This window comes from Rosa rugosa, chromosome 6 (assembly GCF_958449725.1).
Source record: "Rosa rugosa chromosome 6, drRosRugo1.1, whole genome shotgun sequence".
Taxonomy (NCBI): domain Eukaryota; kingdom Viridiplantae; phylum Streptophyta; class Magnoliopsida; order Rosales; family Rosaceae; genus Rosa; species Rosa rugosa.
In genome coordinates, this window is record NC_084825.1 from 43,818,511 (window position 1) to 43,958,391 (window position 139,881).

Below are 139,881 nucleotides of genomic sequence, written 5' to 3' on the forward strand. Positions count from 1 at the left end.
TAGGATAAGTATTAAGAGTGCAACGTATTAGTACATTACACCATATAAACGAACGTGGCTTAGTATGCTGAAATTCCAAAACAAGGATGTGGAACAAAGGGGTAAATCATTACATATAAAAGTGAAGAACAGGTGAGTTATAAGGAATAGTGATCAAAACATTAGAAATTTACATACAAGTTGTAAAAAATATAAGTTGTAATTCCGACTGTTTTAAGTTGTTCAACAAGCAAAGAAAGTGTTCTAAAAAATGTAGTGTCAACGACTAATCATCATTTTCTCATGACTGATCTGTTGGAAAAGTGTGGCTTAGATTAGAGCCATTTGGAATCCCACATCAGAAAGGTGAAGAGTAATCCTTGGGTTATAAGGAATGGTACCACACACACTAATGCCGAGACCTTTTGTATTAAAACCCTATACCCGTTCTGCCCCGGGTGGCTAAACTAGGGGGAATATCGGCATTATTGGATCCGTGTGTGTGGGACTCATTTGCTGCTTCCGCACAACATGATCTAGCTAGGGAATTCGTACCGAGCACTTGCCAGCCTATTCAAATCAGCTGCCCAATTCTGATGGGCAGTACACATTCTACTTTCCAATTTTTTGAGTTGTAATTCTTTGGCATATGATTTAGTTTGAAGTTTTAATAGAATTGTGGCACAACTTCAAGATCAGTAAATGAAATAAATCAATAAAGCCCAAGAAGAGGCCCATAAAACCAAAGAAACGTACAAATAATTAGTGGTGCCTTGGCCGAAAAGAAAAGAACATGGTCGCCAGGAACCACTCGAGTCTTGACGATGAAGTAGGCTTAATCCTCAACCAGATGACCGGATGACCAACTCAGATGATAGAAAACCGTTATCCAAGGTCTGCAAGCAATGGTGGAGAGTGGAGGGTCTAAACCAAACATCCATTCGTCTTCCCCAACTCGATTATCTCCGGCGTGTACTTCCCAGATTCCCAAACCTAGTCACATTTGAAACATCCAAATGTATCACCCGAAATAACATCGAGTTCTTGGCTCAAACATGTCCCAAAATCGAGGCCATCGATCTTGGAAAACCCAGATCGAGATGATGTAACAGTAGAACCTAGGTATTCTGGGATCGAAGTTCTGTATGCTTTGGCACATAGCTGCCCAAAATTGTCCAAGGATTCTTTGAGAAGGAGAGACTACACTATTACTCCACTCATAAAAGCACAAAACAAGTTGAGGCATTTGGATTTGGGTTATTGCTGTGTGTTAGATGAAACCCTTGAAGCGATTGGGTCGTTCAGTTGTCTTAGCTATTTGAATCTTGAGTGGTGTGACAGAATCACAGATCGAGGGTTAGGTTTTCGCGCAATGGGTCTTGCTCGAAAATCCTTAAAACATTGGTGCTTGCTTGGTGCAGCAGAATCACCGATTTTGGGGCCTGTCTTTTGCAGAATATGTCTTGCTTGGAAGAGCTGGATTTGGATGGGGTGAACAGGATCAGTAGTGATGATGGACTTATAGGTCTCGGAAATTCGAACACTCAAGAAACTGAACTTGGGTTGGATTAATGGGTCGGTGGACGCCCTTTATTTCTTTAGAGAGGCTTATGGTTGTGAAGGGTATCGAGTGGGTGATATATTTTTGGAGTTTCGAAGCATATGATTGATCTATTAAAGCTGCAGAACTGTGAAGGTTCCAACTTATTAATTAGCTATTACAAAGTTTGTTATTATTACTAGCTAGTATTAAGGTTGATATGCAATTAGTTTTCTGTTTATCACAAAACAAATTAACCATGACAAGCTGATCATAAGAATGTGCTGGGTGCCTGGGTTAACCCTGCCATTACACCGCTTCAACTCCAAATTAGCGTAGTTTCCATGGAATATCCATCTCATTTTTGTTCCCCTGGTTACATTTCCATAAATTCGGAGGTTCAATCCTTCTGACTTTGATGAATCATACCTTAAATCATTGCAGTAAAATTGGCTTATCCAAATTAAGTTCCAAATATTTGAACGATCCTTGACTCACTTATGCCCCCTTCCATCAACTCAGCTAGGTGTCCGAGTTTCTCCTTCTCAATTACATGGCATCGAGTCGGCCATTTCTAGATGGGCATATTTTGTATGTATATTCTCATATAAGGGAGTCACTATTGCGGATAAGTTCTTCAGTGAGATGATCGCGTGATGAGATTTGTTTATTCTTGGGTATAACTACTAAGCTTTAATTTGTTTACTAGTGACTGACTATTTTTACTGCTGCACTTCCATACCACTACTTAGTCTGAAGGTATTCATGATCAGATCAGTAAATTTCAAATTAACAATGACAAAGACATTCTAATACCATAATTAATAAAGTATCTATAACAACGTACCTAACTAGTAGTTCCTAAGAGGCTAAGACCACATCCAAGAACAATCGCCTAATATAACTAATCGCCTAGTAACTTCGTAATAAGCATCCTAAGACATAACTTTAAGAGAACATGCATGCATGTCTGACAACAATTACCAGTTTTCTCATTTATACAATATCTTTCTGAATTCTACTCCATTTATCTTCTTTCGAAACTAAATTAACCCTAAAATGGTTAGGATAGTTCGCTTTGAATCACCAAGGGTCCTCCATCATTATAGGAGTCAAGGCCAGCTCGCCCTTGTTAGACACCAACTTCCAGCGGAAACTTCCATTACTGGTTACCATGACCAAAACCATACCCTATATATATCACCATCAAATTCAACAGATGCATACTGGAACGCTTATAGAACAAAACCCAATCCTTTTTATTTCTTTTCCATTTCTTCTTCCCCTTTCCCCTTAGATTTACAGAAAAACAACAAATAGTTTCTTAAACCCATTTCAGTAAACATGGAGGCTATGATGCTGAAGAAGCTGTCCACCAATGTCCTAGCAATGCTGCTAGTGACCCTTATTCTATGCGCGACATTAACACAAGCACATGGAGGCCATCATCCTCAGAAGAAGAGAAGGCATCATGTCGCCGGCCGCAAGGTGAAACAAGTCCACGCTATGAAGGAAACGCTTGGGATGCCATTCTACAGGGATATGGAAGAGCTAGCCTAAGGTCGTAGTACCTGAAGACAAACCGCCTGAGTTTTTTTACAAGGTGGACCATGTTCACCATATATAATTCACTTCATGTAGGCATTTCGCTGATACCAAATTACCAATCAAGCATTTTAGGTGTGGACAAATGTGGTGTAATGTTGGATGGACAAACATGAGTTTATGAGCTAAAACTGTTATATATGCCAAAATAAATAATATGGTGCATGAGTTTAAGAAGCTATCGTACATAATCAATAATCAATTGATGTTTACATGAAATAATATATTGCGCACAACCATTTAGTGATGGATTGCGGAACTTTCATCATTGGAATCTTGAGGAGGTAAACTACAATCATTTATCTTGCACGAGTAGTTTTGAGGTATTTTATCGAGCATAGGTGGTTATATTATAATTAAAACAGTGTCAAAAAAAAGGAGATCAAAATTAACAGAAGCCTAATGAAGCTCTGAAGCTCATTCGGGATTCATAAGCTTAGGTTTGATATGGCTTTCGGAATGTTTTCTTATAGTTAACTTGATCTCAATCTAAAAAGTAAAAACCTTAAGATGAAGCATCGTCATACTCAACATGACAATGCTTTTTTAACTTATCTGCAGGTATCAAACTATCAATAATGGTCAGTTTTGGCAACTTAACATTGTTTTCAGTGGGGAGCCCATTGAATTGAGATGGACAAGGTAAGCGCTTAATACCATCGATTAAGGTCCCAATTACCACCTAAACAAGGTTTCCAAGTGCCCACAGATTATAGTTGAATGAGTCCAACCTTTGTCGAGAGAGGTAGAAACCCTCTAAACTGCAATTACCTTAGTTTTTTATAGTCATCTAAGAATTTAGAAAGATTTATTTCCATTGGTCGATTGTATATAACATCTCTCTCATAATATTTAGAACTCTATGTTACATTGTAATTAAATCTATATGCAAAATTCCCTTAGGGAATGGTAGATAACCATTGTTAGCCTGTTAGGAGACTGGACTCTCCAAGTTCATAGTCAAACATGATTCTCCAATCAGGAATTATCTTGTATGGAGGATGGAGGAAAAATCTTTGTATTATTGCAACCTCAAAAAGCCAGTCATTGGCTGAAAAGTAGAGGGTTAGGCACATCAAGCTGAGTGCAGTAGTGACCTTGCTTTACTGGCATTCAATCAAATTTTGACTTGGACTTCAGGACCAGCAAATCCCTGTTTTCTTTGTTTTTAGTTTTCTCACATCACTATCAAATTGACTACATTATTCATAATTTCATACAAGGAGGAGCATATCCACATATTTGATATAAGTTGGGGTAATCGGTAATTGCCCACTGGCGGACGTTATGAGCTAAGAATTATGGGCGTTGCGGTAAAAAAATCGATGGGTTTGTAGCCTATTCGCAGATCGAGGGGAACACTGGCTCATCTTTTAATTCCTCATATTGCCTCTTGTTCTAGTGTTCTACTCATGTGATTCACTTTTTGTCTTCTTTCTTTTCTATACCAAACCCAGCGTTTTTGGTTCCCAGATCAGCTTCTCATTTCTTCCCCTTCTCTTCTCTCGACTTATCTTCTTCTTTGGCTTCTCTTTATTCTCCTTGTATTAATTAGGTCCTTTCTATAGCATCATTCGTCTGCATAAGTAGTTTGGGTTTGGTTTTGATTTAGATGGAGGTTAAAGAAGAGATGGGTCTCTGATAAAATTGCAGAGCATCCAAAACCAAAGAAACAGTCACTACTAGAAATTTCCCCAATAACACCTTTTGATAGACACTAAAAATAATCCGTGGCTTTCTCAAACTACTTCACACCAATCTTTGACATCAGTGACATAATTTTTGATTCCACCGTACATCAGTGCCTAATGGGTAAATAGAGTACTGAAACAGTGCCAGAGTCATTATAATAATAATATAATTGGGCTCCAGGGTTCCTATGTTTGGGCTGAGCTCTTGAGAAAAGTTATGGTGCGGTGCTGAGACAGCAAACCTCTCCTCTTTGGTATATATTCACTTGGTTCGACTAAAAACCCTACCCTGCTCTCTGCTTCTCTCTCTTTCCGTCCGTCTCTCTCTCTCGTTGTCTCTCTCCGTCCTCTTCTCTTTCAAAAGCCATGTTATTTTTGGGCCTAAACCAACCTCGAGGCTTTGGTGATTCAAGGTTGGCTTAGGGAGTGGGAGATCTGTTGTAGCGTTTTCTGACGACGACGTAGATTTGGATCTACGAGGCATCGAAGGCGTTCGATGGAGCAGGGGAGTTGGCCTGAGCCTAGAGCTTGGGGTGCTCGAGGTAACTTTCTTGTTTCTCTTCTCTTATGTTTTTAAAGTTTCGATCTTTAGGCTTGCGTGTTGTAGATCTTGAATGTTTCGCTTGATGGATTTTTGTTTGTGTAGGATTTTGTTGTGGGTTGGAGGGTATGTTGTTTAACATTCAAGTGCTTTCCCCCTTCTCACTCTGGACTTCTATGTGCAGGGATTTGTCTAACAACTATTTATCAACAAGTCTTCCTCCATGTCTTAAAGCCCTTTTCTTTACACTTCTCCTCTCTCACTCTACTGCCGAGCCGGATTTCTTTCATTCGATCTCTTTTCTCTACTGCGGATCTGCCAAATTTATCGAGGAACTAGCCGCAATGGTGAAGAAGGAGTTTCAGAGGTATTAACTTTGAGCCTTTTTATTTCATTTTTTCATCTGAATATTTAGGGTAAAGTAATTGCAGAGGTACTTACTTTCCCCATTTTCGTTTTATAGCTTTTAGTTTCGAAATTGGAAGGCTCAGATCTACAAAAGGCCCTAACTTCCAGGGCTCGATATCGCCAGACGCGCGACGCGTCATTGTCCCCTTTACTTTTAGGGCCTTAAAGTGAATGATTAAGGACCATCTATACATCAGTAGCTCTCTAACATACCGGATCTATCAATTTATGACTGTTCTGGGTTTTGTGTGGTGGGATTTTGTTAATTTTCGGGCTGGGGTGCATTATAATGTTGTGTTGGAGAAGATTGAGGTTGGAAGTGATGTTATAGAACTTCCTACTAGTGGTGGTGGTGTTAGTGATAACATATCCGGCAGCAATTCATACCAAAATATGGCATTTTTTTAATAGTGGTACAACATTTGCTTATTTACCACCAGAGTTGCAGGAACCAATAGTGAAGAAGGTATCTGCTAATTTCATTTAGATTTAATTTGACTTGGTATAGATATGTTCATATGTTCAATTAACTCTTACATCAGATATTGGCTTAGGAGCCTGGATTGAAATTGTATACTGACGAGTTAACATGTTTTGAGTATTCCAAAAACTAAAACACTTTTCTAACATGCAGCATTACTTATTTGAATGTCTTATTACCCTGGAAATTAAATGCTACTGATACAAAATTGATATATTATTGTGCTTTTGTGTGAGGACCTTATTGATCTTGTTAATTAATTAACTATATTTTGCAGGGGTTGATGTTAACTATGAAGAGATAATTGAAGCAACTTCAATTGGCTTTAGTTCAGTGATTTCCAAATTTGTTCGAATGGTTAGTGAACTTACTTTTACTCATGACACAGACAATTGTTTTGAGCAACCTTGCTTTTGTGCAAATACACCAACTCATTAAGGATATTTATGTATATGTGCTAATTTCTCTATCCTGATTAAGGTGAGTGTTTGGTGCTAATTGTTTCATGTATAAGTTTCTGTATTGGGTAATATATTTGTTTTTGTTCACTTTCTGCAGTTGGATTTGGAGAAGGGAATGATGGACTACCTATATGCAAAGTGTGAGTCTTAGAGTTATTCACTCATATTAATGTTTAGTGTTTCTTAGGAATTGTTTTTCAATGTTGAGTTTTATACCAAGAATGATTAAGAGAACTTCGTAAACTTATGATAGTCACCAAAATTTTTGATAGATAATGCAGGGGAATGTTCCATTTCTGTTATGTTTATTTTTCTCTAATGGTTTATCTGTCTTTTAATATACAGGCACTCCTTGTATCATAGATTGTGTAATGGCAGAGCTTGAGAAGTTGGGTCAGAAATATCGTGTGGCTCTGAGGTATTTTCCTATGTTTTCAACAAATTGTTTTCTTGACCACCAGGGTTTGAAATTGAAAGTGTGTATGCAGATGTGCACTGCTGTTCCTTTTCGTTGTTTAATTGAAAGTGTGTGTGCAGATGTGGTTAACTGTAAAATGTTCCTCCTTTCATAGCTTTTTTTAGCGGCACAGCTTTGCTTGGACATGCTTCATTTCATAAATTTACTTTGCAAACCTTTGAGACAACTTGTAGTTTAAGAGAAACATCAAGTGACAATTTAACTGAAGTCGATTCATTTAGCAAGCTTTTAGGACAGTCTCTATGTGCAGTTATCTATCAATGTTTTCATCTAACTTGTACCCGGAGTGTGTCAAATGTTACTTTCCATCTCTAGTCTTTTCAGTAAGTATTTATCCACATATGAATTAATGTTGTGTTCAGTGTTAAGAGTTTTCTTGGTCTGGAGTTGGGAAGTTAGTATAATGCTGGAAACCTTGACCCAACTTTTTTCATGGTTGCTAATGTAATGCTTATTGCTGTTAATACTTTGTGATGATTTAATTTTTGTTACTTTACAGTTGCAAGTAATAATGAAATCTGAAGATATGTGTTTGGAGTCCGCTAAGTTCTTCCCTGTGTTTGATAAGGTAAGCTTGCCTACTTAGTTTTGGATCATCGTAAATTATAATCCATGTTAGTATGAAAAGATCAGAGCAATGCAGTCATTTAAAATTGCATAATTTTTTATCTCCCTGGATGAATGTGGAGATGCTTCTGTTTAGTGCTTTGCCAGCCATTGGTTCTTGACCATTGAGTTAAAAGAGTTGCTCTTGTAAAATTGCAGGTCAAGAAGCTGCAAAAGGGACTGTCTAAGGAACCCTGTGAATCACTGACGAAGCTTACAAGAGTATCACTTCTAGTAGTGTATATCTCATGGATGTATTTTTAACTTGTAAATTTATTGTATAATACAGTACAAGATCATATATGCACCAATTATTTGGTGCATTTTTTTTTAATATAGCCTACCAATTTTGCCACTGTTATCAGTGTGATTACAAAGGTTAAATGCCCACTAATTCCATAACAGTGTGAAGAGCTGCATTGGTTTCTGTGTTCACACTGTTTTTTTAATGGTGGCCTTTGTACATTAGCACCTGCAATTAAGGGGACTGATATTCAATTAGTGGCTGCATAGTGGCTAATGCCCTTTAGCTACCAAAATCAGTGTGTGTTGGGCCAAAAGCCACTTTTATAAATTGGTCCCCATTGGGGAAATTTCTAGTAGTGAGTATCTCATGTCATTTCAATCTCCGACGTCATACTATTCAATTTGGATGTGATTATATCTTACACTTCTCCATATTTGATCCATCATTTTCACTATAATTGGAACGAACTAGCAGAAAGAAGATGTAGATGAGATTGAGTTGATCGATTCATATGTTGTTCCATTCAAAGGTATCAGATTGATTTGATTCATATAAATTAACAAGGGCGAGCATGATTTACACCCACGATCAATTTGTCCTCATAATTCCGGTATAGAAATCACCTACATATAGGTTCTCAGAACTAATCAAGCAAGGTCGTTGCAGAGCTGTTTCCAAAAATAGGTGACAGATTTCGTTACAACCTGTTACCTTAACGGCCACGATTTTAATCCCTAACGACCGTCAATTTCGAAATTACCAATTGCCCCTGCTCTGAGTAATTGTGTGCCTCCTTGCGTCATGTCAGCCCTTATCAGCGGCTGTAACTTACAGCCTACGCATTCCTGACCTTCATACACAGAACCAAATACCCCTCCTATGCCAACATTACTTTGTCTGTCTGAGGACTAATGAGATTTGACAATCCTTTCTCACAAAAATTAAGAATCTTTCATATCCAATGGGGTCTTGATTAAAGATGTAGTGGTTGAGCTTTTGACATGGACAAGAATTTAACTTGTAGTATGAATGAATGATCCATGAAATTTTGTGGAAAATGGTGACTTTTGACTCTCCCTCGATGATCTGGACTAAATCATTGACAATTGACCTTATCACTTGGAGGGAAGTATATTAACCTTCTTCTTATGCTTCTAGAAAAGGGTTTGAAAAGTTAAATATTATCATTTTGACTGCATACAGAGCGCCTTCAAAGTCACCAACTTGAAAAAAAAAAAATAGCATTTATCCATAAAAGGGTATATTACTATATCTTGTAGCATTAAGGATCTAGATTGATCATACCACAGAAGATACAAATATTAGCTGCATAGATGGTTCTTTCAAAATCATGAACTAGAAGAACTTAACATTTATGCATAGAAGTGTAATGAGTGTATGACTTAGTTATAGCAAATTGGCAATAAGAGTTTAGGTTGATCCTACCACTAAAGAGACATGTATCAGCATTCTTCCTCTGCTTCTAGAAAATGTTTTAATTGCAGACTGTATGACTTAGCTATAGCATTAAGAGTCTAGGTTGATCCTACCACAAAAGAAACATGTATTAGCATTTTTTTGATTTTTTCTATGCTTCTAGAAAAATAATTGCAAGGTGCATGAACTTGAAGAAATTAATTAGGATTTATGTATAGAAGGGTGTAAGTATAACTTGTAGCAACAAAGATGTAGTTTGATCCTACTACTATTACCATTTCACCAAAACAACGCGAACTGCTTGCAACTCTTTGACTGCATACTTGTTAGATCCTACCACAAAAGAAACATGTATCAGCATTTTTTCTATGCTTCTAGAAAAATAATTGCAAGGTGCATGAACTTGAAGAAATTAGGATTTATGTATAGAAGGGTGTCAGTATAACTTGTAGCAACAAAGATGTAGTTTAATCCTACTACTATTACCATTTCACCAAAACAAAGTGAACTGCTTGCAACTCTTTGACTGCATACTTGTTAGTAGCTGACAAAGTGACAATCATATAAGTCCATATGTGAGTCTTCGAAACCATCAATCACATGTTAATTGTTATTATAAAAACCCCAAAAGACTTTGTAAAAGTTACAAACCCAGCTGTTTGACAGGTACCTTTTCTACACAAGCTCAGACCAACATCAGAATTTTCCACTCTTTATATGAATTTAAAACTCAAGTTCACACTGTGTATGTGTGAAACCTTCTGACTAAGTTATTCTTCCCTTCTGCTATAAATATAGCCCACCATGTTTGCTTTCCGCACCAAATCCCTCTTTTTCCTTATCGGAAAGTTTTCTTTCCTCTTCTGATTTTGCTCTGTTTGTAAACAGAGCTTTTCTTTATCTTCAGTTGCTCACACTGTCCCTCAGAATTCAGAACCATGGAAGCTCAGTACAGCCCAAGGAAGCCGGAGCCAGTTCAGGCAAGGATTCCTCCGCGTAGAGGTCTAGTTAAAATCAGAATCTTCAAAAAGCTGGTTTCAAAGGTAAAGAGAGCTGCATCAGCAGTAACTGGAATGGGAAAAAAGAAATGAGGAGGAGGATGAAGTTGAAGACTCAGCGACATGCAGATAATGAGGCCATTTTAGTTGAAGTGGGAAGAATCATTAGCACTGTAGTTATGTAGGGGTTATAGGCCATTATAGAAATGGTGGCAAGCTATGGATTTTGTAGATTCTGTATTGGGGCATTTAGAAGGACACTTTCGTTCCAAGTTTTTGAAGCTGTGATTGTTTATGATTAGTGCTGGATGAGATATCACATCAGAAGAAAAAAGAAACAGAAAGCCAGCAGTACTATCAATCATTAGAGTTCACCTGTTTCAATCACATATAGTTAGGAAGCATGTTTCTCTTTGTTATGTAATATGGTATTTAGCAAGGTACTGTGTAACTGTGTGGTTGCTGCTTTGGCCTCCTAATAGTATTTATCTTTTTAGGGTAAACACTATGTTTTGTTTGTTCATCAATTTAACCCATATATTGTTTTTTTTTTGGGGGGGGGGCTGTTTGGCATTGCTCGTTTGTATGGATCCATGTCATGTGTCAGATGTTGTGGTTGTGTTTCGTTAAATTAAACAACCTAGTTACACTATCCATTTGACTATTCTAACATTTTTCTTTGGTCCAACATATATCCTTATAACCTATTTGTTTGGTCAAGAATCCTCCATGCATTCACACTACATGGAAGTATGGAACTATTATCTCCTTCCCCAGCCATGTCATGATCTCCATCACCACCATGCCACCATGCTTATGTAATATATAATATCTGAAGATTCACATTTCCTTGATTTTTAATGTACCTTGTGAACCAAGTATCAGACACTGATCACAATCTGATTCCATCACACCAGAATCTGGTCCTTGAGATCAGAATCATATATAACCATGAACAATCTAAGCCTTCATGTTCTGTTTGTATCTTAGCTATAGTAATTTATTTAATATAAAACTGAGGATCTGTCCAAACTTTGCTTAGCTTTCCAGTTGGTCTTACATCTGCTCTGAATTCCTACTTTGTCAGTTCTTATCCATCTGAATTTCTTACCACCGTTATATAACAATACTATGGTCATATATTTACATTCCACCTATGATCGATGTTTGGATCAAAAACCACATCCCAATCAATATGACGGTATCCACAGAAATCTACAGATTTGTGTTCACATTATGTGCATGACTCAGCATGAAAGATAGAGAGAAAATTGCCCTGCTTATCTCCCTCACTATGACGTCATATATAAAGAGACAGCTCCTTTGAGTCTCACCTCACTTCACTCATGTGCAGCTTCTCTCCCAGGACCCACTAAAATCCACTTTCCGTTTCTTCTCTCACAGATCTGCAGAGAACATGGTATGAGAGGAAGAGGATGAGAGAAGGCCGAATCAAGCAAGAATACTTGAGGAACTGGCAGAGACTGTCACAGCAGGAAAAAGGTGGAAATCTTGTTCCCAATTTGCAGTAAGTCCAGGTTCACCTAGTTTCAACTCTTTTTATGCGAATACGTACGTAGGTAGAAATACTATTTGGGAAAAGATAGACCTGTGCCTCTATCAGACTATGATGAGAAAAAGAGTAGTGGTTTGACATGTCAAACTGTTTAAACTTGACATGGTTCATTACTTCCGAGCTTTCATCCAAAAGGGTAAATGTATTAATCTATTTAGCTAAGCCAAGAAATTTCATAACAAAGCTAGCTGCAGAATATGAATATAAAAGTGACAATTTTCAAGTGATATGTTAAGAATATTCTGTAATTAATATTGTAATTATGTGTATCTTTAATTAGGAGATTATTTTTAATTAGGAGATTATTTGTAATATTCCTTGTATCCCTAATTTGTAGGGATTTACTTGTTGTACAAGAACCTAGTTTGTATATAATCTTCTAGTATCAATGAGAATATTATTCTACCTCAAATATTTTTCTTTCATGGTATCAAAGCAGGCCTAAAAAACCCTAGCTCTCATTTGATTTGCGCCGCACCACTTGCTGCGTTATCTTTTTCATCATCTTCTCATGGCTTGTGCTTCCAAGTTTGCTTTGTCACCAGTTGCCCCTAATAAGTGGATTATCGATAGTGGAGCGACCAATCATATTATTAACTCACCAAAGTTGTTCGCAAGTAGTCAGAAGAATACTTCACTGCCACCAGTTTCTTTGCCTAGTGGTGCCAAGGCTCATATTTCCATGAAGGGGTCAATTAAAATCAATGATGCTTTTTTTCGAGATGTTCTGTGTGTGCCTTCATTTGATGTCAATCTTTTATCTGTTGGAAGAACTATAGATGACTTACATTGCTCGGTAACTTTTTTTCCATCTTGGTGTATTTTGCAGGACTTGGCTGCTTCGAGGACGATAATTGGTGTGGGTAAGCGACGAGGAGACCTTTATTATCTTGTGGCTCTAGCTTCCATCTCCCCATCCAAACACCCTTTTGCTTCTCACCTTACCATCTCTTCCGACCTTTGGCATCGCCGTTTGGGGCATTCTTCTCCTGCCCGTTACAATATATAGCCAATGAGTCACTTCATTTTCATTTCAATTCCAACAGTAAGTGTGAAATTTGTCCTTTGGCTAAACAAACTCGCCAACCTTTTCCTTCTAGTTCAATATCAACTTCTCGATGTTTTTCTCTTATACATTGTGATATTTGGGGACGACATAAAACTCCTTCACTCAATGGCGCTCATTATTGTGGATGATTTTTCTCGTTTTACATGGGTTTTCTTAATGCGCCATAAGAGTGAAACACGACCTTTGCTTCTAAAATTTTTTGCTTATGTCAAAACTCAATTTCAGACTCATGTTCAACAAATACGTACTGATAACGGGGCGGAATTTCTTTCTTTACAGGATTTTTTTCTTGAACAAGGGGTTATTTTTCAACATTCTGGCGTTTACACACCCCAACAAAATGGTGTTGTTGAACGCAAAACATAGACATCTTCTAGAAACTGCTAGGGCCCTCCGCTTCCAATCTCACTTGCCAATTGATTTTTGGGGGGAATGTGTTCTTACAGCTGCCTACACAATTAATCGACTTCCTACACTTTTATTGAATAAGAAAACTCCATTTGAAGTTCTTTATCATAAGTCTCCTGACTATTCTCGAATGCGTGTTTTTGGATGTGTTGCTTTTGCTACTTCTGTTCACCCAGCTTCAAAATTTGCTCCACGAGCTCAAAAATGCATTTTTCTTGGGTATCCAATGGGCCAAAAAGCTTATAAGCTCTACAATCTAGAAACAAAGAAAATTTTTACCAATAGGGATATTCTTTTTCTTGAAGATACCTTTCATTTTCCTCCCTAAACTCATTCTCCTTTTTCTTCTTCTGATCCCGTGTTACCTAACCCAGTCCCAGATTTGCAGCCATCATCTTCCTCTGATGTACCTGCGTCTCACTCTCCACTGTTTTCTGTCGCACATGCGCCCGATTCAATGATTGAACCAGCTCCTAAAGCACCTATACCTGAGCCTGACCCGGTGCTTGACCCCGCTCCTGAACCCACACCTGAACCCATACCTGAACCCGCACCTGAACCCGTGCCTAACCCTGTGCTAGCACAAGCGCCTGAACCGGCGCTCCGCCGATCCCAACGTTCCCGTGCGCCTAACACTCGTCTCAGTGATTATGTCTGCTCGCAGGTGATTCTGCCACCACACCATTTATCATCTCCTCCGCCAAGTCCTCCACCAGGTACACGTTACCCACTTTGTAATTTCATCTCTTATCAACGGTACTCACCGTCCCATCTTTCTTATGTTACTTCCATCAGCAGGGCTGAGGAGCCCTCTTCTTATGCAGATGCAGCCTCTGATCCTAAATGGCAGCAAGCAATGGACGATGAACTTGCCGCTCTCACTACCAACAACACTTGGACACTCGTCCCACTTCCTCCTGGCAAACGTCCTATTGCTTGCAGATGGGTCTATCGAATTAAATATAATGCTGATGGTTCTATTGAGAGGTATAAAGTTCGCCTTGTTGCCAAGGGCTTCACTCAAGCTGCTGGGATTGATTATCATGATACTTTTTCACCCACAGCAAAGATGATTACTGTCCGCTGTCTCCTTGCCATTGCTGCTTGTCAAGGTTGGTCTCTTCACCAGCTTGACGTTAATAATGCTTTTCTTAATGGTGATTTGCAAGAAGAGCTGTACATGTCTCCTCCTCCAGGTCTTCGGCGACAGGGGGAGAATTATGTGTGTCGCCTTAACAAGTCCTTATATGGTTTGAAGCAAGCCTCTCGTCAATGGTTTGCCAAGTTTACAGAAGCAATTCTTGCTGCCGGATTCACTCAATCAAAGGCTGACTATTCTCTTTTTGTTCAAAAGGTTGGTAATTCCCTCACAGTATTATTAATTTATGTTGATGACATCCTCATTACTGGGAACAACCTTGACTCCATTAAAGCTCTCAAACAATTTCTTCACACCCGCTTTCGCATCAAAGATTTGGGTGAACTGAAATACTTCCTTGGACTTGAGATTGCTCGTTCAAAAAAGGGCATTTATATATCTCAACACAAGTATGCTTTAGAAATTATCAAGGACATTGGATTTTTGGGTGTAAAGCCAATTGATTTTCCCATGGAAGAAGCCAAATTATCAAATAAAGGTGAGCTACTTAAGGATCCGGCTGCATATAGATGTTTAGTTGGACGGCTTATATATCTTACAATCACAAGACCCGACATTACCTATTCTGTTCATGTTCTTAGTAGATTCATGCATGAGCCGCGTCAACCTCATATGGCTGCTGCACTTCGAGTTGTCAGATATTTGAAATCCTCTCCTGGCCAAGGTTTGCTTTTAAGTTCCAATAGCAATTTGAATTTGAGGGCTTTTTGTGATTCAGATTGGGCGGGTTGTCCAATTACTCGTCAATCTACTACTGGCTATTGTGTTTTCTTAGGAGATTCTTTGATCTCATGGCGTACCAAAAGACAAAAGACGGTCTCATTGTCTAGTGCCGAGGCCGAGTATAGAGCAATGGCTGGTACATGTTGTGAACTCACTTGGCTACAATATTTGTTTGCTGATTTGCATATGCCTATTTCTAGACCAGCTATTTTGTATTGTGATAATCAAGCAGCTCTACACATAGCCGCAAACCCAGATTTTCATGAGAGAACACGTCATATTGAAATGGATTGTCATTTTATTCGAGACAAGATATTGAATGGTTCAGTCAGCACCAGATACGTTGGTTCTTTACAACAGTTAGCAGATATATTCACAAAGGCATTGGGCAAAGACAAGTTCAAAGCCTTGTTATGCAAGTTGGGAGTGCTTGATATTCACTCTCCAACTTGAGGGGGAGTTTTAAGAATATTCTGTAATTAATATTGTAATTATGTGTATCTTTAATTAGGAGATTATTTTTAATTAGGAGATTATTTGTAATATTCTTTGTATCCCTAACTTGTAGGGATTTACTTGTTGTACAAGAACCTAGTTTGTATATAATCTTCTAGTATCAATGAGAATATCATTCTACCTCAAATATTTTTCTTTCATGATAATCAGCCAAAATCATAGAATCCATCATGGACAAGCAAAACGCATCTTAGATTTGGTCCTTTTCTTCTCTGGTAGCAGAAATAGATTGGAATTTTTGTTTTTTTAATTTAAGTAATTAACACATCATGAACATTCTGTTACCTTAGCAATTGATTTACATCATGCCTTGTGTCATCAATCAGTACTCAGAGGCTAACTCTGGCCAAGATTATACAGTGTTACTAATAGTTGTCCGAAACAAAGCAATTGAAGACTTATCTTGGTGGAGAAGGTATTGAATCTTATGGTTGGGCAAGAATTATTACCATGTTTCTTTCTTAGATCTGAACTAATAGCATCTTACCTATTTTTACTGCTTTTAAGGAAATGGTAAATATTTTTCCTTGACCTGCTTTCTGTCCAAACTGGGAGTGAAAGTATCATGCCTTGGGTCCTGTCAGTTTTCAAAAGTTCTCAAACAGTGGGACTAAAATCCTTTCGTGCAGCATAGCCACCATTTGTGTGACAGTGAAAATGGAGATGTTCAGGCTTGTTCACACTTGCATAGACAAAGTTTCAAAGGTAATCTGAACTTGGAGAGATGCGGACCTTGGATTTACTAACAGAAATGCGTTCACACCTCACATCAAATGCAAAATGTATGGCTCCAAATTCCAATCCGGGACGATATCATGTGATCGTTTGATACTTCTCCGTCACTAACATGTTGATCACGAAACATTCGACTGGTCTTTTTATCGTCTACAATTAATTTGATGAGGATGTTTTTCATTACAATATTGAGATGAACTATCAATTTTTTTTTTTTTTTAAGGGAATGACATCACAAGCTCCATCAGAGTCGAGCTTCAACCATTGAGATGGAGGTGGTGTCCAAACAGCCTGTCTGGTCTTCCCCTTGATCTGCTCATGTGTATCGATGGTTGCCAAGTTTCCATGCGCAAAATGCAGAGTTGAAATCCATGCAGGGAGGATCTACAATTTTCCAAATAGACAAACAGAATCACAATCACTATATACACAAACATTTCGAATCAACAGATTTTTCAGACTTGCCTAATAATTCATATTTACTTAGAAGAAGAAGTTAAACACTTACCAAAGCACAAATGCCCCGAGCAGGTGTGGATTTCCATTACCCTCAGCCGGTGCCACTGTGAAGTGCCTGGTCCCAAGTAAGACAATTTCAAAACCCTCTCCCATAAGTATCTCATATGTCCACACAGTGACATATGTAAAAAAATCATGGTGGTTGGTCATTACGAGGGTAAACTTCCTGTCCTCTACGGGAGCAAAGGCCCAGTTGGTTGGGGGTGGATGGAGATGTGGCGGCATAATGGGCATAGGATCCAACATGAGGTGAAGATAGTCACAGTTATAGGCCATGAAATACGCAGATAGCATCCATGGACGATTTGAGGAGTAGGCAATCACAATAAAGTCTCCATTGAAGCCATACACGAGTGCTCTCTTGTCCCAAGGTAAGTGTTGCAGCCCCAAGCTCTGACTACGTGGTCTCCACCCTCGCTCTGGCACGCGCGCATCGAACATGTAGATTCCGTCGAGCAACCCCGAGACCAATATCTTCGTGTCCGCAAAAACGCATGCGAATCGACCCAGGTGGGCCCCCAAGAGAGGCTCTGGTAGGGGAGTCCACGGATCCTGAGGATCCGCCGGTAGCGACAGCTGCTCGAAGAAAGTCTGGGCCTCAATGTTGCTTGCCAAAGCAAGCAAGGTGCGGATTCCCCTCTGCCTGACCAGGATCGGGAAAGGGTTGTGGTGCTGGAATGGCAACACAATGTTGCTGGGCACTAACTCCGGGTTCGGGTCCACGTCCGAGTCAGTCTCAAAGACCAGCGTCTCGTGGCGGCCTACAAACACAATCTTGGACCCGAATGTGAAGCATCCCGGAGCTACGGGGGAGTTATCACGGGTCGCGAACAGCTCCAACTTAGCTATAGGAGCGGCTCGCATAGCGTCGACATTTTCCCGCCGGTACCGCCCAGGAACATCGCCCACGGTAAGTCTCCGTCCATGTCTGAAAATTAGCTCCTCAAGTCCACATCCTCTCATCACCAAACGCCGTGAATCGTCTGGCCTTGGCTCCTCAAAGCACAAGTACAAAGACTTATCAACCCAGCCTCCAAGATGATCCATACCTGGCACAATCCAAATTCAAAACAAACAGAGATTCATTTATGAAGGAAGAACAAAATAGAGAGATGGATAGATTGAAACCAACAGTAATCATATTTACCTGAGCAAGCTGCAAAATGCCGTATCAACGACCGGTAGGTTTTAATTTGAGAATCTGTTCAGAGTTTAATTAAATCCAAAACGAAATATTTGTTATTTAATGGAAACTCTGTGATCCCAAATCCCAATTTCGAAAAAAAAGATAAAGGAAGGCTTTCAGAGAATGACCTGGATTATTTTAACATGGTGGCCTTTCTCAAGACTAGGTAGTCGACTGGCACGATAGTCAAGGGCCTAAAAACCAACTCATATCAAATATGAAGAGGAAGACTTTTACATGATCAAAAATCTGGTAACCTCGCCAGATTTCAAAGTTAATAACTACACACAATGTCCACAATGAAGGAGACATACTCCCAGTACAGCTAATAACTCAACTTTAATCAATGTATCATCATTGTCCATTTAATCAATGTATTATCATTTTCCATGAACTGATTATAATCATTTGCAGAGAATTCCTATCAATGGAAAAAAACAGCAGGTTTCAATCTAACAAAAGGAGGAGAGACTTCACCCACACGTACTCTATCTAGAGCTGAACCCACGTTGGATTTGGGCCTTTACTGTGCAGCATAGTTTCCTGCAAAAGCAATATAAGAAAAAATCAATCAGAAACCAAGTGAAGGTAGGAGCAAAATTTAAGAAATTGAGAGAAGGGTTCCTGCTTTGCCGAATGAAACTGAGGAGAAATTAACTCACAGAGACAGTTGGACAATTAGTCAGTTTGATCTGAGTACTGCAGGGGTCAAAATAAGCAAAGCAGTTCTTAACGTTTAGTCACAGCAGCAAATCAAGCTTCTTGCTCAAAACAGTCACCTGCAAACACAGATATTTACACATTAAGAACTTAATGAGGCCAAGCACAAAAAGTCAATCTTTCAACCTGAATTGACTACATCATAATCAATTCAACTGAAGTTAGAAAGGGATTCCATACAAACCATTATTATGATCAGTAATATGCTATGAGATATCACGCAATATATAAACATCTTTGTTAGATATCTATTCAGATTTTCAAACAGGGGAAGAAAAGATCTTGGAATGTTAATTAATTTTGGTTGATGAAACTAATAGAAAAATGTGAGTTTGATCGTGTCAAATAATCAAGTAAAGATAAAGATAATCTGGTATAACAACAGTTATCTCATCCAGACTAATCTCAGTAAAAACAAATAGCAAAGACCCTTTTAGCAATTCTATGTGAACTCAACCCATCCAATAACAAAGAACAAACCTTCATGCAAACAAAAACATCAAGCAGATTGTACACATTTACATATTTATATTAATAGCAAATCATGAACAAGAACTGATCATGAATACTCCTACGGGTTTAGGCAAACAAAACATTAAGATCAGACCATCTAAACAATCACCGAAAACTGACACATTCCTTCACTGCTTCCTTAACACAAAGATGGGTAAACTGGAAACTATGTTGACCTGGAAACAACTTTAGACAAAAACGAAAAAAAAACCAATCAACTTCCCAACAAAACACAGCCAGTTCACATATACACAATGCAAAAAAATTACAGTAAGAACTGGAATTTACCCTAATCCCCACCCAGCACATTCCATAAACAGTAAACTGCAGGAATTAAGAAACATGACAGAAAGGCGAAATTTTTAGCTCCTCTAAATACTGCAATCCAATAAAAACAACACAGAAAAGCCATTGTATATGATCCAAGTTCAACTGTGCTACAGAAAACAATTGAAATTGTAAAAGTTGTGACATTAAGTGAAAATTGGAGATGATCAGGTACCTTAGAACACCCAGCTGACACGCAGATTCAAGTCCATCTACATATCCTTCATTGCAATTAAGCTCTCATTAGTTCTAATAAAACCCTAACAGATAGAGAGAGATTACAACAAAAGCCAACATAGTTTAAAAGTTGTAAGGTACTTGAAAGCAGCTGTTCGCCAGTACATCTATACTACAATCAATTTCAAATAATTGTTAGAAAACCATGCTACCAATCTCAACTTAATCACACATAAACTGTTTACCATTTATGCAATTTTGGCTGACAGAATCCAAGACTGTCGCACCCTATTTTATGTTCAAACCGACCATTTTTTTTTTACATTTACACAGATACAGAACTCAAACAATGATATTGTTCAAACAAAATTATTAAAATTTCAGTGTCTAGCCTAAATTCACTGAAATCTGATCAGTAAGAAACCACAAAAGCAATGAAACAAACGATAAGTATTGTTCCATAACATTGTTCACAACTATTAGAAACACACTTAGAAGTTAAAGATATAATATTATCATCAATTTCAATTACTAAATGTAATTAATCCACATTGTTTAAAAATCCATACCTGAATCTGAAACTGTTACACGACAGCAGACTGTTCCTCAAATCTGCAGAATGAAAAAGAAGTATTCAATTCACAAACAAAAAATACAAAGGTCTAAATTTAATCAGTCATAACAGAGTAACAATACTTATCAGCAACAATTCAAAAAAATTATTCACAGTAATTGCAAATCATAAACTGATTTATTGATAATGTTTATAATGTTGTGATATGCAGCAAAAAATGCGAGAACTGCAGCAGCACAATTCAATTATCTAAGCAGCTATTCCACATTAGTTTAGCACATATCTGCATTCTGTAAAAAAGTATAGTTGATGAAACGATTTGCTGATAACATTTATAATGTTGTGATGTGCAGCAAAGAATGGGAAAACTGCTGCAACGTAATCCAATTATACTTGAAAAAATGCTTTAACTTCTAGAATAGATGTGTGTGTGTGTGTGTGTTATTCAAGTAATAGTTTTTGGTTTCATAGTAATCACCTATAAAACAATACAAAACTATATTGACCATAAACCAACCTAAAGAAAGTAATCAATACACTCGTGATTTTTACTAACACCCAATAACACAAAAAACACAAACACATACCTGAATAAAAATAAGAGATTGAAACAATACAAAGCAACAAACAGAGGAACAGCAACAAAAACAATGAGGCCTACAGTTTTTGCATGAAATCTGCAAAGGCCACACAATGGAACAATCAAATCCTGAAATTAATCATAAAGTTAGGTACTCCGTGACAACACCTATTTCGAAGAAAAAGTTCAGATCTACCAACTATACCCCAAAAAAGTAAATTAAACAATAGCAAGTTTGAAACTCTGAGCAGAAAACATATAAAAACTGAGGTATATCAATTAACATATACACATGTTAAATATTAAAGTTCAAACTACCATTTCTAGACTAAAATCCTAAAACAATCTTCTGTAGATAACCAAATTTTATTTTTAGGTGATATTTCAAATCAGTAAAATATCATTTGAGTTTTAAAATGAAGAACTAATTCAAGAATATTGCAGTGAATGCATGGTAATTACATTAGAGACAGACAACAATCACAAGGAATGCACCGACTTCATTAAAATAATGAATGATTGTGCTAACCTTGGAGCAGAATCCTTAAACTCCCAAACCTCTACCTCTACGAGTTTAAAAAACCTGGTCTTCCCAACTTCTTGAATGTATGCAACCTTCAAGCCCCAACTACACAAAAAACAACAAATCAGATTTTCAATGCCTAAAAACAAATAAAGAAATAAGAAACAGTAACAACAACAATAATCAATGAATAAATAAAACCTAAGAACATCTAAACAAAACAAAAGAAAACAAACACACAAAGATTAAAACCATTTTACTCAGTAGATTCTTTTGTCATTTTTAAAGAAGGTGCACTTCATCAATCATAGAAACATTAAACTCCAGAACCTATCTATTCAAAAACATCATGCAACTGTTCTTTGAAAACATGTATAATAAAGACGAAAACAAACAATTATTCACACAAAGAATAGAAACAATTGAGGGCTCAATGCCAATCTCATCAAGCTTTCTCTGCTGTGATTTTTGCTCCATTATCAAACTCCAAATTTCAATAAACACAACCCAAACAGTTCCATTTTCAAACCCAAACCATTATATCACATTCCCAAAGATCCTAACTTTACCTGAAATTCTGACCAAACTCAGACCACTTTCATTGAACAACACCCCAAAACAAACCCAGACCAATTCCTCCAAATCACCCTACGCAAATATATATAAATCCAAGTCTCAAATATCTTCCTAAATGATAACAGATATGAAGTCAAGACATTTCCAGAAAGCAGATACTTCACACAACTAACTACTTTCCATCAGAAATAGAAGTACAGTGTATGAAGTCGAGACATTTCCAGAAAGCAGTTTGTCAACTGCAGTGACTACTGCGGTACAAACAAAGGTAGGCAAAATTATAAAGAGCTAACGCCTTTTATCCTCTTCTTCTTTTGTTATTATTATTTTCCATGCTGGAAGTGATGAAGCTCACAGTAATATTGCAGCTTAACAAAGTCAGCACGAACAAAAGCAACATCAGTAACAATTTAACCAGCCACTCAGAGGCAGTTCCATAAAAGCAAAAGAATCCAAGCTCGTGTAATGCAGGTCATCTACCAAAGAATTTCAAAAATCATCTTTGGAGAAGAGCAAACTTAAGAACATAAACATAACTCAGAAAGCAGCAAAGACTTCACTTAAATGCAAGAAAACGATCTGGGTATGAGCCAAAAGAGTGAGTGAGAGGGCCATTCACCTTCGTGGTCTAGCTCAATTTCCAGAGGCGCCTGAGATACCAATTTTCGAAACCGTCAAACTCCAAGTTGTTAAATTGAAAGGTCTAAGCACAGAGCTTTTGAGCTGGCGGTGGCGGTGGCGGCATCGACGGAGCCAACTGCGGCGGAGGAGGAGGAAATGCAGTGGCGGGCGAAGAGGTTTGGGAAAATGGGTGTCAAATCATGCTTTCTGCATTTACGTTCCTACCCCTCCTTGTTGTGTTCCACCTCAGCCAAACCATGGTCAATATAGATGAAGTCTTTGACCAAAAAATAAAAAACCCGCACCCGCTAAATGTACATGTTACAGGCAAATACCTAATAATCATTATATAGCGAAACATTGTCCATCAGTCTAGCAAGAAAAACATAAGTCTTCCCGACCCAAGCAAAATTATCATATTGTATTATTCTCAATTATGAATTTACTCTCTCTCTCTCCCTCCCCCGCCCCCATGAACCAAGTCCGCCTCCTAACGAAGCCAGATAGGTCACCTACACGCCCCGACCCAGCAACAAAGCTCCACACACCATAACCCTAATATCTTAGAATGAAATTGGACCGTCGTCGTGAACACTGTCGAGCAGATGCACGTGCCCGTCTACTCCGAGAAGTACAAGGTCATCAGCGATATGCCAAGGGTGCTGAAGAAGTAGAGTTTTTGTGGCCCTTCTTGTGAGGGATTTTTTTTTTTTTTTTTTTTGCCATTTTAAGGAATAGACCAACTTTTTGATCATATATTGAGATTTTGACCGTTTAGTTCTTAGCCTATATAAGTAGATCAATTCTGAAAATTTTCAGGCAAATTGATGACTGTTAATGTATCAAACTAGATTAAATCAATAAACGAACTAAATCTGTCTAACCAAAACCGTTCATGTTTATAATTGTAAAATCACAATTATGAATGCATCCACGGTTGTCAACTTCGCTAAGAATTTATGTAATTAATCTACTCATATATATATATATATATATATATATATATAGAGAAATTTTAAATACACATCCTTAATTACTCAATGCACATCCCTTATATTTTTTGTCTAATTTTTTCATCAAACTTCTATCTATGCCCCTCCTCATTAAATACATAAATGAGAAAAACTTAAAAAAAAAAAAAAAAAAAAAAAAAAAGGTCGGCTAATTATCATAAATTGTTATTTAATACATTCTTTTACTATAATTGATTTATTGTGGAATTAATTGCTAATTAATTCGGAGACATATCAATATAGTAGTTACTAATTACTTTTCTTCTTTTTACATCAATGAAGTTGGTATATATATCGCTAGAAGATTGAATAACTTAATTTTCTTATCTTTGTTGTTCTTCAAGTTGAAAAAATTGATACCTCTAAGATTTTAAAAGATTTGATATCTTCATGATCTATATAGTCATAACCAATATTAAAATCGGTAAAGAATGAGCCATGATTGTTGTTTTGCAAACGCGTGAAGTGATTGATAATGATGTATTCATGTATCCAATATATATTTGATGGTTTTATAACCTCTTTCGATATGTTTCAATCAATTTAGTTGCTTGCTAATTCTTTATGTTTGGCTCCAATTTTGTTGCAGCTGGTCAACAGTCTCTTTTCTGCGCGGGCGTGCCAGCACCGTTCGGGTGCGGTCGTCGGGGGTGTCCCTTGACCTGACTTCTATCAAGCGATTGTAGACGAGGAGAGCACCAACCTCATCGTGGGATTCTTTATGCCTCGTGGCGAGGACTTTTGCTGAGCTTCTTGAAAATCACAATCGATACTCGATGTTGTAGATCGAGCAGAGCGAGAACCACTGGGAAGTAGAGAGAACTTGCTAAAGCGTGACTTTAGCTTGGCTGGGTTGCTAGGGCGTTACCCTTGCTTGGCTGGTTCTGTAACCGTTGTGGTCGCGGCACTACCGTCGGCTCCCGAGGAGACTAGGACCGAAGCACGTTGACAGAGGGTTTGGTGGCACTGAAAGTCGGCTTCTGAGAAGACTAGGACTAGGAGTGTGATCACCGATAAGAGAAAGAGAAGGAGAGGAGTTGCTCTTAGAGAGGTTGCTCTAGAGAGAACTTAGATCATCTTAGAGATGTTTGTTGAATTGTGTTGTTCTTTTTGTCGCGGCACTACCGTCGGCTCCCGAGGAGACTAGGACCGAAGCACGTTGACAGAGGGTTTGGTGGCACTGAAAGTCGGCTTCTGAGAAGACTAGGACTAGGAGTGTGATCACAGGTAAGAGAAAGAGAAGGAGATGAGTTGCTCTAGAGAGAACTTAGATCATCTTAGAGATGTTTGTTGAATTGTGTTGTTGTTTGTTGGTCGCGGCACTACCGTCGGCTCCCGAGGAGACTAGGACCGAAGTACGTGGACAGAGGGTTTGGTGGCACTGAAAGTCGGCTTTTGAGAAGACTAGGACTAGGAGTGTGATCACCGATAAGAGAAAGAGAAGGAGAGGAGTTGCTCTTAGAGAGGTTGCTCTAGAGAGAACTTAGATCATCTTAGAGATGTTTGTTGAATTGTGTTGTTGTTGTTTTGATACTTGTTGTAGCCTCTATATATAGGCTACCAAGCAACACTATTTGGCCTTAAACAACTCATAATGGGTTAGGTTTTAGCACTTAAACATTAATGGAATGTTAGGTTTAAGCACTTAAAACACTAATGGAATGTTAGGTTTAAGCACTTAAACACTAATGGAATGTTAGGTTTAAGCACTTACTGCTCCAATTTTGCTGCAGCTATATCTCCACCAAGAACTCAAAATGGGCCTTCGACCTCTTCACATCAAATGATCCACAATGAGTGTAGATCATTGTGGCAAATTTTCAGAGCTTTTTTCCATGTGGTTGGGCCGGAAACGCTGCTGGACCTCTTACAGGTCCAGTTTTCCAGTTTTGCTTCTGCAGAAAATTGGACTGATTGTTTGAAGGCCTTCCACTCAAAACTAGCTCTGGCACTCTTCATAAGAAATGATCTTTGGGCTGTCTAGAATGGATCTGCAGAGCTTCAGCTCATTTAGAGTTCATTTGGTCAGGCGGCCGCTCCTTCTGTTTAGCTCGGTTTCTCCTAGCCGAAGTAGGAAAATGTGCTAAAGTTGACTTTTCATGCTTCCATAGTAGGCTTTATTTAGCCTCTAAATATATATTTCGAACTTGTCGACAATATATAGCTTGAGCCACTAGCTTTGGCTCAATTTCTCCAAGACGTGCCTTGTCAGGCAAAAATGCTCATTTTGGGTCCAAACACTTTATATGGACTACAATTATTTCATCTGTCATTGACGTTCACGTATGACATTGAAGAGATGTCGAATGTATCTTGAAGATAAAGAGAAAATTTAACTTATAAAAATATTTAATTAATAATTTGATATATAAAGCATTTAATTCTTATTTTATTTTTGTGAATCTTTTTTTTTTTTTTTGTTACAAAAATGGTGGTCGGGTGTGACTACTACTCCAGGGCCGAGAGCAACATGGGTAAGACCCCTCCCCATAGAGTGTTTTTCACATGCGGATGATCGAACCAGTGACCTCCTTACTACCAGGAGTATCACTATAGATTTTTGTGAATCTTCTTTATTTTCATATTTGTTTATTTATTAATGAGGAGGGGTATACATGGAAGTTTGATGATAAAAAGTATATAGAGGGTGTGCATTAAGTAATTGGAGATGTGTATATAAAACTGCTCATATATATATATATATATATATATATATATATATATAGTGACAGATTCTCTTTTTTTTTTTTGCCATTTTAAGGGATCGCTTATTAAACCAGCTTTTCTATCACATATTGGGATCTCGACTATTCAGTTCTTAGTTCTATATTTTAAGGAATCCCTCACTATAAGGGCCCTCTATATGAAGAGATCACTTTTGCAAATTTTCAGCCATTGATATTTGTTAAGGTATCAAACTAGATCAAATCAATAGATAAATTAAATCTGTTCAACCTGAACCGTTCATGTTTAGAAACGTAAATCAAGATTGTGAATGCTTTAACGATCATTAATTTGGCTAAATATTTGCATGAGTGTTCTACACATTAGAACCTAATAACTGAAAGATCGAGATGTGTTCAAAAAGTTGGTCACACAAGGAATCCCTTAAAATGATTAAAAAAAAAAAAAAAAAACCCCTTAGTGAAAGGGCCCTCTACACATACACACATGACTCTTGTAGTGGGGGATCTGTTTTTTCGGCCATTTTAAGGGATCAAAATATTATACCAATCTTTCGGTCACATATTAGGATCTCCATCATTCAGTTTTTTTGTCTTTATGAGTAGATAAATTATGCAAATTTTCAGCCAAATTGATGATCATTTGGGTATTCATAATCGCGGTTTGCAATTATAAACATGAAAAGTTCAAGCTAGATAGATTTGGTTCGTTTAATCTAGTTCAATGCCTTAACGGTCATCAATTTGACTGAAAATTTACATAAGTGATATATTCATAGAACCCTAAGAACTGAACAGTCGAGATGCCGATATGTGATTGAAAAATGAGTCCCACAAAGAATCTCTTAAAATGACTAAAAAATAGATTCTTTAGGGGTAGGGTTGTGTGTGTCTATTTATATATGTGTGTGTGTGTGTATATATATATATATATATATATATACATGGACGGAGATGTTGTATGGAATTTGCTCAACGAATTTGTTGTAGTTGGAGTCGAGCTTGGATACAAAGGTGACGGAGCTAAAGCTGACTTTGCCGCCAGAGAGATCAGTGATGTTGATGAAGCTGAGGTTGTTGGGAATGTAGCTGGTGGTCTCGTAGAGGGTGATGGTAAGGACAAAATCGTCAGAGATTTTGTAGCTTCGAGAATGACAGTGATGTTGTAGGCAAAGACTGAAGGAGTATTACTGGCTGGTGGTCTCCCACAGGGCTCATAGCTGGGCCTGGCTTGCAAGCTCTGTTAGGGTTTGGGAATTGGGCTTGGGTTGTGGTTTTACTATTTTTTTATATTTTGTGTTGATGGATAGGGGGATTTGCGACCTCTCTGCTTGCTTAGAAGAGATGTCATAGACTATTGTGCCCCTTTTGATATCTCATTGGTTATGTAAGAGCTTTTCTGGCTGGGCTAAACAGCTTGAAAAAATGAGTTTACTTATGTAATGACTCTTTTAACACCTTCGCGTTAAATAATAATGACATGTTTACTAACTTGGAATCGGAATAGGAATGGATGGAATGATTCCAGAATAAGAGAATTCCGTCGTTTACTTACATGTAAGGGAATCGGAATGAATGTGGGTCCCTCATCCTTATCAGGAATCAATTCCTCAGGAATTCGATAACCTAGGGGGGAGATGGGTTTAGGAATCAACCACCCGGAATCAATTTTTTATACCAAAAATACCCTAACATAATTTCAATAACATCAATTTTTCCCTTTTCATTTTCTAGGGGTATTTTAGTAATCGAAGTAGTTTAATTCTCATTCCTAAATGTAAGTAAACAACATCAATCGTAATCAGTTTCATTCTTATTCCGATTCCACATGGTAAGTAAACAGCGTAATGGAATTAAATTATTCTCATATCGATTCCTCTCTTCTCCCATTCCAGCTGTCTCCGATTCATGATTTATTCCGATTCCAAGTTAGTAAACGTGCCATAAATGAACTAATAGATTCTTAATACACACATATCATTAGTGAGAAATTTCTACTTAAGTACAACTTAGGAGTAATAAATGTGGTAGAATTAGATTTTTGAGATATTTTTCTCACTATTAATGATATTTTCAGTTCTCTTATCTAGCTAATATGGTGTTATTTTAATTTTTCAAGTCTCGTATTCATATGATCAATTCTTTACTTGAATTTTGTGACTTACTTTTGGCCATTTTGAGCATTTTATGGACTGCAACAAGCTTTATTTTCATAGCTAAATGAGTGGGGTCATGGCCAAAGGGGGAGGGAGAGGGTTAAGCCTGAAGATGACCATCTCCATGTGGGGGACACAGCATGAAAGGAGAGAGAGGCTGAAGGAGGCCAAAAAATTTTAGTATTTTGAGCAAGTGGGGGTGCCACCGGTTCCGCATTTGCAAAACTTTTTTTTTTTGAACGCGTGGGGTGTCAGTCCATTATAGTAAAGTAGGAAACATTACAAGATGACTCACCCGGACTCCGGGCAACGACAGAAAAGAGCCATGAATGAATAAACTAAAGCAAGCCCTAGACTATCCAAACATAATGTAACCATAGGAATAAGCTCCAATGATTCAAGTAACCTTGACACTACTAGGGTAGGATCCAAACGCGGCCAAGACTCTACCCCAATATTATTCTTAAAGCAGAGGCTTAAAGAAAAGGAAAAAATGCTAGCTTAAATCTAAACAAATCTAGATTGAAAAACCCTAAAGAAGACAGAGCTCAACAAAGCAGACCCTGCCCCAGCCCAGCAACAGAGACCCAAGATGAGGCCCAACACAACAGTCGCAGACCACGAACCCGGCCAAATCCGCTTGAATGCCCGCCGTCGTCCACCAACGCCACCTGCGACCACCACATCGATCCAATCCAGAAGAGAATGAAGAAATCAGTCAATCAAATATAAAGGTAAGCAATTAAAAACATACTAATTAAAATTCAGTGGTTTTATTTATTTTTCATTTTTTCACACACAATTTCCTGAAGGGCATTGTAAAACTTCCACAATTTCTTTGATTTTAGAAAGAATACATTTTCTTTCAAAAAAAAAATCCACATTTCTGCTACTTTTTCTTTATAAAAATAATATTTTTGTCACCAAAAATCTACACCTTTTATGAAAAAGTTATTTTTGGCTCGAGTTTTAATTTTAGTTTTATAATTTATAAAAAAAAAATTGGGTCTTGGAAGGGGGGGGGGGGGATTTTAGGAATAATTAAAAGATTATAAATTGAAAAATATAATTTAAAATAAAAATATATTAAGAGGCCTAAAATTTAGCCCTTCATTATTGGAGACGATCCATCAATACTTGAATAAACAATATTATTTCATAAATGACTTGTCTCCTCTCTCGTATTTATCTAGCTTTCATCTCTTATTGTGATGGCGGCCGTGGGTGTTGGGATAGCGGCGGCAGTGGTTTTTGTGACGGCAGCCCCGACTGGCTTCTAGCATCGGGGTGGCTGTGGCATTGGTGTAGAGCTCCGTGGTGCAGGCTCTTGTCTGTTGCAGCAGAGGTGGTTTGGATGCGTCGTGAGCCTCGTTAGGGTTACGAAGAAGTCAGGACATACAGTTGCATGCGTCAGCATGGTTGCAGTGGATCATGGGCTTGTAGCTAGGGCTAGGGCTTGGGCTTCTAGTTTATTTTAGATTTGGTCTTTTGGGCCTTTTAGTCTCTATTTTTATTTTTTTATCTGTTCATTGATCCCGGGGAAGCCCCCTCTGTGTAGGGTGTTTCTTTAGGAACATGAATAAATTAGGGAAGCGTCTTGGCTGCATCCGGAGTTTTCTTTAGTAGTATCAAGGTTACTTGGAACTTAATCCCATGGTTACATTATATTTGTTTAGTCTAGGGCTCTGTTTTAGGCTTTTCATTCGTAGCTCAATTTTGTCGTAACCGGTTGTTCGGGTGAGTCATTCTTTGTAATGTATTCTACTATTGCATTTAATAGATTGACACTCCCTTTGCTATAAAAAAAATAAATAATAATAATTCTTTCGAAAGCTAAAGTTTATAGCCCTCCTTACTGGAGATGGCCTTACAAATTATGTATGGCTATAAGCTCCAACAAACAGCTAGCTCTTATTATTATTAGGCATGTGCATATATGTCATTACCATCACAATTTCCTTTTTAGGGTACATTGGATGGTATAATCTTAATCCTCATATTAGGATGAGCCAATGAGGATAGTCCACATAGCATATACGGAAAGTTTTCCATTGGCACATAAGGATGACAAATATAGGAAATGTAGATACTTCATTACTCCTCTCATTTCTTGATAGTCTCTTCCCGCAAGATCCTTAATTGCAACCTAGCTCCCATATAGGAGTGGATACATGTTCTTGACAAACCTTCTCAAGTTCATTTACCTCATCCATTTCCAATTCATTGTCATCATATCAATGAGGACTCATTTGGAACCAGTAGCACAAGCCGGGGCTTGGTCCGCCTACTGCCGAGTTGCTTTTCACTTGAGATAGAGTACAGTCAAAACTGCTGAGTTGCGTCGTTTCATTCTAGAGTGGATTTAAACACTGTCCTCTATGTATATGCGTGAAAAATAAGAAATGGCAAATAGAGATATTCAAGGTTATTCGATCAATCTCATAAGACAAGTTTTGTACTGTGATTGGGAATTTAGGAATAAAATTAGTAGTCTATATCTAGGCCTTGAATTTAATAAAAGATCGAAATCCAACATTGAATAACCATTTTATCCCGATCGAGTATGATCCCAAATCTCGATCTGAAAAAAAAGAAAAAAAGAAAGAGAAAAGTTTACTAGGTAACCATAAACCTTATTAATTAGACCGTTTCTATTGGGACCTCCAAATCTGCTCAGTTGACCTCACTCTATTATGAATTATTAAATGACATATATAACCTCTTATAAAATGACTATTAAGGACAATAATTATACCAAAAACAATTATATTTAATTTCTCTATACTTTCCAATTCAATAATATTATATTACATTCTTTATTATTTTCCTTATCTATTTTTATTTTCCAATTTCACTACATACTCATTAAAGCATTTATATATATTTAATAAGAATTAAAACTATAATCAAGATCATGTGACATAAAAGTTCCTATCATCATATAGGTTGAACGCATATTGGTGAGGGATAACAAAACAAATCATATTATTACCTAAATCCTAGTCTATCTATTATATTTGAAAAAAAAAAAGAGCTAGCCGTAAAAAGAAAATCTAAAAAACTATTAAATAATTAATCATGAGGTACAAAAAATAGAGAAAATAATTAAACATTGAGAAAAATTACTTTGCATTTTTTTTTGTGCACATCTACAAGAGAAAAAAAAAATTAAAAAAAAAACAATTCTTTTGATTAAAAATTAATTTTTAAAGCCCAATACCTTGTGTTTTTCTTTTTTATTGGATAAGAGATTTATGTAATCTAGTTAAGGAATGAGTATGTAATCAATAGTATGTTTGCAAATTATATGAGTGAGGTTATTTCAGGAACTTGAGTGAGGTATTTAGCATTCGAAAATTTAATAAGAGGTGTAAAAAGCAAGGAAGTCAAGTGAATAAATTTGGAGGTTTCAATAGAAAAACTCTATTAATTATTCATGCTAGTTGTATGATAATGAAATATGGTTTTATTTTTTTTTAATATTGTTTGCAAGACGCAAGCTAACCAACACGTTGATTATGAAAGTCCCCAGATGGAATTAGCAGTATTCCTTGATTCCCAGGGGAAGGTTTGAAGTAACACATATTCTGTACACAGTTTAAAGTAACACAAATTATGGGCAATGAAGACAGAGTCACCATCATCATATATAGTTACTAGTGAATAAAATGGTCCAAATATTTGGTTCGCTAGTGTGTCCTACAAAAAGTTCAGTCTGTCCTTATACAGAGTGGTCACTACAGTGTAGAATTGAAGGCTTAAGAAGTCATCATGAATACAACCCTTGGGCTCTGTTTGGTTTGTGGAAAGGAAATGAATCATTTTTCTTTTCATTGGGAAAGTGGATCCTGGGGTGGGTTGGGGGGAATCATTTTCCACCTCTTTTTTCTTTCTATTGGGAAGCATTTTCCCTTCCATTGTCACTTCCAAACACTAAAAATGAATGACATTCATTTGCCAATGCCCAAAATCTGTGAAACAAACACAGCCTTTGGGTTAATTATACTGAGGCATTCATGGGACTGTATAATATTCTGGCTAGCTGACTTTATGAGTAAATGTGCTCGTTCAAGTTTCAACCAATCGATCTTAAAGAGTTCTTTTGAATCTCCTTGTCCAGCTAAAGTAATCTCCATAAACATATAACCAATTTAATCATTTACTGTTGTACCTCGTTGCGACACTACCTAAAGTTAACCTCCATAATGATACAACCATTTTTTTAATTTTTTTTTTATGAGAAGATGATACCACCAATTTGATCATTTAATTAATGTCATAATTAGTTACATGCAACTTCCACAGAAAGCACTCAATCGAAAAAAACACCCACATAAAACAATTCATTTAATGTCGCACGTGTCAAATTCTTACTCGTGGGACGGGGTTCCCAAAATGGGAACATGTGATTTCCTCCCTGATCATACAATCAATTCATTTAATGTCGCACGTGGTTATAATAAATCATAAAGAGTGTACATGACCATTATGAAATTCCATCATATACCCAATTCATCCCACAGTGTCTCATCACTAAATCCTATCAACTATTAAATTCATGCCCCCAGTATTACCTCTGTGTGTGTAGATGCGGATAACGCTTGCCGCTGCTTTGCTTCATATTCTGATAAAATAGTATCATCCCTTGGGCTCTTTATTGGGTGCTAAATTCTCACCAGCGCCACCTCCCATGCCGAGTGGTATGACATCCACAAAGTCTCCATTAACCATTTCCCACTGCAACAACAAATAATAACCGTTTATACTTGTAATCATAACCCGTAAGACTTGTTACATTCATTCAAGAGAATATATCATTTCGGTCACTCAATTATTATTCTATCAATCATTTTAGTTAATTTGCTAAATCCTGCGTCAAAACTGTCTATATATGCAATTTTTAGAGGGTACTTTTGTCAAAACTCACTTTAGTCACTTCTTTTAATCAATCCAATTCAGACTTCTCAGTTTTTCATAATTGCTTAGACAAGAATGGAAAAAGAATGAAGGGACTAAAATGAACAAAGGAGTTAAAGTTGAGTAACCAGAGTTATATATTAAAAAAATAAGTGACAGAAATGTCGAACATGTAAAAATTGAGTGCATGTAAAAATTGAGTGATCAAATGTAATATTATCCATATTCATTCATCAATTTCCAAACTGTTTTAAGAGCAATTCAAACAGTTTCCTCATATCTTGATTTTTCTCAATTTTAGGGAAAAATTTGACTGTTTTGCTCCAACCGATTCCCTATAATTATCTCTAAAATAGAGATAGTGATGAGTGAGAAAATAAATTTTTTTTTAGTTACAGCAATCTGTAAAATTTTAGGGAATGATTTAGGGAAGATTTATGGAATCTGTAAAATAGAGAATCTGTTGGAGTTGGACCAGAATTTTTTTTAGAGATTTTAATTTTTACTTCTCTAAAATAGAGAAATTATAGAGAAGCTGTCGGAGATGCTCAAAGTAGCTAGCTAACTAGACAAACATACATGGTCAGCTGTATGATACTGGGAAATGCGGTGACCATCATAGAGAAAGACAACATCATGGAGGTCCACAGCCTGGTCTTGGCAGAATGCAGCCATTATTGGGCCAAGCGCCGCACCTGTTGGTATATTATATTGACGCTGATCCCCATTCTACAGACAAACATCAAATTAACACAGACAATATCGAATTACTTCATCAAAGTGAAGAGCGTAAGGGTAGAACATTAATAACCTGATGGAAAACGAAGACGATCCATCTGGGTGGTGGATCTGGTACCACATCAGCGCCGGGAACAGCTCCGTCCGCCATGACCTCTCTCTAATTCAAACACCACAATACATAAATTATTCAGCTTTGATTCGTTTCCTCGTAGCTATGTAGATAGATATATGCAAAATGCAACGAAATTGTACCACGATAAAGGAGGATTGATTGGAGCTTACCCTGAAATCGAGTGAAGAAGAGCGATTTTTTTTTTTTTTTTTTTGTCAACTGAAGAGCGATGGTTTTAGAGTTGATGCAAAACCCTAGAGAGTAGAGAGCAAGCCAGCTGCGGCTCATTTGACATGAGGGATGAGGGACCAATACCCGTTATTCAAAGAGATTTTTTTTTTGGGGGGGGGGTGTGGGGGGAAGCCTATCAAAGTGATGGATTTATTAAAGAAGAGAGAGAAAAACAAAGTAACAAAGGAGAGTTAAACCAAACCCTCAAATAAAACAGAATGGTCAAAAGCCAAACAAAGAAAATCAAAATAAGTTTTAGTTTCTCAAAGAACTGAAAGGAAAATTTTTGATTAAATTTTACAGGACGCGTTATATTCCTGTCAGAAATTTATTTAAAGAGTTTCTATTTATTCTTAAAAAAAGTTTATATTTGTACGTTAGAGCCGGTGTGCGGGGCTCACAAGAAAGATCGCGCTCGATCCGGATCAAAAGTATGTTTTAAAATTGAATTACAACGACAGCCTAACAAAATTTTGTTTTCATTACATACCCTTGAAAAAAGTCTCTATTGAGACATCAATATATACTCACTTGACCTCTATTACTCTCTGGACCTCCCTCTTTATTTTAAATAAGAGAATTGTTTACTCCACCTCTTTCTAAATTTCTGAAATTACTTTAGTCATATTATTCGTATGCAAAACATTAACTTACTCTTTATACCTCCAATTCACTCACTAGACCTCCATTCATTAAATGCAAAATTGATTTAGAATTTTTCAAGTATATATGCATGAGATTGTGATTGAGGAAATGCTAAGGAAGCAACTGATCGAGAACATTGTGACTCATGATGGTCAGAAGGACTTGGGAGGCATGGGAGTTTTGAATCATGGATGGTTTGTTTTGCTACAATTGGCATGAGTTTTAGAGAGCTAGATTCAAATGCTGAGGCATATATGTGAGAAAGATGGGAGATATATGGTTGATTAGAAGTGAGGAAACATCTTGATCATGTATAATCGATGTTGTACATCATATATGTATTTATGCCCACAGCTAATAAAACATGACTAGCAAAAAATAGCAAAAAGAAAGATAAAAAACTCAGAATCAACCTTTCACAAGAGCAAGAATCTGCTATATATAATTAAAGCAGATGATGATTGATTAGTCTTGAAAATGAAGAAAAAAGAAAGGAACAAAGTTGAAGACACTACAATTCAAATAGAGCTTTTTTTTTTTTTTTTTTTTGAAAAGAGGATCAAAGGATTTCACTCCTACCCTCTGGTGACTCGAACTCATGACTTCGTACAGAGGTAGTGGGTGTTCTAACCACTAAGCTAACACCACATCGTCCAATTCAAATAGAGCTTATTACAAGACTGAATGAGTCTCCATTAATGAAAATTAACTTATCTTTAATCAGTGCAAGTTCTTATATCCATCGTTGGGTTCATCGTTCATAATTTAAAAAAAGTGATACGATGAGAGATTAGAGTAAATTAGAATTAGGCTTTATTTTCAGTTTATCATAACTCGAAGTTCTTATAGGCAATAAATAATAATAATCAGTATGTTTGTATAGAAATTGATTCATCTACAATAGACATTTTACAAGTCGATAAATATGTAAGTCAAATGAGAAAATGTGGAGATTCCAATGGAAACTCTCCCTTCAAAATCCAACAAATACATATTAAACCTTTATTTAGGAAAGTAAAAACGCATTAATGTAAGGGTCTGATGAATTTTAGTTGCCATGCCTAGATTTCACTTATAAAACATGATTATTAGTCCGAAATTATAACAATCTTGCAACAACATGGGTGCAATTGCATGAATTGATTTGAGCAGCAGCTAAAAGTTTTGGGTCCTAAATCATCGGTGCAATTGTTTAAACCTGAACAAGTTTCTCGATGAACCTTTTGTCCATAAGGACACCACCCGGGCCTTCATGAAACCAACTTTTAATACGATATTCTTGGCAGGTCATTCCTCTTGCACTAGAAGAGAGTGGAAGTTAAAGAAGTGTCAAATTTACCTGAATAATATATTATCCTGATTCAAGTGTTATGTGAGATCCTTCAATGATTGGTACTTCTTTTTTATTTCTCAGTTATATTTAACAGAATATATACATTTTATATTCTCGGTGAGTACCTCTTTCCTCCTGAGATTGTTGAACACATTTTATCTATTCCTCTTGGTAGACGTCCTCTAAGGAACATATTGTATTGGAAACCAGAACGTAGGGGTCTTTTCACAGTTAAGACAGCCTATTGGGTGGCCAGGGAGCATATATTAGGTGATGTGTTGGCTTCTACATCAAATGGGGATCCGTTTACTGAGCTATGGAAAAGACTTTGGAAAGCCAGGGTTCCTGGGAAAGTCCAAATATGTGTTTGGAGGGCATGTCACAACTTGTTACCTACCAGAGACCGACTTCTCACAAAGGGCTATGAAGGAGACTCAAGATACTTGCTATGTATGCATTCATTGGAAGACACTGCTCATCTCTTTTGTAAGTGTCCAGTTGCTGTTGAATTCTTCTCTACTCCTCATTTTCATCTTCAGAATTCCTTTCTACCTAATGTTGTCTTCAAGGAATGGATGTTAGAAAGAGCATTAAACCTACAAGCTGAGGTGTTTGAGAGGCTTTTGATGGGTATATGGTCACTCTGGAAGAACAAGAATGGTATGTTATGGGAGAATAAGTCAAAACCGGCTGCTGATCTTTTTCGAAGTGTTATGACTTGGCTGGATGAGTTTAAAAAAGCTCATGCATCTTCTGAGGTCAAACGGTCACAGGTCATAGAACGATGGCAACCTGCACATGGTTCGACAGTTAAGATTAATGTGGATGGAGCTTTTCTGCCATCACTTAATCATGGGGGCCTTGGAGGCATAGTTCATGACTCTAAGGGCCGGGCCATTTTATTGTTGCCTTAGCTCACTCTGTGTCGCATGTTTCTTCAGCCAAACATGCACAGCTGCTAGCTATAAGAGAAGGCTTGGATCTTCTTCGACAATTGAATATTGGTAAGGCCATAGTTGAGACAGATTGTCTTGCTGCAGTCCAAGATATTTCATGCACTGAAGCTGTACTCACCGACTTAGGCAGCATTATAGATGATATTCTGATGCTATTACATAGCATGCCAGATGTGCAAATCAAGTATGCTCCTCGGAGCTGTAACAAGGTGGCCCATCGTCTTGCTAGCATTGGCTTTGAGTCACATCAGAATGAGACTTGGCTCTTCCATATTCTTGGTTGTATTGCTGATGTACTACTCCATGAGTGTAACCATTTGAACCATTAATAAAGTGCTTACAGCTTCTTTCAAAAAAAAAAAAAAAAATGTTCGTCTAGTTTAATCAATGTCAAGTTTCAAAAAAAAAAAAAAAAAATCAATGTCAAAATATTAGTAAGTTAACAACTATGAGCAATAAAGAAGAGTTTTTTTTCCCTTCATGTTTAAAATTTGTTACTTCCGGTGTTCATAAAGTGATTGCAAAGATTTTGATGAAACACTAATGATTTTGTGAATTGAATAATAAATAAACGATGAGGAGGCAACAAAAAGACAAAAAATATTAGTTATAAATTCAATTTTGGGCGGAGAAGATGGACATTAATGTTATCTAATAAGAGGTTTTACCCCATTCTCACCTTTGATGGGGCTCGAACTCCTGACCTCTTATATATGAGACCAAAGCCTTACCACCCCACCAAACACACACACCCATAAGAGGTTAAATAGTCTTTGTATTTAATTAATTGGTTATGTATTTAGTTTTCTTTATAGATTTGGATTTTAGAAAATTAATGTACTTATTAATCATTTTGCACTTAGTAATATAGTTTTTCTACAATTCAAATATTTGTTGAGTGAACTAATAAAATTGTAGGATGACAATAACTGCACCGATATGTAGTTTGCTTCTCAAAATGCTATTGGCCTCACCAAAAAAGACGTCCTTGTAACACTCACCTACATTGCAAATTTGCAATCATGCAATGTTACCAGCATCTTGACACTTGAGGCAAAAGAACGATATAATGCAAACTGATAAGATTTGTATTGTATTACATTCACGAGAAGTAAATCACTCACAACTACAACACCCACCGACAGGAGGCCACAACTTTGATGCCGCCGCACGCTCTACAGCCTTAACCCTAGCTCGCAACCTCAACGAGAACAGGGGTAAAATAGTTAATGAATGGGAGAATAAAAATGTGAACAAGAAAGGGAAGCGTGTGCGGTGAAAAAAAAAAAAAAAAAAATTAATATCAAACGTTAATATTTGAGAAAGCCCCAAAAAACCAAAACCGTTTGAAATCAAAATCCCAAATTCCCGTCATCAAAAACGATATTGGGTGAGTTTCTGTAACAGGGTTGCAATTTAGCTGCGCAAAGGAACGATAATAAATTCGTTTTCTTTGATTATGCTTAGGGATTTTTGCCCAGGTGAGAAGTTCAGGTATAAAAGGTCTTCTCTTTTATACACTAAACCCTAAATAAGCTATATGTTTAGTGCTTGACGCACCGGAATTGATCAAATCGTATCGGTGAATTTAGTTAATGGATGAAAAAGTGTTAATATTGTTTCTCAAAGTAGAAATTGTGTTGGAGTAAGCCGGGGATTTTGTTGTTTTCTTTGATTGATGTTTTTGATAAGAAGTTCTGTGTAATTGATTTAGATGGAGATAATGGAAAAGGCGGTGATGGTGGACTGGTTTCTTTGTATGGGAAAATCCTGAAGACTATAAGTGCCTTGCCTCAAGAAAACAAGAACCGTGTTACTGTCATGATAGACGATGTTTCTCTTATGGAGGTGGCAGCTAAGGGATCTACAAATCTTGTCTTAGATTTTCTGCATTACTGCCACACTTTGATATCATAATTTGTAAGGAATCAATTGAAACTGTTCTTTGTTTTCTCCAGTTGCAATATTTTTACTCAGTTCAGTTATATTTATCGTAATGCTCATTTTCTTGTTACAGGGATGTTCCTTGGTGATGCTCAATCATGAGGACATCTATTCAGGCATGGGGAGGCCAAAGCTGATTTTACAGATGGAGTACCTAGGACATATTCTGATAAAGGCAGAACCTTTGGCCACTGGTTTGGCCTCAGATGTGCATGGACAGGTACTTGCTAGAACACATTTTGTCTCTTTCACTATTTAGTTCACTTTGTTGCCTAGAGATTCTTTAAGTAACTTTTCTAATGTAGTTTTACAATATATAGCTTTTCTAGTACAGGAAAATGAAGATTCTAGTTTCTTTGACTCTTCTAATCTTATAATTAGTTCACTAGATAAAAAATGGTATTTGTGAGACTACTAGATAAAACTGTGTTGATCCAATTAGACTCTTCTATGGATAGATCTTGGAAATGTTGAGACTACTAGATAAAACTGGTAATGGTGTTTTGGCCATGGTTGTTCGTTGGTTGCATCTCTTCACCTGGATAGAGTGGTAGAAAGTAACCCTGTTTGTTTTCCCCTGATTGTGTAGTATGTTGTTTATGCTTGCTCATATCATTTCTGTATGGTTCCCCTTTTCATTATATATTGATTACTGGTTCACATTTTGAGTCTTTCATCATTAAGGAATGGATTATTTGCAGCTTGTATTTGAAAATATGTATGTGCTCCTGCTGATTTCAGTTTCTTTAATTATGTTACTTCAGATTTCAGTGATATTTCATAGCTATGATAGTGATAGTTTCTTTTTCTTGTGTTGTATCCTCTGAGGAGTTGGCTGTGTCACCAATTTACCATCCTTTTCCATGGTATAACTTAGCCAAATTGCTTATCTCACAAAATCCTCATTGTTCTTATTGGTTGCAGTTGACAGTTGTGAACAGGAGCATTGATGATGGGGAGAGATCAAGAAACAATATGTGTAATTTCCATTTCACGGTCAAGGAAAGCAGTGTTGAGTATTTCTATCCTGGAAGCAGGACTTGATGATCGGGACCATGAATACATGAGGAATCTCAAATTGTGGATGCATATAGCTATCGAAGGTCCCATACTGCATGCTTGTTTGATGAGGCAAAGCATCCCTGCTTACTCGGGGATATAATGTGAACTCTTATTCCTTTGTAATGCGAGATATCCAACCTCAGCGGATGTTATTGTTACCAATGAACCAATTCATTTTAGAGGGTTTCTAATCACAGCCAAAATTCAACATTACTCTCGGAATCAAAGTTATTCTAATTAATTTAGTAACTGACATACTCTTTGTTCTCTCATCCATCTCCCTACATTGTGTCTGCGAATAAAAAGGTCCAATTAAAGTGATGGAAACATTGTGAGTAGTGAATGTCATTAGATGTTATATTTTATTTGTCACTTTCTTGATGTGAATCTCTACTCTTCAACTTGATGTTGACCATGGTTTTGATCACTGCCTTAGTACCGGCAAGGCGGCAACCCTCGTCGAAATCGTATAGGAAACAAACATCATGGCATCACAAATTGGAATACTCCGTGGACAAAAAGGTCCGGTAAGTGAGGGAGCATTGTGTTGATGTCCATGCAAGAAGTTGTGTTAGGGTTTAAAACACCGCTGCTTACATGCTTGAATTCCTATGCTTATTCCAATTGTACATGATACGTAGTAGGGATTGGGGATAGAACCCGAACGAAGCAAAAGCGAGCCAAGCTCAATACAAATTTGAGGTGTATTAAACCGATTTACAGTACGTCATACTCCAAGGGAACGTCTACTTTTTCGTTTTGCTGACATTTCAGATTTTCAGACTTGAGTACAATCAGGATATAACGCATGGGATATAACTTTAATGGCGGGTATACACTATTTAGTGTGCATCCTCCTCTTTGGTTGTGAGGCTGAAATTAATAGGGTTTAGGGGTAGGGTTGGGGAGCCACCCAACCATGTGATATAGGCATGAAAGGAAAGCCACAGAGACATGTGGGAATGAAAACGAAAGCTTTCGAGGTCGTCCTTCTCATAATTAGTTCCAGTTTTCCTACTTCATAGTTCATATTTTCATATGCCTCCATATGAATTGCTTTTGCAGTTTAGAGAGGTGGTAGCATTTCTTGCATCAACATTTGATCACCTTTGTTGTGTAAACAGATGATATCGATCTCATGTGTTAGTTGGTATGCAGATTTGGTGATTTGAGTCATGCTGGAAGCGCAAACTAATCAGCCTACAGAATCAGCCGTTCTTTAAGTGTTCATAAGATCATATATATCACGACACTGTCAATGATATACGAGTATACTGTACCTTCTGTGTTGGTGGTGAAGAGACTAAAACGGCAGCTATGAATTTCCAAAGTTGAAAAACTTTCTTTGGAGAAAGCATGTGATTTCATCATTTCATGTCAACTCTGCGAAAACAGCAGGAAACAGGTTAGCTCCTTCTGATCCCCTTTGCCCTTATGTACATAGCATCTTCTGTTCGAATTTTTCCTGTGCAATTGGCTGAACAAACATATATGAGTCTAAGAATAAGGTCGATCCATCCAACAAGAATGGAACATGTGTCAAAACAGGAATCATCGAAAAGTAAACAAACAACAGAAGCTGCCATAAATAAAATAGTTCTTCAAACCATCTAGTGTTACAAGTACCAGTTTTTGAATTATTACAGATCACTGAAATTGAATTTTATTGGATAAGGCTACCCTTTCGCAGATTACCACCTTCAGTGAAGTAGAAATTGTAAATTGTAGCCATGTTCAGTCTACAAGCATGAAGTATAAATCATGCTTTTATTATCATCACACGATAAACTTGGTCTTTATTTAGTAGTTCTGTAACCTTTGACTGCCATATATAGCAAGTGCCATTCTCGACTGCAACATTATAAGAACAAGATGCCACACACTGTCAAGCTCAGCAATGGGTGTCCTTGCCTTTGTTTTCATGCACCTCCTGTTGAACAAACTTTCCATGGACACGTGGACTCTGATCTGCTAGTTTCTTCCTGCTTTGGTATCTGACCTGAAGAGAGAATTAAATAAATAAACTTTGAGCTCACTGCTGATTCCATGGATGCCAGTGATGTTGCCTACGTCAACTAAAGTAAACTTTCTTCTGTCTGAAAGTTGCATGGTGAATAATGTTTTCTTAAGCAAATCTAGATTGTAATTCAAAGATAACTTCAGGATGGGAATATTTCAGATTTATGGTTTCTGTATATACTCAAAGTCAAGTGATGCTGGTCCGTATTACTATAGTACTATGTCAAAACTGGATCAAAAGACAGATAGAGATCTAGAGTTACCTTCTTGTCGAAGCATCTCTCTTTCCTCTTCTGGCGGAACCTATTCAAAGCAGCCTCTCTTTTTGATACATGATTCTGATCAACTCCACTTTTGCTTCCAACTTCAATTGGGCTGATGGTTCCCTCCTTTTCTCCTCTAGAATCTATGAGAGAGTTACTTATATTCTGTTCATCACTACAATGGTCACTTCCACTCCCATGCAAACTGTGATTACCAACATTCCCTTCAATCGGTGTACCCAGCACATCAGATGGCCCAAAGTATGGATCTTCTGCTGCCATATTTTTTCCAGACGACTCATCCTGATTGGGCATCTGCTGGTGCTGGGGTATGCTGTGCACATGGTGGTGATGGTGGTAATGGAGATGATGGTGCTCCACTCCACCTGGACCTGCTGATTCATGCCCCTTCCTTGTGCCAATATAGTACTGGTACCAAATGCAGCATCAGCCTTCCCTTGAATTATAGCCTGGTGGGAAAAAGATAAAAGGTTATCATGGTGTGGTTGGAAGGCAGAGGAAGACTGGAGATGTTTGATTGTTGATTTCAGCTCTGGTTTGTCCTCAACTGCCTTTTGTTCTGCAAGGAAATCATTTGTAGCGGAGTCCATGCAATTGTTGTTACTGCAGTCATTAGAATGATAAAGAGGAGTGCTGGTTAAGTTACACAGAAAAACAGGCAAGAATTTGGCCTTTTCTTCCTCCGAGCTACTATCTAGATGAGAATGACTAGCAAGTTTCACACTTCCGGCCTGATTAGAAGTTGTAGGAAAATTGTACCTGCATAACGCCAAAAACAGTCAATATCAGATTTAAACATTTGGTGAGTCACTTTCTGAGTAGCTGCATGCCTTGAGGGGGCTGAAAGGTTCAAATGTCTCAAAGCATTTTGGTCCTGGACAATGAACCCAGTATCTCGAGCATCTGTGAGCTCAAGGGAAGCAATTTCTTTGCTGTCATTGATGTCCTTATCTCTTATGCCGGGAACTTTGGAGACACTACACGGGATGTTAAACATACCACTTTGCATCTGAGGATCAGTGGTACTGTTAGTGGTGACACCTATCAGATCAACTGCTTGGTTTTCCAAGTGCTCACATTGTTGAGCTCCACTTGGCCTTTCTTTAGCTTATCATCCTCTTTCAGTGACTTCATTTTCGAAAGTTTGTCTTTATTAGTGACAACTATGTTGATCAAGCCTTTCTCTTTTGGTTCTTCAAGCTGCAGATTTGGAATTTTAGGAACTCCCATACCCAAGTCTGTGCCTGTGATAACAGCACCTAAAGTTTGGAAGGTAAATAACATTTTACCACAAACGAAGAAAGGGAAAAAAAAAAATATAGATAATTAGACTTAGATGCCTACCAAGCTCTTCATTCTGCCCTTCACAGTCCCTTGTTGTAACTGCAGGAACCAAGTCATTTCCAAATGCTTCAGGACTTGAACAACTGGGTAATATGAAAGAGTAGAACAAATATATGATCAGGAAATTCATCATTACCTACTCCAAGTTTCTTACTATAACAGATTATCTGACATACAGCTTCAGTACCGAAACTTGAACAAAGTCTGAAAATAAACTGATTGTCTAAATAGAGTTGTCAGATGATACATAACCTACTATATATCTCTTTACTTTTTATCTTTTAGTTTTGTTAACTGTATTCGTTCATTGAATATGAAGTCCTGACCTTTTTTAAAGCAAAAGGAACACAATGGCATTGGGTTTAACCTTTCGTATGTGAGCAGAATGTATTCTCCAAATTATGCAGCTGGTAAGCAACACCATGAACTGGGTGAACTAATACTAAACAAGTCGACTTTTTAAAACAAAAAATCTCAGTGATTTAATTCCAATAGTTCTACTAATTACCTGATTGTGCAACAGATTATCTGAATATCTGGAGGGGTAGTCCGTGGTGTTTGAGTGTACCAAATTACTAATTTAGCTGATGGATCTACTTGAATCCTAAATATTCTATAGGTAATAGATACTACCTAGTAAATATACATACTGTTATGTAACTTATAAGTGATTTTCACATCCCAACAATATAAAGAATTACATTAAGTACTTGTTTCTGCAAACAATTTAGCCTGTCCAACTTAAATCAGATTCAATGTTCCTAACTCATGATTGAACTGCAGAAATAGAATAGGATTTACTGGTACAACAAACGAATTCAAAAGCTAGAATCATACAAATGAAGTAAAAGAATTTAGTGACTGAGTCAGCTGAATGATAGTCAGCAATTAGAAAGGACATCGACATAGAGAAGCCAAATTAGACTCGAAAGAACATCAACAGAAAATATCTAGACAAGGACGAATGTATACCTCAGTGCCACTTCCTTAGTCACTTTCATCCCTAGAATTAACACCAATGATTTCATTGTCATCTTCATGATTACTGCCAGTGTTCTTGTTTGACTCTTCAACACTTGTCGACGTAGTTTTTTGAGTCTGGACACCATTTTCACTTGCACTACCACTGGACTGACGAAAAGAAGAGTGATGAGTGCAAACAGAAGATCAAAAGTCTGCATTTATTTTATTTATTTATTTTCGGTGGGGGTTGGGTTTTGGTCTTGTATAATGAAGTGGGTAGTTGCATGACATATTATACCATCTGTTAGAGAGATTACACCATCAAGTAAATAAAGCAACTTACGCCCCGGCATTTCCTCCAAGCATGCTGCGAAAGATTTTTAAGCTCGTTTTTTCGAATAGGCTTCACTAAAAAGTCAACTGCACCCTTCGATAGACACTTAAACACCATACTCAAAGAATCATTAGATGACATCATTGCACAAAACTCACCAGGTTTAGCAGCTATAGTGTCAATTAAGTTGTTAAATGTTCTATTGGTAATCAGTTTTAGGATCCTCAGTTTTATGGACAAAAATGTCTGAGAAATATACTCACTAATCACAGGAATATCCTTGCGAGTTTTGTGGCTCATCATCTTGCTTAGGAGGTAAATGCCTGATGGACCAGGCATGACAACCTCAGTTAAAACAAGATCGACATGATTACTATGATCTTTTGATATACTCCAAGCTTGCAGTCCACTAGCTACAGCTGTTACCACAAAAACCAGATTCACTATTAGTTTTATCAGAAACAGAAAGGCTTACTTGTAGGTGAAAAAATTTCAAGATCAAGGAAAAATTATGAAAATCAAAATCATCTGAGGTGTGGTACCTTAATCATATTACACTATAAATTCTGCACTTCAAATATCAGATCATACAAAGATGTTACAACAGCCAATCTGAGAATGACCGGAAAGATCATACTTCAACTTATATGTCATAAATCTTTATATGTTGCATTACTAACCTTCATAGCCATACTTCTGCAGTAATGCACAAATGACACAGCGAGTTGAATCATCATCTTCCGCTACCAAAACCTTGAGAGACTTGGTTGGCAGGAACCCTTCCCAGCAAAGAGAAGGGTCTTGAAGCTGTTGTTCCGAACTCTGCTGGCCGGACTGACTGAGGACCTGAACCTGGACTGCTTCTGCTTGTGCATCATTTAAGATTTGCACATTGTCAGTAACCTGCACTTCATCTTGCTTTAAGATCCCTTGGCCCTCTCCCAAGCTCCTGTATCAGCATTGCTAATCTCCTTGTTCTCATCTTCAGTATGGCAATTTAAATCCACACCCTCTTTATTAGTTACTGGAGCATTGATATTCACCCGAACTTTCCCCATTTCGCTAGCTTGCACATCCCGTTGTCTTCAAGATACAAGTCTTAACACACACAAGTAGTTAAAAAGTTTCTTGCATTGGAAAATGGTACAAAGTTCCAAAAGCCTCAAAACAAAAACAGTCAAATTCAAAAGGAAAATAGGTGTACTTTGCACTTTTATGATTTATCTAGCCATAGTAGCGTAACCGATAACCACTGATATCTTCCTAAAAATACAATTGAATCATCAAATCAAATCAAATCCAAAAGATAAGGGCCCCTGGCCTAATTCTTCTTCAAGTATTCAGTTTCCAAATTTCAGCATCTAACACTATTTCTCTTTGGTGATTAACGCCTAAACTAAAACTCTAAAAGTAAGAAACTGAGATAAGCTACATGATGTACTCAATGACTCACATCAGAAACCGCTCTGTGTGCTAGATGCTAACTTAAGACACACAACCCCATTTAATTCCATGCATTAGCATATGGTATGAAGTTCCATAATCCTCAAAATTGAAAAGAAACAGGTGTTAATTACTTGTGCAGCCAGAACAAAGTAACTGATAACTTCAAACTCTCTTCCTAATACTTTCCTTGCATATAAGCGTAAATATCAGTGCAGAATTGAAAGAATTCTCCTCCAATTCTACATTTCTTCAACTTCCAGAAACTAAAACAGACTACAAATTCCCTCTCCTTAGTGATCAACAACTAGAATAAGTTGAATAACAATAAGAAATTGAACACTTACTGGGAAAATTGAACTTCTTTCACTTCTTGGGAACCGTCTATATGAGGTGAAGTTTTCACTAGTGTAAGGTAAATGCACATTGTACATATAAGCTGTCCCTCATTGGTTCATGTATGGTAGAAATGTAAACCATGTAAAGTAGCTCCTTGTAAGATAAGCTGTCCCTCATTGTAATATTTTTTATTTGTTCTGTTTCCATGAGTGTTCCTATAAATTGTTATGCAGAAGTGGTGTATGACTTCACCTACTTCCAAAATGAGAGATATATACTAATTCAGCATATCTAATACACAAGCTTATGTTGTTGCAGTTCACAACTGAAGCAATGCTAGAACATCCCAATAATTTGCTTCAGATATCAAAGTTTAAAACTACTGTTCTGTGGGCAAACATTTAGTGGATCATTCCATACCACCCGTACATGGTGCTACAAATATTTATGCAGTACTAGAAGATGAATTGTAAACAGATGAAAGATGGAAATAATTTGACCGAAGGAGTAAAAGAAAGATAGTAGACATAATTATAACTCAAAGTCATACATAAGGGTAAACAACACCAGAAAGTCTCAAAATTTGTTGGCACAGATGGTCCTACTTAAGCCAATCCTACTTAAGCCAATCCTTGTCACAGATGAGAGCCTCAAGAGTTGAGGGACTCAAGGAACTATCCATAGTTTTGAACGTTGCAGTGTCAAAAACAAAATCCGAATCAAGAGTGGACAGTGGTATGGCCAAGACATCAGAAGCCATCCTAGAGAGAGTCGGGTACCGGGCCTTGTTTTGCATCCACCAAACCAGAACATCAAAGTCTTTAACCGGTACCTCGTATAAAGTCTCTTCCAAATATTGGTCCAACTCCGAAGTCTTCTTCTTGGGGGCTCTTTGGCGTTCAAACCATGAAAGCATCATCATATCAAAATCAGTATTGGAAGTACGATCAAGAGGCTGTTCTCCCTGTGATGCAGTTGGAGGCTCTGTTTTGATGGTGCTCACACCCTCATTTTCTGTTGGTGTTTCTTCTGGCAAAGCATATTGAAACCATAGGTCAGAAAGTGCATTACGAACAATCTCCATCCGTGTCACTGCATTCTCACCATAGATTTGATAGAAGACCTTCTGTACCATTGCCATTTTGAGCCTCGGATCGAAAACTACAGCAACTGCTAAAATAATGTAGCAGTTTTCCCAATACTTTTCAAACTTTTGGAGTAGAGGTGTGGTCAAAAGTTTGAGAAATGAATCCTCACTAGTAGCTGCACGCATCAGTTCCTCTTGAATTTTTGCTACTACAGTGAAGAATGCATTTGCACAAGGATATTGGTGGGCATTCACCATGTTGGCTGCATCGAAGAAATACTTCATGTATGTGAGTAGAGTTTCTACTTGCTTCCATTCCTCCGGAGATACATCTATCTTGAAATCAGGATCATATGAACTCAAGCCACCAAACACATTCTTCAATTTCAATGCAGCAACTAGCATATGGTAAGTGGTGTCCCATTTAGTCTGCTCATCAATGAAAAGCTTCTTTTTGCTACGAATATCAAGATGCTGCTTCAACTCAAGAAACTTTGTATAACGGAATTCTGAAGATTTCACAAATTTGATGCTTTCCCGAATCTTTGTTATAGTTGGGCTCATTGACCCAAGTGCATCTTGGGCTAGACCACTAATAACACGAGCATAGCAATGTCGTATTAGCAGCTGAGTATGGAGTTGTTCAAGATTTTCAATGGAGGAGCATAAGGAGTGATCAACAGTGAGGGCAAACAACCTCCCGTTCAGATTCCAATTGGAAACACATGTCAAAATAGCTTGGTGAACTACGTCCTCAAGAGAAGCAGATGGCAAAATAGCTTGGTGAACGACGTCCTCAAGAGAAGCAGATGGTATGGCAACAAGATTGAGGATTCGGCGATGTAAATTCCAGTCACCATCATCTGTGAAGTGTCCTGTTAAGACCACATAATAATCCTGATGATTTGAACTAGTCCACAAGTCCAGTGAAAGACTGATCCGTCCGGGAACTCCATGGATAAGTTCACTAAGGCTTTGCTTCTTTGAATCACATGGATTGACACTACTTCTGGATGGAATAGGTGTCGTTAATCGCTGATTGGCCAGGAATCTAGCAGTATGACCAGCATAGAGCTCCCTTATCCCCTGCAAAATCAATCTCCTCTTCAAAGGATACGTATCATCATCAGAATCGCCTTCATCATTATATGGTTTCAATTTCTTAGGGTGCTCTTCCTCCTTCTCCTTGTCCCTTGCTCTCTTCCTAGATTCATCCTAAACAACAGGGCAAAAGGAAAATAAAACACACTACAAATCTACAAATTCAGGAAGCCTTCTAAGCGTGAACGAGATTTTTCGGTGTATTAAATACAAAATTAGGGTTACAGAAACGAGAAAGAGAGAACCTGTTGGGCGGACTGGTCTGTCATCGTTGGGCTTTGGCTCTGATGACCCCGATCAAACAAATTCGATGTGATATGAGGAGAAGCAGACTCGGGGCTCGCTCTGACCCCGATCAAACAAATTCGATGTGATGTGAGGAGAAGCAGACTCGGGGCTCGCTCTGACCCCGATCAAACAAATTCGATGGGCTCGCTCTGACCCCGATCAAACAAATTCGATGTGATGTGAGGAGAAGCAGACTCAGAGACGCATAAATTGGTAGACTACGACGCCGTTTCCTGTAACCTAATATGAATAAGGCCACGTGATCGCGGTTTTATCGAGAGAGACTTCCGTACGGCACTCGCACCACGTGGCAGTGCGGCGGCCCAATCAGTGCCCAAGAAGGGGGTATTTTGAGTATTTTATATTAAAAATCAGGGGCAGTTTCGGAAAAAAGAGAAACATTTCTTTCTTCTGATTGGAGGGCCGCACCGCCACGTGGTGCGGGTGCCCCTACGCAAGAATTTCTCAATCTCTGGTCTATTTTTCTATACGAACTACGAAGCAAATAAAGAATTCTCAAAACTGACAAAATCGTTTTATAGGTTCAGATTTTCGCTTTCTTGTTTCTTCTTATCATCTTCGTTCAAAAGATGACCAGGCTTTTGTGATATATGCATAAATCCTACTACTTTGTTTGAGCTGGAGTCATTGCCTCGTAAAAATAAATAGCCTGGTGGGTTTTATGTCAATTGATTTATTTTCCAAAAGAAAAGAAGGCAAAAGAGTGGGATTCATTTCTTGATCAAGTAAATAATTATACTCCTCTTTTGCTTGCGTGAATAGCATTTAGACAATAATTACATTACAAAACTGAGACTTTGGAACTGAGCAACACAGTTACAATCCTCAGGGCCTGAATGTCTTCAAGCAAAGACACTAGGTAAACGTGCTTCATTTGTTCAGAGGAAGGGGAACACTTGGATCAAATTCTTGAGACACAGGCAAAAGCGGCCGATCGATACTGCAAACAAAAGTCTAAGGGCAAGAAAGGAGGAAAATAGGCTCGCGCGCTAATGATGTTCTGATGAATTGTAGTTTTGTTTCAGTTTGAGCTAATGTTTGCAGAAATGGTGCTTGATCTCTCCTGCTCCAATCTTCTATTAACAGGGAGGGGTTGCCACATATCTCTGTGCTAACATGTTCTTTCCCTTTTCAGAATGAAATCCACTGCCTCTTCTACAGTATCGACAACCTACAGAAACAACAAAAGGATATGCAAAAATTCTATGAAAACCATATACCCAAAACAAAAGGATATTACACAGTTTTCGGACTTACAGGTGACAAATTAACTCTAAAACCCATTTCTGCACATTTTTCAGTCTTATATAAATAACTCCGCAAGATGAACTTGATTGCATTTCTTGATTTCTATATTGAACTTACCATATCTGCTGGAAACTCTTTATGATCGTCTTTTCCCTTAAAAACACGTCCTTGTCAAAATAGAAAACCACGGATGTCCAGCCTGATAAATTAGGTGAGGTGATTTGTTAAAATCCAGACAAAACAAGAGATAGCAAGAGTTTGTCACCATAAGGGAAAAAGACATACCTGTTGAGCACCTTTGACATCAACCAAAGGGTTGTCTCCAATCATATGTAGGGTTTTGAAATCATGTGACAGAGATCGAGCATCCATTATTTGAAATATGATCATCAAACTGAGATGGTTGAAACTCTGTCAATAGAGCTTCAGTGTTCTTAAATACAAACGGATTGGGATTCCCGAAAGATACATATTCCCAACTACTATGTTGAACTCTGCAGCAAATCCAAAATGGATTATGCTATTGAAGTTACTTATGAACTGCAGAAAAGCTATGTAGATTAGTTGTTCCTATACATTCTTTATCAGTGTGTGGCACATGGATGTCTTACGGTTCAAGATTCAAATTGTTTTGGTAAAAAGTATTTACCCAATGCAAGTCAATTATGATAAGTTTTCTTTGCAAGCACCATAGCTTGCTGGTAACTGACAATAATGGTGAGACAAGGCTTTCCAAGATGGGTGCCAAGAACCCATTTCCATGTAGATTCATCAGAAGTTCACACCCAAAGATCTGGTTATTGACATAATGTGAAAAGCGATGTACTGGTTTATAATTAGTACATGGAACATTTAGACAGGACAATAACCAAGTCTTACTTACCTGTTGAATATGCTTTCTAGTGCAATTCTGAATGCACCCATTCCAAGTCTCTGAGAAGGAAATGCAGCCTGCATGTGAAGTTTTCAATTGATCAGTACACTCCCTTAATTCATACTATCATCTAAACCTTACAGTCGAAAAAGAAGAGGGAGTTGTGGTTATAAGGGAAGGGAAACTAATTGCATCCTATTTTGATCCTACTTTTCTGAAAGTCAAGGATCTGGAGAAAAGCATCCAAATAGAACCCCGGCCATTTGAAAAGCATGACACTGGCATTGTCCACGATTCAATGGAACCCATCAAGCAGATCCCAACTTGAGCAAAACCTGTCAGATGATGACTATGGGAATAGTACTGAAACTTCTAGCATGCTGGCTAATAAAAAGATAAAAAAAAAAAATTATGGGTGTCCACTATCAGTTTATTTCGATGACAGTTTTGTCAAGTAAACAAAATACTGCTTCTAAGATAAGTATTCAGTATATGTTTGAAGAATCAGAGTGACCAACCTTATATTCAAGGTCATCTGCGGCAAAATAAACGGGTGGCTGATGGCCATTATCCCATCCAGGAATCCCTCCAGATCTTAAAATGTCACAGAGAACCTGATTCAAGACATGAATAAGCTCAGAGGTTTTAATGGGGCACAAACAATCAAGCTTGTCTTAAGATGACGATACCATAAAACACAGCACCCAAAATTCACCAGAGGAACTAATAAGAAGATGCGTAAATACAGAGTCACAACTGTATATGCCAAAACCTAAGATGATGAAAACAGGCATTGCATTGTCTACACTCTGATCGCCTTATTACAAACAACAGTTAGAATTCTTAACGTACAGAACCATAAAATGAATTTCTCTTTTGGTGATGGTAACTGCATGAATGTGTATTTAGCCAAAAAGTCAAATGAGATGCTGTATGAATGATTTAACTTATCTGCTAAAGCCTAATATGAAATCATGCCCAACTTAAGTAATCAACCCTATTGATAACTTGGCAGTGCGTTGTTTGCACAACGTTTCATTGATAACTTGATATATTATGTTTCCTAGGATGAAGTAATTCAACTCAAACATAGTAATTAACAACACCCACTATCAGACAGGGTTTAACTCCAAGGAAGACCATGATCCATCAAAATTAAAGATTTGTGTAGAAAAAAGAATTAAGTGACACTGGCATATACCTCGTGAACAAATTTCTAAAAGGTGTGTGACTCTGTACAACCTGCACAGGAAGAGAGCTATGCCAAAGTTCCCATCAGCCAAATGCAGTCGCATAAATTTGAGACAATTAATAGTCACAATACAACCGTAACAAAAAAAATGTTAAGAATATTACCTGAAAAGGCAGGATATTGACTCCCAGAACTTCACTTAGTTCAGCAGCTCGTTTCGACTCTGGGATGCCACCCCCTGATCAACCGTTTTAGACACTATAGTGTTCAAAGCATCAATGGTTAGAGAGAAATATTTAAAAAGTTGTATCAACCAGAAAAAATCACCACATATATCGGCTAGTTAAAACATACTGCTAACCACAGAACTGCTTAGCCAACTTACCATTGGTCAAAAACAGAAACGGAACCTTTTTTTTTTTTTACCCAACTAGGCAAGAACCACTAGGCCACTTGCAGTGGTTGAAACGGAACCTTCATTGTACCTATAAAGTAGCAGCAGCATTTCGATCAAGCTAGAAATCATCACCGAAATAATTTCACTCCACGGAAAAATCGAAAATTAATGAGAAGGTGGTGTTGGAAAAGATAGAAGAAAATCAAGACAAAATTGATAGGATATGAAAAGGAGTAGGAGACAATTAATACGTAATAGACGGTATCATGTAAGATAGGGAATAATACAGGGCTATAATAAGGGAAGAATTAAGGTAATTCAATGATCTATCATGATAAGTTATTATTAGATTAAAAAATTACAATCAAGGAGAACATTAATTTAAAAGTGATTGATACTAGAACTAATGAATTCACCAAATGAGCAGAGTGAATACAATTAATTGAGGGCTTGCTTCCCTAAAGCTTAAAATCACTTTTCAAATTTGAAAAATTTACTGTAGAGAAGTCAACTGCAACTAGCTTTGAGCAAAAGATGCAAACCTCTGTCAATATGATTTAAATTTAAAGGAGAAAAAAAATGCTGCAAAAAATACAAAAATCTTACGAGCCTAATTCACTATTGAGGAATCAACAAGAGCTAGCTTTGAACAAATGATGCAAACCTCTCTCGATGTGATCCATTATTTGATGGGAAAAAAAAAACGGTGCAAACAATACAAAAAATGTTATAAGAGAGAATCTCATTTTCAGACTGTTAACTCTAATTTTAATTCTATTTTCTTATTATGAAAACTTTCAAATTAACTTGTATGTAGAATATGGGTTAGAATATATCATATTTAAAATATTTATCAAACCATTAATTTGAAAGTTCTATTTAATCAAATCATAGAAAATATACCAAGAGAAAATAAAATAAAATAATGATATGAAATTTATCTTGCAATAAATATATATATATATATTTATATAAATTACTAGGGTCCAAAAAAAGAAAGAAAGCTACACTCCTCCTCTAGTCCTCTTCACGAGTCTTGAGCCATTCTCAGTATCGGAAAAAAGCAGAGAGGGCAGCTCTCGAAAACCCTAGTCGCCGTCGCCGATACAAATTCAAGCAAATCGGCCCCAGAAGACTCAATTTGATTCATCTCCGAAACCACAGGTTGCTCTATTTTACTTTGATTTCCTCGAATTCGAAGCAGCTATGCCGCCGAAGGCATCGAAGACCGACGTGGCCAAGAAGCAGAAGGTGGTGGAGGACAAGACCTTCGGCCTGAAGAACAAGAACAAGAGCAAGAGTGTCCAGAAGTACGTCCAGCAAATCAAGTCGTCAGTCCAGCCCAAAGTCGACCCTACCAAAGCCAAGGTTTTTTTTTTTGGATTCAAATTGATCCTAATGTGTTGCTGTTGCTCAAAACCCTATTGGGTTCTGTTTGTTTGGACCGAAAATTAGCTAAAGATTGAAACTTGATGGTTTTTAGTGGGAATTAATGGTTGGGCTGTAATGGGTTTTTGCAGAAAAAGAAGGAGGAAGAGAAAGCCAAAGAGAAGGAGCTTAATGATTTGTTCAAGGTTGCTGTTAGTCAGCCAAAAGTGCCACCGGGTATGTCGTATGTGCTCTCACTCACTGACTCCCACATTTGCTCATTTGGTGTTTCACATTGTGGTAGTTTGACATTTTGTGATTGATTTTTGGTAATGGGGATTGGGAATTTGATTAGGTGTGGATCCCAAGTCCATTGTGTGCGAGTTTTTCAAGGCCGGGCAGTGTGCTAAAGGATTCAAGTGCAAGTTTTCTCATGATTTGAATGTCCAGAGGAAGGGTGAAAAGATTGACATTTACAGCGATAAGCGCGATGATGGTGAGAGAACTGACTGATGTGCCTTGTTTATCCTTTAATACTATCATATCGGGGGTGTGTGTGTGTGTCTTATTTTGCTTGGGCTTTTGTTTCAGAAACAATGGAGGAGTGGGATCAAGAGATGTTGGAAAAGGTTGTGGAGTCAAAGAAGAATGAGTATAACCATAATAAGCCCACTGAGATTGTATGTCCTTTCCCATTATATATTATATATAATATGTGACACAGAAATGGAAGTTCTGATTATATCAACTATAGTAAGACTTGCTTAAGCAAATGTTTAGTTGCATTTGACAAACAAAAAAGGTTTATTTTCATGGGGCATTTGTTTTAAACTCGTATTGTTAGATGATGTAGGTGAGCCTTTGAATTCTTTCTGATAAGGGTCGGTCTAATTTTCATAATTGAATCCGCAATAAAAGAACTGATTTTGTGTTGGGGACAGACCCACCGACTATGAAGCATATAAAAACTATTTAGCTTCGTGCAACTACATGTATTGAATTCAGGTACTGGGTTTATGTCTTCTGCTAATAATTTTGCAAGTGGTAGATCATACAGTTTACATGTGGGATTTTGGATCAAACCTCTATTGATCGATTTATCTATGGGTAGGGTTATTGAATAATAGATACAGTAACTATGTTTCTCCTTGTGATGCAAAAGATGAAAATAGTGTCACTAAACTGGCAGGAGGTCACAGCATTTTTTTGTGAATTTCTGGGTAATAAGAAAGATATAACAGATTAACAGGAAACTACTTTTTTTTGTTCACTTTAGCTATAATAGTAGCCCTTAGGGGCTTAGGGTAATGTGAACTATCCGACTGTAGCCTGCTGGATATGTCATGCATCTAAGCTGGCCTATTATCTGTACAGGTTTGCAAGTTCTTCTTGGAGGCAGTCGAAAAGAAACAGTATGGTTGGTTCTGGGTTTGTCCAAACGGTAGCAAAGAGTGCCACTACCGACATGCTCTTCCTCCGGGCTATATTTTGAAGTCTCAGATGAAGGCACTTCTTGAGGAAGAATCTCACAAGATTGCCATTGAGGACGAGATTGAAAACCAGGTGATAATCATTCTCAGATTCTTAATTTTACATTTTCCTTTGATTCTTCTCTTTTGTGTTATGCAACTACATGTATTGCCTCCCCTAAATATTTTAGTTTTTCTTTCCTGTGTTTTGTATTTCCGTTTCTTATTCTGCTCACCGCTGATCCCTGTAGCGTGCTAAAGTAACAACATGTACTCCAATGACTACTGAGTTGTTCATGCAATGGAGGAATAAGAAGACAGAAGAGAAAGAAGCTGGCCTGGCTGCACAACGAGCAGATAGGGCTAAGAATGACCGCATGAGGTTCTGTGTTTTTTATATGTTTTGAATCGGGTAATGATATTTTTATTATATGCTATTGACTTGAGTTTCATGTATTTCAGTGGTCGTGAGTTGTTTCTTGCGGATGCAAGCTTGTTTGTGGATGATGCTGAAGCATATGAAAAATACCAAAGACAAGAAGAACGTGAAGCTTCTGAAGAGAAGGTATATCTTACTAGGCATGTGCATGTGATTAATTCATTATGGACCGAGACTGTCTCACTTTTGCTTCGAATAAAGTGTTTGTTTGTTTCTGTAAGTTTGCTTTTGTACATTATGTTATATTTAAAACAGCCCACTTTATGCTGCCAATGAAACAGTTGGCATATCTGATAAATTAGGGGTCCAATGTTGCTCTTTTGCTGATGACTTAGGTTGATTTCTGAATACATTACTATCTGGGTTTGAGTGCCTAGAACTTAATTCAGCTACATGCTTATGTGCACAGTCCAGAAGTAGAGCTTCACAGCCCATTTATGAAAAGAATAAGAAAGGGTATTAAATTTTTGTCATACCCTGTCTATATTGAAAATTTGTATAGGTAAGCTCTGGGTGTTATCCAAAAGGTTTTTCTATAGCTGAAGTACATGTGGTCGAACTTCAGTTGATCAAGAACGAGTTTTCTTGAGTTTTATGTTTAGTTTGCCCAGGGCATTTGTTGTCGAGTCATTAAAAATTAAACTTCTAGGATTCCTGGAGTCATTGATGTGGGTCATCTATGTTGGTGTGTTTCTGGTATCTCCTGTAACTCTATATAAGAGCGAGTATGTGCTTCTGAAAACTAGTGAATGTGATTGCATAATTTTTGTTTAGAGCAGTTTCTCTCAAGTGATTTGTGAGACTTCTTGGTGTGATTCCAAGATCCCTTCTGGTTAGATTCTTTCCCTATATTCTCTTCCCTTTCCTTCAATTCCAGCTCTTTGGCCCCAACACCCCTTCACTCACATTATAACCTAAACTTCACCCTTCTAAGACCTCAAACACAAAACCCCTAAACACATTCATAGAATGGCCTTAGTTTAATGAGAATGCTGCGGTAGATAGACAGTAATAAAAGGGAGGATGGACATTTTATGCAATGATGTGCCTGAAAAGGTACGAGATGCCACTATGAGGTTGGCATAGATTCCTCAGTCTTATCTGGTTATGCTTTTCATCTAGTATTTTTTTTTTTTTTGCTGGTTTTATATTTAGTTGATCGTGATAGTAATTTGCATGGTGAGGTTATTAATTTTTTATCACAGATATCACCCCAGTTGAACATGGTGTTAGCATGCTCCTTTAAGGGTGTTTTTCGTAGCTTATTTTGGTTGTGTCTGTTAAACGGGTGCTCTAACCCTTAAAACATTTCTATACACTTTCACATCTTCAACATGTAATTGTTTGCATGTCTTTGAGGCCAGAACGTCTATTGGTGGATATTATTGGGCGTTCGAACTTCCTACTACTTCACTTCTGTAACATCAATTCTAGTGGTTGCTGTCCAATTTAAATTGTTCACTTGGATGGCGTTAATTGTTGCTTTTTTCCTGTCCTTATGAACCAACAGAGTCAACCTCTGTGCCAGATAGGGTTATTTTAGTATCTTTTCTTTGTGTTTTCCTGCCTCGTGATCAATGAAGTTAAGCTTTATATAAAGTCACATTAGCTTTACTTTTTCCTCGATCCACATTTGTTATAAAAGCTTATAATAAGGAATGTTCTTCCGTTCACTAGCAGATAGATAGATATATATATATATATATATATATATATATATATATATATATATATATATATATATATATTTTGGGTTTCTTGTGAGGGTTCTAGGATATTATGACCTGAATAAAATTGTATGATACTGTTAGGTCTTGTGCCAAACAAGATGGATGTAGAAACACTGGGATAAATTTCATGTGCCACATATGAGCTGGTATTGACCAGTATGGGTGTTGTAACACGGTAATATCTTAGGTTGTTACTCTGTCATTATAAATTTCCTCATGCTATTTGCCTTCCAGACTGAATATTCTACTGCTAGTGGAAGAATTTGCAGTAAATCGGTCATCTGGCCTTCTTAATCCTTGTAATGAAGCTTTTCCTTGCATAAATGACTAATAAGCAAAAATATTTTTCTTTTTTCTTTTGTTATGTTTGTCTTGAATATGCTGTAGCACTGTAGCAGGTTATTGAAAGGAGCTTATTTTGAGAATTGTTTTTTTTATATTTTATTTTTGTCAAATGTTAAGCAACCAAATTCTCTGCTTTGGTGGGAAAGTATGAATAAAAATGTGACTACATTTAGTTCATGATGAACGGACATTAGAAACCTAGTGGGCAAATACATGGATGGTTATGCTCTTGTCTGCAGTGCTTTCTTTACATCTTAACTACCTAGTTTAAATTAAGTCTTTCCATTTACATTTTAATAGTTGCCTTGACAATCCAGTTATCTTAGTCTTACTGTGCTCTGTTTCAGATCAAAGGCAACTCTGCAGCAGTGGGACCAAGTAGCTCTACTAGTGCCGCTGGTTCTGAAGAAGTACCCGTTGATGATGAGGACGATGACGATGAGTTGGACTTGGATGAGTTAAATGAACTTGAAGCAAGTTTGTCAAGAACATCGATTCAGATACGGGAACCGGGAATAGAGGCATCTTGAGAGGGAGAAAGGACAGTTTGCTAGTGGATGGCCAAAAAGGGACTTATGTCTACAAATGTGAGAGGAATAATATATTATCTAAAATAGGATTGCCTACTATCTTATGTTAAAATCTTGGTGCCTTCAGGAAGTCATTAAGTCATTTATGCAAGGAAAAATCCAATTTTGATTCAGACTTCTGCTGTTCAAATAACATTTTCGGTTTGTGTATCACAATTCTTAGTTTTCTATATTTTCAACCGCGAACCATTTGAGGGCTTCTGCTATTGATGCGGTGCAATCATATTTTGATGAATTTTTTTTGAACTCAAGCATCATTCAATGAGATATTCCTCCAGAAATAATAGCAAATGACTAAAAAAGCCACCTACAAGATAGAGGTTCTCTAACTCTTTTTGGTAACTCGAAGGATAAAAGCCACCGACTGGTCACGACACGGGAAGATATCAGGAGTGAGAGTGCTGATGGAGATACCTATGTAGAAATCTATCAATCGATCACCCTTGGCAGGTTTCCGCTGGAAGGGTTGCCGTTGGTGAATTACGAGAGAATGGGAAGCAACCTGTTCCCTGGAGCCCGAGCTGCCCTCACCTCACGTCTCACCTCTCCCCCTGGAGCATATAGGATCTTCTTCTTCTTCAGAACATATAGGATTCTGGTTTGTAAAAGATGAGCTTCCATTGTTAAAATGGTTACTTTACTCATGGGTCATGCTCATGCGATTGTCTATGTCTGAGCTTTTGTAGCAATGTGGTTTCCAACTAACCATAACATCCAAGTAATTGGTTGTATGATCACGGAAGTTACCTCAGATGGAGAAGGGGATCAAAAGGCACACCGCAACCTTGTAATCTTCGATCGAGAGGCCTGGCTAAATCTCAAGGAGAGTATACAATTATTGCGGATCCAATGTGATGCAGACATGCAGCTAAAGACTAGAGTTTTGAGTCAATGGACAAATACCTTGGGTGCATCAAGATTCAAGACTGCAAACTTGCGTAGTTGGAGTACCTATGGGTATGGCTGCGAATGATCCTGGTGAATACAATACCATCATCAAATAACTATCACAGGAAGAAGTAGACATACCATCTGCATAATGTTTCAATTTCCTTATAATTTTTCCTTTTCATTTTACACATCCATTTTGTCCTTAAATTCTGTCTTCTGTTTCTGTAATTGAAAAGGCAACTCGGAGTAGTAGTTATACAACACAACACAACTCAGATCAGGTACTGAAAGACCAATTATCATCGAAAACATGTACTTTATACTTGATCAATCACTTATGGCTCTAGGACTACAGAATTCAAAACATTTACATAACGAAACACATGAACAACAACAAATATTGGGATTATTGAAGCTACCAAAGATTGAAGCTTCAAGAATAGAATAGAAGGTTTCAAAATAATCATTTAACACTTAATTGTCTTGCCAAAATTCTAGGGTCCCGGCTAGACCGCCACTTATCACAGTCAATACATCCTTTATGAGTTGCTATGAATACAAACATTTATTCAAAAATAAAAAAATAAAAAAAAAACGAATACAATCACTGCTGTGCACATTGCACCCTCTCTGCACCACCAGGCATGTCGTTGTCCTCTTCATACGCCTCCGAATGAGCCTGGTGCTGTTTCCTTCTCATCTCCTCCTCCATGCTCACATCATGCAGAGTTGTCTCCTCACACTCATCCAACTCCACATCTGTCAGATCCCGAGATGATGCCTTTGATGGAAGAGCAGCTTCCAAAGCCTTGACCTGCTCGAGGCTCAGAGTTTCAGGGTAGTCCACTGAGAAATGAATGTACAGCTTGCCCTTCATGAATGGCCTCTGGTACATTGGCATACCCTCATCATTGATGGCCTTAAACGAATCAGGCTTCACAACTTGGCCGGGGTTTGATTTGATAAGTAGCTGCCTGCCATCCAAATGGTTCAGCACAAACTGGAAACCACATAGAGCATCTGTGAGTGACAAAGAGTGCTCCACAAAAAGATCATCCATCTTTCTCTTGAATTTAGGATGTTCCTTTTGCTGAATGACGAACACTATATCACCAGTGACTGTGTCAGGAGCCTCATCAGCTTCACCAGGAAATGTGATCTTCTGTCCATTCTGCATACCCTTCTCCACATGGACCTGTAAAACTTTCTTTTCTTGAACAACTTTCTCTCCCTTACATTGTCCACAGCGGTCCTTGGCCCTGATGGTCTCTCCAGTACCCTTACAATCATTGCAAGCATGCTGCATCTGTTGAATCATAGAAGGTCCAAGATGCCTAATAGTGACCTTCATACCAGTTCCTTTGCAACCATCACACTTGGTCGAGGCTCCAGATTTTGACCCCTTGCCTTTGCACTTGGAGCACAACACATTGCGACATAGCGAAAGTTTCTTTGAGGTCCCAAGATATAGGTCTTCGAAAGAGACCTTCAATGAGTGAACCACATCTTCTCCACGTCTCTGTCTCTGTCTCCGTCCTCCACCACCACCTGACATGCCTCCAAATGGGCTGCCACGACCACCAAAGAAAGAGGAGAAGATGTCAAATGGGTCATGGCCACCCGGTTGCATTCCTTCCTTAAGTCCGTCCTCACCATACTGATCATAAATTTCACGCTTCTCCGGGTCACTCAGAACCTCATAAGCCTGAGCCAACTCTTTAAATTTTTCTGGATCTCCGCCCTTATCAGGATGGTTCTTCATGGCGGCTTTCTTGTACGCCTTCTTCAAATCTTCAGCCGAAGTAGTCTTGGACACTCCCAGAATCTCATAGTACTTGGAGTTATCACTCTTCTTCGCTGCCCTACCTCCTCCAAACATCTTTGATTCGATTAATTTCGACTTGATTAATACCCAAAATCCAAAATTAATTAACAGACACTCTAGATCAGATTTCTGCTGATTTCCTTGTAACTAAAGCTGGAGACTTGGAGCCTATATATAAGGAAACTCTGGTAGCTTTCCTTTTCCAAATTGGAAAGGGATTAAGTAGGTTTTTTTTCTCCTAACTGGAAAGGGATAAAGTAGCTTTTCTTTTCCTAATTGGAGAGGGATAAAAGTAAGTTTTCTCATTTTTTTTTTTTTAAAATAAATAATTCCCACCGTCATAAAGGGTGTAATTGTCAATTTCACATCTCTTTATATTTTCTGCCCACACAAATTGTGTGACGGTTAACCGTTAAAGAAGAGCAGAGAGAGATAGCTCTCTAGAACGACATGTCGCCGATGAGATACAGGACGGCGTTTAGGCTTTCCCGGAGCAGAAACCGACTGCCGTTTCGGTTCCGGTCGCGTCCGCACTCCTCTGAGTCTCGGATTGAATGCAGGCCTGAACCACGGTGAGTCAGAATTTCAATTCCGAGTTGCATATGCAATTGCTGCGTTTGGATTCTGATAAAGGAAGAGAGTTGATTTATATGTTTGGTTGCATTTGCAGGTCTTCGTTTGGAATTGCGTTTGACATTGACGGAGTTATTCTCGGCGGCCGTGCTCCGATCGGCGGGTCTCCTCGAGCTTTGAGGAAGCTGTACGGAGCTTCAGGTAGTGCAAAGTCTGATTCTTTTTTTTTTTTTGGTCTAATTTGATAGATTTCAATTATATTAGCGAGACGGAATAGAGTAAATTGATTAGGGAATGTGGAAGTTTCTAATTAAGTTTCGATTTTTCTGTGGAGTGAAATTTTTTTGTGGTGATGATTTCTAGCTTGATTGAAATGCTGCTGCTACTTTGTAGGTACTTTGAAGGTTCCATTTCTGTTTTTGACCAATGGTAAGTTGGCCAAGTGGTTTACCAGTATGTTGTAACTAGCCAATATATGTGGTGATTTTTTCTGGTTGATTCAACTTTTTAAGTATTTGTTTCTAATCATTGATGCTTTAAACACTAAAGTGTCTAAAACGGTTGATCAGGGGGTGGCATCCCAGAGTCGAGACGAGCTGCTGAACTAAGTGAAGTTCTGGGGGTCAATATCCTGCCTTCTCAGGTAATATTCTCAGCATTTATCTTTTTTTGTTACGATGGTGTCAAATTTATGGTTGTATTGTCTCGAATTTATGCGACTGCATTTGGCTGATGGAAACTTTGGCATAGCTCTCTTCCCGATGCAGGTTGTACAGGGTCATACACCTTTTAGAAACTTGTTGAGGAGGTATATGCCAGTGTCACTGATCTTTTTTCTACATAAATCTTTAATTTTGGTGGATCATGCTCTTCCTTGGAGTGAAACCCTGTCTGATAGTGGATGTCGTTAATTACTATCTTTGAGGATGAAGCTAGAAAACATGATATATCAATTTATCAATGAAACATTATGCAAACAAGGCACTGCCAAGTTATCAGTGGGGTTGATTACTTAAGTTGGGCACAATTTCATATTAGGCGTTAGCAGATAAGTTACATCATTCATACTGCATCTCATTTGACTTTTTGTCTAAATACACTTTCATGCGATTAGCATCACCAAAAGAGAAATTCATTTTATGGTTCTGTACGTTAAAAGAATTCTAATTTCTAAGTGTTGTTTGTAATAAGGAGATAGTTATTTTTAATGTTCAGAGTGTAGACAATGCAATGCCTGTTTTCATTATCTTAGGTTTCGGCGATTTTATCTGTTTTCAGATATGAGAATGAATTGATTGTTGCTGTTGGAAAAGGGGAACCAGCTCTTGTAATGTCAGAGTATGGTTTCAAGTAAGTCTAGCTACTCTTAGTTAAGATTTGATACCTTCTGTTGCTAGATTTGTAAAAAGTAACAAATAGCTAAGATTTATCTTTTATGGCAGAAAAGTTCTCTCATTAGATGAGTATGCATCCTACTTCAAGGATATTGACCCGGTAGCTCAATATAAGATGTGGAGAACTAAGCAGGCATTGGATTGCAGTAGCCACTTGAAGGAATCGGTGCCAAGATACGATGTATACTCTGACAGGGTTAGTGCTGCTTTTGTCGTTAGTGATCCTGTAGATTGGGGCAGGGACATTCAGGTATATTTTCAGTTCTCTTTTTTTGCTTATAATGCAGCATTACTGTATTAGGGAGCGTAATTCACTGCATCTACTATTTTCCTATTGTAGCTTCTCTTTCCCAGGTGGTTTCAAATTGTAAATCTCATATGAATTGCTAAGGTGGTTTGTATATGAACTGCAAAATAACATTACACTGTATTAGCATAACACTGAAGTTGTAGCTGAGCTTTAATAACTATTTTCCTAGGCTGCAAATATTTAGAGGTGCTTCTAGAAAATCTAAACCATGAAATTTAGCAGTCATATTGATCATGAGTCTGTGAGGTAACTATATACCGAGACACTTTAGCGGTAATGGATCATGTATATTTCATTCAGTATGATTGACTCATGAAGCCATGAACTTTGTACTATTGTAACTATGTCTTTAAATAAATTGACATATTGAGCTCTTTCTCACTATTATGGCTTTCATCCTTTGCAATATGTGCTGTCATATGATTTGATGTTAACAAGAAATAAGTAGTGATTTTGAACTTTAGTGTTGACAATAACATTTTAAGTCTCTTGTCTATATAATATATGTTTCTAATAAGGGTGGGAAATACTTCTAGTTCTCATGCAGAGTGGGTTGATAAATTTAATTCTGAATAAAATTTACATATATGCATCATCCACGAGTCCCTTACAGCATTATGCATGTGAAATTATACTTTTGACTGTGTATTTATGCATCTTCTTATTAGTTGTCCTCTGGTGAATTTTGGGTGCTGTATTTTATGGTACCGTCATCTTAAGACAACCTCGGTTGTTTGTGCCCCATTAAAACCTTTGAGCTAATTCATGTATTGAATTAGGTTCTCTGTGACATTTTAAGATCTGGAGGGATTCCTGGATGGGAGAATGGCAATCAGCCACCCCTTTATTTTGCTGCAGATGACCTTGAATATCAGGTTGGTCACTCTGATTCTTCAAACATGTACTGAATACTTATCTTAGAAGCAAAAATTTGTTTAGTTGACAAAATTGTCAGAGAAATAAACTGATAGTGGACACCCATAATTTTTTATCTTTTCATTAGCCAGCATGCTAGAAGTTTCAGTACCATTCCCTTAGTCATCACCTGACAGTTTCAGTACTTGATGGGTTCCATTGAATTGTGGACAATGCCAGTGAGCATCTTGATGCACAGTCATGCTTTTCATATGGGTTCTATTTGGATGGTTTTCTCCAGATCCTTGACTTCCAGAAAAGTAGGATCAAAATAGGATGCAATTCCATATAACCACAACTCCCTTTTCTTTTTCAACTACAACTCCCTCTTCTTTTTCAACTGTAAGGTTTACATGATAGTATGAATCACGGGAGTGTACTGATCAATTGCATACTGATTCACATGCAGGCTGCATTTCCTTCTCAGAGACTTGGAATGGGTGCTTTCAGAATTGCACTAGAAAGCATCTTCAACAGGTAGGTGAGACTTGGTTGTTGTCATGTCTATATATTCCATGCACTAATTATAAACCAGCACATCAGTTTTCACATTGAGTCAATAACCAGATCTTTGGGTGTGAACTTGTGATGAATCTACATGGAAATGGGTTCTTTGGTACCCATCTTGGAAAGCCTTGTCTCATCATTATTGTTAGTTACCCACAAGGTCCATATGCTTGCAAAGAAAACTTATCATAATTGACTTGCTTTGGGTAAATACTTTTTACCAAGAAAATTTGAATCTTGAACCGTAAGACATCCATGTGTCACAGACTGATCAATGAATGTTTAGGAACAACTGATCTACGTAACTTTTATGCAGTTCATGAGTAACTTCAATAGCATAATCCATTTTGGCTTTGCTGCAGAATTCACCATAGTACTTTGGAATATGTATCTTTCGGGAAGCCCAATCCGTTTGTATTTAAGAACACTGAAGCTCTATTGGCAGAGTTTCAACCATCTCAATTTGATGATCATATTTCAGAAAGTGGATGCTCTCAGTCACATGATTTCAAAACCCTATATATGATCGGAGACAACCCTTTGGTTGATGTCAAAGGTGCTCAACAGGTATGTCTTTTTCCCTTATGGTGACAAACTGTTGCTATCTCTTGTTTTGGATGGATTTTAACAAATCACCTCACCTAATTTATCAGGCCGGACATCCCTGGTTTTCTATTTTGACAAGGACAGGTGTTTTTAAGGGAAAAGATAATCATAAGGAGTTTCCAGCAGATATGGTAAGTTCAATATAGAAGTCAAGAAATGCAATCAAGTTCATCTTGTGGAGTTATTAATATAAGACTGATAAATGTAGAAATGGGTTTTAGAGTTAATTTGTCGCCTGTAAGTCCGAAAACTGTGTAATATCCTTTTGTTGTTTCTGTAGGTTGTGGATACTGTAGAAGAGGCAGTGGACTTCATTCTGAAAAGAGAAGGAACTTCTTAGCACAGAGTTATGTGACAACCCCTCCCAGTTAATAGAAGATTGGAGCAGGAGAGATCAACTAGTATTTCTGCAAACATTAGCTCAAGCTGAAACAAAACTACAATTCATCAAAACATCATTAGCGAGTTTATTTTTCTCCTTTCTTGACCTTACACAATAGTTTGCAATATCGGCCGCTTTTGTCACAGTCTCAAGAATTTGATCCAAGTGTCCCTCTTCCACTGAACAAACGAAGCATACCTAGTGTCTTTGATCGAAAATAGTCAGGACCTCAGGGTTGTAACTGTGTTCCTCAGGAACCAAATTTGAAGTTCCAAAGTCTCAGTTTTGTAATGTATTATTGTCTATATGCTATTCATGCAAGCAGAAGAGGAGTATAATTATTAAGAGATGAATATCCATTCTTTTGCTTTTTTTTTTCTTTTGGAAAATAAATCAATCAACTTAAAACCCACACTACAACAATAGTATGCCAGTCTATTTATTTTACGAGGCAATGACTCCAGCTGAAACAAAATAGTACGGATTTATCCATACATTCCTACTAGTACTAGCAAAATCCTAATCATCTTTCGAATGCAGATGATAAGAACAAACAAGAAAGCGAAAATCTGAACCTATATAACGATACATTTCTACCAAATTCAAAACCCAAATGAATGTAATATGCACCCAAAGACGATAGAATTAGAAATGTGATGCCTCATTCAACCAAAAGTGTGTACATTATTCTTGTTACTGGATCAAATTCCCATCAATACCTCCAGCTCCGTGGCTACTTCTTTCATGGAAGGCCTTTCCTCGTTTCTTAACCTTGTACATCTTTCTGCAATGCTCGCCACTACTTTTTCGACTGTCTTAAGATTTCCGTCATGACTACTTCACGATCAAGGATTTGATCCAACCGACCCTCTTGCACTGAATCAACAAATATGACTCAAGTTTCTCTCTTTGTCGGGCCTATCAAAAGACACTGCTCTTCTGCTCGTTAGTAGCTCCATTAGCACAACTCCAAAGCTAGTGTGGTTGATTGAAGATATTCAGGGTCCAAGTATCCTAATGTCCCTGGCGGTAAAGTGGGTACAGTATATTGTTCAGTAGTGGGTACACCCAATATTGAAGTTTCAAAGTCTATCAGTTTTGCGGTGTAAATTGGCGGAGCCTGCAGTGTAGGCCGAGCGGGTGCCGTTGCCCCCACTCAAATAATATTTATGCTGCCTGATATATATACATGATTCTATTAGTGTTCTAGCTGCACTTGAGGAGTTGAGGGTTTAATGGTTTATCGTCAAAGTAATAGAAGGTCTTGCCCCCACACTGAGAAAGAGTTGGCGTGATCTAAAAAAAGGCTTTAAACTTAATTTTATTGGTTCTTTGCATAAGAGTTTTTTATTATTATTATTTATTTATTTATTTATTTTTATCATTTTATCGGGGTCTTGACAAAATGCCCAAATTTGAGCTAATATGAATCTATTTAGGTGGTGTTTGTTACACGGGATTGGACTGGATTGGAAATTCTTATCTAGTCCAATCCCAGTTATCCCATGTTTGGCAGCAAGGGGACTCTTTTTAATGAGACTCCACAGTCCCAAAAGCCACCCCGACACCGTCTACCACAAACCCACCAAAAACCATGGGATTGTGGAAGCTCGATCTACTCTTCCCTTCCGTTCGTCGTTCTCTCATCATTCTCAACCTGCAATTCAACCTCAACCCATCTATTACTTCATTCCCACACCCCTGTGGCGGCAGTGTTACTAGCCACCCAACCTTCATCACCACCCAGACGGAGCACAAGTGCGTCCTCGACTCCTGTCGCCATCTCCAGCAGGAGGGTTTTGACATCACCTGCCTTCCGGTGAAGCCCGACGGGCTCATCGACCTGGACCAAATGAATGGAGCCTCAGATGAATGAAGATGGGCAGGAGAGGGGGATAAGGAGCGGGACGGTTCCGACGCCGTTGGTTGTGGGGATGGGGACTGCTTGCAAGATTGCGAAGAAGGAGATGGAGTATGATCAGAAGAGGATTAGTCAGCTGCAGGAGAGGATGCTAAGTGGGATTAGGGAGCAGCTGTATGAGGTGGTGGTGAATGGCAGTATCGAGAGAAACTACCCGGAGAGGATCCCATGTTCTTGCTGGTGTTGAAGGTTTTGCAAGTTGGTGGTGTTGAAGCTTTGCTGGTTTTGGAGATTTGTTGGTGTTGAAGCTTTTGCAGGTTGGTTCTATATTTAATCCCGCTGGCACCAAACATGGTTCAAGGTACTCCATAGCATAACCTGGCTTGAAGAGTGGAGGACTCTAAAAGAAATTAAGCCGGGATAACACAATCCCCCCTAACAAACGCGGCCTTACTTCACTAAAAGATTAGTGTGCCCACTTACCCTATTTAAATATTAAAAGACAATTTTAACCTTTAAATTATTAAGAAATTACAAAGCATCTCTCTCTCTCTCTCACACACACACACACACATAATTCCGCATCCTCGATCGTTGATCTATCCGAGTCAACTTGCTCTGTCCATTGCAATGGCCTCCTTGGCGGCTTTGCAACCATCACCGCTGGCTTCTCCATCGTCGAGCCCTAGGTTGCCATCATCTGAGGCTTTGTCGTCGCCGTCGTGTAAGGAGAAACCCAAAAATCTGGGCAGGTTGAATTGCGGTCGCTCATCGACGGCGGCGTGAGAAGTCGCTCTCTGTGCCTTATGGTCTAGGCTTGGCAGAAGAGATGTATAGTCACAAAAGTAGCGTGGAAGGAGATGAACACTTGGTTTGATGGGTTTAGCATTTTTTGATTAGTGGTTGGTTTTGTTGTTTGCTGTGATTTATTTGTTTATTTTTGTAATCTTGATACAGGAATTGTTGTAGATTTGAAGTGCTTTGGGTACTATTTCAGACCGCAATTTTCATATTCATTGTGCCCAACAAGAAGGTTTTTGGGGGGGCCAATAAAATTATTATTGGGAAAAATAACGTTTTTATTGGGGAGCAATAATACTTTATTGAGGGGCAATAATACCCAAATTGAGGTGCAATAATGTTATTATTGCCCCCCAATAAAGTTTTTATTAGGGGGCAATAAAAATTTAATAATTTATAGAGTTTTATTGGGGGGCAATAATAGTCTCCGACGACCTTTTCATTGACCTATGAGATCTCCGACGACCTCTTTGGGAATATTTGGTGAGCTCTGGTGAGGTTCCCGGCTAAGTCCGGATTCCAGTGACCGGTGACAGGATTCCGGCGACCAGTGACCGGATTCCGGCTTCTAGAGACCGGTGACCGGATTCTGGCGATGGAAGTCCGACGAAGTCTCCCATGAATTTTCTCTCTTCCACCCTCTCTCTATGTGACAAAGGGAGAGAGGGCAAAATTGTCCTAAAAATAAATAAAAAACAATAAAAAAAATCACTTAATTGACTCAATTGGGTATTAGGGTAAAAAATATGTAATTTATTGGGTAAGTGTGCAATCTTATAAGATGTTTGCGTAAGTGGGGTTAGTGTAGTTCAAATTTGGGTAAATGGACATTTTCCCTTTTATCTATAGTTTCTCCTATAGTTTGGCCTTATGGTACAATCTTATTCTTGAAAAATTAGCTCTCTCTATATAATTATATATATGTATATGTATTCGCCCCCACATTGGGAATAATCTGCCTCCGCCACAAGGTGTAATTCTTGTCTAGTAGTATATTTGTTGACTTCACATCTCAATGTATGATCATTGGCGTGGCGGAATGGAAGTATGCTAGTGCTCCTGCCACATCCACCACTACTTTTAATCGCAACTCCAATGGAAGTGGCGGTGATCCTTAATCCCTTGCCGTTTATTTTATGAATGTGTTCATAAAGACTTCCATGCAGGATGTACTCCCAAACCAGTATAAGAGGATTTGTCTCCAAACAACATCCTATGAGTCTCATCACATTTTTGTGGTTGATTGAACAAAGAACATTTACCATATTAACAAGCTCATTTTCTATTGTTGGAGACATAATTGTGAACTTCTTTACCGCAACGACTGAATTATCTGGTAGTATCGCTTTGTAAATTGTTGCATAGCCTCCTTTACCAAGTACTCTACATTCATGGTAATTTGTGTAGCCTTCTTTAGGTCTTCTTCAGTAAAGATTGCTGCCCCAACATTTTGTAGATGAATATACAACCGACTTCTGGAGTTGCAGTATCCTTTGAAGTGCGTTGCGAAATGAACGCCCAGTCTCTCCATATCACTGGCCATTAGAACAAGGGCTTCAACAACACCCATTGCCCTAGCAGACTCAGCTGTTGGCGAAGCAAGAAGTTGCCCTCCACATAATTCTCCTACATCTCGTTGCAAATTACTAGAACAATCTCTCTTTTCAATGCTTACAACTCCATCCACGATAAAAAACATTAGTTGAAGTGGTTCCCCCTCTTCAATAATTTCTTACCTGTGGGAAGGGAAGGATAGCTAAAGTGTGCGGCTAGGACCTACACTTTCTGACTTTTTGAAAGACTAAAATACCCTAATATAAAATTACAATAAAAAACAATCTCTTATTAAAAATTACAATTTGTTTTTTTGATTACATTCTATAAAACACGTTCTTAATATTTCCGTTCATCGCTAAACCCTAACTCTTTCTTTTTTAGCATTCATCATCTTCAATCGTTATCATGCTATACTAACAAGTTTTATGCCTCAAAATTTATCATATTAACGCTAATGGAGTTTGAAAACACCTACTTGGATCCTGAAAATGAGGTAATCGCGTTGTCTAAAAACATCATATGGTTTGAAATTTAAAAAATATATGTAGAGTGAGAAAAGAAAGTAGGGTGAACAAAGTAAATTAGAAATAAAAAATATATATATGTAGGGTGAGAAAAGAACGTAGGATGAACAAAGTAATTAGTAGGGTGGCTTGAAAAATGGTATTTTGGGTACTGCAAATGGGTGGACAAAGTAAACTAGAAATTTAAAAAATAAATGTAGGGCGAGAAGAGAAAGTAGGATGAACAAAGTAGTTAGTAGGATGACAATAGCCGCACCCTAGCAAAAATGTCGATGATAATGTATGAGCGCCAAACCATCTTAGCTATTGTTGGCAATAAAGAAGAATACTTCCTCTTTCCAAATTCATTGATCAGACGTGGATGATGTTCAGATGTATAAACTTGAACAATAATATCTATTACATAGAAGAGATTTGTAACTAATCTTGAAACAAGAGCTGCTACCTTTAGGTTTTTGTCAAGTCCTAAACAGCTCTTGTCGTGGTTGATTACAGGGATCTAGAGGAACAACGGATCTAGCATGACGGCAAACATACATGATACTACAAATATCTTTCTCTAGTAGTGCTTTTCGAAGAAGGACAACGCCGGATGATAAGCTTGATCCTAATTAGTAACGTCTACTAAAGCCACTTCGGGGTTAGCCATAACTGGGTTTACACAGTGGAGCGACAGAGACTTGGTTTAGTGACCAATTGATTCTAGCCCACTAGCTAGCTAGCTCTGATTTGCAAGATAATGTAGCAGCAAAAGCAATTCTCTGTTGTGAAGTAAGAGAAAATGTTTGGAGGAATCTTTTTATTTTTATTTTTGAAGGGAATATTTTTATTTTATTTTTATATAGATAGAAATGTAAGGTTTATTAGCATTACAGGATTTAGTACAATTACAGATAGGCCTCTATAACTATTTCATTTACATGGATAGCCACACTTATACAAATATTTGCAACACTCCTTGTTTGATATTTCATGTCAATAGTATTGCCTCCGTTATGCGTTCTAAGTTGTTTTGTTAAAAACTTTGTCAAGTAATAAAAACCTTGTGAAAACAAAAGTAAACTTGGTCGAAGGAGAAAAAATGAGCAAATGTGTATATGTCGAATCATGGTATCTTCAGGATGCAATGTAAGAGGAGTGGCGCCGGCCATGCCAAAGATGTGGCTTATTAATATCTTGCCAAGTAACAAATCTCGTTGGGACAAAATAATCTTAGACGAAGGACAAAAGAGTGCACGATGGTCAGGTGAGTATGCTTCGAGATACTCCTCTTGAAAACTACATGTTAAGTAACCCAGCTAATCAACATAAACCAATATCTTGAACATACTTCTGGAATGTAGATTTTGGTAATGACTTGGTGAAGATCGGATATGCTTAACTTTAATCTTATGATGTTCTTGTTGTTACTGATTTAAGCAGAATTTTGGTGCAATATGCTTGGGGTCGTCGCTTTTGATGAAACTCGTCTTCATCTGCTTGATAGAAGCAACATTATCCTCGTAGATAATCGTCGGTTCATTAGTGGTGGAACATAGTCCACATGTGCCTCGAACATGCTTTGTAACGACTCTCAGCCATATATATTCACGTACCACTTCGTGAAGAGTTAGAATCTCAACATGATTTGAAGATGTAGCAACAACGGTCTATTTGGTGGACCTCCAAGAAATTGCTTGATTCCAATGGTAAAGACATAACCAGTTTAGGACCGCGTCTCGTGTAAGTTTGATAGATAGCCCGCGTCAGCATATCCAACAATGTGAACATCATTCTGAGGATTAAGCGGGTTTGATCCATTCCTTGATGTATAGGGATATAATAAACTCATATTTGTCGTACCTCTAAGGTAGTGAAAAATGTCTTTTATGTCATTCCAATGGCGGAGTGTTGTGGTGGCGTGTTGGCGCAGAGTTATATCTAGCTAACAAGTTCACAGAAAATGAAATGTCTGGTCTAAGTCATTGAGCGAAATACAATAATGCGCTTATTGCACTTAAATATGAGAATTCTTGTGTCAATATCTCTTTGTTATCATCTGCAAGACGAAACGGGTTTCTCTTAGGATCTAAACCTCGAACAACTATGGACATGCTCAAAAACTTTTATATATCCTCATTAAAGCTATTGGCGGGTCCACTAAATAAGCTACGACTACGCTCATGCGATTGCACCTCAAGGAATAGGGACGCGTATGGACCTGACCCTCTAAAGTTGACAACTGGCGTGGATCCCAGCGCGCACCACTACCTATATAAAGGGGATCTAATCCCCAGGCTCGGGGTAACTTTCATTTCTTTCATTCCCGCCCATTTCTGGATTAGCTTCCGCTTTATCCATTTCTGACTTAAGCATCAGAGGAGTAAAGTCCGGAACACTCCGGATTTTCTCTTGACGACTTTTCTCTGTTGACAGATCTCGACGAAACGATCCAGAAGCGGAAGCTATCTCTAGTCAAATTCATTCACCCCTAGCCCATCCGGATTCACTCACTAACATTTGGAGCCGTCTGTGCGATACTGGACAAAAAGTTAAGGTGCCTAATAGTTGACAGACGCACCAACTCTCACGCCCTCCCTCCTCGGCGGGATAACTAGACACCGACCCTGCAACGCAAGCTCTTCCTTACTTTAGAAGATCAAATCATACACTCTACCCCACTGGCATCCGGCGGAAGTAAACCAACAGAAGCCTCATGTTCTTACCCTGCCCACAAGATGGGGTAGATAAGGGAGGACATCAATCAAATACTCGCTGAGAGGGTAGAAGCAGACAATCGATATAATGATCTGAGCGCCTTAACATCTTCTGGATGTAATTTGATTGATAGACCAAAATTCCATCTGCAAGGTGCTCGAGCTCCAGGCTAAGGCAATAATTCTTTCTTCTAAGATCTTTCATCTCGAATTCCGACTTCTGGTGCTTGGTAGTTTCCTTGATCAGTTCCTCCACATTGTTAACAAAATTCATGTTGATTATGGGGGTGAGGGCTCAGACCAGTGTCCTTTTCACTCGGGCTTGTTGGGCTTGGGCACCTAGTTCCCACCACGTGATCTTGATCACATGGCCGGATTACATGCACATTGACCCCTTGGGCCTTGGCCACACGGCTCATGGTCATATGAGTCATTTTTAGGCCCATCTCTCCTTCCTTGTCTCGAGTGAACAGACCTTATGTTCCTTTCACGGCCTCGATTTCTCTTTTCGCGATTAGGTTTGCAATGAGCAGCAACATTTGCTTCAGGCAAAAGAGCTTCTCGAGTACCTGTGGGCCTGACTCGATCATTCCTCAACAAGAGGTTGTTGTTTTTTTCAATGAGCAACAACGTAGTGATCAATTCCGAGAATTTGGTAAAGTGTTTCTCCCTGTATTGTTGTTGCATGACCAAACAGGAGGCAGGGAAGATGGAGCAAGTCTTATCAAATATGTCAGCTTCCGTGAGCTTCTCGAGTACCTGTGGGCCTAGCTTGATCATTCCTCAACAGGAGGTTATTGTTTTTTTTTTTCAGTGAGCAACAACGTAGTGATCAATTCCGAGAATTTGGTAAAGTGTCTCTCCATGTATTGTTGCTGCATGACCAAACAGGAGGCAAGGAAGGTGGAGCAAGTCTTATTAAATAGGTCAGCTTCCCGTGAGCTCTCCCCTACCCAGCCCAACAAAATTTGAGGAGTGAGCGGATCCGGTAGATCTCCGAAGTATACTCACTCATAGATTTCAAATCCTGGAAACGGATGTTCTGCCAACCATATCTTGGCATCTTGCTTTAGGCAATAAAATTTACAAATATGCCGCTAGAACTATTTACAGGGATAGCCACACTAATATAAGTATATACAACAATCCATGCCTTTTTAAACAAAGTCGAGTGTCATAATTGGTATTCACTAGGTCCACATATTTACTCATTGTGGAGGAGGGTTTCCCACATTTTATCAATCAACTTTTTCTTTTGAAATGTTGTTTCAAGTATGTTATAATGAGTTCGTCTATGTACTGATACATCAAGTAAACTAATTTAATTCAGAGGTAGACCGACTCTATGTATTAATAGACTAATATAAAACTACTATACTTTTCAATCAAACTAATCTACTTCTGTATCAAACTAAACTAAGTGTACTTTCCTTGTTAGATGCTTCTTTTTTGTTTTGCTTTTTTGTATTTTTATCGAGCTTTGCTTAGAATTTGTAGAACAGAACGGTGATCATGATATCAAACCACTAAAGCAACTGCAATAATATGACAGCTGAACCAAGTAAATTTGAATCAAGACTATCAGATCAGTATCATCACATCCAGCCTAACCCTGTAAATGAGATACAAAAGCATTACTTTTTATTTACGAGATCATATCAGCGAAAGGCATCAATGAAGATGCCAGTATTCAACAAAATTAGCAGTCAAGACTAGCCTAGAGATCTCAGAGATTAACATAAACAACAACCGCAACAAGGATTAGCTTCAGGAATACAGTTCATACTGTAATTTACAGTTCTCACATCCCATTCTAGATGTGCTTGCTAAGGATTGTCTCAACAACACCTTGAGCTATAGGGTGATAAGTTTCGCGAGCCTCTGCAAACACCCTCTTGGCCAAAATCTTCTCCTCTTCCTTACCAGTGCCTTCTACAAGAGCAGTGTATAGTGGGACAAGGTACTTCTTCCTCCCGACTGCCTTCAAAGTTTTTTCTACCTCAGCATAGTGATCTTTGCACTTGGAACCAATTGCCAGCAGAAGAAATGCCACCTTTACTTCATAATCTTTCGATTCAGACAGACTGTAGCGAGCATTCAAGTCTAAAATCTGCACATACATAGAACAATATACATTCAGAAAATGAAGACCGACATCTGTATGAAGTCAAATGAAACTCAAGCATCATATGTGCTAACATGGACATTTATACAATGTTTTGTTCCGAGGAAGTAAGATAAATTGTCATAAGCAGAGGATAAATATAAATGCTCAGCTATATCAGAAACAAATCTTTTAAAGTTATACATGAGAAATAATATAGTCATGTTTTCCTTGGAGGTCAAGGGATCAAGGCTCCAAAAAGCCATACGAAGTTTAGCAATTGGAGGCTTCCAAGTCCAATGACAAACTCCTGGAATCTTACTCAACAAGGTATGAAATCTATGACCTCCAAATACTATTTCAAGTCTAAAAGCTTATGTTTCATGTACAATCAACCAAATTTACTATCTACAAAAAAGATGGCAATTTTTGTACAAAATAGAAAAGTATATTACCAGCTTCTAGGCCATCTATAAATTAATTCACTTTTCAATCCGAAAAAAAATCCTTAAGACATAGTCCAATGATAACAGAAACATGTATATGAAGAGACAGAATAAGATTTTTGGTCTGTGAGTTAAAGTGATCTATATAACTTGATACAGACTAAGAAACAACAGAATGACCAAGTGAGTTTGCGCCCTTGCAAAGATCAAGTAGTCTGTGGAACAGTGGAATTTCATACAAACTAAGAAATAAAGAGATATTAAATGAAGGTTTGTTATACCAAGCCATTATCTCTGAAGGTCGTCAGAAACTAATTCACGGAAAACAACGAAATATTATAGTTGTTGAAGAGAAGAAACTTTAACACTACCTGTGAAGCTTCAATAGATTTGGGCAGGTTCTCCAAGTAGAGCTCCCACTCCATTCCTCCCCAGTCAGCAACTTCATCCTCCCTCGGCATCCTACCAAGCTTAAATTCATTTGCCATCAATATAATTTTTGTATAGATGCTGGAAACAGGTTCATAGGCATCGGGAGGGATACCAGTGCCCTCAGTCCACAGAATCAAGTCAATCTCTTTCTCTATTCCAGGTAGGTTTGCTTTCAGAAATTCGAGAAATGTTTCGGTATCAATTGATTTGAACTTGAAGGTGGCAATATACTTCTTTGTAAATTCATCAAATGCAGGCCTTCCAACCTTAATATTCCAGAGCAAACAAATACAATCAAAATCCTCTTATAAGACAATATCAATAGACGAAGAGGTGATAATCAAACTACCTGACGTTCAATGCGCCACAGAAACTGGAAACCTTTTTCATATGGAACTTCAGAATACACATCATCTGGGTCCACTCCTTCCTGATTGGTTTTCAGCTTTGTGAACTCCATGTTATCCTTGAACCTCTCCATTTCCTTATTTAAACCCCTCCAACCAATTCCAATATTCAATGCAGCTCTGTCCTCACCTTGCACAGCCTCAACAATTCTTCTCTCCGCATATGTTGTGAAACCCTGTCATAACAACGGTAACAAGCTCACTTCACTTGCAAAAACAGACATTATACATAATCAACTGCGAGCTGCTCAAAATATCTGTAAGCTCCGATGCATTATCCAAATTCTCCTAGACCATATGTTACACTTGAAAATTGACCAATGCGGATATATAAATAAATTGAAGAAACCTAACATCCGAATATGGAACCAATGAACTTCAAACCAAAAATGCAAAGAAACAAGCAATATCTATGCATAGTTTCAATGCAAATGCAAACCAAACCAGTAAAAGAATGCAGTTTCATCATTTTCAAAACCCACTTGAATGTGAAATATATGACTTTAGTAAATGTGATACCTCATTCAACCAGAAGTGCTCATTAGTCTTGTTAGTGATCAAATTCCCGGTCCAACTATGAGCCAGCTCATGCGCCACCACCTGTGCGCCGCTCGAATCGCCTTTCAGCACCGTCGGGGTCAGAAACGTCATCCTCGGATTCTCCATTCCGCCGTAAGGAAAGCTCGGCGGCAGCACCAGCAAATCAAACCTCTCCCACTCGTAAGGCCCAAACAAGGCCTCCCCTTGCCTGATCATGTCCTCGGCGCTCGCAAACTCCTTCGCCGCCAATTCCAGCACCGCCGGCACCGCCTCCGAGTAAACCCTGGTCCTCGGTCCCACCTCCCGGAACCCTAGCTCCCCGACGGCGAACGCGAACAGGTACGGCGGAATCGGCTGCTCCATCACGAACTCCTCCACCGTCCTCCCCTCCGCGCACCACGCGCCGTCGCCGCACGCCAGCGCCGATCCCTCCCCGGCGATCGGGTCCCTGCGGTCGACGTGGCGCGCCGACATGACGGCGGAGAGCTGGCGCGGGACGTTCAGCCGCGCCGAGTAGCAGACACGCGCCGCCGGGGTGTCCTGGCACGGGAACACAGACCGCGCGTGGATGGCCTGGCACTGAGTGTAGACAAACGGCAGCGTTTTGTTGAAGGTCTGCGGCGGCGAGAGCCACTGGAGCGCGGAGGAGTTGGGGGCGGTGGTGTAGAGCACGAGAACCGAGGAGTGGTTGGCGAGCGTGACGGTGAGGTGGCAGCCTTTGATTGGGTCGGGGGAGGAGAGGGAAAAAGGGAGGGGAGCAGAGGATTGGGGGTCGAGGACGGAGTGGACGGTGAGGCCACGCGCGTCGAGGGAGAGTGGGCCGGAGTGAGGGGCCAGGAGAGTGAGGAGGGCGGAGGCGTGGATGGTGGAGGAGGAGAAGTCGAAGAAGAGAGAGAGGGAAATGTGGTTGGCGAGTGGGTGAGTCGAATCGGTGAACGAGTGAGGGTCGATCGGAGCCATAATCGGAAAAATCAAAGTTAGGGTTTTGCAGAGAGTGAAGTCAAAGCGATTTTGGGAGAGAACGAAGTCTGGGTTTTTTTTTTGGCTTTTAAACTTTGGAGGGAGAAAGGCGTAGGAAAAGAATCAGATACGGGCGGGTGTATGATGGGATGTCATTAAAAAGAGATTAAGGATGCTTTTTTGGATTAACTTTATGATTGTTTCTTCCAAGGAATAATCTTTGCTTCTCTCTGAAGCTTAAGTCCAAAGTTGGTGATTATCATTTTTTTATTAATAAAGAGAGTACCCTTTAAGAATATATAGATTTTTGGAATATTGTTTGCGTTTTTTTCTTTAACAATAATATTGTTGGGTTTTCTTGGAAAGGATGGGTGTGATTTCTCCACCTAGATTTGAGATGTAATTGATAATGTAAAGTAATGGCTCAAGGTGTTACATAGTTATGGATGCAATGGCTCATTTGGATCATGTGATCTCAAGGGTGCAAGTAAACCTACCATGCACTAACAGAAGATAGAATTTAAAACTTGGACATAAAAATGACAAAATTTTAGTTGATAACATTAAATGCGTTGAGTTAAGATTGTGTATGACCTTCACCAAGCGGGAATTCCGCGATCCAATACCTATCTAGCTCAATCACACTTCCACATATCTGCAGAGATCTATTCAATTCGTTTCAATTTTTGTACCAAAAAAATGAGAAAATAACTACAAACCGAAAATCAGATTCAGTTCGAATCTCGATTTTTGCCTGAAAACTGAAACGTTTACGCCTAGGGGTGGGCACGGGCCGAAATGACCATGATCCTAAACCCAAACCCAAACCCAATCCTAACAACGGGACAAGACGAGATGAGATTGTTTTTTTTTTTTTTAAATTGATCCCATCCCGGTTTCAGATTCATTCAGAATCATTAAGGATCAGTCTATTTTTAAATAATCTAAACATAATCTGTATAATTCAACTTAGCATTCAAAGTTCATAATAATCAAACACCAACATATATGAGCCTTACCCATATAAAAACCATCAATCCAAACTTTATGGCCTTGCAACACTTGAAAGGAATTCAAATAAGTCCCAGCAAATTGAGTAATTGGTAAATATAAGTATTAAAAATTATCACAAACAACCTATAAAAAATTAATTACATATTAAATATAAATATTTTGGGATGAGACGAGTTCCGATTGAAATTACAATGTCATTCTAATCCCGAAGTATTGGGGACGGGACGGAACCATCCCGACCACTACAAAAAAAAAAAAAAAAAAAAAAAATCCTGTCTTAGACGACCGAATAACACCCGACCCGAAATCACCCAATATCCGATTAGTAGAGAGGCTAATCCGTGAGCTTAGTTAAAGTCGAGGCCCACATTTTACCTGATAATTTGCTTAGCCCAGTGGAGCCTACATAGCATCAAATCAAAACTAAACCCATTATTACCCCCCCACTTTTCTCTCGATTCGACAAAATTCCATCTCTCTCAGAAAACCAAAAAAAAAAAAAAAAAAAAAACCATCTTCTTCTTCAAGCTCTGAAATTTCGAAACTTTCTCAAACAGAGCGAGTGAGAGAAGCACTCTCAGACAGCCTCTCACTGAAACCCTAGAAAACCCAGAAAATGGACGACTACACGAGGGAGATGATGGACCTCAAGACCCTCGTCACTCGGACCCTCGAGAAGAAGGGCGTCCTCGCCAAGATCCGGGTACGAATTTCCCCTTTTACCCTCCATTTCTCTCTCTCATTCCACCCCATTTCGTTAAAGCTTTCGCCTTTCGATCTACCCATTATGAATTCGCAGCTTAATTTGACCCAGAATGATGGGTTGGATTTCTGAAATGGTGGGCCAATTTTAGTTGACTTATTCTAGGGTTTTGTAATCCAAAGTTCGTAGCTTTGTTTGCGTTGAGTGGATTTTGAAGCTTTGGAATTTGAGAATGCGATCCCTGTTTTGGAAAATTACGCTGCGATTTGTAATCCCATGAAATTTTAGTGTTAATGTGAATAGAAAAACTCAATATGTTGGTATAGAAAGTTAATTCTTTGGGTTGTTTTGTAGGCTGAGCTGAGAGCAAGTGTGTTCGAGGCAATTGAAGAGGAGGACAAGGTGATTGAGAAAGACGAAGGCTTGCCTCCGGCGCTGTTGGGTAGCTGCAACGATCGTGCCAAGCAGCTCCATGCTTCTCCTTCGGGTGTGAGACTAATCCTATGCCCGTCATTGTTTGAATATGAGTATCTCATTATGTTATTCTTCGGGTTCTTATGCTTAATTTCGCTTTGGCATCGTCATTGTAGGAAGGTTGCTTACGGCATTGATATGCGAATACTTAGACTGGGCGCAGCTTAGCCACACGCTAAAAGTTTATCTGCCCGAGTGTAATTTGGTAATCAAGTGAACTTTTGCTGCTGAAAGTTTTGAGTTTTTTTAAATTATTGAGCTAGAGTGTTGTTTCTGTACTAATAAATGTTGCTTTTGAATGACAGCAAAAGGATTCTTGGAAATCTGAGTTGAAGGACTTCAGTAACAAGAATGGATATGACCTTAACAGAAATGGGGATAGTGGTCCCTTGCTTTTGGATGTGCTTGAAGGATTTTTGAAGTTTGAGGTTTGTTATTACTGCTTTGAACAAAAACTGTTTAGTTTAACTCAATTACATTTAGACTGTAGTCTTACATGGGAACATTTAATTTGCTTCGAGGTACCTTTGCCTGATTATTATGTTTAATGATGAATCAAATGCTGGTAATTGATCCATGACAGACTCTGGTTATATTGGCATACCTTAACCTGAGTTTTTCTGCCCAGAAGGAAATGTATATGTATGAAGTTAACTGGGGCCGTTTTTCTGCTTTCCATACTTATCTTGAATGCACAAATGTACTTTAGATCAGGTTTTAATATACAATTTGGGTTTTGGATAAAAGCTTTAGAAATCATTGTGGCATTGGTTCTGTGCTATATAAGTTGGTATAAGTCAGTTTCTAGTTGTCCAAATGCAGGTTTTTGATATATGGTAGTGATAAGGAATCACTTCTCATCAGTCGTTTGACTATTGGAGAAGTCTGATTAAGAAACTTTTGGCTAGGACATAGTACATGTGTAAAAGGTAGGAAATAGCATCCTATAGATCTATAAAGAGGAATGCCCTTGGTGGTGCACAAAGTGAGGGGCATTGTTTGATACTTACATAAGAACAAGCGAAGATGGTGAGTTGTTTCTTCTGTTTTTGTTTGCTTAGAGAAGGTTGAAGTACCTCATATTCAACAAAGAAGAGGGGGAGTTTTCTAACATATGGCACTCTTGCACTTTGATTTGATTGAAGCAAAGCCAAAAAGAACTTGTGTTGTGACAACAGGATAGGAAATGATGGCTATGAAATAAACAGCTACCCTGTGCATGGTGTATTATGAGCAACTATGTGCGCACTAATGCTACCATGTGGGTACAGGGCTTTTGTAGAATTAAGCTGATTAGTGCAAGTAGTCTGTTGCTGATACATCAATTTCCCAGAAATATATACATATGACAGTAGTTGGTAATCCCCAGAGTTGGGCTTTTTGAAGTGCATGTCTAGCATGATAGTAAAATTAACCATTTTTTAATGATATCCATACTGGAAACTGCTATCTTTCACTTTGTTGCCTACATGATTATTTGTTTGCAACTATTTCTTTTTCTGAGTTCTAACAATTAGAGCTTGTTTGTACAGAATTTATCTCAGACTAGGGGTACTGGAAGGAGGCTGACTACTTCAGAAGCAGAGTCCTTATCCAATTTAGACTCTCGGAACATGCGAAGACCTTCTTCATCATCTGTTGCTGGAGGCCTACCTCCACTTGGAAGGTGGTGAACCTACTCTACTGCTTGAATGTTATGTATTTATTTTGTTTCCTTTTCTATACCTCTTAATTGATATTGGTTTTATTGATGTGCTTATGATAGGCCTGGTACTGCTTCCCAGTCATCTGGTGAGTGAAAATGCCTACCTTATGTCCTTCCTCTATTTGCTTGCTTTTGTTCTCTATCTGATACAATCTCACATACAGATCGAAGAGGTGGGTCCTCCATGTCTAGCCACAGGAAAGATGATTACAATTGGAGATACGATGAAGAGCTTCCGGAAGATGTCCTCCGAGCTTCAAGTGCCATGGAAAACCTTCAATTGGATAAAAAAGCTCGAAATCTAACCACATCCTGGCGGTACGTTCTGAAACCCTATTGCGAATATTCACATAAACATCAGGAAACACTTTGTTTTCAAATAAAACTCAAGACTGATGCAAAATGCTAGAGATAGATGGATTTACTAGGAGGTTGAAAAAATCAATCTAACGCTGTGTGCAACAGGTTTCTATTCCTTAGTGGTTATTCAAAAGAGAACTAGCATCGTTTCATTTCCTATGAGAGATCATATAGTAGTTTTAGCTGGGCCAGTAAAAAGCAAAAAATCAACCAGTGGATGATTCAGTAATTCCATCGTTAAGTTCAGCAGCATATGTATCTCAGACAGTCAGAGGCACTCATAGTTCATGTGCATTGTTTTCTAAGCTTTATCTGTTCGATGTGTCGTCTGTGCAGGCACGCCGGAGATGGAAGTAGTGAGGACGACAGCAGGTCAGACCAGATGTAGCTGAATCAAATGATGATGACAGCCTTTGTATAACTGCACGTGTATTTTATTTTGTATTTTCATCCTTCGATGATAGTAATTTTATGTAAGATTATACTGTATTCTGATTCTAGTGCGCTTTCGCTTTCCCCTTCGCTTGCTTCAAGTGTTTGTCTGTATTTAATTTCATTTTTGACCCTCGTCGGGAAAACTTAATATCAGTAACTCCCTTCGCTTGCTTCCATACTCTCACTACTGTTCGGATCATTTCACTTTCATCTTATTACGTCAATTGGACACGTGTTAAATCCTCGTTGGCTGCCGGAAGTTTGAAATCGAGAGGCAAAAACATTTATAACGTGGAGGAGAGCGTAGAGTCAGATATTTTCACACGTGGCGCGGCGCGTTTCTAAAAAGCTATTGCCTCCTCCTAGCTTTGAGGAAACGCCAAAAGCCCAAACGCAGCACAAGAGGACATCAAATTCTCAGCTTTTATCTAGCAGCACCTCAAAATAATTGACTTTTGCTTCCCTCCTCCTCCTCCCATGGCGGTTCTGAGCCGCGTTCTGAGACTAAGAGCGGCGGGAGTAGACCGCTTCGCAGTCCGGAGCTTCCGGTCTTCGTCGTGGCGAAATTCCGAAATTGACCCCAAGGCGGCGGCGGCGTCGCAGCAGCTCGGGGAAAAGGCGCTTCCTTTACAGCGAGACGTCAAGGACAGAAATGTCCAGTGGGTTTTCCTTGGCTGCCCGGGCGTCGGCAAAGGCACCTACGCGTCTAAACTCTCGACTCTGCTCGGCGTGCCTCATATTGCGACCGGCGATCTCGTCCGCGACGAGCTTTCCTCTTCCGGTCCGCTCGCCAAGCAGGTGCTTTAGGGTTTTAAACTTTCCCAATTCGTCGTTTTGGTTTGAACTTTTTCAATTTAGGGAAATTTGATTGAAATTTGAGAACAATTGCAGCTTGAGGAGGTTGTAAATCAAGGCAAATTGGTTTCGGATGAGATTATAATAAACTTGCTGTCCAAGCGTCTTGAAGCTAGCTCAGCTAAGGGTGAAACTGGCTTTATTCTTGATGGTTTCCCTCGCACAATTCGACAGGCGGTAAATTTCGACAAAATCTTGATAAAGCATGTAGCTTTTACTTGTTACTTGTTTAGCATATTATGTGTGCATGAATCTATCACACCCAATGCATTATGGGATGTTTAAAGTCTCAAGGGGTAAAGGTATCATCTTGAGGATGTTATCTATGATAAGGCATTGTCGGAATGGTGTTGTCATTTTTTGTCATGACATTTGAATTCTGGTTGGGATATTGATCTTACAACAAAGGCTTGAGGAAGTTCTTGAATGGAGATGAGGCGTGATCGTAGGCGTTGAAGGGGTAAGTCGTCACTGCTAAGGATTAGTTGAGATTAGTAGAGTTGAAATATACACATGAACCTATGGTAATTTGAGGAGTAATTGCTTATGCATTGTGTTGCAAACATGGTTTTCCTTTGTAATATGTTTATGTATAAAAGTTACGTTATACTTAAAAACTTTATAAGTTACTTGATTTTAATCTCTCTAGCGTCGTGAGCACACATGAGTTCATTTAGGTGTATGAGAGACCCATTCCTCAGATCTGTATGTTGAATTTCCACATGATGGTTACTTTGAGGTACATATGCCATTGAATGTTACATGAACATTGTGTGATTTTACAGGAGTCCTGTTGTAGTGGGATTTTCAAGTCATGTAGTGTGAACTTCTTTACTTTTACAACTGCCCCAATGACTTGTGCTGTTTTTTATGTGATGGAAATTATATTCTGACATTCCATTAATTCAGTTACCCTACCTGTCCCTTTGCCTCTCATTCAGTTATAAGTTATGACTTGCCTTCTAAGGTTTTGTTACTTTACAGGAAATTTTAGAGGGAGTTACTGAAATTGACTTGGTAATCAACCTAAAGCTTCGGGAAGAGGCTTTGCTTGCCAAGTGCCTTGGAAGAAGGATTTGCAGTGAGTGTGGAGGAAATTACAATGTTGCCAGCATTGATATTAAAGCTGAGGAAGGGGACCCTGGCATGTACATGTCTCCACTTCTTCCACCTCCACATTGTGCATCAAAGCTTATCTCGCGATCCGATGACACGGAAGAAGTTGTTAAGAGACGACTACGTATATATAATGAAATGGTATTGTTTCCAAGTTCTCATCCATCATTCCAAGGAAGCAACTAACTAGTGTATAGTGCATGACTGAGACACTGCTGCCTGTAGGATTAAGGCACTCTGGTGACTCTGCCTTTTCCTCAGGATTGATCTCTCAGATACTTTTATATAAGACCATGTTCAATATTGATTCTTTGGAACAGGTGACAACATTGAGTACATATGAGTCTCCATTTAGATATCGGCCTGTGAAGGCATGATTCTGCCATTAGTCTTGTCCTTTTAAATGAGAAAAAAAATATAATTTCACTAGTCAGCTATAATAACAATAGTCTAGGATTTTGTTTCAGTTCATGATTCGAGTATCTGATATAATGTTGTTCTTACAGAGTCAACCTGTGGAGGAGTTCTACCGCAGTCGGGGAAAATTGTTAGAGTTTGATCTTCCTGGAGGGATTCCAGAATCCTGGCCAAAGCTACTTCGAGCTTTAAATCTGGAAGACCATGACGACAAACAGTCTGCCGCAGCATGATTTGTATATTTGTATACATTAAAGTTGGTTTCCATTAGGTGAAGCTAGATCATTCATTCTTTGCATGTCAGGGAAGCTGCTGCATTTAATTTAAAAGTTGAAAGGAAAAACTTCTATATGCAATAAAAGCACGAAGCGGCCCATTTCCTTTCGAGTTATGTAAGTGGCCATGGGTCTTGTGTGGGGAGGTAAGCATTGTAAAGGTCAGTCAAGTTGTTTGTTTGAATAATGATTCTTTTTACGGGCAGCAAGTAAAGATTCAGAGCATGGTAATTTTGCAAGTTTTTATGAATTGCACAGTACGTGATGAGCTAAATCTGAACAGGTCCGCAACCCTTAAAAGAGCCAATGCTCAAATTTGAGTATCTGGTGTAACTCGGGAGAGAACAGTCATACTCAATTCTATTGCCATCCGAGCAACAAAAGTAGTAAAATAAAACCAAATTGTCTTTTCCATTGATGCAGAATAACAACTAAAATGGTTTAGTTGGGTGAGGATACAACATTGATCAAACTCTGATGGGCTGGTTGGTATCGTTTTCTTTCTGGGTTTGTTCCAATTTTTCCAGGAAACCACTCAATAAGATAACCTACATCTGTATGCTACTCTCTATTTTTACTGATAACCTGAAGTTATGACTTACAACCTCTCTAACAAATGTAACTTGTAGGAAACCGAAATCTTGAACCGAATCCAAAAACTCATGAGCAACCATATCAGTTCTTTGTAGCTTCTTTCTAGATATGCTGTATGTGAATATGGTAAAGTTAGGCAAGAGCTTCCAAGATATCCGGGTTATGCTGCTTGATCGGTGTCAATTCGTAGCTCTGAGTCTCCTTCAATAACATCCACTCAAGTTGTAAGGTCATATTTACATTTTGAACTGCTAATGCACCTTTTCTGTGATCAAATAATACTCCACTTTCCAGAACTAACTTTTCAGTCTTCAGATTTGGTGGTAGACAGACCGATATATTTCAAGATTCTGAGCATGTCTTTTGCGCATGATTAGCATCTGTTCTGTGTTAACGTTTCGTTGTTTTACTTTTGACTGAACTTTTCTTTGTTTCCATATTTTCTGATACAAGATAGAGCTCTCACCAACTTATATAAAGCATGTGAGCTATTAAAAGATCACGACCTACGCAATTTGTATCTCCACAAGATCTTTGATTATGTCCATGACAGAAGATTTTGTCCCCAAAACGTATGCAATAAAATTTAAATTGCTTATAGAATGAATCAATGAACATCAGTATTGAGAGATAAAATCAACTAGTGAAACTTGAGCATCTCTAACAAATTCTAGGGAATGAATCAACGAACATGTACAACTCATATTATGTGAGGTAGAGCACATCCGACCGTTCAGCCTCAAATGGGGGTAATTCATGGATTAGCAATAAAGCTTCCCAAAGCGTAGCAAATTCTTATTTTTCCAATATCGGACAGTACTACTCAAGTCAAATTCTTATTGAGTAGCGTGGAGTACGTGTTGCCGCTAATTAAGCTTCACACTTGAGTAAATCTGCTTTAATACCATGAAAAATCTAGTCATCCAACATTCCAACTCAAAATCATTTGTCATTAGGTGAAGAGGTGCAAAGTCTAATAAACTCTTATGCAACGTCTTATTTTTATCACCGTAGGACAACACTTCAAGTTCCAACAAATGCTTTTACTTTGATGTCATAACATTTCATCTTAGTCCTTACGATTCCAAGCACGATTTTAGCACAGAAACATAAATAGGTTATAGGAACCATAAGAAATATCGATGATCATCACTTAAATTGAACGAACCATAGAATAAAACTGGACCACAAAATCAAAGCAATCCCATAGAATAAGATTGTGTTTTCTTTTGATCGGAAAGAAGAGGATAGTGATCGTCCCCAAAACAAGACTTGCCTAACTACTCATGGAAACTTGATGTCGACTCGTACCGGAAAATCACTCTCTCCCTCCCAGAGGGCATATCAGTCATTCTACAATCCTTCCCCCGCCAAAAATGGCCTCCCCTGACGTCAAACCAATAAGACGCCGTCCAAGGCTCCAAAAAGCTCCCCCAAAACCTTTTACTCTTCCCACAACTCGCCACGTGTCACGCCAAGAGGCCCCACGCTCAGTATCCCACGTGTCATCCGACGTGGCACGTCAGCACTCGGCCAGAGTATAATTACCTGAGAGCTTCTTCTATCTTCCAAGAAGCTGTAAAGGTAAATTTGAAGTATGAGAGAGAACACAAAAGGTTCTATCTTTTCAGTTCTTGTTCAATTTTCAATACTACAATGTTGAATTTGCAAATGTTTGGTTCCCAAGAAGTGAAAGAAGTTCAATTTTCTCAGTAAGTGTTCAGTTCATCATGCTATTTATTCCAATTTCTTACTGTTATTCTAGCTGTTGATCACTTGGGAGAAGAAACTGAATCTGTTTTAGTTTCTGGGAGTTGAAAAATGTAGAATTGGAGGGCCTTTACCTTTCAATTTTGCAGTGGTATTATGTTTGGATTATAGGCTTTTATGCAAGAAAAGTATTAGGAAAGAGAGTTTGAAATAAGTTTTCAATTTTGAGACCTCATACCAGATTCTAATGCATGGAATTAAATGGGGTTGTGTGTCTTAAGATTAGTAGCTTCGAGCACACGGAGCAGTTTTCGATGTGAGTCATTGAGTACATCATGTAGCTTATCTCAGTTTCTTACTTTTAGTTTAGGTGTTAATCACCAAAGAGAAATAGTGTTGGTATAGAAACTGAATAATTGAAGAAGAATTAGGGGCCTTATCTTTTGGATTTGATTTGATTTGATGATTCAATTGTATTTTGTCTTGGTAAGAAAGCATTAGGAAGATATCTGTGGTTATCGGTTACTATACTCTGGCTAGATAAATCATAGAAGTGCAAAGTACAGCTATTTTCCTTTTGAATTTGACTGTTTTTGTTTTGAGGCTCTTGGAACCATATACCATTTTCCAATGCAAGAAACTTTTTAACGACTTGTGTGTGTTAAGACTTGTATCTTGAAGACAACGGGATGTGCAATCTAGCGAAATGGGGAAAGTTCAGGTGAATATCAATGGTCCAGTAACCAATAAAGAGAGTGTGGATTTAAATTGCCATACTGAAGATGAGAACAAGGAGATTAGCGGTGCTGTTACAGGAGTCTTGGGAGAGGGCCAAGGGATCTTAAAGGAAGATGAAGTGCAGGTTACTGACAATCTGCAAGTCGTAAATGATGCACAAACAGAAGCAGTCCAGGTTCAGGTCCTCAGTCAGTCCGGCCAGCAGAGTTCGGAACAACAGCTTCAAGACCCTTCTCTTTACTGGGAAGGGTTCCTGCCTACCAAGTCTCTCAAGGTTTTGGTAGTGGAAGATGATGATTCAACTCGCCGTGTCATTTGTGCATTACTGCAGAAGTGTGGCTATGAAGGTTAGTAATGCAACATATAAAGATTTATGACATATAAGTTGAAGTATGATCTTTCCAGTCATTCTCAAATTGGCTGTTGTAACATATTTGTATGATCTGGTATTTGAAGTGCAGAATTTATAGTGTGATATGATTTAAGGTACCAAATCTCAGATGATTTTGAGTTTCATAATTTTTCCTTGATCGTAAATTTTTTTTCCCTACATGTAAGCCTTTCTGTTTCTGATAAAACTGATGATGAATCTGGTTTTTGCAGCAACAGCTGTAGCTAGTGGACTGCAAGCTTGGAATATTTTAAAAGATCATAGTATTCATGTCGATCTTGTTTTAACTGAGGTTGTCATGCCTGGTCCATCAGGCATTGACCTCCTAAGCAAGATGATGAGCCACAAAACTTGCAAGGATATTCCTGTGATTAGTGAGTATATTTCTCAAACATTTTTTGTCCATAAAACTGAGGATCCTATAACTGATTACCGATCGAATATTTAACAACTTAATTGGCACTATAGCTGCTAAACCTGGTGAGTTTTGTGCAGTGATGTCATCTAATGATTCTTTGAGTATGGTGTTTAAGTGTCTATCGAAGGGTGCAGTTGACTTTTTAGTGAAGCCTATTCGAAAGAACGAGCTTAAAAATCTTTGGCAGCATGCTTGGAGGAAATGCCGGAGCGTAAGTTGCTTTAGTTACTATGGTATAATATGTCGTGCAACTACCCACTTTATTATATAAGACCAACCCCCGCCCCCAAAAAGAAAAAGAAAAAGAAAATAAATGCAGACTTTTGATCTTCTGTTTGCATTCATCACTTATCTTTTCATCAGTCCAGTGGTAGTGCAAGTGAAAATGGTGTCCAGACTGAAAAAACTACGTCGACAAGTGATGAAGAGTCAGACAAGAACACTGGCAGTAATCATGAGGATGACAATGAAATCATTGGGGTTAATGCCAGGGATGAAAGTGACAAAGGAAGTGGCACTGAGGTATACATTCGTCCTTGTCTAGGTATTTTGTGTTGATGTTCTTTCATGTCTAATTTGGCATCTCTAATTCCATGTCCTTTCTAATTGGTGACTATCAGTCAGCTGATTCACAGTCACTAAATTCTTTTACTTCATCTGTATGATTCTAGCTTTTGAATTCTGTTTGTTGTACCAGTAAAGCCTATTCTATTTCTGCAGTTCAATCATGAGCTAGGAACATTGAATCTGATTTAAGTTGGACAGGCTAGATTGTTTGCAGAAACAAGTACTTAATGTAATTCTTGATGTAGTTGGGATGTGAAAATCACTTATAAGTTACATAACCATATGTATATTTACTACGTAGTATCTATTACCTAATAGAATATATAGGATTCAAGTAGATCCATCAGCTAAATTGGTAATTTGGTACACTCATACACCACTGACTACCCCTCCAGATGTTCAGATAATCTGTTGCACAATCAGGTAATTAGTAGAACTATTGGAATTAGATCACTGAGATTTTTTGTTTTAAAAAGTCCACTTGTTTAGTATTAGTTCACCAGTTCATGGTGTTGCATACCAGTTGCATAATTTGGAGCAATACATGCTGCTCATATACGAAAGGTTAAACCCAATGCCACTGTATTCCTTTTTGCTTTAACAAAGGTCAGGACTTCATATTCAATGCACGAATACAGTTAACAAAACTAAAAGATAAAAAGTAAAGAGATAAATAGTAGGTTATGTATCATTTGACAACTCTATTTAGATAATCAGTTTATTTTCAGATTTTGTTCCAGTTTCAGTACTAAAGCTGTATGTCAGATAATCTGTTAAAGTAAGAAACTTGGAGAGGTAATGATGAATTTCCTGATCATATCTCTGTTCTACTCTTTCAGATTACTCAGGTTATTATTCGTTCAAGTCCTGAAGCATTTGGAAATGACTTGGTTCCTGCAGTTACAACAAGGGAGTGTGAAGGGCAGAATGAAGAGCTTGGTAGGCATCTAAGTCTAATTATCTATATTTTTTTCCCTCTTTTTTTGTTTGTGGTAAAATGCTGTTAGTTTCCAAACTTTAGGTGCTGTTATCACAGGCACAGACTTGGGTCTGGGAGTTCCTAAAATTCCAAATCTGCAGCTTGAAGAACCAAAAGAGAAAGGCTTGATCAACATAGTTATCACTAATAAAGACAAACTTTCTAAAATGAAGTCACTGAAAGAGGATGATAAGCTAAAGAAAGGCCAAGTGGAGCTCAACAATGAAAAACCAAATGAGCACTTGGAAAACCAAGCAGTTGATCTGATCGGTGTCACCACTAACAGTACCACTGATCCTCAGATGCAAAGTGGTATGTTTAACATCCCGTGTAGTGTCTCCAAAGTTCCCGGCATAAGAGATAAGGACATCAATGACAGCAAAGAAATTGCTTCCCTTGAGCTCAGTTTAAAGACACAGACAGATGCTCGAGATACTGGGTTCAGTGTCCATGACCAAAATGCTTTGAGACATTTGGACCTTTCAGCCCCCTCAAGGTATGCAGCTACTCAGAAAGTGACTCACCAAATGAAATTTAAATCCGATATTGATTGTTTTGGGCGTTATGCAGGTACAATTTTCCTACAACTTCTAATCAGGCCAGAAGTGTGAAACTTGCTAGTCATTCTCCTCTAGATAGTAGCTTGGAGGAAGAAAAGGCCAAACTATTGCCTGTTTTTCTGTGTAACTTAACCAGCACTCCCCTTTATCATTCCAATGACTGCAGTAACAACAACTGCATGAACTCCGCTACAAATGATTTCCTTGCAGAACAAAAGGCAGTTGAGGACAAACCAGAGCTGAAATCAACAATCAAACATCTCCAGTCTTCCTCTGCCTTCCAACCACACCATGATAGCCTTTTATCTTTTTCCCACCAGCCTATAATTCAAGGGAAGGCTGATGCTGCATTTGGTAGCACTATATTGGCACAAGGAAGGGGCATGAATCAGCAGGTCCAGGTGGAGCACCATCATCTCCATTACCACCATCACCACCATGTGCACAGCATACCCCAGCACCAGCAGATACCCAATCATGATGAGTCGTCTGGAAAAAATATGGCAGTGGAAGATCCATGCTATGGGCCATCTGATGTGCTGGGTACACCGATAGAAAGGAATGTTGGTAATCACAGTTTGCATGGGAGTGAGTACTCTGGAAGTGACCATAGTAGTGATGAACAGAATATAAGTAGCTCTCCCATAGATTCTAGAGGAGAAAAAGAGGGAACCATCAGCCCAATTGAAGTTGGAAGCAAAAGTGGAGTTGATCAGAATCATGTATCAAAAAGAGAGGCTGCTTTGAATAGGTTCCGCCAGAAGAGGAAAGAGAGATGCTTCGACAAGAAGGTAATTCTAGATCTCTATCTGTCTTTTGATCCAGTTTTGACATAGTACTATAGTAATACGGACCAGCATCACTTGAGTTTGAGTATATTCAGAAACCATAAATCTGAAATAATCCCATCCTGAAGTTATCCATGCATATAATACTGGGACATCTTTGAATTACAATCTAGATTTGCTTAAGAAAACATTATTTACCATGCAACTTTCAGACAGAAGAAAGTTTACTTAAGTTGACCTAGGCAACATCACTGTGTCATCCATGGAATCAGCAGTGAGCTCAAAGTTTATTTATTTAATTCTCTCTTCAGGTCAGATACCAAAGCAGGAAGAAACTAGCAGATCAAAGACCACGTGTCCGTGGAAAGTTTGTTCAACAGGAGGTGCATGAAAACATAGGCAAGGACACCCATTGCTGAGCTTGACAGTGTGTGGAATCTTGTTCTTATAATGTTGCACTCAAGAATGGCACTTGCTACATATGGCAGTCAAAGGTTACAGAACTACTAAATAAAGACCAAGTTTATCATGTGATGATAATAAAAGCATGATTTATATTTCGTGCTTGTAGACTGAAAATGGCTACAATTTCTACTCTGCAGAAGGTGGTAATCTGCGAAAGGGTAGTCTTATCCAATAAACTTCATTTTCAGTGATCTGTAATAATAAAAAAATCTGGTATTTGTAACACTTGATGGTTTGAAGAACTATTTTGTTAATGGCAGCTTCTGTTCTTTGTTTACTTTTCGATGATTCCTGTTTTGACATATGTTCATTCATGTTGTACATGAATGGATCGACCTTATTCTTAGACTCATATATGTTTGTTCAGCCAATTGCACAGGAAAACCTCAAACAGAAGATGCTATGTATATAAGGGCAAAGGGGATCAGAAGGAGCTAACCTGTTTCTGATCCTGCTGTTTTTGCAGAGTTGACATGAAATGATGAAATCACATGCATCTTTTCTCCAAAGAAAGTTTTTCAACTTGGAAATTCATAGCTGCCATTTTAGGCTCTTCTTCACCAACACAGAAGGTAAAGTATACTAGTATATCATTGACACTGTCGTGATATATATGACCTTATGAACACTCAAAGAACAGCTGATTCTGTAGGCTGATTAGTTTGCGCTTCCAGCATGACTCAAATCACCAAATCTGCAAACAAACTAACACAGAAGATCGGCATCATATGTGTAAACAACAAAGGTGATCAAATGCTGATGCAAGAAATGCTACCACCTCTCTAAACTGCAAAAGCAATTCATATGGAGGCATATGAAAATATGAACTGTGAGGAAAGAAAACTGGAACTGATTATGAGAAGGACGACCAACCTTGCTAGCTTTCGTTTTCATTCCCACATGTCTTGGTGGCTTTCCTCTCATGCCTATATCACATGGTTGGGTGGCTCCCCAACCCTACCCCTAACCCTATTAATTTCAGCCTCACAAACAAACAAGAGAATGCACACTAAATAGTATATACCTACCATTAAAGCTATATTCCATGCGTTATATCCTGATTGTACTCAAGTCTGGAAATCTGAAATGTCAGCAAAACGATAAAGTAGACGTTCCCTTTTAGTATGACCGTAAATTGGATTGACACACCTCAAATTTGTATTGAGCTCGGCTCGTTTTTACATCGTTTGGGTTCTATTCCCAATCCCTTGCTTACGTATAATGTACAATTGGAATAAGCATAGGAAATCAAGCATGTAAGCAGCAGTTTGTTAAACCCTTACACAACATGATGTTTGTTTCCAAGCAACGGGAGTCGTATGGATTTTGTAACCCATATTCGATTTTGATGAGGGTTGCTGCCTTATCGGTACTACGAAGATGATCAAAACCATGATCAACGTGATGTTTAAGACTAGCGATCTCACATGAAGAGAGTGACAAATAAAATATAACATCTAATGACATTCACTACTCACAAAGTTTCTATCAGTTTACTTGGACATTCTTATCCGTAGGCACATTGTAGGGAGATGGAAGAGAGAACAAAGATGATGTCAGTTTCTAAATTAACTAGAATTACTCTGATTCTCTGAGTAATGTTGAATTTTGAGTGTGATTAGAAACCCTCTAAAATGAATTGGTAACAATAACATCCGCTGAGGTTGGATAAGGAAAATACAACATTATATCCCCAAGTAAGCTCATCAAACAAGCATGTGGTCTGGGGGTTTGGGAGCTCCGATAGATGCATCCACAATTTGAGAATCCTCACGTATTCATGGTCCTCATCAAGTCCTGCTTCCAGGATAGAAATACTCTACATTGTTTTCCTTGACCTTGAAATGGAAATTACACAGTTTGTTTCTTGATCTCTCCCCATCATCAATGCTCCTGTTCACAACTGTCAACTGCAACCAATAAGAACAATGAGGATTTTGTGAGACGAGCAATTTGGCAAAGTTATACCAAGGAACAAAGGATGGTAATACAGCCGACTCCTCAGAGGACACAACACAAGAAAAAGATCGGAAAACAACTATCATAGTTACGAAAATATCACTGAAATCTGAAATAACATAATTAAAGAACCTGAATCAGCAGGAGCACATACATATTTTCAAATACAAGCTGCAAATAATCCATTTCCTTAATCATCAAAGACTCAAAACATGAACCAGTAATCAATATCTAATGAAAAGGGAGACCATACAGAAATGATGTGAGCAAGCATAAACAACATACTATACAATCAGGGGTGAAACAAACAGGGTTACTTTCTACCACTCTATACAGGTGAAGAGATGCACCATGGCCAAAACACCATTACCAGTTTTATCTAGTAGTCTCAACATTTCCAAGATCTATCCATAGAAGAGTCTAATAGGATCAACACAGTTTTATCTAGTAGTCTCACAAATACCATTTTTTATCTAGAGAACTAACTACAAGATTACTAGAGTCAAGGAAACTAGAATCTTGATTTTCCTGTACTAGAAAAGCTATTGTAAACCTATATTAGAAAAGCTACTTAAAGAACCTCTAAGCAACAAAGTAAGCTAAATTGTGAAAGATAAAATGTGTTCTAGAAAGTACCTGTCCATGCACATCTGAGGCCAAACCAGTGGCCAAAGGTTCCACCTTTATCAGAATATCTGCCAGGTATTCCATCTGTAAAATCAGCGTAGGCCTCCCCATGCCTGAATAGATGTCCTCGTGATTAAGCATGACTAAGGAACATCCCTGTGACAAGAAAATGAGCATTACCTTAAACAGAACTGAACCGAGTAAAAGTATCGCAAACAAAGAACAGTTTCAATTGATTCCTTACAAATTCTGATATCAAAGTGTGGCAATAATGCAGAAAATCTAAGACAAGATTTGTAGATCCCTTAGCAGCCACCTCCATTAACGATACATCGTCTATCATAACAGTAACGCAGTTCTTGTTTTCTTGAGGCAAGGCACTTATAGTCTTCAGGATTTTCCCATACAAAGAAACCAGTCCACCATCACTGCCTTTCCCATTATCTCCATCTAAATCAATTACACAGCACTTCTTATCAAAAAAAAAAAAAAAAAAAACAATCACAGAAAACAACAAAATCCCCTGCTAACTCCAACACAGTTTCTACTTTGAGAACCAATATTAACAATTTGTCATCCATTAACTAACTTCAGCGATACGATTCGATCAATTTCAACACATCAAGCACTAAACAAAAACCTTATTGGTGTATAAAAAAGAAGACCTCTTATACCTGAATTTCTCACCTGGGCAAAAATCCCTAAGCATATCAAAGAAAATGAATTTATTATCGTTCCTATGCGCAACTAAATTGCAGCCCTGTTACAAAAACACACCCAATATCAAAACCCCAATTCAAATTCATAGAAACACAGAACACATTTTCTCTTATGAACAAGTAAATTCAACTATAAAGAATTGAACTTTGGGAGAGAGATTGAGTGGGGATTACGAGCTTTCGGAGGATTCGATCGTAGTGAGAGAAGGGTTGGGCGAAGGCGACGAAAACGACGACGTTGGAGGAGTGAAGAGGCTGAGAGAGAGAGCGCTTAAGCAGGTGGTGGAGGACGAAAGCAGCACTGGTCTCGACGCAGTCTTCGAGGAGGAGGACGCGGCCAGTGAGGTGTTGAAGCCCTAAAGCTTCGTCCAATAAGCTTCGGGTCTCCATCTTCTTCTTCGTTGAAGCAAAAAAGCACTGAGCTTTAGGGTTTAAGGACTGAGAATTTGGGATTTTGATTTCAACGGTTTTGGGTTTTTTTGGGGCTTTCTCAAATATAAACGGTTTGATATAAATGGTTTTTTTTTTTTTTTTCACCGCGCTCTTTTCCATTTCTTTTTCACACAAATTGTATTAATTTACCTTAAGACCTCGTTTGATTCATAGAAAGGAAAGTAATTTCTTTGTCTTTTCCATAAGAAGAAAATGATGAAATTGGGTGTGGCTATTTCCACCCTACTAAACACTTTGTTCACACTACAATCAATTTTTTTCTTTAAAATTCCAAACTTCCATGCGTGCACGTTCTGTGCAGTCACAAGCTAGTCAGGGACATTGCAGGCCCCTCAAACCTTGGACTCCCCCTCCTATTGGATGGTTGAAAATCAACCTTGATGGTGGCTTTCAGAAGAATACCAACAAGGGTGGTATTGGTTTCATTGTAAGGGATCATTTAGGAACTGTTGTGGGAGGTACGCCAGATGTGGTTGAGGCCATGGCAGGCCGTGCAGCAGTTCAATATGCAGTGGAGTACGGGTTGGCTCCTGTGAGTTTTGAAACCGACTGCCTTAAACTGGTTAACTCATTACATTCTTATGGTAATGATCTCTCTGGTTTTGGCACTATAGTTGGGGACATTGTGTTCCTCAAAGAATCTATTCCTTGTTCAACTTTTGTTCATTGTTATAGGGAGGCTAATTCAGTAGCCCATAGGCTAGCTAGTTTAGCTCTCAACTCAAATTTAGATCTTGTATGGTAGGGGCCTGTCCCTGTAGCTATCAGTAGCGTTGTAGCTACTCCATGTATGAACTAGTTCTCTTATCATATTTCAAATTGACGTCTTCCCCCTCAAAAAAGAAAAAAAAAAAAAATTGATTAAAATGAAAATTTATCCATTATGGTTTAGTGATACAACTGGAGGCCACAAATTTAAATTGTACAAATTATGTAAAGTCTGGAGGCTACATATTTAAATTTCACCGACATAAAGATGAGGAAGATCCTGATTCGACTGAAAGATATCAAGTGTTTAGTGTAATAATAAAAATCGAACAACTATCTCTTTTTTCACCAATAAACAAAAAGGTTAATTTAGACCCTAGAGGCCTAAGGTCACCCGATTTGACAAAGTTGCTCTTTCAAAGCATCGATTATAGCACTAAAGTCGACCATGCCGAAAAGGATGTTTGCTTCGCAAATCGTACAATTAAGAAGTAAATCAAGATGACCATTTCACAACATAATTACATATAATTGGTTTTGATGTCCATTTTTTTGGGTCAATGGTTTTGATGTCCATGACGCCATAATTAGCTGTCATTACTATTACTATTTCTAGCCGTCCAAATGAACTTGTGCATTTTCAATCAATGATCTCAGTTGAATTTAATTTCAAACACATTTTTTAACTGTTCATATTGGAGACATGTTGATGTTTCTCTTACCAAAATAATTTGACAAACATGCAATACGGGTGAGTATTATTAATTACGTGTTGATGTTTTCTCATCCAAGTAAAAATTAACATATATGCAACAGAGGTGATAACCATATTCATTAATCATATTTTTTATTTATTTTTGATTGATTCATTTCATAATTAATATATATGTGTTTTCGTTGACCATTTAATTTGAATTTAAATTATAAGTATGATGTGTAAAATGCACTAAAATTTGATGCATGGATGCACTTGGTACCAAAACCGTTATCGTAAAAATCATAATGTTTTGAACTAACTTTGAACTTTATTTCTTCTTAATTCCTATTTGTAATTATGTGGTGAGTAAAAGTCATGATGATATATTCAAATGAAGAAAAATTGTGGGCGAGTAAAAGTGACTTACTTGAGTGAGTCAAAGTGAAAACAAGATATGGGACATTTGGAGACTCTATGATGTCATACAATACTCCAACACACAAGGAACACCCTTGCAAAAAAATGGGTCCAACAATGAAAAGATTATATGGTAGGAATGAATAGAGTCATAGGCTCTGTCTGAGTTTCAGGCAAATAAAAAGAGTCTCTGCCTGATTTTCAGGCCAAAAAAAACAATTCAAAAGAGACTCTGCCTCTAAATTTAACCATTTTTGCTTCTGTCTTAATTTAAGCACATCTGTCTTCTCCAAGTAGTATTGAGGTTAAGAGACAGAAACAAAAGCCATGAGTTGGTTCTTGTGTTCTGGAAAAGCAAGCACAAATGCAAAGAAGAAGAAGAAGCAGAGTCATAAGCCAGCAGATCAGATCTCATCACTTTCAGGTATCTCCTTCCACATTGCTGAAAATTTTTCATCAAAACACTATTGGATTCTCAATATGTTTGAGAAGACTTGACCTTTATGACCAGTTTTATGCATTGCCTTGATTTAGTTCAGAATCTCAGATTAATGTAAAAATGCCATCTTTGTAATTTGCTTGAATCTATAGTTTTCTGGGTTTGTGATTTCGTTAATTTGATTCATGCTTGTGTTGTCACCCATATTAATTGGGTTGATGGAGATTTGTTCACAAGTGGTTTTGGCATTCTGAGTTGTTGTGATTAAGATATGCTTGGGTTATAGTTCTTGAGTGATGTGAGTTTCACCATCAAGTTTCGTTCTTTGTTTCATACAGTTTCTACTGTTAGAGACCCATTTGTCCAATACAATGATTTCAATATTTGAGTGACAGACATTGAAGGAAAAAGTGATGAGCACGATGAAATATTATGATAACTTAACTCGATTGTTCCCAGTTTCCTTTCTTTGAAATCAACCGATTTTGCAAAACATTTTTGACGACAGGATTAGGGAGAAATTAATTCTTTTATGGCCATATGGATATCAATTTAATATACTTCTTCATCAAGTTTGAAAGGCATGCATTGCTGTAGGGAAAGTCGATTTCCTCCTCATAGTTAAGACATTGTCTGTGGTCTATTGATGTTCTGAGTTGAATGTCATGGTGGAAGCATTGTGGGTACTGTCTGTCTACAGAGATGAGTTGTTTTGTGTTGTATCATTGGAAAAATCCAAGCCTGAACTCTTGTCCTTGTGCTCTTTTAAAAATCTTAATGATGGTAGTAGGATTTCTTTGTATAATATCTATATTTCTTTTGGATTTTACTGCTCAGTGAACTGTTTGTATTGGTGCCTTTTCTCATTTTTTGTTTCATTTAGATCAAGTGAAGGCAAATTCAGCATTAAAGGAAGGGTCTAAAAGTAGCGGCTCTGATCACATTGCAGCACATACATTTACATTTCGCGAATTGGCAGCTGCAACAAAGAATTTTAGAGCAGATTGTTTTGTGGGTGAAGGAGGTTTTGGTCAAGTATATAGAGGGCACCTGGAGAGTTCTAATCAGGTTCTTCCGAAATTTTACCATTTCATCTGAATGAAAATTACAGTTTTTATGACTTGTTTCCTGCGTTCATTAGGTGGTTCAAGTGTTTAACAACCTCACCTTAAGATTTCTTTTTTCTCATTTTATGTTAGTGTTAGAAATTAGAGTTCTAAAGAGTTTGGGGCTCACTTTAAACATTTATAAATATATGTTCGGTATATGTTTTTTTTTACTACCATATTAAGTTTGTTCTTACACTCTGAGAAAGTAGACTGGAGCAAAAGTTGACCAAAATCTAAAATTATTATTCTCTGGTGAAAAGTCATCACCTCATGTAAAACTGGAAATATGCAAGTATAGTTGGCAAACTAATCTGCTGATGGTCTCCAATATTTGAAGGTCCATGTTGCTTCAATCAGTGCAGATATCATGGGCATACTTTTATTCGAGTGTTAATCATTATTTAGTGCAATATGTTGGTGGGATGGTTTGTTATCATATTGCTGCTATCTATTGTGATTGAAACTTTATTCTTTTTTTTTTTCTGTTTGTTTTTGTTTGATTTATTTGACTTTACATGCTAGGCTTGTGTTAAGACCTGAACCTTGATCCTGTCTGTGTACGTAGGAAGTGGCTATCAAGAAACTTGATTCTAATGGACTTCAAGGGAACAGAGAATTCCTTGTCGAAGTATTAATGCTAAGCCTACTTCACCACCCGAATCTTGTCAACTTAATAGGCTACTGTGCTGATGGGGATCAGAGGCTTTTAGTATACGAGTACATGCCATTGGGATCCTTAGAAGACCATTTACATGGTATATACAGCTGTAACAGCATTATCTGCATTTTTTGCCAAAACTTCATATTTATAAAGTCTTGAGGTATTGTTCTTATTTTTACTCGGTGATAATTAACTTACGCATAGTAGAAGTGGGTCTTGCAATAGAAAACATACCATGCTATAGAACTCAGCAAGATGTGACGTTTGTAGAATTATTTAATTCACTGTATGAAGATATGGGAAACATAGTGTATAAAGAATGGGGAAATGTTCCAGAACCAGCACTTTGCTAAGGTGTAGGTATCTTGCAAGCTAGCTTAGTAACTGTGGTGGCACGTGCGTCAGGGACTCGGAGTTATTGCTTTAAAACCAATGTTTTGTCTATCTTCTATGTAAATATGTGTGCCTTTTTATCTCACATGCTGCTATATGGCAGATCTACCACCAGATAAAAAACAACTCGACTGGAATACCCGAATGAAAATAGCTGCTGGTGCTGCCAAGGGCTTGGAGTATTTGCACGACAAAGCTAACCCTCCTGTTATTTATCGTGATCTTAAGTGCTCAAACATTCTACTTGATGAAGGTTACCATCCCAAGCTATCTGATTTTGGCTTGGCAAAGTTAGGTCCTGTAGGAGATAATACTCATGTTTCCACTAGGGTAATGGGAACCTATGGATATTGTGCCCCTGAGTATGCAATGACTGGTCAGCTCACATTGAAATCAGATGTATATAGCTTCGGGGTTGTTCTTTTGGAAATTATCACTGGAAGAAAGGCAATTGACAATTCAAGGGCTGCTGGGGAACACAATTTGGTTGCATGGGTAAGAAAATAACGCCTTCTACTCTTCACATATTTTTCTCTCAGAATCATCTCATCAGGAGTAAATTATATATATATATATATATATATATATATATATATATATATATATATATATATATATATATATTGTTTGAATGCAACAGTCGATATTGATGAATTCTGTTACCTTTAGTAAATAGGAGCCCTTTCTAAGTAGGTGTATCGTTTCTTTTTCAGTTGCTATTTGATTCGAATCATAAGTAACTTTTCTAGAAGGTGTGATGTGTAATTTCTCTACTGAGCTAGAAACTTAAGAATGTCTTCTTAAAGTTAATACTAACAGAGTAGCAGATATACATTTTATGAGTGAAAGCAACATTAGGATGAACAGTTGTTTTTTTAATTTTAGATAAATAACAATCTTGTGACTTCTGCTGATGAACTCTTCTTTGCAGGCCCGACCCTTATTTAGAGACCGTAGGAAATTTTCACAGATTGCTGATCCATTGCTCCAAGGACAATATCCGATGAGGGGAATGTATCAAGCTCTTGCGGTTGCTGCAATGTGTGTCCAAGAACAGCCTAATATGCGACCTGTCATAGCGGATGTAGTCACAGCCCTTAATTATCTTGCTTCCCAAAAGTATGACCCTCAAGTGCTTCGAGTCCAGAACTCTCGCACAGGCTCGTCAGCCTCGTCTACTCCTAGATCAAGAAGGGAATTCTGAAGTTCATGAGGGAAGATTTATTTAATACAGTTGCATCATTGGATGATCACGATTGTTGTCACCAGTCTAGCTGTGGCACTTTAGGATGTTTTCACATAATGGGTTTTAGTTGTGATTCAGCAAGCAATAGTTCGGAGCTTAGTGGTATGCATTGTTGCCAATAGTGCCTGTTTATCGAATTTTGCTCACTCCGGTAGCAGGTGCAGTGGTCTCCCGGTTTTCCCCTTTCCTCCTTCTATTGTTTCTATAAGATTCTTTTCTGTACAATTGAGCATGGGGTGTTTTGTATCTATATAGAAACTGTTATTCCATTGAATCATAGAAATAATTATTTACAGGAATTTTACCATTTTGGTGAGTGCACAGAAGCATTTTATATGAGCAGTGCTTGTTTATTCACCAAGTTTGAAGCTTTCAGTTTCTTTTTTTTTGGTTCAAAACTTATCAAAAGCTCGAGTTGCAAAGTTCGAATTAGCTGCATTCATTCATTCTTGGATCACAGTCCCTGCCACTGCAGATCAATGTCTTCTTGCTGTAGATGTTACCCTCATTAGATCATATTTGAAAAGTACCAAAGCCATTTGAATCTGTTCAATAAAGCAAATTTGCAAAGACAGTTTTCATATGCTTCTTCTTTTCGTCTTCAACTTGAGCTTTTTGTCTCGTGCTTTTTGAACAAAGCTTCTGTTAGTACTTCTAGTCCGGGCAATTGTTTTACTATCGAATATTAGCAATTTCACTTTGAAATCAAGCCAAAGGTGCAGTATCTATATTCTCAATATACACTATCTAATACTGGCAATTTCACATTGCAATCAGTAGGTCTGATATTAATATGAATACCCATCCAGAACTAGCAACATCAGATATTTTGATAAAGAAAAAATTTGATAAAAAAATATAAAAACCAAAACAAAAATCGAGACTTACGAAACCTAAAAAATCTACCCACCCATCATGGGTAGGGAGGCCCCTATAACCCCAGGGGCTCGGGCTCCAGCTTTAGAGTATGGAGAATCTCATTTGGTATTTGTTACCCACGATGACTAAAGTGAGGTGGCATGATCTGAATAAACTGATTTGCTAGTTGCTACCTACCCATACCGAGTAGGGCGACCTTAACCTTCACGCAATTGGTTATAAACATTTGCAGAATTTACTTTTTTTTCCGATGCGGGATATAACTGTTATTATCCTTTTAAGAGTAGGACATATAGGTATGAACCCTAAATCTTCTACGTGAATCCACATAAGCTCAATTACAGTCGGCCGAGAAGGGTCATTTAATTTTGAAACTAAGCAATGATTGGTTGATATATTTAGTACAAGAAGCCTATTATGTAATGGAGAGAGTCTTGCGTACATCAGCCGTACCACGTGGCGGTGCGGCTGACCAATCAATGCCTAGCAGATGGATATTTTAGGTATTTTATTTTTAAAAAGAAAGGATAGTTTCAGAATAAAAATAAAAATTTCAGAGTTTTGATTGGTCAGACGTACTACGTGTGGTACGTCTAACGTACGCAAGAATTTCTTTTATGTAATGTTTGACCCTTCTGACATCAAAGAAAAGAAAATTGTTTTAAAGGTGAATGGCCATTCACCTCCCCAGTTTGGACGGAACTCCCAGTATCTTTTAATTTTTTAATATATCTTATTCATTGATTAATTAATCAATGATTGTTTTTTTTTTTTACTTTAATTGGGAGAAATTGAATTCAATAAAAAAAGAATTATGGTCTACGATTTCTGTTGTTTTTGTGTCAAAGATTTTTGATTTGGGTTGTTTCTACTATAATTTTCTGATTTTATTGAGCAACAAAGGATTAGTATCGCTGTTCTTTTGTAATGAAAGTTCTAGTTCATGTGGTGCATAGCATATGAATAACAATACAATAAATAAAAGGGGCATTTCATTTTAGGTATTGATTACGAGAGCTTCAATCAAGGGTCTAGTTCATCAAGTGTATTTGTTTAGAGCTTGTGGCATATTCAGTAATTTTTGACAAAAACATGTTTTATTTTCTATGTCAGTTAATGAAAATTCATTTCTGTAATCAACTTAATCAACAAATTTGGGTGTATATTAAAAAAAAAATAATGGATGGGTTTAATCTAATAGGTGTAATTAAATTTGGGTGTAAAATGAAATGCCCCTAATACTTGGTCAAACAAGACGATACATAACAATTAGTATTTTCCACACCTAATCTTATCTACTGAATAATGATTGCTTGGAGCCCAAGCAGATCAGAATTACATATATAGATTGTCAGGCAATATGAGCAGAAGCTAAAAGAATATGGAGGAAGTGAAGGTAATAGGATTCTGGTCAAGTCCATATGTTTACAGAGTTACATGGGCTCTGAATCTCAAGGGAGTCGAATATGAATATCAAGAAGAGGACATATTCAACAAGAGTGATTTGCTTCTTCAGTACAACCCAGTGCACAAGAGGGTTCCGGTGTTTGTTCATGGTGGAAAGAGGATTGCAGAATCAACTGTTATTCTGGAGTACATTGAAGAGGCCTGGCCGCAGAACCCTCTGCTTCCAACAGACCCTCATGCGAGGGCCATGGCTCGATTTTGGACAAAGTTTGGAGATGACAAGGTAATCATATCTGCCTTTTCTCCTAGAGAGTTTCTCCTACCCATATAAAATGTTGATCCTTAACTGACTGGTTATTTTGTATAATTTAGAAGCCGGACTTTTTAGGATTCTTTCAAACAGCTGGAGAAGAGCAAATAAAAGCAGCAAAACAAGCCCAGGAGTGTCTGAAGATCTTAGAAGAGCATGGCCTTGAAGATAAGAAGTTCTTTGATGGTGACAAGATAGGAATGACAGACTTATCCTTAGGATGGCTAGCATTCTGGCTTGAGGCCATGGAAGGAGCAGCTGGTGTACAAGTTCTGGAAGTCAATAGCTTCCCTCGCTTGCACGCATGGATTAGAAATTTCAAGGAAGTTCCTGTGATTAAAGAAAATCATCCTGATCAAACTCGGTTGTTAGCCTATTTCAAATGGCTAAGGGAGATGTATACCAAGCCAGCGACTACCTGATATCCTACTCTTAATTCCAAACAACAGCACATGTACCAGATATGAATAAAGGTTGAAACGTACAGAACCAATACACAAGGAATGATATCAGTGAATAGTTTCAATCACATCAAGTACAGTTAGTGACTGAATAAGAGAAGCTTTCTAATGCATATGTGTGTTTTGCTTGTCCACTGGCTCATGTAACTTTTTACATGGAATTGAATCCAAGCCTCCACTCCATTTTAACTAAGACAAATATTTTGGTAAAAAAACCAGAGCTATGAAGACAACAATCTGTAATGCAAGAACACTGTACCTGTACAACCTCCAATGTGTTTCTACCCTGTCTTTAAACACAGAATAAGACCGATTATAGAATTTACAACACAACATAATTAAAATGTTGCCGGTTTATGAAGAATTTAATTCAGCAACACCGAAGCCTGTTTATATGGCCTAGATCTTTCATTTATAGCCTTATTGAGATTGCAATTTTCCAAGCAATGTTGAATATATACTTTGAAAGTTCTATTTCTATTCTGTCCTTTACTTAAACCATAATCATCTAACCATCTAATTCTGATCACATTCACTTTACTCACATAGTGCAATGCGCGCGGTCTGGTCTAAGGCAAATGGGGTTCCGTTCAGTTTGCTTCTTAACTGAGCTAAAGTTATGTTTCATCGACTGATCATCTGATCAATTATCAAGCTCTGTTCTTAAAAGAAGTCTGCATCTCTTATGCTAGCATATATAACAATTATCATTGATATTTGGTTGAATATATGATCAAAATTTACCTTGCCTTCGTAAGGGTCATCCCAAAAGCAAGGGATTCTGTGGCACACTCCTCAATGTATACACCGGAATCTCTGTTCCTCTTGTTTAGGGACTAGTGACTTCTTAATATCTTTTGTTTGATGATCCACATTCTTCTCTTTCTTTGGCCAGTCCTTTCCTTATCATTGTTTGATGTTTTAAGATTCAAATTCAATAAATTTTTGCCAACAGTTCATTGCTTTATGCATATTTATGTGCAAAGGCTTTCTATCTGATGCAAAGAATTCCTGTACAATCTTCCCTCCTCTTTTCGCATGTTATCATCCCAATCTATGTCTCCAGGTATAATGTGAGCCTTTGTAACTCTGTATACAACTATACAATATACATACACTGCCATTTAACGTTCCCCTGTTTATCTATTTAAAACTTCTCCTTGCCTTAAGTTTCCAAAGCTTATTTCGAATAACCACTTTCAATTGGTTCGGTTCTGTATATAGAATTGGTTTTTGAACAAAGATAGTAGCTTAAATTTATGTGGTTTGAAAACTCGCATTGCTGTCACATTTGGTGGAGCATACTAGAAGAATTATATGATCATTTCTAAAGCTCTGTATTTAGTAAGAATGCTCCTTGAACGAGCACCGGAATCTTCTTATTAACCAGGTTATACTTCAAAACAAGACTAATTAATCTTGTAAACAAGGTTCTCCTCCACATATTCAGTACTTAACACCTAGTCTTAAGAGCCCATATGACTTGTAACGAAAGGGACTGGGACCAGTTCCTTGCAGCTTCACTTCTTCCATTACATTACTGTAAACAATTAAGTGTTTTCTTTCTGCCCTCAACATAACGATTGGCTTCGTTCTGCTTTTTTTAATTTGTAGTCAAAGGCTCTGGTCGACTTTAAGACGAATAATCATCTAGCTAGACAGCTAGTACATCTTGCTTGACAAGTTTTTTGTTTTTGTTGGAAAAACATGATCTTCAAATATAGCTGGCGCGCAAAACGATATGTTATCTCTAAGAAGACTAAGATGTATACCAACTACATATAAAAAGTAAAGTCAACAATAGTAAACAAAGGATAAATTGGCCTCTAATCCTTGCTTAATTACCTTGTACATTGAAGCCCAAGATAACCAATTTGAATGTGAGGCATATATATATATATATACACACACACACACACACACACACACACACATATATATATGTGTGTGTGTGTGTGTGTGTGTGTAGAAACCAGTCTAGGATCAGAACAGAACCCAGCAAAAATGGCACAAGTTACATTGTTAGGAGCTTGGCCTAGTCCATTTGTTTACAGGGTTATCTGGGCACTTAAACTCAAAGGTGTAGACTATGAGTATGTAGAAGAGGATATCTTATACAACAAGAGTGAACGGCTTCTAAAATACAACCCAGTTCATAAGATGGTTCCGGTTCTTGTTCATGCCGGAAAACCAATCGCAGAGTCCGCTGTCATTCTTGAGTACATCGAAGAGACGTGGCCGCAGAACCCCTTGCTTCCTAAAGACCCTCATGGACGAGCTTTGGCCCGGTTCTGGACAAAGTTCGGAGAGGACAAGGTAATTAATGAACACTCAACTATTTTTACTACGTCATATTGTCAAATGAGTCATTTGTCACATGCATGCATGTTTGTAAGTTTGTTTATAGAACTAGTTGACAATTGACGATCTATCAACATAACACAAAATGAAAGATCAAATTTTAGCCAACTCAAACTAATTTAGATGTTTTGTGTGACATAGAACCCAGCCCTGTTTGGATTTTTGAGGACTGAGGGAGAACAACAAGTGAAAGCAACAAAAGAAGGGCAGGAGCAGCTGAGAATCTTGGAAGAGCAGGGCCTCAGAGACAAGAAGTTTTTCGGTGGAGACGAGATTGGAATGGCTGATTTAGAATTCGGGTGGCTAGCTTTGTGGCTGGAAGTCTGGAGCGAAATAACTGGGGTTACACTGATTGAAGCCGAAAGCTTCCCTCGCTTACACGCATGGATACAAAGGTTCAAGGAGTTTCCCACAATCAAAGAGACCCTTCCGGATCGCAGTGCAATGCTGACCCATTACAAAGGTTACAAAGGTCTACGGACAACTTATATTGCTTTAGCAAAATCTTAAACACTAATATTAGCTATTAGTTGATGTACGGTTGTTTCTGTAATTTTCTTATCCAAATAACTCCAGCAAATGAAATCTCGCAGCTTGAATAAACATATATTTTCATTGACTTATGGCATAGATATATGTTTCCATGTATGAAACTGAGTACGTAAATTCCATCAAATTTTCAAGCGGCAGTTCAAGCGGGAGGGCGTTAAGGGATGGTGGTGCTGCAGCCGGTGGTGGCACGGCTTGGGAGCTTCTCGCCTGCGCGTGGCGTCATGGCCTCTGTGATGAAAACCTTGGGTTTTGGCCGGTTGATAATGTGGTCTGGGCTTTGCCCCTTGGCCTACTTTACTTTTACTTTTCTGTTTTGTCTAATTATTATTTACTTTTAGTAAGAAGTGGCTTTATGCCAGCAATAAGTCCCAACCTTTTTTGGGTAGGGCGACGTGGGCTTGGTCCCGGTATGCACACTCTGTGTGCCTTGTCTGGCCTAGCGAGGCGGCGAGCTATTTGTTTGATCAAATGGACGCAACCTCCTAGTGGCAGGATGAAATTGAGTGTCGCCGGATTTATTTCCGTGCGGCAACATAGTGGGAAAGGTGTGTTATTTGTAATGATGCTTCTTCGTGATAGAGTTATCTTTCCGGTATGTCACCGCTATGTCAAAGCAATTGGAGTAGCCATTCGTGCACTCTTTGCTATTTGGTGCTTGTTAGAATACATAGATTTTATAGAGAGTCTTTGTATTATTTCAGGATGTTCTCTTTACGCTTATTATAATCTGGGGTTCAGGCTCTATGTCCCCCCCCTTGTATTCTGCAATTTCATTAATCAAGGCTTGAGGGCAGCCGCACCAGCCTTTTTCAAAAAAAAAAAATATATGATATACACACTAAAAAATAATAGTTAATGTTTAAGATTACAAAACCAAATACTTAATATAATAAAGCACCAAACAGCAAGTCCAATGGTACTATAAAATAAACACACTGAAAAATAATAGTTAATGTTTAACATTACAAAGCCAAAGACTTAATATAATAAAGCACCAAACAACAAGTCCAAACAGCTTGAGAAACAGAGCAACTGCGTCCAACGTCAGGTAACTTTTGATTATCTTCATGGCCTAATTGACAAGATGTTAAGAAACGGATGATTAGCCACGTCCATGTATATAAGTGAATAGGAACACTGTAGCATGTTTCTCGGTTTCCAGATTTCTACAAATTAACAACAACATTATAAATCTAACATCCAGAAGTAAACCCCCAAATGTTTTGGAAACTAAAAAGAGTTTTCTACATGATGGTAGCACGTTGATGCAGCTAAGTTAAACTACAATAACTTATCACCTGTAGTTCTTAATCATGCAGATTCATCCTTCATCAGCTCTTCCAGAAATAACTCGTTCAGGACGGTCTTTTTCTCCACACAAGATTTGAGCAGTGAACGAGTCTACATTTAAACAAAACAGAAAATCAGCATCCATCATAATTAGTTCCAGCACCAAAATAATAGTATAATACCTGCTAAAAGAAACGGAAAACAAGCCTGCCAATATATATATATATTCTGCTAAATTTTTTGAGAATAGAACAAAAAATATAAATACAGTTTCTCAAAATAAGAATAAAGCAATAAAAAAGGGCACAAACCATTTCCGAGGTGAGGGTCAATTCCTTTTTCTTCAGCTCACCCCAGTTAAATCCCATACCCTTAACCAAGTCGAAGGTATCAAGATAATCACTCGCGGGCTTCATCTTCATGTCATCAAAAATGAGGAATCTTAAGCTACCTCTTGCAACAATCCCTCTATCATCCCTATTACCATGATCATAGGGAACCTCCTTGTCCATAGGGTTTCTGCAAGTCCCGCAAAGCGTTGCCGGATCCGTTGTGACGTAGTAAGGAATAAGCCGAATCTCAAAAGTACAGTTCCGACATAGAAACAATGGGATGTCCTTGAAATCATCTCCAGGAATCCCGTTCAACAAAGTGAGGACTCTGTTGTGCCATCCCTCACGTGTTGGTTTCAATTCAAAAAACTCACAGTTATTGAATCCAGGTTGAATTATATCACCTTCGAGACTAGCTAAGCTTTTACAAATTTGAGGCATTGCACCTACCTCTAACTTAGAGAGAGAACTAATTGGAAAACCCAAAAAGCCAAATAAGATATCGACCAAGTTGGCTCTTGCCTCCGCCAAAACAATCTTGCGTTTCTTGATGTCATAGAGGAAGTGGAGTTTCAAATTGGTTTGATCGGTTTTTTCAAGTTGGGGTTCTGACGATTTGGAGGAGGAAGACATGATAGAACAGACAAATGGCCGTGGAGTCGTATAGATAATACTAAACGGGAGGGACACAGAGATGGAAAATGCGGATTCTTTTATAGAGATAGGGAGTAATGGAGTTTTTTTTTTTTTTTTTCTTGATGATTATGGTTTTGGGGAGCAAATAAGAAAAGTGGCAAAGGACACGTAGGAGAGGAATCCTAGAGCGGTGGGAGATTATAACCACTACTTAATATATATATACTTTTTGCTTTAATAGGTACTAGCCTCTTGGCATGCACTCCGTGCTTGCTAATTTGATTTTATAAAACAAATTTAAAAATTAAAAATTTTAAGAAAATTAAACAAAAAGAAAAAAATATTGAAGGCAACAAAATACTACTGAAGGTTACAAAAGTGAGTTTTTTCCCCTTATTTTTTCTTTGTAATTTCTTGAAAAGAAAATACTGATTTTGTTTATTTACTATTTTAGCCTTGTAATGCAATTTTTATTTTTTAAACAATTCAATCAATAAAGGGCATAATAGGAGTTTCAAAAATTTAACCATCATTCCCAACAATTTGCTTTATATAATAGATTTACTAATACATCAGAGACAACCGTGAGATCATAAGGTTGTGGGAGCAAAAAGTGGGGTGTGGGATATATTTTGTTTATTTAATTTATTTAATTTTATTTTTTTGTTGTAATTCTCATGATTGGCGTTGGTAATAAAATTGTTTTTCAAATTTTTATTTTTATTTTTTGAGGTTAATTCTGTATTTGTTTTTTTAGAAGAAGAAAAGTTTCCCATTAATAACCAAAGTGATTACAAAATTATTGGAACGACCGGTTATGGTATCAAAACTACGACGCACATTCCTAACCTGATCATTAGTTACGGGTCTGTCAATATAAATAACATCCATGAGTCAAAAGGACATAACCCTTAACCAAATTTTACGCCCATGCTCGCAGGCTACAATGAATAGTAACTAATCCTGAGTGTAACGATACAACCTCGCCACCAACAGTAAGACGAACCACTTTACCCTCTTCACCTAAACCATGTGCAAGTACGGTTCACCATCACGTTGACAATCAGAAAGCACCGACAATACAACAAATATTCTCGGGAAAAACATCATAGAGATGACACAATAGTGTGATCAAGACACCAAAACAATGGCATCAACACTCCACTAAAACACCGAAACCCTTACCCGAAGGAGGAGAGACTTATTAAGCCTAACCACGAACTAAAAAAATAAAACCCTAGAAAAGCAAAGAAATAAGCTACCACAATCAACTTTCCTTCTCGCTGAGATGACCTCTCCTCGCTGCCCCAAACTTTATGTTGTAGCCTGCCTCTAAGAATCAGCGCCAAACCACTACAGATCTGCAACAGAGACCCGATCCACCATCGTTTTCATCTGACAAAAAGAAAAAGCCTCCCATCGCAGCCCACAATCCTGATCACCTCCCACCGCCAGATGAAAATGCACCCACCTGGCCACACCCTTTGCACGTCAATGAAGCTAGAAGCCGTCGTCTACGCAGCCGGACAAGCAAAGGAGCCCCCCCCCTCCCGGGGGCGTTTTTTTTTCCAAACCATAACTAATTTGCTCCAATTTTTGTTGAGCTCCTAGCATAACTGTACATATTCTCTTAAATGATAGTACTGATTATAACCTTAAAAAAATCAATTGTACATATGTTATAACTAATGACTCATATTAGTCGGTGTAGACGAGCCGAGCCAAGCCAAGCTAGACGGCTTGAGGTGTTAGATTGAGCTTGTTTTTTGTTGGGCTCAATTAGCGGTGTTTGAGCTTGACTAGTTTTCTTAATGAACAATTCATTTTAATTTAATAACCACCTATAATCTTATCTTAGAATTTCTTGAGCTTGAGCTTATTCCAATTTAACAAGCTTCTTGTAGATTAGAGGCTTGCACAACAAATAGGATTTTCAAATTCCTCCAATCTTTCCCAAATTCACTTGCACCACCACCCTCAACCAGCGTCAAGGAGGTGGCGAAGCTAGCGGTGAAAAAATCAATTGTCATCATGGGATGAATCTCAAAAAGAAGAGACAAAGATTATGATTTTGGTCTAGCTTGGAGGCTGTAGTAGATGAGAGGATTTTCTTTCTCACTGGTTTTCCGTGTAAGTTGTATTGTCTTTCAAATTCCCACCACTTCGCTTGGTAATATTGGGAATGTAATCACAAAATCTTTGTACACGTATTAGTGATTCAAGCTAGTGACAACTTAGATCACAGTATTTCTAATGAAGATCATTTAAATGAGAACTTTCTTATGAGATCCACTTTTCGATCACATTTCCGCAAATCAACCGTTAGATGTTTAGATATTCATGTACATATCATTTATGCAATTTGTTAACCAAACTGAAAATAGTTAAGACATTCATAATCGTGATCTATCATTTATGAATATGAATGGTTCGGGTTTGACAGATTTGGTTTGTCAATTGATTTGATATAGTTCGGTACCTTAACGATTAGCAATGTGGAAGAAAATTTTCAGAAGTGATCTACTCATGCATACATAAACATCTAATGGTTGATTTGCGGTAATGTAATAAAAAAGTGAGCCTCCCAAACTATTGATTAGAAAGTCCTCATTTTAGTAGTGCTCATTAGAAGCTCTCGCGACAACTTAGTACCTTTCATACTTGAATAAACTTTGCAATACTTTATTTTACTTATTTTATAATAAAAATAACAAATATGAGTTAGTTAATGAAAATTGATTAAAAAAATAATCTACGACATTAAGTTATATAAAACAATTTTGAGCAAACGAGCTGATTTTCAACAACCCAATTCGACTTCAAGTTTAGATACCCAATTCGACTTCAAGTTTAGATCAAGTTGTCTAGTGATTAGCTAAGAGTTGCTCATGAGCTTCGCGAGTCGAGCATGCTAGTTCAGCTTGGCTTGTCTCATTTACAAGCGGAGCTCAAATGAGCTAAATATGAGCCGAACTCAATGCAAACTTGAGATGTAGATTTACAGTGCAATATCAACTGTATCAGAGACTAAAGTTAAAACCTCTCAATTTGTACCGCTCGGATCTGAGCTTGTTTAGTCAGTAATTTTTAAGCATAATACTTGTTCTCATAAGTAGGGAAAGGTTTCCATGGTAACATTATCTTCAAGAGGTAGCAACACTGCACAAATTACTTTCTAACGCTTGAAACAAAGTGTTTTCTTGTTCAAAGATGCCTCTCACTCTCTCAGTACGTACCTACAGTCCTACTGTTGGCTTCTCACTGATCGTATCTGATATCCTACTCGGTGCCAATCCTCTTTCAAAAGGCATCTACTTTCAGATGCTATTTTCTTGCCAGTTCCAATTATAACTCACAAGTCAGAATCTTGATTGTTAGTACGATGTTTATTTTGATTGGCATTTCCTAAGCGCAACAACCAAGAGTCATCGTTTCTTGTAATAGCTTTCTACTCTTGGATCCTTGAAAGAATGGAATGCTTCAAGCTTCATGTACCACTCTCATCAATCAGGTATGTCTTGCATACATGTGCATGCTTGTCAAGAGGTTAGGACTGAACTTGTCTTTAAATCCTATTGTAGGATGCGAAAATCTTTTCAATCCTAATGCATTGATATGCGAATTTTCAGATGGTTTTATCCAAAGCATTCAAACTTTCTTAAATTGATTTATGGGCTTTTCTAAATGATGATTCTATTTTAATCCATGTTTTTTAAAAGACGTCATGAAGCCCATGTACATCAGAAACCCTAGCTCGTCCTCTCCTATATGGCTATATATATGTTTCTCTTAGGGTTGTTCAAGTGGTGGAATATATCAGAATATTTGGTCGTTGCCTTCTTGAGAGTTTTCTGCCTTTATCTTCAGAAAGCATTAAGCTAAAGTTTCATGTGAGAATTCTTCATAAGCTGTTCCTTGTTTAGCTTTTGAAGGATTATCAAATCCCAAGCTTTTTCTGTCAAAAAAGTTTTCTGGTTTTATGCTTCATGTGTGTTGGTAGTTCATGCATGATTTGTGCCTTGAGGTGATTGACAACCGAGGTAAGAGTTGTGCCATCTCAAGATTGACAAAGGAGAACAAGGTCGCTGATTTGGAAGTAGCAAAGACGAGGAGACACCGCTGCCCACTAGATTGGTTCTAGTAGATGAGTTATGTAAGATCTTTATGTACTTTCATATTCATATAGTGAATTGTTCACCGGCATAGTGCCCGCAGTTGTTTACCTCTTTGGAGGGTTTTACTGTAATACCCCGAAAATTCGTAATTAATTCCTAAATGCTTCGGAAATTATTTAAGAGTTCGTTGATACGATTTCGTAGTTCGTTGATGGAGCGGAAGTATTTTGGACGATTATTTATTCGAAAAGTATGGTTTTTTGGGGGGGGGGGGGGTGCGAAAGGTTGACTTTTTATATGTTAGGATTCTGTGAAAGCTTCCTTCACAGAAGTCGTAGAGCGCGTCGATACGAGTTCGAGGACATGCGGAACGCGGAAATCGGAGTTCGTATGAAGAAGTTATGACCTTTGGAAAAAGTTTCCATTTTGGTTAAATAGGAAAAAAAATCCGAAAATATCAGAAAAATCCCAACTTTCCATTTTCGGAAAGTTTTCTCTCTCCCCGAGCCGATCGGCCTCTCACCTTCGCCGGCCGATTTCTTCCTCCTCCGGCCACCTTTTGCTTCGATTCCAAAGGGAATCCTGCTCTCCTCAGTCCCCTCTACACGTATGTGGTGGTGATTCGTCGTGGGAGGCACCGTAGACGACGCTACAAGGCCGAGAAGTTGCACGGTGGAGCTGCAGATCGCCTCAAATCGCCGGCCTTGGTTCTCCCATCTCCGGCCACTATAGCTCGAGTTCTTTGAGGGCTTTTCTAGCCCATTGGACGTTGATGCTTCCCTCCAAGCGGCTTGCAACGATTCAAAGTGTGGAGGTCGAATTTTGAAGATTGTGATTCTAGGGTTCTTCGAATTTCTGAACTTGCGAGGTAAATTCCGGCCAAATGGCTTTGATTCTGACTTTGTGCTAGTTATGAATGTTTCAATTGGAGTTGAGATGAAGAACTTTCATGTTGGAAGTTTTGTCAAATTTTGACTTTTGTTTGGCGGCGGTGCCGCCACTGTTGTGGTGTTTTCCGGCTTCTTCCGGCCACCCCAGGGACAATTTCTGTTCCTGATTTCGATCTACTTGTCGATACGAGCGTTTCGATATATAGTTTGTAATTTTTGGAAGTCGTATGAGCATGTTATGAATTTTCCAAGTTTTAGGGTTTTCGATTCGTTTCGGTTTTTGATCCGTGAGGATTTGGCCGTCCGATTGACTTGTAGTTTTGATTTGTTGATCGTAGAGCTGTTCCGATGACTTTGTGTGGTCACAGATGAGGATCCGACCGTGGGATCTTCGTTTAAGTGTGTTTTATGAATCGGTTGCTAAGTTAAGGTCGTATCTGTTTAGGTGATTGACGGTTTTGGTTGGGCAAACGGTTGTGATTGTGATTTTGGGCTGTATTGAAGACGCAGCTGGATTTGGAGGTGAGTAAATCTCACATGGTTCATTCACGAACCGAATTATTTAATTGTTGGAATTGTTGTGATAATTGTAAATCGTTTTCAAATTTAATGCTTTGTTTGAAATAATATGAACTCGATCGACTACGGTTCATAGGGCTACGGCTCCCAGGTAAAAAAAAGAATTTAAGTATAAAATGAATTTCTTGGTTTTAAAGTGTGTGAACTATAGTTGGTATTAGTGGTCATTCCTGTGTGGATGATTACGTATATATATATTTACGTGGTATATATATCTCTGGATGGTGTGGCATTGTGATATGTAGACTTTTGATGTTTTCATTCACATTATTGAATTGAACTTCCACTTATGCCGGAATTATATTTGAGGACTTATATTGTTGAATGAGTGATTGAAATTATGATGTGACAATTGAGAGTCGGGTGGGATTTCTTTAAATGACTGAATTCTGAAGGTTACTGTGGTTAACCTGGGTGCAATGTCATCGTAAGGTTGAACCTCGGCCGAGGTGACAGGTTACGGTATGGTTAGAGCTCTAATCATGTTGCATGCACAGTTTCATGATGGTAACTGGGTTACTGCATCATGGGTGTGTAGTCTATTCATGATGGTAACTGGGTTACTGCATCAAGGGTGTGTAGTCTGTGTTTGCACAGTTTCATGATGGTAACTGGGTTACTGCATCATGTGTGTGTAGTCTATGTTTGCATAGTTTCATGATGGTAACTGGGTTACTGCATCATGGGTATGTAGTTTTCGGAGAATATTCTAGTGTTCTTTCCTTAATTCATATGTGAGAATTGGAATGCTATGAATTCTATTGTTGATTTAATTGTAATCTCCTGAACTAAACTTTCGACGCAGGGATTACAATAATTGGAATTGGGTGACTTTAGTGATCTCCTGAACTAAACTTTCGATGCAGGGATTACTAATTGTTACCTAGTGTGATTATATGTTTGGTTGTGTTTTGTGGAGTTAAATGTTGTTGCTTTAATTATCTCACGAATTGAGAAATTATAAGCATGAGTGACGTGAGTCACTTTATTTGAGTTTACTCATACGGGCTGAAAAGCTTACCGGGTTTGTTGTTTACATTCCCAGTGCACTATTCTATGGTGTAGGGGTTATTGTGCAGGTTAGAATATCGATCAATCGTCATCAAAGCTGAAGTGTACGTTCGGTAGCGTGGACGTGGAATGGTACTCTTGGTTCTAGTCTTCCGCTGTGTTGTGAGTGTAGAGGGTGCGTTTACTTATTGAATTGATATTCAGTTTAATTTGTTAATTATTGTATATGTGACTCTAAAGAACGAGTCGGTATTGACATTGTGAGTTCAGTTTGTTTGTTGCTTAGTTTATTTGAAAAATTTTCTAAGAGTCTTCTTGTGATTGTTTGTTCTCGCGTTTCGGATTTGAATTCCTTTATTCAACATTCGGGGCGTGACATTTACTGCGTCAACAGATCTTGTGTTATATGTGATGAGTTTACTTTGAATGGTTTGGTTAATTGAATAAAGCATAACATCGTCAGACTTATTGAGATTGATCTGCAGTTTCGATTAGGATTCAAGTTAGACTGCACTCCTATATTAGGATGCGAACAGGCCTGCACTCCTAAGACTAATTCCTAAATTTGTTGACATATTGATCAGTTGCATTAGTTGGGAAACACACATATCCATTCTGTAATTACACTGATTCATGCCTACCCTGATTATGCAGTGTCTATTAATTGCATATATATAATATATATATTCGCCTGCCCATCTTCTTTTGCAAAGCATCTACTTTCAGATGCTATTCTCTTGCAAGTTCCAGTACGTTAACCTCACAGGTCAGAATCCTGAACTAAATCTAAATCATGCCTGCTCAAACAGTCAAATATACACTCTTGCCAATCTTCTTTTACAAAGCATCTACTTTCAGATGCTATTTCTTGCAAGTTCTAATTAATTTCACTCTGAATCATGCATGCGTATTTATTAATTCGATTTAATTTTTGGTAGTAACGGGCTCTGTCTCTTTTTTGCCACCTTTTACAAGTCCAAGAGTTTAGCAGTTTGAGTTCAAGATTAAGAGTTTAGGTTTTGCCACCTATATTCAATGTTTATACAGAGAGAGAGAGAGAGAGAGAGATTAGTTCTCCTGAGAATTGCTAAAGCCTAAATGGGACTATGGAAGTGTAAAATTTGATATCTTAAAATTACGTACTCTTTTATTTTTTTTAGTGTGTCAAAAGCCAAAAACAAATGGCATAAAGCCAAGTGTGAAAAAAGCAACAAAATAAATATGAAGTAAACAATCATGAAGTTTAAAAGATGTAAAAATAACCATGCTACCTTACCATGACTGACAAACCTTAACCAACTCTGATCTCACGATTATATCAATTTTTTTTTAACTTTTATACATATATGTATTCTCGAATTAAGTTGATCCAATCATAAACTTCCAAGCCACCTTAACCAACTCTGATTTGTATTGCACTTTATTTTTTGAAGTACTTTGTCAGTTTATGGTATTCTTGTTTAAAACTCTCTGTTTTTTTTCTTTTTCTTTTTCTTTTTTTGTAAGTAGATCTGGATATTTCATTGAAATGAAGGTGGAGGATGCTAGAAATCACATTCATATACTTGTAAGCTTAGAAATCAAGCTACAATGGCAGAAACCCTAACCTGATGAAGACGACGAAGCAAAGAGAGAGAGAAAATAGATTGGTATTGATGCTTAATAATTTTACAGAATGGTAGACACTTACAGAATGCTATTTATACTAATTGACTGAAGCTAATTAAGCTCGAGGATTATTCTAGATTATCATGCAGATGATGCCACGTGGCCACCACAGTACGGTCCGAATTTGATCTTCATGCAAGTTAGCTAGCTGCACACGGCGAAGTCATGCAGAACACCTGAGCTTGAGGAGTTGATCTGCTACACATTGGTGAGGCTCAAGAGCATTCCTGCAGCACAGGCTGTTAATGAGCTGGCTAGCATCACATGGAAGGCAGGCACATGTACCTGCACTCATGTTGAACTCATTAGCCTCATCGCTAGGCATTGTCTGCAAGGGTTGGGCCTGGAGAATATGTGAAGTATGTGTAGCCTTCTGGGCCTTGCTTTCTATTGCGACATTTTTGCTATCATCACCTTAACAGAGGAGACAGTGTGGCTCACCGGTCATCACCTTAACACCAGAAACAAAACATTTATAGCATTTTATCAAAAAAACAAAAAATAACGAACAAACAAAATAAAACCAAACAAAACATTTATAGTAGTCTTACTCGTGCCCTTCTTCTTTTACAAGAAATCTGATCTCAAGTGCTATTTTAGTGATCCGATTACTGCATCTCTCATGGAGTGACAGTCATGCATCGATTAATCGATATGTGATGCGTGTCTTCGTCTTAGCCCTTGAGAGTCTAGCACTATGTTGATCGGTCTAGATTTTCAGCTAGGTGAAAGGACTTTAATTAACAAAACAGTGCACATTGAAAAATACAATGGTGACAAGTTAACAACGATAGTCTGCTGAAAACTAAGGAATCCATTGGTTCTGGTTAAAGTTAATAGTATGCATGCTATGGGCTTATTCTATCCTTATAGAAAGATGATGGATTCAGACTCATCACACACTAGGAACGCCGCCAACACTGACATGCGTCCTTTATCCCCATCCCAAAACAACATTGGTATTTTGAAATATTTTGCTGATGCTGAGTATCTCTCTGACCCACAATGATCATTCTTAAACTGGTTATGTGTTCACCATGGGTAAGACCACGATACCTTGGAGGTCTATAGAACAGACCCTAGTTGTTACTTCTTCGAACCATGTAGCGATTATTGCTCTTCACGAAGTAGTTCGTGAATGTATGTGGATTTGATCCATAATTACGCATGTTCAAAGCAATTGTGCTTTGAAATCTACCACAGATGAGCTTACAAGCATTTATGAGGATAATGCTGCTTGTATTAAACGAATGAAGTAAGGCTACATCAAAGGTGACAACACCAAGCGTAATTAGCAACAACAAACTCTCTTGAAGATCAGAGTGAACTAGATTCGATCTAAGGGCAGTGTGACAGACTTATTCACTAAGCCATTACCCAATTCCACTTTCGAGAAACATGTTGGTAGCATCATTTGTGGAAGTTATCCGAACTCCCATGATCGTAGTCATCAGGGGGAGATGCATATATCAAGGGGAGATGTAGACATTAGAGAGAGATGTCTACATGTATGGTCTCAAAATATGAATGGTGTGTTGTACTCTTTTTCTCCTTCGACTGAGGCTGTTTTTGTCCCACTGGGTTTTTGTTACTCGGCAAGGTTTTTGATGAGGCAACGAGAGGAGCACCTCGTTTAGGCGACACAAGGGACATTTTCCATGGGAGGACAGATAATTAAGCTTTGATGTAAGTGACAGTTGATATTCATTTATGCTTGGTAGCATCCAAGTAGCAACTACTGGTATTAGCTTAAATGAATTTATAATGCAGAATGGTGAAGGTCATCATTTCAGAGGAAGATATATCAAAGCACATCAATTACAACTGTTATATGTGACAAGTTGCACAAGCTTGTCTTTCTTTCTCTTGGATTTTGTTGTCATGAAAGTACTAAAATTATTTTAGGCTTTTAAATTAGTTTTCAAGGGACATGTACTTGTGAACATGATCAATAAGTGATAATGTGGATCAATGTATTTAGTTTAATACAATTTCTATTATATAGAAGTTTTATTAGTGTTGGAGTTCCATGTTCAGCTAGTTATTGTTTGATAGCTATTGTAATAGACCAAGATAAAAACCTTATGAGATAAACATTTTTTTTTTTCTAATAACCAAAACTTTAGTGGCCTTAAAGTTTGGTCATTGATATAAGCATGGGACTCGGCCTTTAGTGACCAGATCATGTGTTTTAGTGACCAGATTTGTTACCTTCAGTGAGAAATTTTGTGGTCACTAATTCTGTAATGATTTGTGACCAAATAATTTTGGTCACTAAAACTTTTCATATTAGTGACCAACAACCATAATTTGGTCACTAAAGAGAATTAGTGACGGGCCTATAGTGACCACTCAGTGACCAACAATATTTGGTCACTAATCATATTTAGTGACCAAATTGACTATTTTTAGTGACCACTATAGTGGTCATTAATGCCAGGTTTTGTTGTAGTGCGCTTCGCTCGGTCATGATTTTTTTCATTATGATGGATGAAAAGCTAAATTTTGAAAGAATTTGTATCTATTTTTTTTTTTGTGGTTTTAACATGATCTTTTAATTAATCAATTTGTAATATAAGGAGATATGAAAATAAGAAACAGAAATAAAGTTAAACTGACTCATACTTTCTATATGTTATGATGAATTCAGATTCATTGAAACACAGATTGCAAAAACTAAAATCAGAATAGTATGAGCAATAATAATAATAATAATAATAATAATAATAATAATAATAATAATAAGATTGAAAAAAATTATAATAATAATAATATTATTAAAATAAAAAATAACAAAGAACATGGTGTTCAAATAGAGGTGAGGCTGTGCACAGATAAATGAAAACAGGTGTATATAAACTTCAAAAGTCCAATACATACCAGATATGATACAGATATTGTTCTATATATCAAAAGTGCAAGATTGCTCTATCTCCGGAAAGAAAAAAGGAAAAAAAAAAAAAAGGAACATGGTGTATTACCAGATATTATCCAAATCCAACTAAACTTGATTGCACTGCTGCACATAAAAAAATAAAAGTTAACAATATCAAGATTCTTCAAAAAGTTGCTAAACATAAAAAACTCAAAACACTCAATAAATTTGAGATAAGAACCAATCTTTATCCTACAGATAGAAGCTTTTACCTGAAACTTCACTTAGCTTTGACACACAGCAGATAAAGTTATTGTTTACTTCTCTGTCCTTGCTAAGTGATTTACATTTTTGAAATAGAGCTGAGGCTGCATACAAATAAATGAAAACAGGTCTTGAGTAAAAAAGAAGAGACTAATTGAGAAGGCAAGCAGTAGACCTACTGTTTCAATAAAACAATGTCCATCAGCATTTCGTTTTAGCAAAGAGAGAGGCAAAATAAGAACAAATTGGTAACATGCGCACCTTGACGGACAAAAGAATCCTTGGCTAGCCTCCAACCATATCCAAACACCATTTAAGACTGAGTCAAATTCTACCTATCAACAACTCACTCGAATAAGATTGAAACCTGATTCAATTGAAATTAGAAAAAATAAAAATAAAAATAAAAAAGAAAAAGAAAAAAAAAAGGACAAAAACTTACACATGCACAAAGTCTCAAACTTGGGAAATCGATTGAAGCACCACGCTGATGATGACCTCAGCTCAGGATGAAAACTGAACAGAAATCGCTGAGAGGGGAAACTTTTCATCAACGATTAACATGTGAAAAATCTCTGCAAACTACCTCAATTTAATTTCACTGTTGTCTGTACCTCTCCAAGCAGAACTTATAGATGAAAATACATTTGAGACTGAAGATGATATATCCTCCAGAACATAATTTAGTGTACATAGATTTATAAAGACAGTATAACTTACAATTTTGTTGAACTTCTCAATTGTTGCCAAAGGTATCGTGCCAAGCGGAATAACATTCCTAGTTCCCTCAATCTGAAATTTAAAAAAAAAAGAAAAAAAAAGAAGGAAGCTAAGGTGACAAAATTGAAAATGGCAATAATTGGGAAGTCACACAACCGCCAGTGTCATTATATTCAAGGTTTATTAAATAATATGTGTGTGTGAATTACATAATCTGTATTCCATACCAGAAAAAGAATAATGCACGTTGAAGATAGATGGTAAAATCGCCTCACTTACCAGAAAAAGAAGCTGAAAATTGGTGACTATCAAGGTACCTGCCTCTTCAGTATTAATAAGAACAACGCCATATCCCTAGCAGTAAAATTTTGAAAATTAGAAAAACCTTGAGAATTTGTAAATTGCAGAAGAGTAATTGTGTATGGGAGAACTCAAACTTGCAGAAAAACACTTGAGTTGGAGCTTACAGTCAAGTTTACATATATGGTAATGTGATCCTGACATGTCTAATTATCATAATTTCTTTTCAGTATATAAAGCCTCTCATGTTTTCTTCTTTTGTTTTTGTCATAATGGAATAGAAAACTTACACTAAAGAGAGACAAACAAACACACTGCCCTTAATCCTTTTGCTGCAATTTATATACTTCAAAAAAATAATTCTCATACCTTTGAAGCTTCCAGCGAAAATGATAAACACAGTTGGAGGAGTAATGCCTGTCCTCCATAATATAAAAGGAAATAAAATTTTATCTGATGAACACGCAATTACGTGAGCACAGGTCATAATTTGTCAAAAACACAGAAAACCCAAAGAATTTTATCTTCTACACAGTTTTTTCATCAATCAAATAAAGAAAAATCATGAAATCCAAGCCTTTTGCAGTGTTTCCAAGTAATCAAACAGAGATATATATGAACTATCCACCAAGAAAGTTTGTTCAATTACACAAACACAAAAGCTTTAACCCTTTCAGCAGATGCAACCAAAGCCAAGAACTCAAACCTTAATCAAAACAATAGCAACCGTTACCAACTTCAATCCAAAAAAAAGACAAATGAAATCAGAATGCATGCCAACAAAAGATTAAAAAGTCACAAATTGTAAGATACTCAAAAGATTAACAGCTATGAATCTGGAGGAAAAAAAAAAAAAGAGAACTGCAATCCAAATTTCAAATACGTACCCATATCACTCTAAATGAAAGCTTTATCCTATAAGTTAAATTTCTTGAAAATTGTTGAAGTAGAACTGAAATTTTTGCTGAGATCGGAAGGCGTGTCTCAAAATTCAATATGATTAGATCAATTACTGACAAAAAGTGTTCAATAACTTTTACGACTGGTAACTACCTATTTTTTGGTTTAAAATTTTCAAGCTATGCTAGGTGTCTCTTTATAAAATACCGAGTCTTTACTATGTATGGCCTTTTTGGTTGCTGTTAATCAGATGTCATCAAAGATTGGACCTTGTTGTCTTAGATCCCAATTATGATTCTCAATTAGTTTAATAACATTGATTACACCACTGTCAACTTCAAGCTTCCTGAAGCTTTCCCCAACTTTAGAACAAAGTTCTATTAACTGTGTTAAGGGCTTAGCTGCCTGTGTTTTACTCCAACAGAATCTACACTTAACGAATCTAAATGCAACAATCTGTCTATTTAAAAACATCATGTAACTATTTTTGCAAAGAATATATAACAAAGAAGAAAAGAACGAATGATTCAGACAAATAATAAGAAGATTTGAAAGTTGAATCTCAATTCGATTACTGCTATTATTGTTGCTGCATTCTTAATATATTATCAAAGGGTAAAATTCAATAAAGACAACTGAAACAATTTCGTTATGAAACCCAAAGCATTATATCATATAGTTATAAATTCTAACTTGAACTGAAAAACTGACAGAAAGCTAAAGATCAATTTGTGGTAACAGATTTTGGAGACCCTGCAAATCATGTTCTTACATACTGCTATCAGTCAATCAAAAGAAATAAAAAAAACTTAGAAAAACATCAAAATCGCATCCAAAATTAGTTAACCATTAATTCAATTGAAAACTGCAAACCAGAATTGATCTAGAAAAATCACAAATCAAGCAATGTTCTTACCTGTTTTCAAATTATAATTTGCTTATCCCAAACCTGCTTTGACCAAACCTGCATTAGAAAAAAAAATCATCCCTTAGTAAATAATAACAAACATAAATTAGATTAAAAACCAGATCTTTTTTTATTTCCTTCAGTTTGCTTTTTGTATCTAACAGTACGAAAAGAGTTTGGTTGTTCGAACTATTCAAAAAGTAGACCAAAGGCTACAAAATCAGAGTAAACTTCATATATAAACGATTGAATAATATGATAATTGAATCCCCTCCTGTATTTGATTCGATTTTGTTCTTACCCTAAACTTTTAATTAAGGAAAGAAAGAGACAACAGAAGCTTTGTTTTTAGACATAGTAAGAGCTCGGAAATTAAGTTCTATCAAGGCAAGGACATTGAATTTGTTATAATCAATGTTATCAATCAAACTCGTAATATCTAGCTTTTCCAAAAGAAACAAAGATTGATTTGTCCTGTTGTCTTCTGTATCTTAGTGCTTGCCTGCTTGGACTTTTACAAACCTAGAAAACGAACAACATGAATTTGGGATCAATCGCTGTCAAGAAGATAATAATATAGCTAAAGTTAAACGAAATCCCTTTGGGTATATGAGCAAAAGATGGATAACAATGATATTGACGTTGATCTTACTTAGCTGGAAGCTTACCAAATTCTCACTGTTGCAAGGACCACAGCTGCACTCCAAGATCAAACGAAGGAATGAGAAATCAAGAGCAACTAATCTTAATATATTAAGATATACCAAAAAGCATGAGCTGGGTGGGAAACTAAAATAAATTTAGTCGTTATAGCAAGCTTTTTCTTTGGCTCTCCTAATATTCTTTGACCTGAATGATGTACATTTCTATTTTCGTTATCTTTCTCCATGTCTGCATCATAATCCTTATACGATAAAACTACGTAACAGAATAACTATCAAACTGAAATAAAGGGAATTTTCCTAAACAGACTGTGACACTGAGAGAAGCTCCCAACAGAAAAGCAGAACCAAAAGTTGCAATTTATCTTACTGTCACAATTTGGCAAACAGACTATGAATGAAACTAATCAGTTTCCCAAACGCAATGAATCAGAATTTATGCAATTCATAAAATGAAAAAGTCTATGAATTTAAATGATCGAGTGAATGTTCTTTGTAATAATTGAAATAAGGCAAATAGCTTGCAAGGACTTGCCTTAGAAATGAATTTGGAATAGGCTATCTACAGTGGTTTAATGTTACTCTAACTAAAAATATGATTTCATAGGTTACCGCAATTGATCACACAAAACCCAAAGCTGGTGAGTGTGCATCTGTTTGGTTTTTTCTCTTATGCAACCTGTTTCACGTCTTTGTTGAACCTTGCTTTAGTCCCCATAGATTTGCCCATTTTTTCATTGGAAATCAATTGATTACCTTCGTTATACTTAAACATCATTAAACAAATTGATGAAAGATTTGATATTGTGAGAAATAAGAAGCATACCTTGAAACTGTTGCAGTTGGCTACCCAGATGTCAAAGTAGAAAACAAAGGGATCTGCGCAACATAAAAAGTAATATCAGTTGACAATTAAGAACAACTAATAATGGAATAGAAATTATCGTACATAAAAAGTTGAAAGAATAGCAGCAAAAAGAAATTTTCATTAAACATTAAACTTGTTTTGTTCTCTCAGATTGGTAATAGAAGCTGAGCTTCCGAGCTGTTGAAAAGTAAAAACATGTATTATCATTGAGAACGAAACCAAGAACAGGCAAATACTCACAGATCTTCTGCTTTCGTCTCTTCTATTCCTCTTTTCTCTCTGCTCTTTTCTTTCGCTTTTGTTGATCTTGATGGTCTTTTCTTTCTTGATCCAACACAGACCAGCTTGATATTCTATTCAACAGTGAGGACAAAAACGATTTTTCCAACACTTCTTATGAATAGTGCAACAGTGTTATTCTCCCTTTATATATAGAATAATACTAGCAATGGTACCCCGCGCTTTGCCGCGGGATTTATTGTTGCTAACAATTTGCAATAATTAAAGATATAACAGAAGTGAATTGATTCTTGATCAAAATGAGAAACATCATATTTCACATTAATCAGTATAGTGTATCAAACAGTAATGCAAAATATAAGAGAGTTTCCTGCCTCCAAAATTGTTTCCAGAGCCTCTAGCTCTCTATATTGTTCCTCCTGTAACTTTAAGGCACTACACTACTATCTAATTCTTTTTTAAAAGAGTTGTCCGTGTGTTGCAAGTTGCTTGGTGATCTAAAATCTGATCTCCCTATTATGTTTGGTCATCAACACAATGGTTTCAGCTGATCAGCAGCTATACACAGACATTGAAACATTTACAAAATGCATACATTAGTCTTCCAATTCAAATGCTTAGATCAGTTGTTCAAATGACAGATTATAAAACTTAAAGTGAGCAACTACATATATGTAATTTGTGTTTGCAAGTGAGCATCTCCAAGTGTTCTGTAATCTGAATATTTACTCGTAGCTCAGTTCCATTCCCAACTTTCAAGTGATAGTATATGAGGAATAATACCAATACAATTAGGAAGAGAGAAATGTATAGCAATGCTATCTTATGTCTAGCAGAAAGATATCAATCTTTTATTGATTGAACAAATGACCAAAGTATGGTATGGAATATGTAAATAAAGGTTGAGAGGTAAAATGTAACAGGTGTATTATTATTGGCAGCATGCAAATTATGGAAATAGTTTTTCTGAAAACTTGATGAGAAATATTTACCAGTTTAATATCTTTAGTTATTGCATCATTACTGAGATCATTCTCCTCTTTACAGTAATATGAACCACTAAAACACAACCAAAGAACTCAAAGGACAATGGCCACTAAAGCATGTTAGTTGTTAAAACTGAATTTCGCTAAGCAGACAAAATGCAGGGAAGTAACTAAATCGATCATACAAATAACGTAGAAATTGAAAGAATAGTCTTGAGATTTTTATGAATGGAAATTGAGGATCAAATTCCAGAATGGCCTTTAGAATTTGTGAAGTTACAGCTACATGCCTCTACATTTTGACTTTATTTAAATTTCAATTTAACAGAATTTGAGGAAACTGAGATTGAATTGTAGAATAGTAGACACAGCCCGAAAAAACAAACTTTATTGTATTATTCCTCAGAGAAAAGCCAAAAACCACTGATTTCTAATGGACATAATATATACAATTAGTCAAATTATATACTACATATAATTGCATTGAAATGATGTTTCAGATACTCCCATTACCATTAATGCAATATCCTTACAGAGCAACCAAATGCCTATGCTTAACCTTACTGAGGACTGCAATTTCTAATTCCTTAGTACCCATTGCCACAGATTCCATCCTTTTAATAGCAATTTTGGTCCCATCATGCAATTTCCTTTATAAACAACTTCAAATAGTTCTCTACTTAATATATTATCTTCTTTATCAAGTGTCACAAACCACCTGATACACTATAATACCAGAAATTCCACTCAAACAAACAAACAATATGGTAAATAATGTTCATAAGTAAATGAAACAAAAAAAACATTATAAGTTATTGAAATTGATTAGCAGCTAATTGGAAAGTATTATAGATGCAGAAAAATTACCAAGCAACAAATGGTTTCACTCTTTATGAAATTACAATTGATCTCATTATAGCACTAAGCAAGAGAAAACAGTTAATATTAGGCACTTCTATTAAAAAGAGCATGGAAGGTATCAAAGTGATTACAGGATCTCCAACAGCTAATATTATCAATTTTATCAGTAGCCATAAAAAGAATCTCTATCACATCAATAATAACAGGTCGTCAAATTTAAACATGGCTCAGTATTCAAACAACATTACTAAAACCCCAAAAATAGCAAATCTAGGTATTATAATATCTTTCTATTGATCAATTTAATAAGTGAATTTTAACGATAGTTCAACCTCAAAAGCTGCATAGTTTGTGCTTAAGCTTAAAGGGGCCATTACGTATTTGATTATAAAATGATTTATAGGTTCTGTATTATCCAAAAAATTTGGGTGCATGAGAGATTCTCTCCAAGTAAAAAGAGGGTATCAATAATTGGTCTTTTATTTGCCTTGTTTTTAAGTGTGGAATATTAGAAATATATATATATATATATATATATATATATATATATATATATATATATATATCCAGATATTTTATGTGTAGTGTTAAAAAAGGTGGAAGCCTAAAGTGAAAAACATGGTGCCTTCAACAAAATACCATTTTAATCTTTCATTGATTCTTAAGTCACATAAATGAACAATCCATAATGAAATTTAGTGAAAGAAGGTAACTTCTCTATGGCCTTGTGTTGAAAACCAGTCTTATAATAAGGAGGGTCAGAGAAGAATTAGGAAAGACTGCAATCAACTTTGGTTAGAAAATTTTGCGAGATAGGGGAGACATAGAGCAACTAAAATTGAGAAAAATGATGAAGATAAAGGAATCACTGAGTGTGAAGTAAAAGATTCATCACAGAATTTTATCCAAAAATGTCAACTTTAATTCTAAAAGAGTTGAACACTATCTGGAGGCTTCTCATTGAAATTGAATGCCATAATTTGTGGTAAAGAGAACAGTTAAGCAAAGTTTAAATCAAAACAATTTAAGCTTCTCTAAAAGTGTGAAATTGTTTTTGGAAAACTAAGTATTAAAAAACTTGGAAAGCAGATTACTTTTTCATTCATCTTGGTTGGAGCTTTCATGAAGTGCAACTTTGTCCTAACTTTTGTATGTATTTTCCAGCTTTCTACTAATTCCTGACAGATAGTGATCAAACAAATTCAGTAAGTTCGTCACTGTCAAGTAGTCATACTTTTGAATTGAGACGCAGTATTGAATTGCCAGAAATAGAGATTAGAAGTTGAGAATCAGACTATTTACAGAGGAAAAGCTCATTCTTTGAGAGAAAAGTTCAATGCCAGCAAATAGTAATCATTTTTCAATCCATGGCTTTCTCGTTCATTCTTCAATTGCTTATGTGATATATATAAGTTGAGCTATGTGATATAATTGCACACCAAATACATTCAAAAGTATTTATTCAGGTAAATCAAAGAAACCTGATGACTAAGGGAATGCAGCAACATACCTTGTCTGATATGTCATGAATGATAATTTGGGGTTAGTAGACTTTGCTGTTATCACCTTCTGACATAGATTGTTTTGCGATCTCATCAAATTTCTGAACCTCTGCATGAGCACACATAATTCAATTAACAAAAGGCACAGCAGAAACTTCTTCATAAATTGAAGCAAACTAATTTTATCTAGAGTTTTCACATTCAAGACTCTAGTAAAGCATAACCCACCACTACCATCAACATCTTCTCAACTAAACTTTTAGCCCCCAAGTTACAAAGAGTACACTAATTCAGTAACACGCAAATAGTTCAAATCATCATGCTCACTCTAAACAAACTAATCAAATGCGTACAGAAATCAAAATCATAAAAAAAAAAAAAAAAATTGTTGAAAGAAACAGAGCTAACTTTCTAAGCTGCCCATCTTTCCTATCTCAAGAGGAATCTCTCCACCTAGATTATTAACATTCAAATAAAAGTCAGTGGGCTAAGTCAAGTTGGTAATCTCTCTTGTTCCCAATTTAATGACAAATCATAGTAGTGAACAGATCTTTTAACTATAAACAATAGCTAATTTCTTGACAAAAGCTCCAAAACAACCATAGCCTTGAGAATAATATTTGGTTCTTCATCCCTGGACTTAAAGCAAGCAAGCTAAAGCTGGGGCCTGGGAACTCCAGATGAAAAATTAGATTACTTGCAAGTGGAAAACTGACCTGAAATTGGGTCGATTATTTTGCAGCAAAGAACCAAAAAGACCATATATATATGCTTTGTCTGAACTTTAGCTATTTGCAGAAACAACAATGTAAAAGAAGTTACGGCCCCGTTCCAATCAACCATCCATATCTGAAAACACACACAAAACCCATATAAGTTCAAAACCAACGAAAACCAAAAACCCAATAAACACCAAACCACACAAAATATAAGAAAAAGATAGCTGAAGAAGACTTCCAAACCCAAATTCAAGAGATTGAATGAAAAATAGACACGATTATCTCGATCATAGCACAAAACCTCTCACCTGGTTGGTCTATCACGATTATCTTCAAGACCCAAGCACGATTGGTTTAGTTGTAGCAGATCACCTACCCAAACACGATCAATTGTTGGCAAATCTCACATCAAATCAAAGAATCAAAATTCCAAATTCTATATCAAATCTGGGAGATGAGATTTGAAGAGGGAAGAGCAGATGATTCATGATTACATTTTATCGACAGATCGAAGATTGGAAAGAGCTCCCTTCTATCGCGTGAAAACAACGGCAAACCTGTCTTTTCATACGCTTATGAACAATATATGTTAATGATTCAATCAGATGTCAAACAATAAATGTAAACTACAGCCCTGACAGCCACACTTGAAGCACATGATATCGATTTCAGAGAAATAAAACAAAGAAAAGAGGAAGAAATTTTTACATTTAAACGGTGACCCAGTTGAGAAGAAGCTGCAGAGAAGAGTTTTGGATAGACGGTTGCAGAGAAACGAGGCTAAGCTTGCACTATGCCATCATCACCCACAAAGAAATCTGAATTAAGCTCAAGCAATATGCAATTAATAAACTATGAATTTAAAATAATAAATAAGGTTTTCCGATTCAATTAGGTATGCAAATAAATAAGGATTTCTGATATAAAGGGTAGAACGCATAGAGATCTATTTTTCCTTTTTGGAAAAGGAATACTAAGACGGGGGGGATAAAAGCCGGTTTCCAGCCTCCTATATATACCCCAATCGCTATTAGCCATAAAAGCCCCAAATATAAGTCTTGCGCAGCAAACAACGTCTAACAGAGAGCACAAACAACAATTTTGGGTAACCTGCAGGCACGCTGTGATGATGATGATGATAAGCTCCATCTCGCCCTTACCAGCTCCTCCTACTTCTGTCACGACACATACAAAGCCTATTGGCATCATCCCTCCACCTCCAGAAACAGCAAAAATCATCAACAAAACTGCCAAGCACGTTTCCAAGAATGGACCGAAATTTGAGACGAAGGTCATCACTGAAAAGACTAGACTAAATCCAGATCCAAAATTCGACTTTTTGAATTCCTCACATCCCTACCATGCATATTATCAGCACCGGGTGGCCGCGTTCCTTTCCCAGCCTGATCAGTCTTCTGAAGAGCCAGCTCCAGCTCCAGTTGTAGATGTTAAAGCTGGAACACCAAACCCTGATTCCCTCTCCCAGCTTAGACCTGAATGCAAAGTGCCCGAACCCGAAGAGTTTACTGTTCAGCTCCCTCAAGGAATTAGTGGAGAAGAACTGGATGTTATGAAGCTCACAGCCCAGTTTGTAGCTCGGAATGGGAAATCGTTTTTGACAGAATTGACAAGTAGAGAGAGTAAAAACCCCCAGTTCTATTTTCTCAATCATAAACATAGCTTGTTCAAGTTTTTTACTTCTCTGGCGGATGCATATTCAAAGGTGTTGATGACAGAAGAAGGGATGACAGAGAAACTGAAGAAGAACGCGGCGGACATGACCATCGTGCTAGAGCGGTGTGTGCATCGGCTGGGGTGGGAGCATTATCAAAAGCAGGCAAAGCAGAAGACTGAAGATGAGATTGAGCAGGAAAGGTTACAAATGGCTGCAATTGATTGGCACGATAATGTCTTGGTCCAAGTCATAGACTTTGATGATGTTGAGGATGACTATTTACCTCCTCCGCTGAGCCTTGAAGAGGTTATAAGTAGGAGCAAAGTCGTTATGGAAGCAGATGATAATGTCGAGGAGCATAGGGATGTTGAAATGGATTTGGATGAAGAAGAGATGCAGCTTGTTGAAGAAGGCATGAAAGTAACGGAGGTGGAACAAGCACCAATGAGAATTGTGAAGAACTGGAAGAGACCCGAGGAGAGGATGATCCAATCCAGTGCCGAAAGAGACATGACGATTTCCCCCATTACCGGGGAGCTTGTCCCTAACAATGAGATGTCTGAGCACATGAGGATTTCCCTCATTGATCCAAGATACAGAGAACAGAAAGAAAGGATGTTTGCTAAGATTCGGGAGACTAGTCTTGTTCTTGCTCAGGACGATGAGATCTCAAGAAACATTGTGAACCTTGCGAGAACCCGGCCTGACATTTTTGGTTCCACAGAGGAGGAAGCTTCCAATGCTGTTAAGGCTGAGTTTGGAAAGCAGGACAAGCAGCAGGTCATATGGGATGGTCATGCTGGAAGCACTGGCCGCGCAGCAAATCAAGCCATGTCACAGAATGCCAATGGAGGTGATAAAACTGATGTTGTGAACAATGAGGTAAGGAACCTTCCTGGTCAGGCGAGACCTTCAGTTCTTCCTCTTCCACCACCTAGTGTTGTTGCCGTTAATCTTCCTAGTGTTCCTGCAAACACAGTTCAGTATGCAGGTACAAATAGCAGTGATTTCCCTGTCCAATTTCCATTGGTTAAGACTACTATGCCTCCGTCAATGTTTATGTCTGCAGCTAGTATACCTGTACCTCCTCCACCTGTATCTGAGTTTACAACCATGCAAATGGCCTACATACCTACAAACACAATGCCGATGCCTCCACCGCCTTTGCCTCATGTGCGGCCACCAACACCTCCGCATGCAGAACCTAAGCCAAAGCGACAGAAGCTTGATGATTCAATGCTTATTCCAGAAGATAAATTTCTGGCACAGCATCCGGGACCGGTCGGTATCAATATATCTGTTTCCATTGTTGACGAAGGTAACCTCAGAGGACAACTTTTGGAGATCACAGTGCAGTCTTTATCAGAAACTGTTGGCAGTCTGAAAGAGAAAATTTCTAGGGAAATCCAGCTTCCGGCAAACAAACAGAAATTGAGTGGAAATACGGGCTTTCTTAAAGACAATTTGTCCCTTGCATATTACAATGTAGGGGCAGGACAAACACTTGCTCTTTCAATAAGAGAGCGTGGTGGAAGAAAGAGATGAACGGTTTGCTGCAATTTTCAACTATGTATCATTTATGACTTCTGTTATTCCTTTTACCTTCTTTGCTATTATATTACAGATTTTGTCTTTATAAGATGATACTCATGTCTTCAATCTTCTCTACTTCCAGGTTCGATGCTGCTTCCACCAATGTTTCTTAAACTAACAATAGTGAACAAGAAAGACGAGTATTTCTGACTTTAGTTTTAATTTATCATGTAAATAATATTGGAAAAATGGAAAGGAAAAAAAAATCTATGGTAATGGTTCTGGCCAGAGGTACAATGGTAATGAAAGGTTTACAAAATGGAGTCAAGAGAATCAGGAAAAAAAACAAGCAAAACCAAAGCCTGTTTGATGCTGAGGGGTGGCAAGTGGTACAGTATGGAAGGAGGGTCTGATATAGATCTGAATAAGCTTGCCAAGTTCATCAAATACCAGAAGAATTAGATAGGACCCCCACGTTCACACACTTTTCTTTTACTATTCTGACATTGCAAAGTGAGTAGCAAAGGAAAGCAACTGTTTAAAGTTAAAGCATTGTTGTACTAAAGACTTTTTACTGAAATCAATTCATTTGCATCTATCTCTAGTTTAAGTAGTAATATCCAGTAAGGAAAAGTTTCAAGAAAGCTCACATTGCGTACACGACAAATGGCCTTGGAACTGTCCAGGGCATTCAATAGATTGATAAGCATTTCCCTAGAAAGTATACTTGCCATAGCCACAGAATCTTTCCCAACGCAGTCAGAGTCATATCCTTTAACAAGCAGTGGGCGATCACAAGCCTGCCGATGGTGCAAAAGCATCAAAAAGGATATTTGCATAGTTTTGATTTTCTGTACCAGCAGCAGCATATGCCTGCAAGAAACAATAGAGTTCGGAATCAGAATATCTATAAAACAGCAAAGAATCTTCATCAGGACTGGGGGTTGGTTACAAAATGGAATTAAATTTGCAACAGGTATTTCAAACTTTTTACTGGCATAAGGATTATATTGGAACCTTGGAGTGAATTTCTGGATATTGGAACCTTAATGGTAGCGTAAAATGATTTATACACATCATAAGGATTATATTTCAGAAATCTGAAGTAACTATAAAGCATCAACCCATTGCATTTTGTATTGGTGTACCAGATCGACACCATCTTCTTTTGGCTCGAAGGCTACAGCAGGCCCTAGCCACTTCAGTTCTGTGATTCCTAATGGTTTGCGCTTCATCTAGTATCACCCTAAACCAACCGACCCTTGCAAGTGTTTCAAAACTACAATCAAAAGAGGAACTGTCCAATCCTTTCCTACCTTTCTTTCCCTTCTTACTAACAACAGAAGCCTTTTAACTCGTCTTGTAGATAGAAAAATCAGAAGAGAATCCATACTTTTCCACATTTTATTCATCTGCCTCATCCTCATCAACTAAAGGTTGTTTTGGGACTTCATGAGTTACAATAGCATATGTAGTGAGAACCACATCATAGCCTGCAAGTTCTTCAGGATTCTTTGTTCTGATGCCTCCATGATAAACAAGTACAAACAATTTTGCTTCCTCTGCAACCTTCTCATCCAGCTCCCTATCCCACTGTCGAGGAAGGCTTGCTTGAGCAGGTCTGATATAGATCTTAATGTTGTTGTATTTCCAGCCTCCGAAGAGCCTGAATTTTGTTGTCTTGAATTATCTATTTGATTGTAAACTACTACTTATCAATTTCTTTGTGCAACGTATTTCTCTGATTCACAGTCAAGAATGCTTAGCCCTATAATAGTAGGTTTAAAATTTATATTAATCAACAGACATGTCATAAACAACGTGTAAATAATATATCAGGCAGTAGCAGAAATAGTTAACCTTACTGGAAGTCGTGAATATTGTACCTCCAGAAACGAATTTACAATGATAATACAATGGAACAATGGAAAGAAAAATCAAATTGTACCTCAAGAAAAGAAAAGAAAACTCATTGTACCAAATCACATTTATGCCAATTTGATAATATTCTTCAAGCTCAGTGCACAGTTTCATTAAGTGTAAAATTTTTGCCTGGCATTTCATTTACCCTCGCATCTTCCAGAAATCTCAAAGACTTGCAAAAGATTCAAAGATCTAACATGCTCAAAGCCGAGAAATAAAAAATAGTTTCGGACCCAAGTCATACATGGATATCATAGGGAACATCATTTCTATCTCACTAGGCAAATGGATCACTATTGCTTCTTGAGAGCATTCATTTTGTCCCTGAGATAGTAAAGCTTGGCCCTCCGCACTTTCTTCTTGTCCAGTATCTTTATCTCCTTTATGTTAGGCGAATACCTGTCATACACCAACAGCAGTCAGCGGTCATTCTGTAGAGACTGAGAACATAGTTAATAATGAAACAAATGATAAGAACATGCAACCCTACTCATTTTTAAACTTTGAGTTCAAATCTTGACAAATACAAGTCACAGGCTGCAATTGAGCTTGTAATTTACAATGTTTTACTGTTTATCTAAAAGAACTAATCAAACAGTGGAAAAGTAGTCCTACTGGTTTAAGTGATGGACAATTATACTAATGACTTATGGATCCAAGATTTGGAATAACCATACTATTACAAATCAACAAATATCTACTCATTATTTAAGCCATTAATCTATAAATTCCAACAAAAATTAATGAAAATCGTATGCAGGACGTTTTACAACTATCTGATACATATTGTAGTTGAGAAAAAACAACTTATTAGGGTAAATGGATACATCCTGCTTCTAGGATATCCAACTACAAAAATCACAGGTTCACACCACACACTTGAAGCAGAGTAAAAAACAGCAGAAACAAAGGGCCATATTAGGAAACAGAAACACCAGATTTTCTTACAATGGAAAGAGAGATTCAACCCCGACTCCAGCAACTAGCCTCCTGATTCTGAATGTAGAGTTTAAACCAGTATTACGTCTTGCTATCACAATGCCTTTCAAGACTGAAACACGCTGCTTGTTGTCGGGTACTTCCTGTTCACATATGGAGGTTAGTGAGAGGAATAAAAAAAAATTGTCTTCAACAGAATAGCATCCACAAGAAAAAGAGCACCATAACATCAAGAAGAATATATTATACCACTCTGAGTTGCACGATATAACCAGGCTTTATGTCAGGTATTTCTCTCTGCCCCCTCACTTCCCCTACAGCTTCCTTATCTAGAATCTGAGGAAAGCATAGAATTAACAATTGCTGAAATAGGAAGAGATCATCTGTTACTTCTTATCATCAATGCCAAGAGATAGATGCATGCCTGCATTATGTGCTTGGCAGTTTTATCAAGCCTCTTAAATTTGATGGGGGAGGTGCATCAAGCTCAGTTGTTGAATCTTGAGTTGCTGATTCAACCGTATTACCCACTGTTGTTATGCATCTGCTGGGGAAAGGTGGTGAAACTGCTGCCCATTGAAGCAAGCCTGGTTGAGGACTCCTAATTAGCAAGGCACTACTTGAGCACGTCAATGTCTCAGTTTGAGAGCCCGTTTTGGCCTGGTAGAATAACACTATAAGCATCACAAATAAGTCTATACTTTGGAAAAACAAAAACTACATCTTGATCTTCAAATGAATTCTACAGAAACTTATGACCTTGATGAACAATACCAAGTGATAATCCAAATGATGAAAAGGTAATATACATGCACATACAGATTCACTAGTGCACTATAGGATGCAAATATAATGGTTCTAATATATCAATGCAACTCACTACAATGTTCTCAATATGATACCATGAACCAAATTTCTTTGAAGTTAACAGGGAAACAACTGACATTCACAACTGTAGTTGTGGTTTAATAATAATGATTATCTGCCCGGTAAACTTTTACTCAATACTGATGGTGGAAGAGACAACCCGAAAATGTTCAAACCAAGATCATTTTATTGAATATTGGATCAAACTAGCCAGAAGTTAATTGTCCTTCAGATAACTCAACCCTTTTCTGCAAAAACCAACTTCTTCAACTTCTCAAAGCTCCTGCTAGACATAACGACTCTAACTCTTATTACAGTAAAGCTATGGCCAAACACTTATTATGGTCTAAGAAAAAAAGAAAGAAAAAAAAAAAGAACCCATACAGCCATGGCCATGATCAGGCACGGAACTAGGGGGCCAGTTGTTTTTGAAAAGAATTTCAAGCAAGACAAGATATAATGAGATCAGAAATTTTCAGCATTGACTATTCCTTCTTCAAATGCTCACAACCCGAGATAAAAAAAAGTCCGAAGGGAGTGATTCCACTTAAACTGGAAAGTGCACTCACAGAGCTTTCCATCCATATCAAGTAGGTCACCCAATTTCCACTGAAGTGAAAATGGTAGCCTGTCAAAATTGAAAAACTGTTCTGCGAACTGCTGCAGACCTACAGTCACTCAAACTGCTATTTCTCCAAATCCAGAAGACTGAAAAGGATAAAACCACCAGGAACAGAAACTAGACACATTTCCCCTTGTTCCCATAAAATTTCACACTCCAATTAAATCTGAGAAGAAAACTATAGGCCTGCAAATTCACCGTTCTATCATGCAGATTCTGCTTTAAGCTGATTCTGATATTGGTGTACTTGGTTTGCTATTGTGGAAGCTACAGGGCACAAAAGTAAATACTGTTTCTCAGCCATATGTGAGACATGTAGGTCTAAGTTCCTGCAAATTTTAAGCTCCATATTCCCGCTGGTTTAGAAACTATAGCCTTCCAAAGTCAATCTACAGTCATTTTTTCTGTTCTGACCCTCCAGCATTCCAATCAATATTCCATTAGTTTTACTACTCCAAATGAAAAACCCTTTTACAGGAAAACACTAGACATATAGAACTACAATCCCACAAAATTTCAGAGCTTATGCTCTCCCGCAGACGAAACAGACTTCAATCATCAGCCACTGATTTCAATCTTCAACTAACATAACACTCAAAGCAATTAAAGAACAATGAAGAAAAATGAAATTGGAAAATTAAAGAGCGATTCGAAAACATAC

General features: G+C 37.7%; 16 protein-coding genes, 1 long non-coding RNA gene and 5 pseudogenes across 36 annotated transcripts; 11 read left to right on the forward strand and 11 right to left on the reverse strand.

Annotated features, from left to right (window-relative positions):
* The first annotated feature begins 4,469 nt into the window (after positions 1-4,469).
* Positions 4,470-8,146, forward strand: LOC133713350 (uncharacterized). 4 transcript variants are annotated; one of them, XR_009847945.1, is made up of 7 exons: positions 4,472-5,357; positions 5,541-5,723; positions 5,820-6,602; positions 6,804-6,846; positions 7,052-7,124; positions 7,684-7,752; positions 7,950-8,146. It is a non-coding gene; the product is annotated as an uncharacterized LOC133713350 (long non-coding RNA). The 4 variants fall into 4 exon arrangements; XR_009847947.1 differs by having other exon boundaries at positions 4,473-5,357; positions 5,541-6,230; positions 6,523-6,602; XR_009847946.1 differs by having other exon boundaries at positions 4,489-5,357; positions 6,523-6,602.
* An 8,474-nt stretch (positions 8,147-16,620) lies between these two features.
* LOC133718763 (uncharacterized) lies at positions 16,621-23,277 on the reverse strand. 11 transcript variants are annotated; one of them, XM_062145645.1, is made up of 12 exons: positions 22,973-23,277; positions 21,784-21,882; positions 21,262-21,351; positions 20,670-20,712; positions 20,099-20,172; positions 19,885-19,974; positions 19,026-19,142; positions 18,851-18,906; positions 18,492-18,557; positions 18,325-18,378; positions 17,167-18,226; positions 16,621-17,042 (listed from the first exon to the last, which is right to left on the reverse strand). In XM_062145645.1, coding segments are annotated over exons 11-12 (1,059 nt in total). In that variant the 5' UTR covers positions 18,225-18,226; positions 18,325-18,378; positions 18,492-18,557; positions 18,851-18,906; positions 19,026-19,142; positions 19,885-19,974; positions 20,099-20,172; positions 20,670-20,712; positions 21,262-21,351; positions 21,784-21,882; positions 22,973-23,277; the 3' UTR covers positions 16,621-17,041. The 11 variants fall into 11 exon arrangements, with proteins under 11 accessions (XP_062001629.1, XP_062001626.1, XP_062001621.1 ...); XM_062145642.1 differs by lacking the exon at positions 19,885-19,974 and having other exon boundaries at positions 20,099-20,135; XM_062145637.1 differs by lacking the exon at positions 19,885-19,974 and having other exon boundaries at positions 20,099-20,144.
* Positions 23,278-39,088: 15,811 nt separating this feature from the next.
* LOC133717901 (elongator complex protein 6-like) lies at positions 39,089-40,981 on the forward strand (annotated as a pseudogene).
* Positions 40,982-41,738: 757 nt separating this feature from the next.
* On the reverse strand, positions 41,739-47,888 carry LOC133715863 (two-component response regulator-like PRR73; annotated as a pseudogene).
* On the reverse strand, positions 45,403-46,787 carry LOC133716834 (two-component response regulator-like PRR37). Its single transcript, XM_062143489.1, has 4 exons — positions 46,756-46,787; positions 46,393-46,661; positions 45,722-46,131; positions 45,403-45,546 (listed from the first exon to the last, which is right to left on the reverse strand). Exons 1-4 carry the CDS (start codon positions 46,785-46,787, stop codon positions 45,403-45,405), a joined length of 855 nt encoding a protein of 284 aa, XP_061999473.1.
* Positions 47,889-48,002: 114 nt separating the features above from the next.
* On the reverse strand, positions 48,003-50,180 carry LOC133715862 (zinc finger BED domain-containing protein DAYSLEEPER-like). The gene is made up of 2 exons (XM_062142552.1): positions 49,928-50,180; positions 48,003-49,796 (listed from the first exon to the last, which is right to left on the reverse strand). Exons 1-2 carry the CDS (start codon positions 49,949-49,951, stop codon positions 48,111-48,113), a joined length of 1,710 nt encoding a protein of 569 aa, XP_061998536.1. The 5' UTR covers positions 49,952-50,180; the 3' UTR covers positions 48,003-48,110.
* Positions 50,181-51,102: 922 nt separating this feature from the next.
* LOC133716835 (cardiolipin synthase (CMP-forming) / mitochondrial hydrolase fusion protein-like) lies at positions 51,103-53,785 on the reverse strand (annotated as a pseudogene).
* A 912-nt stretch (positions 53,786-54,697) lies between these two features.
* LOC133715995 (zinc finger CCCH domain-containing protein 11-like) lies at positions 54,698-59,849 on the forward strand. The gene is made up of 8 exons (XM_062142723.1): positions 54,698-55,070; positions 55,223-55,307; positions 55,426-55,566; positions 55,662-55,750; positions 56,445-56,633; positions 56,791-56,921; positions 57,002-57,104; positions 59,401-59,849. Exons 1-8 carry the CDS (start codon positions 54,909-54,911, stop codon positions 59,581-59,583), a joined length of 1,083 nt encoding a protein of 360 aa, XP_061998707.1. The 5' UTR covers positions 54,698-54,908; the 3' UTR covers positions 59,584-59,849.
* A 1,289-nt stretch (positions 59,850-61,138) lies between these two features.
* Positions 61,139-62,428, reverse strand: LOC133717064 (dnaJ protein homolog). Its single transcript, XM_062143695.1, has one exon. The coding sequence runs from the start codon at positions 62,411-62,413 to the stop codon at positions 61,139-61,141; it is 1,275 nt and encodes a 424-aa protein (XP_061999679.1). The 5' UTR covers positions 62,414-62,428.
* Positions 62,429-62,776: 348 nt separating this feature from the next.
* On the forward strand, positions 62,777-67,405 carry LOC133718553 (mitochondrial hydrolase YKR070W). 3 transcript variants are annotated; one of them, XM_062145414.1, is made up of 12 exons: positions 62,777-62,931; positions 63,030-63,133; positions 63,326-63,361; positions 63,502-63,575; positions 63,700-63,740; positions 64,211-64,282; positions 64,375-64,576; positions 65,416-65,511; positions 65,961-66,028; positions 66,421-66,625; positions 66,712-66,795; positions 66,945-67,405. In XM_062145414.1, exons 1-12 carry the CDS (start codon positions 62,810-62,812, stop codon positions 67,002-67,004), a joined length of 1,164 nt encoding a protein of 387 aa, XP_062001398.1. In that variant the 5' UTR covers positions 62,777-62,809; the 3' UTR covers positions 67,005-67,405. The 3 variants fall into 3 exon arrangements, with proteins under 3 accessions (XP_062001398.1, XP_062001399.1, XP_062001400.1); XM_062145415.1 differs by having other exon boundaries at positions 66,749-66,795; XM_062145416.1 differs by lacking the exon at positions 62,777-62,931 and having other exon boundaries at positions 63,104-63,133; positions 63,683-63,740.
* A 128-nt stretch (positions 67,406-67,533) lies between these two features.
* Positions 67,534-74,759, reverse strand: LOC133716836 (uncharacterized; annotated as a pseudogene).
* A 1,345-nt stretch (positions 74,760-76,104) lies between these two features.
* LOC133717414 (leucine aminopeptidase) lies at positions 76,105-79,465 on the reverse strand. Its single transcript, XM_062144123.1, has 4 exons — positions 78,394-79,465; positions 77,817-78,050; positions 77,407-77,733; positions 76,105-76,595 (listed from the first exon to the last, which is right to left on the reverse strand). The coding sequence occupies exons 1-4, from the start codon at positions 79,372-79,374 to the stop codon at positions 76,299-76,301; spliced, it is 1,839 nt and encodes a 612-aa protein (XP_062000107.1). The 5' UTR covers positions 79,375-79,465; the 3' UTR covers positions 76,105-76,298.
* Positions 79,466-80,846: 1,381 nt separating this feature from the next.
* On the forward strand, positions 80,847-84,241 carry LOC133717082 (protein TONNEAU 1b-like). Its single transcript, XM_062143717.1, has 8 exons — positions 80,847-81,091; positions 81,446-81,578; positions 81,682-81,770; positions 81,871-81,993; positions 83,098-83,231; positions 83,331-83,356; positions 83,435-83,588; positions 83,967-84,241. Exons 1-8 carry the CDS (start codon positions 81,005-81,007, stop codon positions 84,016-84,018), a joined length of 798 nt encoding a protein of 265 aa, XP_061999701.1. The 5' UTR covers positions 80,847-81,004; the 3' UTR covers positions 84,019-84,241.
* A 153-nt stretch (positions 84,242-84,394) lies between these two features.
* Positions 84,395-86,953, forward strand: LOC133717081 (probable adenylate kinase 6, chloroplastic). Its single transcript, XM_062143716.1, has 4 exons — positions 84,395-84,863; positions 84,957-85,097; positions 85,905-86,177; positions 86,543-86,953. Exons 1-4 carry the CDS (start codon positions 84,543-84,545, stop codon positions 86,684-86,686), a joined length of 879 nt encoding a protein of 292 aa, XP_061999700.1. The 5' UTR covers positions 84,395-84,542; the 3' UTR covers positions 86,687-86,953.
* Positions 86,954-88,690: 1,737 nt separating this feature from the next.
* On the forward strand, positions 88,691-94,226 carry LOC133717080 (two-component response regulator-like APRR3). Of its 2 annotated transcripts, none has more exons than XM_062143714.1 (9): positions 88,691-89,034; positions 89,699-90,117; positions 90,374-90,535; positions 90,657-90,790; positions 90,943-91,101; positions 91,986-92,085; positions 92,168-92,621; positions 92,696-93,476; positions 93,785-94,226. In XM_062143714.1, the coding sequence occupies exons 2-9, from the start codon at positions 89,739-89,741 to the stop codon at positions 93,890-93,892; spliced, it is 2,277 nt and encodes a 758-aa protein (XP_061999698.1). In that variant the 5' UTR covers positions 88,691-89,034; positions 89,699-89,738; the 3' UTR covers positions 93,893-94,226. The 2 variants fall into 2 exon arrangements, with proteins under 2 accessions (XP_061999698.1, XP_061999699.1); XM_062143715.1 differs by having other exon boundaries at positions 92,183-92,621.
* A 1,149-nt stretch (positions 94,227-95,375) lies between these two features.
* LOC133715823 (elongator complex protein 6) lies at positions 95,376-97,718 on the reverse strand. Its single transcript, XM_062142486.1, has 5 exons — positions 97,418-97,718; positions 97,212-97,284; positions 96,769-96,974; positions 96,534-96,680; positions 95,376-95,848 (listed from the first exon to the last, which is right to left on the reverse strand). The coding sequence occupies exons 1-5, from the start codon at positions 97,631-97,633 to the stop codon at positions 95,729-95,731; spliced, it is 762 nt and encodes a 253-aa protein (XP_061998470.1). The 5' UTR covers positions 97,634-97,718; the 3' UTR covers positions 95,376-95,728.
* Positions 97,719-99,630: 1,912 nt separating this feature from the next.
* Positions 99,631-103,673, forward strand: LOC133716024 (probable serine/threonine-protein kinase PBL7). Its single transcript, XM_062142756.1, has 5 exons — positions 99,631-99,942; positions 100,841-101,025; positions 101,632-101,821; positions 102,224-102,615; positions 103,052-103,673. Exons 1-5 carry the CDS (start codon positions 99,846-99,848, stop codon positions 103,322-103,324), a joined length of 1,137 nt encoding a protein of 378 aa, XP_061998740.1. The 5' UTR covers positions 99,631-99,845; the 3' UTR covers positions 103,325-103,673.
* A 1,813-nt stretch (positions 103,674-105,486) lies between these two features.
* Positions 105,487-106,555, forward strand: LOC133713717 (glutathione transferase GST 23-like). Its single transcript, XM_062139751.1, has 2 exons — positions 105,487-105,935; positions 106,025-106,555. The coding sequence occupies exons 1-2, from the start codon at positions 105,627-105,629 to the stop codon at positions 106,382-106,384; spliced, it is 669 nt and encodes a 222-aa protein (XP_061995735.1). The 5' UTR covers positions 105,487-105,626; the 3' UTR covers positions 106,385-106,555.
* Positions 106,556-108,371: 1,816 nt separating this feature from the next.
* On the forward strand, positions 108,372-110,094 carry LOC133713716 (glutathione transferase GST 23-like). Of its 3 annotated transcripts, none has more exons than XM_062139749.1 (3): positions 108,372-108,739; positions 108,926-109,247; positions 109,475-110,094. In XM_062139749.1, the coding sequence occupies exons 1-3, from the start codon at positions 108,428-108,430 to the stop codon at positions 109,492-109,494; spliced, it is 654 nt and encodes a 217-aa protein (XP_061995733.1). In that variant the 5' UTR covers positions 108,372-108,427; the 3' UTR covers positions 109,495-110,094. The 3 variants fall into 3 exon arrangements, with proteins under 3 accessions (XP_061995733.1, XP_061995734.1, XP_061995732.1); XM_062139750.1 differs by having other exon boundaries at positions 109,416-109,491; XM_062139748.1 differs by lacking the exon at positions 109,475-110,094 and having other exon boundaries at positions 108,926-109,406.
* A 107-nt stretch (positions 110,095-110,201) lies between these two features.
* LOC133713715 (uncharacterized) lies at positions 110,202-111,649 on the reverse strand. 2 transcript variants are annotated; one of them, XM_062139745.1, is made up of 3 exons: positions 110,938-111,649; positions 110,635-110,737; positions 110,202-110,408 (listed from the first exon to the last, which is right to left on the reverse strand). In XM_062139745.1, exons 1-2 carry the CDS (start codon positions 111,589-111,591, stop codon positions 110,648-110,650), a joined length of 744 nt encoding a protein of 247 aa, XP_061995729.1. In that variant the 5' UTR covers positions 111,592-111,649; the 3' UTR covers positions 110,202-110,408; positions 110,635-110,647. The 2 variants fall into 2 exon arrangements, with proteins under 2 accessions (XP_061995729.1, XP_061995730.1); XM_062139746.1 differs by having other exon boundaries at positions 110,202-110,502.
* A 20,727-nt stretch (positions 111,650-132,376) lies between these two features.
* Positions 132,377-135,738, forward strand: LOC133713714 (probable splicing factor 3A subunit 1). The gene has a single exon (XM_062139744.1). It carries the CDS (start codon positions 132,788-132,790, stop codon positions 134,879-134,881), a length of 2,094 nt encoding a protein of 697 aa, XP_061995728.1. The 5' UTR covers positions 132,377-132,787; the 3' UTR covers positions 134,882-135,738.
* Positions 135,739-136,657: 919 nt separating this feature from the next.
* The window catches only part of LOC133715766 (large ribosomal subunit protein bL19cz-like), a 3,514-nt pseudogene continuing 290 nt past the window's right edge, over positions 136,658-139,881 (reverse strand).

Bases quoted from the DNA above. Each gene is read 5' to 3' on its own strand.
- LOC133718763 (XM_062145643.1), bottom strand. From the start codon at position 18,224: ATGGATCATCTTGGAGGCTGGGTTGATAAGTCTTTGTACTTGTGCTTT.
- LOC133716834 (XM_062143489.1), bottom strand. From the start codon at position 46,787: ATGTGCAAGCTAGCGAAATGGGGAAAGTTCGG. The intron at 46,662-46,755 runs GTGAATATCAAT...ATGCTGATACAG, and splicing joins GCGAAATGGGGAAAGTTCGG to GAGCTTGGGAGAGGGCCAAG. The intron at 46,132-46,392 runs GTTAGTAATGCA...TTGTGGTAACAG, and splicing joins GCAGAAGTATGGCTATGAAG to CTGTAGCTAGTGGACTGCAA.
- LOC133715862 (XM_062142552.1), bottom strand. From the start codon at position 49,951: ATGACAGACCAGTCCGCCCAACAG. The intron at 49,797-49,927 runs GTTCTCTCTTTC...CCTGTTGTTTAG, and splicing joins CAGACCAGTCCGCCCAACAG to GATGAATCTAGGAAGAGAGC.
- LOC133715995 (XM_062142723.1), top strand. From the start codon at position 54,909: ATGCCGCCGAAGGCATCGAAGACCGACGTGGCCAAGAAGCAGAAGGTG. The intron at 55,751-56,444 runs GTATGTCCTTTC...TTATCTGTACAG, and splicing joins ATAATAAGCCCACTGAGATT to GTTTGCAAGTTCTTCTTGGA. The intron at 57,105-59,400 runs GTATATCTTACT...GCTCTGTTTCAG, and splicing joins GTGAAGCTTCTGAAGAGAAG to ATCAAAGGCAACTCTGCAGC.
- LOC133717064 (XM_062143695.1), bottom strand. From the start codon at position 62,413: ATGTTTGGAGGAGGTAGGGCAGCGAAGAAGAGTGATAACTCCAAGTAC.
- LOC133718553 (XM_062145414.1), top strand. From the start codon at position 62,810: ATGTCGCCGATGAGATACAGGACGGCGTTTAGGCTTTCCCGGAGCAGA. The intron at 64,577-65,415 runs GTATATTTTCAG...GTATTGAATTAG, and splicing joins ATTGGGGCAGGGACATTCAG to GTTCTCTGTGACATTTTAAG. The intron at 66,796-66,944 runs GTAAGTTCAATA...TTGTTTCTGTAG, and splicing joins AGGAGTTTCCAGCAGATATG to GTTGTGGATACTGTAGAAGA.
- LOC133717414 (XM_062144123.1), bottom strand. From the start codon at position 79,374: ATGGCTCCGATCGACCCTCACTCGTTCACCGATTCGACTCACCCACTC. The intron at 78,051-78,393 runs GTATCACATTTA...TTGTTATGACAG, and splicing joins AGCACTTCTGGTTGAATGAG to GGTTTCACAACATATGCGGA. The intron at 77,734-77,816 runs GTAGTTTGATTA...TGGAATATTAAG, and splicing joins TGTGGCGCATTGAACGTCAG to GTTGGAAGGCCTGCATTTGA.
- LOC133717082 (XM_062143717.1), top strand. From the start codon at position 81,005: ATGGACGACTACACGAGGGAGATGATGGACCTCAAGACCCTCGTCACT. The intron at 81,771-81,870 runs GTAATCAAGTGA...TTTGAATGACAG, and splicing joins ATCTGCCCGAGTGTAATTTG to CAAAAGGATTCTTGGAAATC. The intron at 81,994-83,097 runs GTTTGTTATTAC...TTGTTTGTACAG, and splicing joins AAGGATTTTTGAAGTTTGAG to AATTTATCTCAGACTAGGGG.
- LOC133717081 (XM_062143716.1), top strand. From the start codon at position 84,543: ATGGCGGTTCTGAGCCGCGTTCTGAGACTAAGAGCGGCGGGAGTAGAC. The intron at 84,864-84,956 runs GTGCTTTAGGGT...GAACAATTGCAG, and splicing joins CCGGTCCGCTCGCCAAGCAG to CTTGAGGAGGTTGTAAATCA. The intron at 85,098-85,904 runs GTAAATTTCGAC...GTTACTTTACAG, and splicing joins CTCGCACAATTCGACAGGCG to GAAATTTTAGAGGGAGTTAC.
- LOC133717080 (XM_062143714.1), top strand. From the start codon at position 89,739: ATGGGGAAAGTTCAGGTGAATATCAATGGTCCAGTAACCAATAAAGAG. The intron at 92,086-92,167 runs GTAGGCATCTAA...TCCAAACTTTAG, and splicing joins AGGGCAGAATGAAGAGCTTG to GTGCTGTTATCACAGGCACA. The intron at 93,477-93,784 runs GTAATTCTAGAT...TTCTCTCTTCAG, and splicing joins AGAGATGCTTCGACAAGAAG to GTCAGATACCAAAGCAGGAA.
- LOC133715823 (XM_062142486.1), bottom strand. From the start codon at position 97,633: ATGGAGACCCGAAGCTTATTGGACGAAGCTTTAGGGCTTCAACACCTC. The intron at 97,285-97,417 runs GTAATCCCCACT...TTTTTGTAACAG, and splicing joins ATCGAATCCTCCGAAAGCTC to GGCTGCAATTTAGTTGCGCA. The intron at 96,681-96,768 runs GTAAGGAATCAA...TTCTTGTCACAG, and splicing joins ACACTTTGATATCAGAATTT to GGATGTTCCTTAGTCATGCT.
- LOC133716024 (XM_062142756.1), top strand. From the start codon at position 99,846: ATGAGTTGGTTCTTGTGTTCTGGAAAAGCAAGCACAAATGCAAAGAAG. The intron at 99,943-100,840 runs GTATCTCCTTCC...TGTTTCATTTAG, and splicing joins TCAGATCTCATCACTTTCAG to ATCAAGTGAAGGCAAATTCA. The intron at 101,822-102,223 runs GTATATACAGCT...GCTATATGGCAG, and splicing joins CTTAGAAGACCATTTACATG to ATCTACCACCAGATAAAAAA.
- LOC133713717 (XM_062139751.1), top strand. From the start codon at position 105,627: ATGGAGGAAGTGAAGGTAATAGGATTCTGGTCAAGTCCATATGTTTAC. The intron at 105,936-106,024 runs GTAATCATATCT...TGTATAATTTAG, and splicing joins CAAAGTTTGGAGATGACAAG to AAGCCGGACTTTTTAGGATT.
- LOC133713716 (XM_062139748.1), top strand. From the start codon at position 108,428: ATGGCACAAGTTACATTGTTAGGAGCTTGGCCTAGTCCATTTGTTTAC. The intron at 108,740-108,925 runs GTAATTAATGAA...TGTGTGACATAG, and splicing joins CAAAGTTCGGAGAGGACAAG to AACCCAGCCCTGTTTGGATT.
- LOC133713715 (XM_062139745.1), bottom strand. From the start codon at position 111,591: ATGTCTTCCTCCTCCAAATCGTCAGAACCCCAACTTGAAAAAACCGAT. The intron at 110,738-110,937 runs GTTTGTGCCCTT...GTTTAAATGTAG, and splicing joins TGACCCTCACCTCGGAAATG to ACTCGTTCACTGCTCAAATC.
- LOC133713714 (XM_062139744.1), top strand. From the start codon at position 132,788: ATGATGATGATGATAAGCTCCATCTCGCCCTTACCAGCTCCTCCTACT.